General features: G+C 54.2%; 3 protein-coding genes across 14 annotated transcripts; all 3 read left to right on the top strand.

Annotated features, from left to right (window-relative positions):
* The first annotated feature begins 18,863 nt into the window (after positions 1-18,863).
* On the top strand, positions 18,864-96,251 carry TCF3 (transcription factor 3). 11 transcript variants are annotated; one of them, XM_063160838.1, is made up of 20 exons: positions 18,864-18,944; positions 20,999-21,100; positions 28,044-28,116; positions 62,305-62,378; positions 63,344-63,437; positions 70,996-71,063; positions 74,720-74,849; positions 76,393-76,442; positions 82,621-82,723; positions 83,257-83,396; positions 83,486-83,612; positions 84,426-84,484; positions 85,153-85,231; positions 86,074-86,147; positions 86,720-86,923; positions 88,409-88,532; positions 89,230-89,377; positions 93,578-93,804; positions 94,561-94,705; positions 95,600-96,251. In XM_063160838.1, exons 2-19 carry the CDS (start codon positions 21,026-21,028, stop codon positions 94,701-94,703), a joined length of 1,992 nt encoding a protein of 663 aa, XP_063016908.1. In that variant the 5' UTR covers positions 18,864-18,944; positions 20,999-21,025; the 3' UTR covers positions 94,704-94,705; positions 95,600-96,251. The 11 variants fall into 11 exon arrangements, with proteins under 11 accessions (XP_063016908.1, XP_063016907.1, XP_063016909.1 ...); XM_063160837.1 differs by lacking the exon at positions 93,578-93,804 and adding an exon at positions 90,267-90,505; XM_063160839.1 differs by having other exon boundaries at positions 89,230-89,392.
* A 9,411-nt stretch (positions 96,252-105,662) lies between these two features.
* LOC134420634 (cytochrome b-c1 complex subunit 10) lies at positions 105,663-109,274 on the top strand. Its single transcript, XM_063160828.1, has 3 exons — positions 105,663-105,774; positions 106,912-107,046; positions 109,030-109,274. The coding sequence occupies exons 1-2, from the start codon at positions 105,725-105,727 to the stop codon at positions 107,030-107,032; spliced, it is 171 nt and encodes a 56-aa protein (XP_063016898.1). The 5' UTR covers positions 105,663-105,724; the 3' UTR covers positions 107,033-107,046; positions 109,030-109,274.
* A 5,538-nt stretch (positions 109,275-114,812) lies between these two features.
* Positions 114,813-132,402, top strand: MBD3 (methyl-CpG binding domain protein 3). 2 transcript variants are annotated; one of them, XM_063160825.1, is made up of 8 exons: positions 114,820-114,895; positions 118,707-118,763; positions 120,869-121,028; positions 123,297-123,434; positions 126,233-126,323; positions 127,194-127,371; positions 129,254-129,451; positions 130,558-132,402. In XM_063160825.1, exons 1-7 carry the CDS (start codon positions 114,882-114,884, stop codon positions 129,444-129,446), a joined length of 831 nt encoding a protein of 276 aa, XP_063016895.1. In that variant the 5' UTR covers positions 114,820-114,881; the 3' UTR covers positions 129,447-129,451; positions 130,558-132,402. The 2 variants fall into 2 exon arrangements, with proteins under 2 accessions (XP_063016897.1, XP_063016895.1); XM_063160827.1 differs by lacking the exon at positions 118,707-118,763 and having other exon boundaries at positions 114,813-114,895.
* The last annotated feature ends 6,455 nt before the right edge of the window (positions 132,403-138,857 follow it).

The following is a 138,857-nucleotide window of genomic DNA, read 5'->3' as shown; positions in this document are numbered from 1 at the left end:
CCCTTCCACCCCCCCAAACTGCTCCGAGCCCTGTCCAGCCTCTCCAGCACCCCCAGGGATGGGGCAGCCACAGCCCCCCTGAGCACTCTGTGTGTCTGGGCAATATCCAGGTGCCCATTTTCATTTTGGGCTGATTTTTGTCCCCTCACTCATCTCCTGGCACCTTTTCCTGCAGTGCCAAACGCTGGGCAGAGCTGATGGCAGGACCAGGGGGTTCCGGGCTGCTTTTTGCCCGGTTTTGCTCAAAATCTGAGCAAGATGCTGTGTGGGAGAGGGGCAGCTTGTGGGGCAGGCAGGGTTTTTGCGTTTCAGAGTTTCAGCCAGGGGCTGAGGGCTCTCCTGGGGCTGGTGAGGGGCAGGGCAGCTCCAGCCCGTCCTGGCACCTCCGTGCCCAGCCAGGGGCACCCCTGGCACCTCCTGGGGCTGGCAGGACGGGCAGATCTGTCCCTGGGCGTTCTCCAGGGCTGCCAGCCATGAAAAGCCCTCAGAGCCAGCCCGGGAATGGCAGCGCTGGTCTCAGCCTCAGTCACCTTCCTGCCTCTCCCAACTCCAAATTCATTTTTCCTTCCTTAAACTCCCGAATTTAAATAAAACTCTTCTGAAACCCCCTGACTCCTTCAGCTGTAGCTTTTGGGAGGCCTCAAAAAATTTTTTTTTGTTATAGAGTATTTTAAAAACTTTTTAGTAAATAATGTATTGTTAAAGTCTAGAGATAATTACTTTAGTTCACTATTAAAAGTATATACATATTTGTTTTATATAATGTTCGGGTTATAATTAATAATACAAAATATATTATGTATAAGAGGAGGATATGCGATTATATATAAATAAATATTTATATATATATAAAATATATTAAAAATAGAATAAATATAATAGAATGAATATTATGTATAAGAGGAGGATATACGATTATATATAAATAAATATTTATATATATATAAAATATATAAAAAATAGAATAAATACAATAGAATGAATATTATGTATAAGAGGAGGATATGCGATTATATATAAATAAATATTTATATATATAAATAAATATATATATATATAAAATATATTAAAAATAGAATAAATATAATAGAATGAATATTATGTATAAGAGGACGATATAAGATTATATGTAAATACATCTTTATATATATATAATAAATGGAATACATAGAATAAGTACTGTGTATAAGAGGAGGATATCAGATTCTATATAAATAAATATATATATATCTTAAATAAAGATTAAATAGAATAAATACTATGTGTAAGAGGAAGATATAAGATTATAAATAAATATTTATATATATATAAAATATATCATAAATATAATAAATATAATAGAATAAATATTATGTATAAGAGGAGGATATAAGATTCTGTATAAACAAATATTCATATGTATTTTAAATATAGAATAAATAGAATCAATAGAATCAATAGAATCAATAGAATCAATAGAATCAATAGAATCAATATCCTGCACAAGAGGAAGATATAGGATTCTATATAAATAAATATATATATCTTAAATATATAATAAGTAGAATAAATAGAATAAATATTCTGTATAAGAGGAAGATATAAGATTCTATATAAATATATATATCTTAAATATAGAATAAAGATAAATATAGAATAAATATAGATAAGGATAAAGATAGAATAAATATAATTGAATAATTGTTACGTATAAGAGGAGGATATAAGATTGTATATAAATCAATATATATCTCTTAAATATGGAATAAATAGATAAATATCTATATAAAAATATAGCTCTATATTTGTTTAGATATATAAATTTATGCATATAGATAAATATTTATATAGACATATATAGATATCTATAAATATCTCTGTATATAAATATAAAGATAAATATAGAATAAATATAATTGAATAATTATTATATATAAGAGGAGAATATAGGATTGTATATAAATAAATATATATATATCTTAAATATAGAATAAATAGAATAAATACCATGTATAATAGGAGGATATATATATATGTAATAAAAATATTAATAAAAATAAAATAAAAATATTAATAAAAATTATTAAGAGAGGGAAACTCTTGGAGGTGAGTTGGGTGCCCAGGCTGGGTGGGAATGAGGGCACATCCAGGGTTAAATGAAGGTGGAACCAGGGCACATCCAGGGTTAAATGAGGATGGAACCAGGGCACATCCAGGGTTAAATGAAGGTGGAACCAGGGCACATCCAGGGTTAAATGAGGATGGGAACCAGGGCACATCCAGGGTTAAATGAGGATGGGAACCAGGGCACATCCAGGGTTAAATGAAGATGGAACCAGGGCACATCCAGGGTTAAATGAGGATGGAACCAGGGCACATCCAGGGTTAAATGAGGATGGGAACCAGGGCACATCCAGGGTTAAATGAGGATGGAACCAGGGCACATCCAGGGTGGGTGAAGGTGGAACCAGGGCACATCCAGGGTTAAATGATGGGATCCAGGGCACATCCAGGGTTAAATGAGGATGGAACCAGGGCACATCCAGGGTTAAATGATGGGATCCAGGGCACATCCAGGGTTAAATGAGGATGGAACCAGGGCACATCCAGGGTTAAATGATGGGATCCAGGGCACATCCAGGGTTAAATGAGGGTGGAACCAGGGCACATCCAGGGTTAAATGAGGATGGAACCAGGGCACATCCAGGCTCGGTGAGGGTAAAGCCCCTGTGCCCCCCCGCCCCCCCGGACGCTCCGCAGCCCCCCCGGATGTGGCTCTGGGGGTGGGGAGGGGCTGCGGGAGGGGGAGGCCCCGAGCCCGGAGCTGCCACCTGGGGCTGCCCCACATCTCACACCTCGCTGTTGGCTTCCTGCCCTCCCCCAGCCCAGCTCCGCTCTGCCAGGGGGTGCCAGGGGGTGCCAGGGGTGCCAGGGGGTGCCAGGGGTGCCAGGGGGTGCCAGGGGGTGCCAGCGGTGCCAGGGGTGGCAGGGAGGTGTAAGGGCTACCAGGGGTGCCAGGGGCTGCTAGGGGTGCCAGCGGGTGCCAGGGGGTGCCAGCTGTGCCAGGGGTGCCAGAGGGTGCCAGGGATGCCAGGGGGTGCCAGGGGGCCCGGCAGGTGCCCCCAGCCCTTAGGAACCCCCCAGCCCCAAACCCAGCCCCGGGGTGATCATACCCCCGTCCTTGTGGGAAATGGATTTGTAGTAAATGTTTAAAATTTAACAGAATCGTTAAATTCTTAATTATTAAATTCAATAGAATTGTTAAATTCTTAATTATTAAATTTAATAGCATTGTTAAATGTTTAAAATTTAGTAGAATTAAATAATTAAATTTAAAAATATAAATATATTATTTATATTATCTATATTATCTGTTATATAATTATTATTTAATTATTTAATTGTACTATATTTTTATAACACATATATTATAAATAATATACATTAATTAAAATATATTATATGCAATCTTACATATAATATAATATAATATAATATAATATAATATAATATAATATAATATAATATAATATAATATAATATAATATAATATAATATAATATATATAATATATAATATATAATATAATATATAATATATAATATAATATAATATATATAATATATAATATATTATATATTATATATTATATATTATATATTATATATTATGTATTATATATTATATATTATATATTATATATTATATATTATATATTATATATGTTATAAATAATATATATTATTTCTATGTAAATTTTAATATAAGAAATATTGATTTAGAAATATTATAGAATGAGATAGGTATTGTTAAGAGAAAAATACAAATAAGTTTTAAAAGATAGTTTTATTAAAAAACAGATTAGCTACTTTAGAAAAATAGAATTATGAATGATATATTGCAGTAAGATTTAGGAAAAAACTGAATCCAACACCTGCTGACCCCCAGTGACAAATCCTGGGCTCAGCTGGGGGCGCAGGGTTTGGTGCTGGGTCCTCTGCATGCCCAGGGCTCAGCATTCTTCATCCTCCTCCTCTTCCTCCTTCAGCATCCCTTAACCCCCATTGGGTTCCATCCCACATCCCCTCCGTGCCCCCCTTGCACAAATCCCCGAGTCCAGGGCAGGGGAAGTGCCCTGAAAAATGCCAGGGAGGGCATCCTGTGCTGGGGGGGTTATTTGTTTTCTTATGAACGGAATGGGATTGTTGGGGTATGGTTTTTGAGTTTTATTTTAAAAATAATGGTTTTACTATATGGTAAAGATAATGGGAAGATGGTAATATTTATGTATAGTTAGTGGTAGTTAAAGATTTTTTTGCTATATTTTGGAAACGTTTTAGTTAATATTGAATTGTTAAAGTTTATAGATGATTGTTTTAGTTAATTGTTTAAAATATATGTATATTTCTTTTATCTATTCTTTGGGGGGTTTTATTAATAATACATAATATATTAAGTTTAAATATTTTTATTATTTTGTTAAGTACATTTTTATGTAGTTTTAAGCTTTAGTTAAGTTTAAAACTTAAGTTATTTTTTAATATTATTGTTTGTTGTATTATTGTAATGTTTTAAAAAATTTTTAGATTTTGGAGTTTTAGTTAATTTTGGGGGGTTTATTGTAATTTTTGTTTGTTAAATTATTGTAATTTTTTCTATTTTTAGATTTTGTAGTTGTTAAATTTTGGAGATTATTGTGATTTTTGTTTGTTATATTATTGTAATTTTTCCTATTTTTAGATTTTGGAGTTTTAGTTAGTTTTTGAGCTTAACGACAATTTTTGTTTGTTATATTATTGTATTTTTTTCTGGTTTTAGATTTTGTAGTTGTTAATTTTTTGGGGGATTATTGTGATTTTTTGTTTGTTATATTACTGTAGTTTTTGGGGTTTTTTTAATTTTTAGATGTTGTACTGTAGTCAGTTTTTTATCTTTTTTGTTTTTAAGGTTTGTTTCCTCAGCTTCCTAAAAACCTCCTTACCTTCACCATTTCCCACAGCTTCACCCACAGAGCGGGCACCCAGGGCCAGGCTGTGCCCCCTGCGCTGTGCCACCGCCCTGGCACTGCCACAGCCCCTCTGGGCACAGGGCACAGCTCGGGGGGGGACACAGCAGGGCACAGTTTGGGGGCTGCCCTGCTCCCCTTGGCACCCCCAGCCCCTCCTTGGGGCACAGGGCACAGCTTGGGGGGACACATCAGCCCCAGCCCTTGCTGGGCACAGGGCACAGCTGCCCTGTTCCCTCTGGCAGGCCTGGGGGACAGGGCACAGCTCGGGGGGGACACAGCAGGGCACAGAGCACAGCTCGGGGGGCTCCCCTTGGCACCCCCAACCCCTCTGAAGACAGGGCACAGCTCGGGGGGATTGCCCTGCTCCCCTGGCACAGCCCCAGCCCCTCTGGGCACAGGGCACAGCTCGGGGGGGACACAGCAGGGCACAGGGCACAGCTTGGGGGGCAGAGGAGCTCCAGCCCCTGCTGGGGACAGGGCACAGGAACTCGGGGGCTGCCCTGTTCCCCTTGGCACCCTGAGCCCCTCCTTGGGGCACAGGGCACAGCTCGGGGGGGACAGAGGAGCCCCTGTTGGGGGACAGGGCACAGCTCGGGGGGGCTGTCCTGCTCCCCTTGGCACCCCTAGCCGCTGCCTGGGGGGACAAGGCACTCGAGGAGGTTCCCCTTGGCACCCTCAGCCCCTCTGGGCACCGGGCACAGCTCGGGGGGCTCCCCTGGCACCGCCTGCCCAGCCTTGCCAGGCACTCTGCTCCTCTGTGCCCGCAGTGCCCCGAGCTCCTGGCTCTGGACGCTGCTCCGAGCCCGCCGAGCTCCAGGTCAGTTTTAATGAAAAACTTCACAAATCCAGGACTGCTGTTTTGCTGAGGACAAACAAACCCGGACAAGCCTGACACGTACCCTAAAGCACAGGGGAGGCTCTGCTGGGCTTGCCCTGGCACTTTGTTCCATTTCCTCCCGTTCCTCCTCCCCAGTTCTGCCCTGCCCTGGGGTCTCCACCATGGCCAAAAGGTGCTGGTGGCTGCAGTGCCACCCCCGTGTCCCCCAGCACTGCTGGAGGGATTTGGGGGCTCCCTGGCAGGGTTTGACCCTCCCTTGGCTTCCCAGTTGGGCTGGGCTCGGTTCCCCAGCACCATCTCAGCCTGGGGAAGTGAGAGCTGAGCTCAGACACGGCACAGCCACAGCTGCAGCCGGGCAGAGCAGGGGCAGGGGCTGGCACAGCCACAGCACCCTGTGCCCAGCCCTTCATGGACACGGGGATGGATCTGGGGCTGTCCTAAAGGGGGAGGTGGGGTTGTGTCCCCAGAGAGGCACACCCGGCCCTGAGCCTCTTGCTGGGGAGATAAACCATGAATTTGGGTCACTCAGGGGTCACACATGGGGAGTTTTCAGCAATGAAGGTTCTGCCCCCCGAGGCTGCTGGGCACTGCCCAGGCTGCCCAGGGAATGGTGCCAAGGCTGCCAGAGCTCCAGGAGCTCCCAGGGCTGCTCAGGGTGGGGCTGTTGGGGTGGCTGTGCAGGGACAGGGGCTGCACTGATCATTCCTTCCAGCTCAGGGTATTCCAGGATTCTGTGATTCTAAACCCCTGAATGGAAACACCACCAGTGCTCTGAATGAAGAGCATCCCTGGACAGCGCTCCCAGGGTGGGATTGTTGGGGTGGCTGTGCACAATCCCTGTGGGTTCCTTCTAACCCAGGATATTCCAGGATTCCACCCATGCCAGAGTCACAGTGGGACAAGGACATGGTGCAGTGTGGGACAGGACAGAGCCAGAGGATGTTCCTGAAGCCAGCAGGGCTGGATCCAGCAGAGGGAAGGCAGACGGGGCAGGCAGTGCCCACAACAGCCCTGGGATGAGACTACGAGAAACGAGGATGGAAAATGGGGCTGAGATGGGAAATGGGGCTGAGATGGGAAATGGGGCCGAGATGGGAAATGGGGATGGGATGGGAAATGGGGCTGAGATGGGAAATGGGCTGAGATGGGAAACGGGGCTGATATGGGAAATGGGGATGGGATGGGAAATGGGGCTGAGATGGGGAATGGGGATGGGATGGGAAATGGGGCTGAGATGGGGAATGGGGATGGGATGGGACATGGGGCTGAGATGGGGAACAGGGCTGAGATGGGAAATGGGGCTGAGATGGAAAATGGGGCTGAGATGGGGAATGGGGCTGAGATGGGGAATGGGGCTGAGATGGGGAATGGGGCTGAGATGGGAAATGGGGCTGAGATGGAATATGAGGCTGAGATGGGATGGGACATGGGGCTGAGATGGGAAATGGGGCTGAGATGGAACATGAGGCTGAGATTGGAAATGGGGATGGGATGAGAAATGGGGCTGAGATGGGACATGGGGCTCCACTTTCCCGAGAGAGGCTGAGCCCTCTCTGGCTGCAGCAGAGCTGTCACTGGATCTGCTGAGCCCGTGCCACGCACTGGGGACAGAGCCTGGAGCAGGGACCCACCTCACTGTGTGGTTTCTATTACTCCTCACACGAAGCTGAAACCTGACATCAGATCACAAAACCCACCGAGTGAAGAAATCTGGGGAGGGAGGGGAAATCCCCCCTTGGGTCCCAAAGAGGCACCACGGCGTCCTCTCCTTGCCCCTGAACAAAGGCACAAAGGCCACTGTGGTCCTGATGTCCCCGGGCTTGGACCAGCTCCATTTCAGGGCATCTTTGCAGGCTGGAACTTCCTGATCCTCTCCCATGGGAATGTTGGATTCATTGAGCTGTTTTAGCTTGAAAAAAAAAAAAAAAAACAAAACAAGAAAAGTGCCCCAAGAATGGCACATTCACATCCCAGTGACATCCAAAACTCCAACTCAGCCAGGCAAAAACTCTCCTGTGCCTTCCTCACTATGGGGCACCCATCCCTGCTGTGGGACTTGTCCCGGGCAGCCCTGGGTGCTGTCCCCTTCCTTGGGCAATGTTTACCCTCAGGTTTGACAGCTGCCTCAGCCCCTGCTGGTTTCACCTGTGACGGTGCTGGGTGCCCCATCTGGCATCCTGGGCAGCCTCTGTGGGCAAGGCTCCTGTCCCTGTCCCCTGCTCCGTATCCAACTCCTGTGACAGCCATCTCCTCTGCTCCATCCCTCGCTTTCCTCCCCCCTGTCCCCATTCCCTTTTCCAGCGCCTCCTGCCCGTGCCCGTGCCCAGCCCAGGCTCTCCCAGCCCTCTCTGGGTTTCTGCCACCCCGCTCTGCCCCCGCCGTGCCCTGCCGGGGGAGCGCAGCCCCAGCCTCGGGGAGATCCCCCGGCCTCGGCGAGGGCGCTGCGATGGTTTCTGGGGGCGAGGGCGCCTTTCCTTTCCATTCACAGGAGATTTCCCCGCCCCGAGAACGCCAACCGAGGGTTTCCTGCCCGTGGGCGGATTCTATCTTGGGCTGCAGCCGCCGGGGGACCCCACCTGGGGCCGGGGATGCCGCGTTTCCTCCTCCTCCACACATTGCCAGGGCGCTCTCAGCAGCCCAGATCATTTTTTGTCGATTTTAAAGGCGTTTTCCAAGCCCCCAGGGCAGGATTGAGCTCCCAAAGCAGTTCCCCGAGGATCCCCAAGTTCCAACAAGGATCCCCAGGCTCTGCTGTGCCTGTGGGGGATGATATTTTCCCCACTGCTCAGGGAAAACAGCACAAGGACCTGGTCCTCACCTGTGGGAGATGGGTTTGTAGAGAAATAAAATTTTTTAAAAAATTTTAAAAATCAAACTTTAAAAATTCTCTACAAATCCATTTCCCACAGTCGCCCAAGGTGGGATTTCTGTACAACCAGATCATCTGAATGTGGCAATTTGGGGATCACCTTCCTTGAGCCCTGTGGGTGTGCCCAGGGCCGGGGTGGGTTTCTGCAGAGCTCCCATCAGCACATGAAGGGATTCAGGGTGATCGTGGTGGGCATGAGGAGGGTGAGCAGCCCCGTGGTGGCCGTGGGAGGTGGCTGGAGGGGTTTGGTGACAGCAGCAGCACAGCAAAGGAGCACTGCAAGCACTGCTGCATTCTTCAACGCTGGCACAAAGCACGGCACTTGCACTCAGAATTCCCCCAGAACTTTCCAAGAGCTGCCCCAGGCTCTCTGACGTGGGGTGGAGGAGTTTCCATCTCAGCTTTGCCCGGGCTGGGTCCCAAGTGAAGATTCCAGGTCTGTCCCCTCACTGTGTCCCCTCCATCCCATGGAAGGGGACGTGGCCCTGCCTGGCAGGTGCCTGTGGGTGCTCAGTGCCCACCCACTGCCCTTGCCTTGGTTTCCTGAGATGTAAATGGGGCTGGGGGCTGTGCAAACCCCCTGGGCAGGTCACACCAGGGCCCTGGGGACGCACATGGCCCATGTGCAGCCATCAGTCACACTGCCAGGAGCAGAGCCCCATGGACAGGGGTGTCCTGCCCCGTGACAGGGACCCCCAGGTGGTGGCAGTGGGGCAGCAGAGCCACCGGTGTCCCTGCTCGGTGCTGTGCCCAAAGGGACAGAGGAAGAAGAGGGTCCCTGATGCCTCCTGGCAGGGGGGACAATGAGGATGACAATGCTCTCAGCATCTCTTCTGTCACCACAGCTGGAAGGAAAGGAGTGAAAGGGGTTGGAGAGAGGGAACCATCCCTGTCACCAATGTCCCAATGGATGCCACCATCCCTGTGATCAATGTCCCAATGGATGCCACCGTCCCTATCACCAATTCCCTCAGGGGCCCTGTGGGGCAGCCCCAGCAGGCAGGGATGAGCTGGATCTGTCCTGTGTCTCCAATATCCCATGGGGGACAGTGACTGTCACAGCTCAGCTGGCAGCAGGGGCTGCTGGTGACAAATGGCACCTGCAGGGAGGACAGCAAGCATGCCAAGGATGCTCTGAGGGAGCTGCTGTGGCCCGTGCTGGGCTCACCCCCAGTGCAGGAGTGTCCCCGGGGGTGGCAGGAGGGTGTCCCAGCTCTGGGGGGTGGCCAGGGAGGAGGGGACACCCTCGGGGGGACAGGGTGTCCAAAGCAGCCAAGCCAAGCCCAGAAGTCGCCCCCCTGGGGCTGCTCCCCACCGGAGGCTGGGGACAAAGTCGCTGTAATGTGAGAGATGGGCGGGCTTTAAAAAAAAGGGAAAAAAAAAAAAAAAAAAAAAAAAAGACGAAAAGGGTTTTGAGGCCTTTCTTCTCCCTCGCTGTTGTTGTTGTGATCCATAAATAATAATTAAACCACCATTTCCAGCCCAGGCCACTTGTTTTAAATTTCCTGGCTAAAGTGATGTAACAGCTGTGCGTGATGCAACGCCATGTGGAATGCATCATCCAGGAAACCAAAAACAAAATCGCCTTTCTGGCCAGGAGCTCGGCACGGCTCCCGCCCCCAGCCCCCGGAGCGGGGGTCCCGCAGCCCCCACGTCTGGCCCGGACACTTTGATGTCCCCGTGGGAGCCGCCTCTGGGTGAGGGGGACAGCAAGGGGGGGACACAAGGGGGAGGCAGCTCCTGCTCCGAGCCTGCCGAGCTCCAGGTCACTTTTAATGAAAAACTTCACAAATCCAGAACTGCTGTTTTGCTGAGGACAAACAAACCTGCACAAGCCTGACACGTACCCTAAAGCACAGGGGAGGCTCTGCTGGGCCTGCCCTGGCACTTTGTTCCATTTCCTCCCACTCCTCCCGCCAGTTTTGCCCTGCCCTGGGGTCTCCACCATGGCCAAAAGGTGCTGGTGGCTGCAGTGCCACCCCCGTGTCCCCCATCATTGCTCAACCCCCTCCACCTGGCAGGGTTTAACTCTCCCTTGGCTCCCCACTGCTCCAGGGAAGAATAAACCCTGCAGGATGCCCCTGCCCACCCCTGTGCCCCATCCACCTGTGCCCTGTGCCAGTGACCTGCCTCTGAACTGGGGCTGGCCAGAAAGGTCAGAGAAAAGGAAAAAAAACGAAGAGAAAGGGAAAGGGAAAGAGAAAGGAGGAGGGGGAAAAAAAAAACCCAAACAAAAAGAAAATCAAAAACCAACGCAAGGCTGCAGTGGGAAATCAGAAGTCAGAGCTGAGGCATTTCGGCAGCCGGGGCTGGAATGTCTGACTCACACTGTGACTAAATGCAAATATGAACTCAAACCTGCTCCTTAAAGTCCTGGGGATCCAGCGAGGAGCCCCGAGCTCCCACAGGCCCCCTGCCAGTGCCCAGCCCAGCGGGGCAGTGCCATTCCAGGATGGGCATTGCAGCTGGCACAGCCTGGCGGGGCAGTGCCGTTCCAGGATGGGCATTGCAGCTGGCACAGCCTGGCGGGGCAGTGCCGTTCCAGGATGGGCATTGCAGCGGGCACTGCCATTCCAGGATGGGCACTGCAGCGGGCACAGCATGGTAGGGCAGTGCCATTCCAGGATGGGCATTGCAGCGGGCACTGCCATTCCAGGATGCACACTGTAGCTGGCACAGCATGGTAGGGCAGTGCCATTCCAGGATGGGCATTGCAGCGGGCACAGCCTGGTACGATAGTGCCATTCCAGAATGGGCACTGCAGCGGGCAGTGCCATTCCAGGATGGGCACTGCAGCTGGCACTGCCATTCCAGGATGGGCACTGCAGCTGGCACAGCATGGTAGGGCAGTGCCATTCCAGGATGGGCATTGCAGCGGGCACAGCCTGGTAGGATAGTGCCATTCCAGAATGGGCACTGCAGCGGGCAGTGCCATTCCAGGATGGGCACTGCAGCTGGCACAGCTGGCAGGGCAGTGCCATTCCAGGATGGGCACTGCAGCTGGCATAGCTGGCAGGGCACTGCCGTTCCAGGATGGGCATTGCAGCAGGCACAGCCTGGTAGGACAGTGCCATTCCAGAATGGGCACTGCAGCAGGCACAGCCTGGTAGGACAGTGCCATTCCAGAATGGGCACTGCAGCAGGCACAGCATGGTAGGACAGTGCCATTCCAGAATGGGCACTGCAGCAGGCACAGCATGGTAGGGCAGTGCCATTCCAGAATGGGCACTGCAGCAGGCACAGCATGGTAGGGCACTGCCATTCCAGGATGGGCACTGCAGCTGGCACAGCATGGTAGGGCAGTGCCATTCCAGGATGGGCACTGCAGCTGGCACAGCATGGTAGGGCACTGCCATTCCAGGATGGGCACTGCAGCTGGCACAGCATGGTAGGGCACTGCCATTCCAGGATGGGCACTGCAGCGGGCAGTGCCCTCCGCCCCGCTCTGTTCCACCTCCCCGAGGGGGAATGAGAGGGAGCCGGGGCAGGATGGAGCTGTCACACCTCGGCTTGTGCCCCTTGCTGTCCCCACACTGAGACCCCTCCTCGGGCTCAGTGCAGCCACCGGCCCCGCTGGGCAGTCCTGGCCCATCCATCTCCTCTGGACCAGCTCCAGGTCCCTGGCGTGGGTGGCTGTCACAGTGTCCTCAGTCACTAACACAGGGAAAAAGGGTCTGGGTCCCTGGAGGGGGCAGTGCCATGGCCAGGGAGTCACAGGGTGGGAACCCAGCCCAGCTCAAAGGAAATTCCAGGGAAATGGAGACTTTTCTGCAGTATATATATGATTTTTTTTCTAAAGTCTATTTTGTTGCCTGGCACTGACTTGTACTTCATTAATTTCCAGTTTTGTAAGAAGGGGTGGGAGGCTCTGAGGGCAGTTGCTGGTGTCCCACTGCTCCTACTGGGAACACAGCCTCCCCCACCCATTTCCACTGTACAGAGGCTGGACCAGCCCAGCATTCCCAAGCTGTCCTGGCCAATGACTGATCGAGCCTTCCCCAGACCTTCATGGACCCCTGGAATGTGCCCTGGGAACACTGACAGGCCAAGGTGGGGGGTCAGAGGCAGAACAACCTGCCCCAAAGCTGCTTTTGAACAATCCATTCCTCCATCCATCCATCCATCCATCCATCCATCCATCCATCCATCCATCCATCCATCCATCCATCCATCATCCATGGATCCATCTATCCCCCATCCATCCATCCATCCATCCATCCATCCATCCATCCATCCATCCATCCATGGATCCATCTATGGATCCATCCCTCCCTCCATCCATCAGTCCATCCATCCATCCATGCATCCCCCCATCCATCCATCCATCCATCCATCCATCCATGCATCATCCATCCATCCATCCATCCATCCATCCATCCATCCATCCATCCATCCATCCATCCATCCATCCCCCATCCATCCATCCATCCATCCATCCATCTATCCATCCATCCATCCATCCATCCATCCATCCATCCATCCATCCATCCATCCATCCATCCATCATCCATCCATCTTCCATCCATCCATCATCCATCCATCCATCCATCCATCCATCCATCCATCCATCCATCCATCCATCCATCCATCCATCATTCATGGATCCATCCATGGATCCATCCATCCATCCATCCCCATCCATCCATCCATCCATCCATCCATCCATCCATCCATCCATCCATCCATCCATCCATCCATCAATCATCCATCCATCCATCCATCCATCCATCCTTCCATCCATCCTCAGGTCTCAGCCTTTCCTTCTGCCCCAGGACCTCTGAGGACACAAGTGGCACCTGCACCTCCTTGCTGATCTCAGTGACCTCAGCTGGTTTTTGGCTCTGGGAATGGGCCCAGGACACCTCATTCAGTGCCCCTGGGTCAGGCAGGTTCTGCTGGGGCTTGTCCAGGGCTGGCTTGCCCAGGGATGCTGGGCTCACCCCCACAATGGTCTCCAACGATTCCATGAGAGCAGAGTGTGGCCCTGATGTCATCACACAGAGGGGAAACTGAGGCACGGAGACCAGGGACAGAGGTAAAAGCCCAGCCAGAGGAACTGCTCCTCTTCCAGCGGAGATCAGAGAGTCATGGGATAGTTTGGGTTGGGAGGAACCTCAAAGCCCATCCAGTGCCACCCCTTGACAAGGGCAGGGACACCTCCCACCATCCCAGGCTGCTCCCAGCCCTGTCCAGCCTGGCCTTGGGCACTGCCAGGGATCCAGGGGCAGCCCCAGCTGCTCTGTGCTCTGGAAAACCATCGTGGAGGATGACCTTGCCTGTGGGGGAAGCTCTCCATGCTCTCCTTTGGACAGTGCTGCCTTTGGAGCCGCCACTCCACTTTTCTGCCCCGGCATTGCCAGCTCTGAGCATTGCAAGAGCTGCTGTGGAACGGCTCCATTTCAGCCACAGCTCCCAGCACTTGGACACAACCCCAGAATTATTTTCTTATTTATCAGCTGTGTGTTATCAGCACAACCAATTGTGAAGATGGTGAAAACTGCTACTCCCATCCCAAAGGTCCAGGGGAGGGAAATTGAGAACTTTGAGCTGTTCTTGGGGTTCTTGGGAGAATCTTGACAGTTCTTGGGGCTGTGCAGGGCCAGGAGCTGGAGTCGGATGATCCTTGTGGGTTCCTTCCCACTCAGGAGGTCCCAGGATTCTGTGGTTCTGTGTTGCCCATGCTGTTTTGTGCTCCTATCTCACCTCACGAGGTGCCCAGGGGATGCTGAAGTTGCCCCTGAGCCTCCAGCCCCTCTCCAGGTGGGGAATGTCACCAGAGCTCCTCTGGTGTCACCTCTGGGTGGACATGTCTGCAGAGCATCCTCGTGGTGCCCCTTGTGCATCCCCTCATCCCCTCTGCTTCCTCCTGCCCGACCAAAATAGCCTGAAATGGGAAACTGAGGGGGCCATGCTGTGAACTGGAAGGGGGAACTTGTCAGCTGCAAGGAAAAACCCCATAATGTCAGAGGAGGTTTAAGCCTGCCTGGTTCCCCACCAGCAGGCCTGGGGACACACTTTGTGCCATGATGCTGCCACCCATCAGAAAGGAGGCATTATTAACTATGGACTAATTAATTACAGGCTGCAGAGCTGGGTGGAGAGAAGCCAAAGGAGGTTCAACAAGGGCAAGTGCAGGGTCCTGCACCAGGGAGGAACAGCCCCAGGGGCCAGCACGGGCTGGGGGTGACCCATGGAGAGCAGCTCTGCAGAGAAGGTCCTGGTGGATGGCAAACTGTTCCTGAGCCAGCAGAGTGTCCTGGGGCCACTGGGATGCTGCCCCTCAGCTTGGGGGGCACATCTGGGGTGTTGTGTCCAGTGCTGGGACAAGGAGGACAAGGAGCTACTGGGGAGGGTCCAGTGGAGGCTCCAAAGACGATTTGGGGTCTGGAGCTTCTCTCTGATGAGGTCCCCTCCAAACCCAACCATTCTGTGAAACACAAATTCCATTTTCAACATAGACCAAGTGACCAAAACAGCTCAGAGCAGGAAAATCTCCTCACTGCTTTCATCCCACACTGTCCTGGCCATGAATGCCTGTGGAAAACCAGTGAGACCCATCCCATCCCACCCCATCCCATCCCATGGATCCCATTCCATCCCATCCCATCCCATCCCATCCCATGGAGCCCATCCCACCCCACCCCATCCCATCCCATTCCATGGATCCCATCCCACCCCATCCCATCCCATGGATCTCATCCCATCCCATCCCATCCCATCCCACCCCATCCCATCGATCCCATCCCATCCCACCCCATCCCATCCCACGGATCTCATCCCATCCCATCCCATCCCATGGATCCCATCCCACCCCATCCCATCCCACCCCTCCCCTCCATCACTCGGCTTTGCTGAGCCACCAGCAGCAGCAGAGTGAAGCTCAAAGGTTTAATTACAATTGTTGACAGGGAAATTATGGCCAGAGATGCAAAATTAGAATATAATTGTGTTAGGGAAATGTTTCATCTTCTCCCTGTCATCCCCGGGAGCGGAAGGCAGAGGGGGAGCAGCAGGAGAGGGATGAGGTTGGCAGGAGGCCCCACAGTGGGGGGAGTGACAGGGCTGGGGGTGCTGGGGGGGTGACACCAGTCCCAAGGGCCACTGGGCCCAGAGGAGATGTGGCAGAAGGTGGTGAACGGCTCCTTTGTACAGAGCAGCAATGAGGCAACGCTCAACTTCCTTCAGGAGAGCTGCGGAGGGACTGGGGACAGGGGATGGAGGGACAGGACACAGGGAATGGCTCCCACTGCCACAGGGCAGGGCTGGGTGGGAGATTGGGAATCGGGAATTGTGGAATCCATCCCTGGAATGGATTTCCCAGAGCAGCTGGGGCTGCCCCTGGATCCCTGGCAGTGCCCAAGGCCAGGCTGGACAGGGCTTGGAGCAGCCTGGGATGGTGGAAAATGTCCTTCCCCGGTGCATGAGGATGGACCAAGATGAAGTCTAAGGTCCTCTCTACCCAGACTGTTCCATGATTTTATGATTCCATGTGCCTTGGAGCAGCACCTCGCTGCCAGCCCACACCCCCATCCTTGCTGAACTGGGACAGGGCCCATCCTCACCCTGCAATGATCCATCCCTGATGACAGGAGATGACTTTGGTCAGTGACCCCATTTAAATGCGGGCAATTCTTTCCACTTTAAAAAAAAGAAAATAAAAGCCAAATGGCCCAAAGCTGCAGGTGACAGCTGGCCCCAGATCTGGCTGCAGAGGGGTCAGGCACAGGGAAACCCAAACCAGCGCTGCTGACAGATGAGCCTGGAGCTGCTTTAGCCAGGGAGAACAGCCCAGCTCCTCCAAGATGCCTGGGTTGGGATCCAGGGTGGATGCAGGGAGAGGAGCTGAACCCCTGCCCACACCTGCTGCAGCCACGTGTTTGTACCTCCAGCACCTCCTGAACCACAAGTAACTGGGCAAAGCTCCGTCCATCCACCCCCACACTGAATCCCAGTCCCTCAAAAACCCACTAGAGAAGAGGTGGGGGAAACAGCTCGCAGGACCCTGGGGAATGATACAAACTCCCTCAATCTAGAGAGCCAGACAGACACACATTCCACAGTCTCATTGGCACCTTTGATCCCAGGCACCTGCCAGCTGCTCCCAAGTGCCAGCACCGGCTACAACAGCAAAGTGGGCAGGGAAATCGGTGGGGAGGTGAGGAGTTCTGTGGGTGACATGAACAGTGGGACCCAGGGCATGTGGTGAGACAGAGCTGTGTTGTGGGGTCACACGCTGGAGAGAAGGGATGGGAAACCACAGGGGCCTACAAGGGCTGAAGAGGGATTGTGACAAATAATGAAGTTCAACAAGTTCAAGTGCAACATTCTGCACATGGGTCAGGGCAATCCCAAGCAAAAGCACAGAATGGATAAAGAACAGATCAGGAACAGCCCTGGGGGAAGGACTTGGGCTGTTGGTGGGTGAGGGGCTCAGGCTGCCCCAGAAACCCCCCCTGTGCTGGGCTGAGCCCCAGCGTGGGCAGCAGGGCAGGGGGGGATTCTGCCCCTCTGCCCCTGGGCTCAGCTCAGACCCCACCTGCAGAGCTGCCCCAGCCCTGGGCAACAGCAGCAGGAGGACGTGGGGCTGCTGCAGCCAGGCCAGAGGAGCCACGGAGATGCTGCCAGGGCTGGAGCCCCTCTGCTCTGAGCCAGCCTGGCACAGCTGGGCCTGCTCACCTGGACAGGAGAAGGCTCCAGGGACACCTCAGAGCCCCTTTTGGGGCTTGAAGGGGCTCCAGGAGAGCTGCAGAGGGACTGGGGACAAGGCCTGCAGGGACAGGACACAGGGAATGGCTCCCACTGCCACAGGGCAGGGCTGGGTGGGAGATTGGGAATCAGGAATTGTGGAATCCATCCCTGGAATGGATTTCCCAGAGCAGCTGGGGCTGCCCCTGGATCCCTGGCAGTGCCCAAGGCCAGGCTGGGCAGGGCTGGGAGCAGCCTGGGACAGTGGGAGGTGTCCCTGCCATGGCAGGGGGTGGAACGAGACGAAATTTGAGGCCTCTCCGCACCCAACGAGCTCCAGGACGTCTCCCACGGACTCTCCACCCCAGCCCCGTTGCTCTTCAGGGCCCGCTCGGGCCCGGGTCGCAGCCGCGCAGGCCGGTCCAGGCCTCGGCGCTCCCCGGTGCCCCCACAGCAGGGCTGCCCCGGCCCCACCACCCCCGGGGCTGCGCTCTGCCGGGGGCACCGCCATCCCCAGCGGCGCGGAAGGTGCCCCGGGGCCCCCGAGGGGGCGGCGCGGCCGGGCCACGGCCGCCACGCAGGTCCCGCCGGGCCCCTGCGGCCCCTCGGCGGGGGTTCCGGGGGGCGGCGGCTGCGAGGCAGCAGCTGCCGGGCGGGGGCTCCGCGACGGGACCCCCGGGACCCCGGCCCTGCGCGCCCTGCCCCGCCGGGGGCCCCGCCGGCGGCGCGGGGGGAGCCGAGCTGTGGGCGGCCACGGCAACCGGCGGCCTCCCCCGGCCCCGCCCCGCCCCCCGCTCGGTGGGCTGGGACCGCGACAGCCTACACCCTGGTTGGCCGCAACACCTGCCAATCACAGCAACAGAGCATTTCCATTGGCTGGGGCCCCGCTGCCTTATCAGTCCATCTCGCGGAGCTCCGGTGTCGTCACCGTGGCTGTTCGGCCAGCCGCCCGTCCCCGTCCGCTAGGAAATGTAGTCCCCGCCACGGCGGTGCCCCCGCCGCGCCGCCGCCGCCCCGTTCCGCCTGCCCGGGCGCGGCCACGCCAGTGCCGGTTCCGTGAAGCCCGTGCGTCTCGGCATCACCCCCCTGGCTCCCCACTGTTTGTGCGGGCCGCGGAGCGATACGGCGGGGGCGGGGCGTGCGGCCGCGAGTCGCGAGGGCGTGCGGGGGGGAGGCGGCAGAGGCGGGCGCGGGGGGGAGCTGCCGTCGCTGCTGCTGCCGCCGCCGCGCGGGGAACTATGCAGGGAGCGCGGGGCGGGCGGGCGGAACAGCGGCGGGAGGCGGAGCGGCAGCGGCGGCCCCGGCGGCGGCAGCAGCAGCAGCAGCAGCAGCAGCGTTAGGGCCCGGCCCGGCGCGGGGCGGGGCCGCGGGGCGGGCCGGGGCGCACGCGCCGCCCGGTGCGGGGCGATCGCGCCGCTTCGCTACATTGTATCCGCCGGCGGCGGAGAACAATAGGCGCCGCCGCCGCCCCCGGGCCTGGGCGCCGCGGCCGCCCCCGCCCCCGCCGCGACCCCCGACACCCTTCATGCGCTTCCCCTGCCCCGGGCGCGCCGGGCCTGGAACAGGTAAAAAACAAAATAAAATCAAATGTAGGAATAATAAAATAATAACCACGCCAAGCCGGCCGCGCCGCCCCGGGGCTGCGCGGAGCGGGGGTCCCGGCGCAGCGGTCGCGGGGCGCCGGAGCTGTGGGTGCCGGTGCGGCGGGGCTCGGAGCGCTCGGGGTGCGGGCGCGGAGCGGGACGGGACGGGCTCGGCGCTATTGTCCCCTCGGCAAAGTTTGCCGGGGCCGGGGGAAGGGGGGCGGCAGCGGCGGGGCGGGCTCGGGGGGCGTGCGGGCCGCGGGGAGGGGGTGCGCGGTCCCCGCCGGGGAGGGGGGCCCGGAGCTCGGTCCTGCCGCGAACTTCAGCCGAGCACAGCCCGCCGCGGCCGCCCGGGGGTCCCGGAGCCCCTTCCCGGCTCGGGAGCCGCGGCACCCAGCGCGGGGGCGGCAGCTTCGGCTTTCCCCCCCGGCAGGGAGGGGAGGCTCGTGGGGGCCGCTTCGCCCTCCTGCGCTGCCCGGTCTGGGCGGGGGCTGCCGGCCGGGACCCCCTCCCTACGGCACGGGGGGCAGCAACAACTTCAGCCCCGGCCCGCGGCCGTCCCGGGGCAGCCGAGCCTTTGTCCGGGCCGGGGAGGGACCCCGGGGGCGCGGACACATCTGCGAGGGGGTCCTGGCCCGGCGCCCCGGCCCCGCGGGCTGCGGTGGGGTCAGAAAGTGTGCGTGGAATAAATAAAAATAACCTTCCCAGCCTGGCTTTGGGGCGGCCGAGGGTTTTGTTCACGTTGTCCCCCGGTGCTTTGGGGGGCTGGGATGAGATGTACCCTGCTCCTTCCACGGCTTCTCTCGTGTCCCGCAGCCCCGCTTGAGGCACCGGGACAGAAGGTTGGGAAAGTGGCTTTAAAAACACTGACCAGATGCACTGATGACACTTTGAAAATGGCTTTTCAAAGAAAATGAAAATAAGAAAAAAAAAAAAAAAAAGAAAAAGAAAATTCCCGGGCTGTTTTTTATAGTGGTGAAGGCTTTTAACACGCTGGGCTGATTTCAGTCTTTTTTTATGAAACTTCATTGAAATGTAGTGGCTGAGCCTACAAACACTTTGGATCATGTGGAGTTTTCTTTTTTTTCTTCTTTTTTTTTAACCTTACGATTAATGAGTTAAATTTATTGGCCAGCTGCCCTTTGTAACCATGAATGAGTTCCTAAAAAAAAGGCCAAAAAAAAAAAAGGAATCTTTTATCTCATCCCAGGCCTCTCTTCCTCCCTCCCAAAGAAATATTTTTCTATCATAGCAAGCTGGCCAAAAAGATCAATCTCCCTTTTGAAAAAAAATAATCTGTAAAATTAGGAAGAATAATATTTACCTATCTTGCAAGGTTGCCTGGAGGGCTTTATTTTTGCAAAAAAACACTCCGAAAACAAATTTTTTTTTGTTTCCAGCCCCTTTTGGGAGTGGAGAGGTTCAGTTCTCACTGAGCACGGCCTGGCTGGGCATCCCCAAACACAGCCCCTGAAAAAGCAGCTGCAGGTGCTCGGCGACCCGAAGGAAAGAGCTGTAACATCAGACTTTTTTTTTTTTTTTCTTCTTTTTTTTTTTTTTTTTTTAAACAAAACTCGGCAAGGACAAGAGAGCCTCCTGCGGGGAGCAAGTGTGGGGGAAGGCGAGGGGGCGAGCTGAGCCAGACAAGCGCCTGAGTGATAACTTGCCTGAACCCTTTGATAAATGAGTTCACTCTTTTTTTTTTTTTCCCCCCTTTTTTTATTTTATTTTTTTTTCTCCTTTTCCCCCCCTTCATTCGCCACACGCCAGGAACAGAATTGGCCTGAACTAGTGGAACTGGCAGCAAAAAACTAACATACAAGTGTGTCTGGTCAATAGCAGGCTTGTTCCTGCCGCTGGGTGCTGTGTGAGGACTCCGACTGTGCTCTGGCCCCGCAGTTGGACGCTGCCTACACGCTCAGGGCTTTTTCTTTTCTTGCCCCTCCGCTCTGTCTTTTTAAAATATTCATCAATGGGGTGGGTAGTTTGCTGTAGTCATTAAAATATCTCTCTCCCCTCCCCCTCGCTTTCTGCAGGACTGCCACTGTTGAGTCTGTGGGAATATGAATCAGCAGCAGCAGAGAATGGCTGCAGTTGGGACAGACAAAGAGCTCAGTGACCTGCTGGACTTCAGTATGGTGAGCGAGCGCGGCCGGGGGGCTGCGCAGCCCCGGGGCTGGGAGCTGCACAGGGGAGGAAATGTGAGCCTGTAAATTGGACATGATGGCTTTCAGATGTGCCGTGTTTGTGTGCGTGCACATGTGCTGCAACTTGTTTATTTTCAAGTTAAAGCAAAGCCTCTGCCCCTCCTCTCCCCCTCTTCCCCTCAAACGTGTGTTGTTCCCTCGCAGGGAAGGCAGAGAGGTTTCTTCTCTGGATGGGAAATTTTGGGGGAATTAACAGAGTTGTGTGTTCTCTGTTTAAATGCTCACTGGGTGACTGTTTCTGCAGCCGTGCAGAGATGTAACTTCAGTAGCTGATTAATCAAGCTTTTTTCCTCTCCCTAGATCCAGACTATTAAACTTTTGCTCCCACAGGTTATTTTGTCACAGTTTGAAATGTGTCCAAGCTCTCCAGCGCGTTATTTTTGCAGGAGTCGGACACTTGTGCTCCCCATGCTCTGCTCTTCTGTATCCTGGAAACCTTGAGCTGCATTTAGGAGCTGTTTATTTTCTAAGAAGCAGGACCTAAGAGTTCCCCCTGAAGGGTGTGCACAGCTCGGGGGGAGGAGAAGTCCCTTTAGTCACAGCAGAGCGGGGTTAGTCCCTGGCACATCCCGCTGTGGCACTGCCAGCGCTGCTGCCTCTGCTTGGCAGGTGACTGGTGGAGGGCAGAGCTGCTGTTCAAAGGCACATAACTGTCTGTTGGGTTCCTCTGTTGTGTGCTGCACCCTCATGGCACTCCAAGCCTGTGTCTTGCTGTGGAGATAAGCAAACGTGCTGCAGAGATAGAAACAACAGCTCCAGGAGGGGGAATGGCCGTGAGAGTCACCCCAGCCTGGGTGGGCTGATGTTCCTGCCCTGTGGGGAGAAGGGACAAACAGGGGTGGCAGAGCTGGGGTGGCCTGTGGCACCTGGGGGTGTGCTGAGCCTCATCTGCTGTTCTGCATCCGCACACTGAGGTTCAGCCCTGGGAAATAAAGCTTTTTCTACAGCTGGGGGCTGTACCTGTCCTCACAGGGCTCTGGGGGGTGTCTCTCAGCCCCCCAGAACAAATCTCCTGCAGGAGAGGCCCAGTGCTTCCAGTTTCATACTTCTGCTGGGAGGCTGCTTCTGTTAAATTGCTGATCATGGGCTTTTCTGGCAGAATGTTTTACAGTGGGTACAGGGATTGCAGTGATGGCATCCCTGTCAAACCAGGAATCTGTTCAGAGTTTTCTGGGGTTATTTGTCCCTCTCAGAGATCCTGCAGGTTGGCAGGAGCCCTGGGGCTTTCCATCAACTGCACTTTGGGTCAGTAACCCACAATCTGCTCCCTGATGGGGGCTGCAGCAGCTCCTGCTTCGCTTTTTCTCCTCCTTGGAAAAAAAAAATCAAAAAATCCCATTCACCATTTAGAGCTTTAAAAACCCTCAAGACCTTATTTTCCAATTTAACCAACCATCCTTATTTGCATGCCTAGAGCTGTATTCCCAGGAGGAGTCTTGACCTGGTCCCTCTGTCCACAAATACTTCTGTCCTTGGAGGTGAATCCACGCCAAAAAGGTTAAATATGGGGTTGGATTCAACGCTTTTCCACTGGTGTAATTCTGAGAAGGACCAACACTCACCCTGTGCTCTCCAAGACTGGTGTGGGGGTGCTGGGGGTGCTGCTCACATCACCAGGGCCTGTGGATGTCATTTGCCAGCAGATGATTCGGAGATGTTCCCTGCAGGATCCCTTGGCCGATGGGCTCCGGCGCAGCCTGGCCTGCAGCCAGCTCTGTTTCACAAACCCTCATCTCCACACACCCTGCTCCTCTCTTTGCATAAAGGGAATATTAACAGCTCTCCTCGAGGATGAGGAGCTGAAATGGAAAAGCTTCCTAGGCAGTAGATGGGTCTGTTGAAGAGGTGCTCCATGGTGTGCTCTCTCTGTGTCCTTGGGATACAGGATTTTTGACCACAAAGCTCGCTCTTTCAAGTGTATTTATATTTTTCTTTGAATAAACAGGAGTGGAGCATTGGTTCGGTAATCCTCTCCAGGAAAGTAGAGGGGAGGGAAAAGTAGAGATACTCAGAGCAGCTGGAAGCATTTGCTTCAGATCAGTATTTTGATTCCTTTTTTCTAGGAAAAATGTGTTCAGCCCCAGCAGTCTGTGGTCCAGCCCTGCAATGTGTTTTACTGTGCAGGGAGGGAATTTTAAGGCCCTAAGGGGGTGGTATGGCCTGCCATGAGTTCCTGGGGTCAGTAAATGACAGGGTTGTGTGAGATGCTGCAAACTGGGCTTGCAGTCTGGAAAGAAGAGACTTATCCCCTCTTTAATAAATAAATCTATTGGGTAGATATTGAATACTCACCAAAGCTTTGTGGCACTGTAATTTGCCAAAAGGGCGAAATTCAAAGGAATCTGTAAGTGAGCAGGAGTCAAAGGAAAGGCCCAGGGATGGTTTGGGGTGTGCATGGCAGCACACTTGCCTCTACCCCCAGATAAATTGCCTTTTCTAATTACCCCAAAGTGCAGGTAATTTGTAAGCTTGCCTTCACCACTGCTCCCTGGCAGCAGGCCCAGATGGGCTGCCAAATCTGGAGAGGAGCTTTCGAGAAAACATCCTGCCTATAGACCTGAGTGGGCAGCTCAGCCTATGGCTTAGGCTGGGCTTTGGTGGCTGCCAGGCTTTGCCAGGCTGTGTATGGGGGAGCTGCCCTCAGCCTCTGCTGTTGGGAGATGCTCAATCACAAGGACTTGGATATGAGGGCAAGGTTCTTCCCCCTGAGGATGCTGGGCACTGCCCAGGCTCCCCAGGGAATGGTGCCAAGGCTGCCAGAGCTCCAGGAGTGTTTGGACACAGAATTCCAGAATCACTGGGTTGGAAGAGACCTCCAAGATCATCGAGTCCAGCCCAGCCCCAACACCTCAACTGAACCCTGGCACCCTGTGCCACATCCAGGCTCTCAGGGGTGCTCAGGGTGGGATTGTTGGGGTGGCTGTGCAGGGACAGGGACTGGGCTGGATGATCTTTTATCCCTTCCAACTCAGGGTATTCCAGCATTCTAGGACTTCCTGTGGTTACTGGTTATCCCAGGCAGTGTCTCAGCTGTGCCAGCACTGGTGTGCAGTGGGAAGGTGCCACACAGGTGTCCTGGCTGGGCTCTGGAGGACAGGGTCACCCCAGGCAGGGGACAGGGGGGCAGAGCCGCCCTGGGGGTGCTGGTGGCACCGAGTGCCAGCCGAGCTGGGAGCGGGCGCATGCCAGTGCCAGCCGGGGGCTCTGACAGGAGCGAGGTGCTGCTAACAGCCATGATTATTAGCAGAGTATTAACCATATGCTGCGGGGAGCTGCCTGGCACGGGGGGTTTCTGGCTCTCTGCAGGGTGGGCAGGGGCTTGAGCAGTCACACAGGACCTGCTGCTCTCGCTGCACCGCGGCTCCAGCCCCGCATCCGCGGGTGGGAGCCAAAGTGTTGGCAGCAGGCAGGGCTGGAGCAGCTCCTGCTGCTCTGCTGGAGGAAGCTGAGGCCGTGCCCTGCTCCAGCCGAGGCCCAGTGCCTGCATTTCCATGGTAAAACTCAGAGTTCTGTTCGGAGTGAAGCAGCTGTGGAGTTTAAAGTTTGAGTACACACACACACAGTGGGCATTTGGGACTGGAGACAGGAAGGTCTGTCTTAAGTGAACATGTATAACATGTCCATGTATTTTGAGTCAAATTCCCTCTTCTCCCCAAATTAACAGCTGGATGCTTTCCATGCTGCGAAATAGATTTTGGGTTTGGAGTTCAGGCCTGAGGTTGGTTCAGCCTGGAGTTCATCAGGTGGGAGAGGAGAGGGAATGAGCACTGATTTAATTTGAAAAGAAGTGCACTTCTAGATGTGCACAATAAATGACATGCTGCTTGATGTTCCTCGTTTCTGGCAAATTCCCTTTCTTTCTTGGGAGTTTGCTGTATGACCTGGGGGGTCTCTTGGCTATAACCTCCTCAGAGGAGGGTGCAGGCATTTGGATCTTCTCATGCTCTGGATTTGCCTCTTTTACCCAGGGAGAAACAGGGGAGAATAAATTCTTTGGAAGGGGTGGAAATTGAGCTAGGAGGGAATGAAGAAGTTGTTGTCAGCTCTCAGGGAGGCTGGAGATAGGGCTTGAAAAACCAAATACAGCAACTTAAGATAGGGGATTTTACATAACCGTTCAAATCTACATTATTCAAATCTAACAAAGGCCAACTAATGACCCAATTACAACTCTTGAGAGCTCTTGGGTCCCTCAATGCCTGGGTCCCCTGGTAGGTGCCAGCTCCGGTTCATCTCCTCCCTCCCCCCAGTTTATTTTTAAAGCAGCATTTAAAAGCAGAAAGGAAATTTGCAGTGGGTGGATGAACTTTGCCTCTGAGCAGCACACGCCAGCGAAGGCACTTCATGTATGACTTGTGCCGGGCTCCTCGGGGCAGCTTCAGCCCACACCACAGTGGAAAAAGAGGCTGGGAGCAAGAAAAAAGCCCAAAACGCCTCCTGTGGTTGGCAAGTGATAGATGTGGAGGGGTAACCTGGGGTTCTCCACTCCCCATCACCCTTCTTTGACAGCGTGAGGTTGTGCCAGGCCTTGGCATGGAGCTCAGGGCAAGGTTCTGCCCCCCGAGGCTGCTGGGCACTGCCCAGGCTGCCCAGGGAATGGTGCCAAGGCTGCCAGAGCTGCAGGAGCTCCCAGGGCTGCTCAGGGTGGGGCTGTTGGGGTGGCTCTGCAGGGACAGGATTTGATCCCTATGGGATCCAGCTCAGGATATTCCAGGATTCTGTCCTTTAGCATCTCTCCTTGCCCTGCTGCAGGAGGGGGTCCATGGCTCCTGAATCCCCTGGGGAGGCAGAGCAGGAAGGTGTTGCATCAGCCTCAAAATCTCTCTCCAAGCAGCTGGAGGAGAGGAGGGGTTCCTGTGTGGGGGTACTTTGGGGGTGCTGGGCATTGCTGTCGTGGGGGACACTCCTCTTCTGCACACGCAGAAGGTCCCGGGTGCACAATGGAACGAGGCTGTTCCTTTTCTCCCTTCATGTTTGCTGCTCAAACCTTGAGTTTTTCAGCCTCAGGAAGTGCTGGGCAGAAATGCTCATGAAAAGAGCCAGCAGTGCTGTTTTTTGGGGGGGGTTGTTTGTTTGTTTTGGGGTTTGTTTTGTTTTGTTGGTTTTTCTTGTGTGAGTGTGCTTTTTTCTAGTTGGTTCATGGTGCATCCCTTCCCCCCTGCTCACACATGCAGCCCTGCCCCTTGCCACTTGGCAAAAAGGGAATTTGATCTCAATCTTCCCCACCTTGAGAAGAGGGAGTGAGAGCACAGGCAGGGTGGGATCAGGCACCTCAGTTCAATTTTCAGCACCATTGGAGATGTTTGCAGAGCCCCCCTCGTGCCCTGCAAGGGGGAGGGGATGCAGGGAAGCCCTGCAGCAGTGCAGAGGAAGGTGAGCTGCAATCTTTGGGGTTTGTTTTTATTTTCTAGCCCAACTTCCTGAGGAAACAAAGCTCATCCGACGGTGGGGCTGCTGGGCCACCCCAAACACCTCGGGAGCCCCTGGGGTGAGCAGCAGCCTGGGGGCACATCTGAGGGGGCCAGGGGGCCCTGTGCAGGCAGGTGAGGGCAGGTGTGTGCAGGCAGCTGGGATGAGCACTAAACACTGTTTACACCTTCATTTAAATCCGTGGATAAAACATCTACACCCTGCACATGCATATATATGATCCCAAATTTGTGCTCTTTATGAATGGCAGTTGGTTCCTTAACTGCTCTCTTTGCATCTTTACCACATTTAACTGTTTTTTGTTGGTTTTTTTTCCTCCTCCCCAGCATTTGTGAAAACAAAGCTGGGCAGACAGTTCTGTACAAAGGAATGTTTCTGACCACAGCCAGACATCAGCTATGTCAGGGCATGAAACGCTGCCTTTCTGTAGGCTCTTGTGCCATTACATTGTTTAATCTTCAAAGCATTAAACTTTTGAGTTATTCAGACATTACAAAGCTAAAAATAATAAAAATTCAAATGACTTGGTGGTGAAAGTATCTTGAGTAGAAAAAGGATATTAAAATGTTAATTCACTAAGCGTTTTCCCACCAGTTGTTTTATTGGCTGGAGCTCCATTTGTGTGCAGGAGAATTAGTTTTCTTTTCTGCTGCACGCAGGTGCATGTAAATTATTAAATAGCAGCCTCTGAAACTCTCCCAACTTTTATTAAAAATATTTATACAGGTTAGGTGACGAGGTGTGTTTTTGAGGAAGCTCCTGGCAGGAGAGGCTCAGTTGTGATAATGAAGCTGCCGTGATAGAGCAAACAAGTCTCCAGAGCGACCAATTCTGTGAAATATATTAATTTTTTAAATCATGACTAACTGTATTTGCCCTTGGAGCAGCTTCCTCTCCCCAGGCCTGGGGCTGTGTCAGGTCCTGGTGCTCCCAAAGCAGCGGGGTGGGAGCTGCTCCATGAGTTGGGGGCTCATCCCTGAGCCAGACCCACAGGCAGCCCTTGTCCTGCCCAGGCACTGCACGTGGCTGGAGGTGTGGGATGGCACCAGGACTCCTGTGGGAGCTGGGACAGTGAGGGATAAAACAGCTTTGCTGTCATTATCCTGCTGGCGTTTTATCAATGGAGTTGGCCTTTCCCCAGGGCTCGCCTCTAGCCAGGGTGAGCAGCTTTGGGATGGAATGTTGGTTTGGACCATGGCAGGGATGGTCCCTGGCTGGTTTCCAGCTGCCCCTGCAGGAGCTGGGGTTGTACACGTGGGGATGTGTGTGAGAGCAGGGCTGTGCCTCCCTCCTGCCCCTCCTGAGCCAAGGAAAGGTTTTTGCATCAATAATGGGCTGCCTTCCCCTCCCCTCCCCCAGTGTGACCCCTTTGCAGAGCACAGTAAAACCAACATACTGAAATCTCTTTTCTCTTCCCTTCTCTCTCATCTCCTTGTTTTTCTAGATGTTTCCCTTGCCAGTGGCTAATGGAAAAAACAGACCCACGACCCTTGCAAGCACTCAGTTTGGAGGATCAGGTACTGTCATCTTGTTTTTCCCCTTATGCCATAATGTTTCTTGCAATAAATTTGTGTTTGGTTCCAGAGACACCGTAGGGGAGAGGGTTCTGTATTTTGGTGATGTATTTCTCGGGTGGTGCTCTGGATGGTTTCCTTGTTGCTCCATGCGTCTCTGGGTGGGCAAAACTGCTCTTGCTGAGCTGTCTCCCATTAAGATGTTGGTGTCTGAGCTGGAGGTTGTTGTCCCACTGCTCCAGGAGCCTGGAGCAGACAGGGCTGCTCTCTAAGCTGCTTAGATGTGTCTGCACTGCCCTGGAAGACTTTTGCTGTTCCCTTCTGAAGATGGGTGGTGGTGGCTCATCGCTGGTGCATTTTGAGGGTCTGCTCCATGCAGCCCCTCCAGCAGCTCACTGCTGTGGGGTGGGATCTCAGCATTCCCAAAGGGATCTTGCAAAGCCTTCCAGGGTGCCAAGAGGGGAGCAGGGATGCCAACATCCAAGGGCTTTGGGGAGGAGTGGGCTGGAGAAGTGGCTGCAATTGGAGGCTGAAAATTGTGCTGGTTGGTTTGAGGCTGAGACAGTGCTGGGCCAGGGTTTTAATGCCCAGGGAAGCAGCTCTGTGCAGGGCTCACACAGCCCCTGGCACGAGGGAAGTTCAGCTCATCTGCCCTCCTTGCTGAACACTTCCCTGTACAGGTTGTTCACTGTACTCGACCTCCCCTGGCTGTGCTGTGACACTGGGAGCATCCCAGACTGGGCTGGGATTTTTGGAGAGCAGCTTTGATGCCCCAGTGGGGCACTGGGGACCTGCAGTAGCAGGGTGGAGATCTGCCCTGCCCTGCCCTGCCCTGCCCTGCTCCTGCCCTCCTGGAGCAGGCAAATGTGATGCTCTCCAACTGAGCTGTTTAACTGTGTGTCAAGATGGTTTTGAGCAAACACTTTGGCAGGGAGGGAAGCTGTTGAGTGGGTGCTGGAGGAAATTGGAGGGGAGAAAACTCTCGGGTTAGCCCAGATGGAAGCTGATCTCTTCAGCGAGTGTTCCTTGTGTGCCTTCTGCTGTTAAAATAATCCACAAAAGACGTGCTGCACACTGGGGGGAGCAGAGCAGTGCAGGAGCTCCCATTAACCCGTTTCCTGCTCAGAGCCTGCCTTGGCTGCCTGCTCTGTGGTGCTGGCCAGGAGCAGAGCCTGGAGCGGGGCCCTGCAGCACAGCCAGACCCCCTCCAGCCCAAACGACACCAAATCTGTGATTCTCCCCCCACCCCTTCTTTTCTTTCGGGTGAGTGAAAGGTAATGTTGACACCACCCTTCCTCTGGGCTGCTGCTCTATGGGCCTGAGTGGGAGCAGTTCATGAAAACAGAGCACTGATGTTATACAACTGCACTGAGGGACGTTGCACAATCCCTGCTGTCCCAGCCTCGGACACAGCAGAGGCTCCCTCATCCTGCTGTGGGCATCCTGCCTTGGGAATGCAGCTCTGGGCTGGGTGTAGGGCAAGAGCTCTGCTCCAGCAGCACATTTATCCCTTGGTCAGCCATCCTTGGTCTCACCTGGAGTTCAGGGGACAAATCTCATCTAAGTGTCAGCTTTGGGGCTTCTTCCTGCTCCTGCATCTTTGGCTTTTTGCTGGTGGGTGAATAGCTGCAGTATGACATCAGCGAGCTGTGCCATGCAGAGGGCTGTGCCCTGCCTGTTAGAAGGATCCAAGGTGTCTAAACAAGGCCCTAGAAAATGGCAAGAGGTTGTTCTTAGAGACTGTTGGTTTAGCTTTAGTCACAGATGCAATCAGGTACTGGTTAGAATTGCAGAATCATGGAAGGCTTTGGGTTGGAAGGGACCTTAATGCTCATCTTTTTCCACCTTCTGCCATGGGCAGGGACACCTTCCACTAGACCAGGCTGCTCCAAGCCACTTCCAACCTGGCTTTGGTCATCCCCCAAGGTACTTCATCCCCCAAGACACAGGCAGTCATCCAGGTCAAAATTTGATTTGGAATCATCATTAACCATGATGTGGTCAGAGGGTGGAGAGCAGATGGTCCTTGGATTTGGGGATCTGGACTTGCAGGGGGAGCAGAGCACCTCACAGCCACACCACAACCTGGACCTGGAGGTGATCACCCTAGACCTTGCCATGCAGAAAGGCCTGGGCTTCTTCTTTAATGTGTCACATGTGTTCCAAGCACTTCTCAGTTAGGGCCTGGACCAGCAGTGAAGGCAGTGCAGCATTTCCCCTCTGCCTGCAAAGAAGAAGCAAACACTGATTTGTCTGAGTCTTAGCTTGATGCTGTGCACCACAGCACCAGGATCTCTTTATTTGGGCTTGTTGTGGTAACCTCAAGATAACAAACTGATGTTGTCTCGTGTGCCAAGAAATAATGGTGTTTTATCCTTCCCCCAGGATGGGAGCCAGTCCCTGGGTTGGTGTAATTGGGTTGGACATGGGAATTCATGATCTTCCTCTTCCCATCTCAATGTGGAAATGCTGGGGCAGTGTGCAGCTTTTATTCTTTTTCCCCTCCAAAAGAGCTGTTATCTCCAGGCTCTTTCCTCCCCAGGGAAGTGAGGAGGAAGGAGGGAAGGGAGCAAAGCACTGACTGATCAGTCCTGGCCAAAATGAGATTTTTGCTTCCAAAGCCCAGCTGGTAAATAAAGGAACAGAAGCATTTGAAACAGGCAGTCCCAGTGATAAAATCATCCCAAATCCAAATCCTTTTCTAATTCAACATTTCTTTACCAGAAGTGTTGTTAACCATTGGCTGCCCAGAGCAGGGATGGAATCACCATCCCTGGAAGTGCTCAGAGCAGGTGTTGGTGTGGCACTCGAGGACATGGTGCTGGGCTGACAGTTGCACTTGAACATCCTAAAGATCTTTTCCAACCTTAATTCCATGTTTAATTTCCAACCTTCCAATTCCATGTTTCTAACTGCCCTGGCCAAGCTGCGAGCGGCCCCTTTACCAAGGGAACCCTTTTATCTTCCCGAGGCCAAAAAAAATTCAAAGAGTTCATGCAAACCCTCCAGCTTTGAGATCTTTGAGATCCCTTTGCTTTCCTATTTGCCTCCTGCTTTTATTTTAAGCCCTGCCACTGTTTCCCTCCTTTCTGTCCTCAAATGCTCCGGGGAGGAACTGGTTTCGCTCCCCCGCCGCATGGACAATTCAGCACCTCCGCTTTGCCTTTTCTTGGCAAGGAGAGAGCCAACAATTGCCACAAGGATGGAGCTGACGTCACCCAGCCCGTGGCTGCAGCATTTATAGCACATATAGGTCACCGCGGGAAGTTGGTCTTCCTGGGGCTGGCAGTGCAACCAGTGTTTGCCAGCATGGGCTGTTTTCTGCTGGGTGTTTATTTCAGCCCGTGCCCTCAAAGGGGTTCACCTTCCCCTCCCCAGAGTGTGTTTGTTATTGCAGTAGCAAAACATCTCAAAGCGTGTCCCCCGTCGTATCATAGTTCATAAATGACTAATCTGAGCTGCAGCAAGCTCCCTCCCAGTGCTTCATCGAGCCCTGCCTCGAGCAGGAAACCACTGGGGCTGAATTTCACATGGAAATGACCATTTTAATTGCCATCGAGGCAGTGGGAGTGGCTGGAGGCAGCAGAGTTGTGCTGTGGCCTCGTGGCTGCTGAGTTTTCGGCAGGGTTGGTGCGTGCCGGCTGCACCTTTGCTCCAGCAAAGGGGTTTGGGCTCTGCAGAGCAGGGAAATAAACCCAAGGCATGTGGTTGGTTGTGTGTGAGGTAAAACATCTGGAGCAGCACACGAGCAGCACTTCCACCTGTGGGTGGTGTGGGGGGTGTACAACCATCTCCCTTCCCATCCCAAATGTTGTGGGGTGCCAGGGCTGGGTCCTGATGGGACAGGAGCCATGGGGTCTCTTCTGAGAAATTATTCTGCTCTCAGCAAAAAAACCCTCTGTTTGTTTTTTTTTTCTTTTCCTCCCATTTTAAATAAGCAAATTCAGCATTAATGCCTTTTTCTTCATGCTTTGTGCCAAAGTGGGTTGGGCTCTTTGCTTGGGCTCTCAGGTGGGTTTGGGAGGGAGAGTCCCCTCCTGGCCCATGTTGTGATTCCCACCCCCAAAATTCATTGGGTGCTTCCTTGCTCGTGAGCTGAGGCTCCCTGTGAGGGAATTGCTTTGATCAGGGGAAGTTCATCAAGTCCATTTGAAGCTGGTGGAGCAGGGAGTTTTTCAAAGGCTTACAAGCTGGTGCATGTAACAAATTTTAAGTTATAGTCTGGTGAACAAAGCAAATGGATTCTCCCTGGAGGGAGGCGAGCCCGGATCCCCTTTGAAACTCTCTTTAAACAGAGCACAAACTCAGATACCTGTGGCAACAGCACCGAGAGTCATAAATTCTCTGCAAGCTGGGGTTGTCTCTTTAATTGGTGCTATGGGGGAGCTGTTTGAAGGTTTAATTATTTTGAGTGCATTGGGAAGCACTGAGTGGGATGGGCAGGGTCTGGTACAGCAGGATGGTGCTGGGCTCCCCTCTGCTCTGGAGCTGGGTGGTTTGCAGGGACAGCAGGGCTGGGAAGAGCCAAGCACAGCGTTTCTGTCACCGTGCTGTCAGCAGCGAGTCCCAGGCTGCAGAAACCCATTTGCAACTGTTTTCCATAGTGAGGAAAGCAGGAGCTTTTATTAGCAAGGCTGTATCACGTTTTCCTACTAACTGCCTCGAGTTCCCACATGTTTTGCTTATGCTGAAGTGGGAGTGCTGGGCTCCACTTGCTATTTTGATGGATGATGAAAGGCAGACATGAGGTGTGCAATATGGGACTCGATATTTAGAACTGGCACTTCCCCTTCAAGTTTGGGATCCGGGCTGTGTGTTTTTGTGGTGTGCCCGTGCAAACTGTCACCAAACACACCAAACACAAAGCCACCACAACAGAAAAAGGCAAAGCAGGAAAACTCACTTGCCAGGCTGTTGGTATGACCATTTGTTTCCAAGTAAATGTTATTGTTTAGCCATTATCAACTGAAATCAAAGGAGAGCTGGGAGTGTTCACCTGGGAAAGAGAAGGATCCAGGGAGAGCTCAGAGCCCTGGCAGGGCCTGAAGGGGCTCCAGGAGAGCTGCAGAGGGACTGGGGACACAGGGAATGTGTGGATGGAGGACACAGGGAATGGCTCCCACTGCCACAGGGCAGGGCTGGGTGGGAGATTGGGCAGGAATTGTTCCCTGGCAGGGTGGGCAGGGCCTGGCACAGGGTGCCCAGAGCAGCTGGGGCTGCCCCTGGATCCCTGGCAGTGCCCAAGGCCAGGCTGGACAGGGCTTGGAGCAGCCTGGGATGGTGGAAGGTGAACCTGGCCACAGCAGGTGTTTGGAAGGAGAGGAGCTTTAAGGTCACTTCCAATCCAAAAACCATTCTGGGGTTCCATGGAAAATCCTTACCATGGCCAGGTCCAGCTTGCAAGGCTGTGCATTCTCATTCCTCCAAGTCCAGACCCTGCCACCCCCTGCTCTCCACAGCACTGGAGCCTTTCCATTGCTGCTGCTGGGGTGCAGGAGGATGCTCCAGCCATGGCAGGGACACACCTGTGTGCTGCTAACAAAGCCTGGGCACTCTCAGTGAGTTCATCTCCTCTGTGCCAGTCAGGCTTTCTGCTTTGGTGTTGCCTTTGCCATTGGGAAGCTCCTGCTCCCCTCCCTCTCCCCTTTCTGCTCCCTGTTTTTCCCATGGGCACATCCCATTTACCAGGATATGGAAAGCAGGGTCTGGAGGAAAAGAGTTGGAGGGGCCAAAAGCTGCAGGCAGGGAGTGCAGGTCAGCAGGAAACATGTTTGGGGCAACAAATGTCAGGGGGAGGTCTTCACACCTGTGTGCCTCAATCCAGGGTCACACCCCATCTCTGATCCTCCTGTGCATGTTCCTGCTCCCAGGGGCTTCTCCTGTGCCTTTGCAGTGATGTTGAAACAACCCCAGAATGATTTGGACCCATCTCATTCCATCTCCTGCCATGGCCAGGGGCACCTTCCACTATGCCAGGTTGCTCCAAGCCTTGTCCAGCCTGGCTTGAAATATGAAGGGCTCTCTCTTTCTTGCAATTAATTGCTTCCCATTGAATTTATTTCACTCCTGGGAGTGAAGGTGTCCTGTCCTGCCAGAGGACAGCTGGTTTCTAATGGACACATGAGGAGCAAGTGGGAAGAGCAGGGATGTGGTGGCAGTGCTGTGGGGATGCTCTGGCAGCAGCTGGGGAGAGGCAAATACAACCCAGTCCCTGTCTCAGTGTGTGTTTGACTTGAGGGGTGAAGGCTGCATGTTTTCAAGGGAAGGTTTTAGGGTTTTTTTTTTTTTTTTTTTTGTTCATCTCCCACCTGGAGAAGAATCCTTCTTACTGGAGTTAAGATCTTTAACTGTGAAAGAGTACAGAGAATGCTGGGTGTGCCAGAGCCAAAGCTGTACTGAGATAAGTGACAGCTTTTGTTTAGAAACTGCCAGTTTGCCACAGACCTTGTTTAAGCACAGCTTTAACTTTGCCAGAATTGCTGAGGCAGTGCAGGGCTCTCTTCCCAGCAGAGCTCTTTCCTCCCATGGATGAGGCAGTTCCAGGCTGTGAGGCTCAATGGGCTCTGAGGGGATCAGTGTAAAAATCTGAGGGCAAGCTGGGCTTGGTGTGCGCCCTCTAAAAGAACAGGTACAAGCTCCAGCACTGCCCTGTCTTTAATGAGAGGGCAGTAATTAGTAAGTTCAGTACTGGTGGCAGTAATTAGTAAGTTCAGCTTTGATATTGGGAAGAAATTCTGCCCTGTGAGGGTGGGCAGGCCCTGGCACAGGGTGCCCAGAGCAGCTGGGGCTGCCCCTGGATCCCTGGCAGTGCCCAAGGCCAGGCTGGGCAGGGCTGGGAGCAGCCTGGGACAGTGGGAGGTGTCCTTGCCATGGAGGGGTGGAACTGGAAGGGCTTTAAGTTCTCTTCTAATCCAAACAATTCTGGGATTCTGTGAATTCCCTCTGCCCTGTTCCTCAGAGCTCTCCTGTCCATTCTGAGCTCTCAGATGCTCTCTGGGGTCAGGACTCTGGGGTTTGGTGCAGCTCTGCCTGAGCTCACCTCCCATCCTGCCCCAACCCAGGGCTGCTGGACCAGCACACGTTGGCTCAGCCTGCCAGCTCCAGCCCTCCACGCTCATTGTGCCCTTTCCAAAGGGGAGAGATGGCTTTGGAAGGGGCCCAGCAGGTCTGGCAAGTGTTGCTGCTGGACCTGGCTGCTGCTCATTTGCAATTCCTCATGCCCTGTGGGGTGCCCTGCTGCAGCACGTGTCCCACGTGTGACCAGCTCCCCAGCCTGGTGCATCTCCATTGTTAATGGTTGTGTGCAGGGACACTCAAACTGCAATTATTGGTAATATTCTTAATTAGAGACAACAAATGGGTGTCTTCAGGGGGTGGATTTCCTGCAAAGTGCTATTTTGTTACTCTGGAGGGCCTCATCTCTCACCTGGTGCTCCATTCCCCAGTGCACACAGCTGAAGGACACTGTAAATACCTGACTGTTGTCTCTGTTGTCCTGGTGGCCTGGAGAGGATCCTCTTCACTCCTGTGCTCCCTGCTCTGGGTGCAGGATTCACCCAGGGCCATTTCCATCATGGCAAGGGAGGGAGCCCAGGGAGAGCCAGTGGTGGATGTAGGGACAACAGAGCTGTCCCAGGGATGTCACAAAGTTTACCCACATCAGATGGAGAGGAGCCACGGAGATGCTGCCAGGGCTGGAGCCCCTCTGCTCTGGAGCCAGCCTGGCACAGCTGGGCCTGCTCACCTGGACAGGAAAAGGCTCCAGGGACACCTCAGAGCCCCTTTTGGGGCCTGAAGGGGCTCCAGGAGAGCTGCAGAGGGACTGGGGACAAGGCCTGCAGGGACAGGACACAGGGAATGGCTCCCACTGCCAGAGGGCAGGGCTGGGTGGGAGATTGGGAATCAGGAATTGTGGAATCCATCCCTGGAATGGATTTCCCAGAGCAGCTGTGGGTGCCCCTGGATCCCTGGCAGTGCCCAAGGCCAGGCTGGACAGGGCTTGGAGCAGCCTGGGACAGTGGGAGGTGTCCCTGCCATGGCAGGGAATGGGAATGAGCTTTAAGGTCCCTCCAGCCCTCATCACTCCATGGTTGTGTCTGCCTGTTGGATTCCCATCTGTCTGGGCTGGGATATCCTGCCCTCTTTGAGCACCTCCAACAGCTGGCAGTGGGGGCACTGAATTGCCCACCAGCCCCTGTGTGGCCAGGACCAGGCACCTGGCAGTGCCAGGACCAGGTGCTGTTGTTTCCCTGGCACATCCCAGGCCCAGCTGGATCCTTGCAGCAGCCTCAGTCTGATCAGCCTGGGAAGGCAGGATGGCAGTGATCCTCTGGCACTGCCCAGGCTGCCCAGGGAATGGTGCCAGAGCTGCAGGAGCTCCCAGGGCTGCTCAGGGTGGGGGTGTTGGGGTGCCTGTGCAGGGCTGATCATCTTTGTGGGTCCCTTCCAGCTCAGGATATTCCAGCATTCTGTGATTTCCAGCCAGTGGGCAGCTCCCACATCCCCAAAGCCCTGGGATGATGAGTTGGCCTCACTGCAGGTGAGGAGGGGTTGCATTTTAGGAAATCTGAGCTCTTTCAGAGCCTGGTGGCCTTCCCTGTGCTTGGACAGTGCTGGTCCCCTCCCAGCAGAGCCCATCCTGTGCACACCTCAGAGCCCCCCCTGCCACGAGCTCCCCAAATACCTGGCAAGCTTTGATGAGCACATTAGCTTAAACAAATTGAGTTATACCCACAGAGGGAAGAGGTGCTGCACTCCTTCAGTGGTGACTTAGAGTTTAATTAATTTTGTTACCAAATGAGGCATGAAATACAGTTTGAAATACATTGTGGTGCTGAATGTGTAATTGTACAGGGGCCTGGGAGCATGGCTGAGGATCAGGGATCACCTGAGGCAAGGCAGGTGGCCCCAAAACGGGGCTGTGTGACAGCAGAGAGCCCACTGGGGGGACAGACAGACAGACAGAACCTCCACAATGTTCCCCAGTGGGGACCAGGCCAACGCCCCATCACAGCAAAGATGTCATTGTGCCCACAGGTGTGGCACTGTTGGGGTTTTCCTGGGCAGGATTCAGGCTGGTGGCAGTGTCCCCAGCTGTGTCCCCTCAGGAGCAGCCACTGTGGCCATTCTGCCTTTGCCATCCAAACAGGGATTTGCCTCAGGTTTGGGGGAGGATGGAGGGTGGGGCTTTGCCAACGGGTTGAAGAGATCCTGGTCTGTCTGGCCCTGTCATGCAGGGTGGAATTACATCTGAACAAACATCAGAAAGGGAAAATCTGAGCCATGAGAGGAGATTTCTTGGTTCAGCTTTGGAGTTTCTGCAGTGGCTGTTTGGATGCTCTTCTCCCTGCCCTGATTAATGTTTCTGGAGGGAAGTTGCCTCCAGTGCCTCACTCTCCCAGTAAAGAAGGGAAAGAGACAGTCCAGGACATCTGCCCTCATTTTTTAATCCTGAATTTTTCAATTAACTCACCAGGTAGGCCCAGCTCCAAAGCCAGCAGGGAGAAAAATCTAAAAAACACTGTCCATCTGCCTGTGAAACCTGGGAAGCACATCCCCACCTCCAGAGTGACCTCAGGCAATGTCTTCCTCTAAATTTAGCTGGGGATTGCGTCAGGAGTAAGAAGGAGGTGAAGTTAATGTGGCATAAGCTTTTTCTAGCAGGGGAGTTTGCCTGGTTAGACAGGGACTGAAAATAAATAAATGAGCTTCATATCAGAGCCTCTGGGGCCAGGGCTGGGAGGGAGGGCAGCCTCCAGCATGCAGGGACATGAGGAGGTGGCTTTTTTGGGATGAAGCAGGGCAAGGGACAGTCATCCATAAGCCTTGACTTGTCCTGGCTGGGAATAACCTTGCAGGAGAGTGGGTGGGCACTGGATGTGGCAGCAAGTCCTGGGGTCACCTCTGGTGGTGGCACCTCCTGGAGCAGGTTTGGTGGTGGCACCTGCCTCTCCTGGAGCTGCTTTGCTGGTGGCTGCTGGGCACTGCTCAGAGCAGAGCTGCTCCTCCCCTTCCCAGGGAGTTGTGAAGCATCTCCTGCCCATCATTGCTCCATCCCTGGCCCTGGGGTGAGGACTTGGTGACGTTTTCCCCCTCCAAAAGCCCTCCCAGATGTGTGTGTGTAGCACCCAGGGAGAACCTGACCTGGAAGAAGCCAAAGTCCTTCAGGACAAGCCCTGGGGTCTCTGTTGCCTTCTCTTACCTTTGTGCCTCATCCTTGCCAAGCTGGGGGGACAGATCTCACTTTTGACAAGTGACAAACCCATCCTGGTGGCGGTGAGTGCGTGACCTTCCCTGGGAGCAGGGCTGGCCTGGGCCCCTTGTGCTTTCTGGGACATTTTATTCTGCAGTGATGTGCTCTCCCTTGCAAAGGCTCCTCCTGCCCTGTTAACATTGTTATACAAAGCAGCAGTTTGCCATCTAATTAGGAAAAATACGCACTAACCTCTACCATATGTTGCTCTCCTCCTCGGATTTGCATTTGAAAGTCCAGCTGAATTTCAATGTGAAACTGGATTTTATCCAAATGATGAATGGCCCAAAAAGCTGTGGGAAGGTGGATGTGCCTCCCCATCACATATGGTTGGTCGGTTTGTTTTTTTTTTTTCCTTTTTGAAGAAAAAATTTTAAAGCAGTGTTCCTTCATTTCTTGTCCCATGGTTCAAAGTGTTCACACCTTTCCTCCCAAACTGGATTCATCTGGCTGGGTGGTCATTGCAAGGCCTGTGAGGAGCTGGAGCTCCAGCCCCATGAGAGAGAGGGATTAGATTTACTCTTTAAAACTTGTTTTTGGTGGCAGCTCCACTCCTGGCTGTGTCCTGGGCTGAGCCCCAGCGTGGGCAGCAGGGCAGGGGGGGATTCTGCCCCTCTGCCCCTGGGCTCAGCTCAGACCCCACCTGCAGAGCTGCCCCAGCCCTGGGCAACAGCAGCAGGAGGACGTGGGGCTGCTGCAGCCAGGCCAGAGGAGCCACGGAGATGCTGCCAGGGCTGGAGCCCCTCTGCTCTGAGCCAGCCTGGCACAGCTGGGCCTGCTCACCTGGACAGGAGAAGGCTCCAGGGACACCTCAGAGCCCCTTTTGGGGCCTGAAGGGGCTCCAGGAGAGCTGCAGAGGGACTGGGGACAAGGCCTGCAGGGACAGGACACAGGGAATGGCTCCCACTGCCAGAGGGCAGGGCTGGGTGGGAGATTGGGAATCAGGAATTGTGGAATCCATCCCTGGAATGGATTTCCCAGAGCAGCTGGGGCTGCCCCTGGATCCCTGGCAGTGCCCAAGGCCAGGCTGGACAGGGCTGGGAGCAGCCTGGGACAGTGGGAGGTGTCCCTGCCATGGCAGGGGTGGCACTGGGTGGGCTTTGAGGTCCCTCCCAGTCCAAACCAGATGGGATTCAGTGCATTTTCCCAGCCCCTCAGGTGGGTTTGTGTTTGTGCAGGAGCTCCACGTTGCTCCTGCTGCTCCCTGCAGGGCTCTGGCTGCAGCCCCAGGGTGGCCATTGAGGCTTTTTGGTTTTTCCCTTCATTTGGAGCAGTGGCTGCTCCCAGCCCCTCCCCACCCAGGGCCCTGCTTTGGGCACTGCTCCCCAGGTCCCAGAGAACAGGAGCGGGGCTTGGGGAGCCAGAGCATTGCTGAGCCAACTCTGCACATCCCCACAGTCCCTCAGAGCTGCCTGGACTTCCCCCTTGGCTCAGGGCTGGATTTTTCCCCGTGGCTGAGGGCTGTTTGAGCTGAGTTAAGCTCTGTGACAAGCTCAGCGTTACGTTGCTGAGCTGGGTGTGCTCACATGGCTCTCACTGACCTTTTACCTCACCTACCTGGCAAAAAGAGCTCTTAAAAATCACATCACATCCTGATTATTTCACATCCTCCGTGAATCTGTCATCAGAGAGTGTCTTGGGTGCTGGGCTGGCCGTGCTGCTTGCTTTGGGTTTCTGACTTTTGTTCTCCTTTCTCTTCACTCCTTGGAGATCAATTCAATTTTTAAGACAGTTTTTGTTGGGATTTTTTGTTGTGTTAATGCAGCTGAACTAATATGATTACATTTCCAGATTTGGGTAATGGAATAACAAGTCAGGAAGCTTTTTTTTTTTTTTTTTTTTTTTTTTTAAAGAAAGGAGAACTTATGTCACTTCCAAGTCTCCAGTTGGGAAGCTCTTTTCTTTTATCAGTTACTCAGAGAGGCTGGGGGCTCTCCATCCCTGGGAGTTTCCAAGGCCAGGTTGGACAGGGCTTGGGGCACCCTGGGATAGTGGAATGAGGTGAACTTTGAGGTCTCTTTCCACCCAAACCATTCCTTGTTTCCATGTTCTGCCCATGACATGAGGGCTCCTGGGGGCTGTGGCCATGCAGGGACATCCAGTCCTGGGTGTTGCATTTTGAGCTCCCTTTCCTGGTCAGCCACAAACACAGAGAAGTGACAGAGATTATCTGGGTGCCCAAAAAGATGCATCTTCCCTTTGCCCTGAGAGCTGCCAGGCCAGAGGGGCAGTGCCCTCTGTTTGGGGCACAGGCCCTGGCACACCCACCCCTCCTGGGGCAGTTCAGCTCCACCAGCATCTTGAGGCACGCTGGCTTTGCTCATCTCTGTGCTTGCTCTCAGGTTCAGAGCAGGGATCTGGAAAACAGCTCAGCCAAAGCATCTCACAATGGCAACTTCCTTTCTAAAAAGAGAAGGATGTTGTGGAGTTGGTGGCTTCCCATTATTTGCCCCAATTTGAGCTTTCTTGCCGCTGATCCCACAGTGTCAGAAGGACCCAGAGCTGTTGGAGAGTGCCCAGAGGAGGGACACGGAGCTGGGGAAGGGCTGAGGAGCAGCTGAGGGCACTTGGCTCGTTCAGCTGCAGCCCAGGAGACTGAGGGGAGGCTCCTCGGGGGCTGCAGCTCCTCCCCAGGGCAGGCACAGGGGCAGGGGCTGAGCTCTGCTCTGGCACAGGGACAGGAGCCCAGCAAGGGCTGCAGCTGTGCCAGGCCTTGGCATGGAGCTCAGGGCAAGGTTCTGCCCCCCGAGGCTGCTGGGCACTGCCCAGGCTGCCCAGGGAATGGTGCCAAGGCTGCCAGAGCTGCAGGAGCTCCCAGGGCTGCTCAGGGTGTTGGGCTCTCCTGGTTAATGCCTGGGTGATCCCTGAGGGTCCCTTCCAGCTCAGGATATTCCGGGGTTCTGTGAGTGTCAGGCTGTGTGTCCTGCTCTGCTGCTGGAGCTGGCTGTGGCTCAGGGTGTCACATTGTGTCACCACCTTGTGTCACCACTCTGTGTCCCCGAGCTGCTCCTGCCCTCGGGATGGGGTCCTGGCCAGTGGAGCAGAGCGGGAATGGGGCCGTGGTGTTTTCCCTTTTTGGGAATGCTGTATGAAGGTAGTGACTCACTTTCCATGGGGCTGATAGTTACCCTGCTCCTGTCTTGGATTTGTGTTGTGTAGCCAGCAGGATTATTTATAACTTAGCCAGCATCCCGAGTCTATTGTTTCTGCAAAGAGCAGGAATGACTAGATGACTTCCTGAGATTTTTTTTTTTTTTTTGCCACCCCCTCATTTTTTATTTTTTTAAAAATCTACTTTTCCTTCCAAGTATTATATTTGCCAGTTGGATGCTTTCCCCCCACATCTTCCCCTCCTGATTGTGCATTTGTGCTGCTGACAATCCCACTACCGGTGTTGCTTTAACTCTAAAATCTCTCCCAGGAAAGGCTGGGGCACCTTCCCATGGCATGAGAACGTGCTGGGCACTGAGGCAGGAGGCTCTGGCTGTGCCATCAATGGCAGGACTGTCACCTCTGTACCCTGTGGATGCTTTGGTGTTGCTTTAACTCTAAAATCTCTCCCAGGAAAGGTTGGAGGCTCTGCCACAGGAGGGCTGGGGCACCTTCCCATGGCATGAGAGGCTCTCTGACCCCGGGCACCGAGGTAGGAGGCTCTGGCTGTGCCATCATGGCAGGACTGTCACCTCTGTACCCTGTGGATGCTTTGGGACAGGAGATGCATGCCAGGAGCAGGGTTGGTCTGGGCTGGGATTGCACATTGAGCTCTGGGTCAGCCTTGTTGTCTCTGCCTCTCTGAGGGGGTCACTTGGGACAATCCAAAGGTGTCCCTGAGCCCAGGGATGTGCAGAGCAAAAGCCATCTCCATCCTGGCACTGCCAGCCTGGGGGATGTGGCACAGGTGGGCATGGAAGGAGTGGGTCCTGAGCCCTGCCCTCAGGGGTGTGGCAGTGATCCCATCTGGGCAGTGTTTGCCCCAAACCCTGGAGCCCTCCTGGTTCTTGTCCCCCCTTCTCTTTACCCACCCACCTGGTATTGATTCACTGTTGGTATCATGAAGCCCAGCAGCCATCACCACTTTAATTAATTAATTAATTCAGCACTTCCATGGAAATCAGTGGGGAATGAAGGTGCAGGATGGAGAGAAAGGGCAGGGTGGGTTTGGCCAGCTGAGCTGATCTGAACCTTTGGGGGGGTCCTGCATGTTGAGCTTCCTTGGGGAGCAGCCCCAGCTGCCATCCACAGCTTCTCCTCACCCAAACAGCTCCACTTTGCACCTTCTTGCTTGACCCTCACACCTGAGACTCCTGGTTTGGGTTTTGGTGTGTCCAACTCCCTTTTGGCTCAGTGTGGAGCTCAGTGGTGCCCGTCCCAGCTGTGCTTCCCTCGCTGTCTGCAGCCTGGCTGTGATGGAGGAGCAGCCTCTGAGGCTGGGCTGAAACAGCTGAAGGGGAAGGAGCCTTGTGGGCAGCAGGGCCCTGCTCAGCTCCTCTCAGTTTCCATCAGTTCAGAACTCAGAACCTGGGGTTTGTTCAATGTCGAGCTGCTGTTTCTGGCTGAGGTGCCTGGGGTCTCTCCCCATGGGCCACCAAGAGCTGCCTCGTGTCCCCTCCAGCTCTGGCTCCTTCCCAAGCTGCAGGGGAGCCCTGGCAGAGCCTGGCAGTTCTGGTGCTCCCCCTTTGAGGGCTCGTGGCTCTGAGGTGTTGCTGTCCCTGCAATGGCTTTCCAGGAACTGCCTGGCTCTGCAGGGAGGCGTGGGGTTGATCCAAGTGGAGTTCTGTCCTGCTGGAAACACCACTTGGATATGAGCAGCTTGGAGTGGGAAACGAGTCCTGAATTCTGTCCTGTGGGGTTTTACATGCTCTTCACAGAATTCCTGACTGGTTGGGGATGAAAGGGACCTCAAAGCCCATCCAGTGCCACCCCTGCCATGGCAGGGACACCTCCCACTGTCCCAGGCTGCTCCAAGCCCTGTCCAGCCTGGCCTTGGGCACTGCCGGGGATCCAGGGGCAGCCCCAGCTGCTCTGGGAAATCCATTCCAGGGATGGATTCCACAATTCCTGATTCCCAATCTCCCACCCAGCCCTGCCCTGTGGCAGTGGGAGCCATTCCCTGTGTCCTGTCCCTCCATGCCTTCTTCATGGCCAGTTCTGCTCTTCCAGATTTCTTGTGGCACAGAGCCCCAGGTGTAGGTCAGAATCTGCAGGAGTGTCTGTCCCTGAGATCCTGGCCTTGGGGCAGAGGTGATGCTCTGAGAAGGGTCTGGGAATTGGGGCATCTCAGAGAAGTGTTGTCTGGAACCATGGGTTCACAGCAAACTTCTGGGGCTCTCTTTGGCTGCAGTTTTAGTCACCCCTGGAGGTTCCTTAGGCCTGGACTTCACTTGCTTCCCCTGGGAGCTGCTCCCAACACCCTGAGCCTGAGCAGAGCAAGTTTGTGCATCCCAGAGGGTGCCTGTGCTGGGCTGCTCCTGCTGCTGCTTGTGTTCATCCCTGTGAGGTTTTCCAGCTGCCAGGGCACCCTTGTGCTGGCTCCTTCCATCCCAGACACTCACTGAGCTGGGTTTCTCCCTGAGCTGGAGCTTACAGGCTCTGAATGATGTCCTGAGTGAAGGCTGGTACAGTTCCATCCCACCTGGCTCACTGCAGCCTTTCCCTGCAGCAATGGGCAAAGCACTGAATTCCCAATTCCTGCTGGCCTCAGGTTCATTAAATTGAAAGACATAGGAAATAAAGCTGGGTGAAAAAATGGGCAGTTCCCTCCAGCCCCCATGGACCTGAGAGCCAGGCAGGAGCATCTCCCCCAGCTCCCTGCCCTGCCCAGCCCTCCTGGGTCAGCTCAGAAATAGAGAAGAGCCCTTCTCCCCCAGCTTGCTTTGTATTTTTAAAATCATTGTGGTTTTTTGTTCTGTATTCTTTAAATAATTTTCTTAAAAGTTGAAACTGTAGAACTGGGGGTTTTTTGAGGTTTGTTTTTTTTGGGGGTTTTTTTTTTTTTTTTGCCCTTGTTTTACCCAAAAAAGAAAACTGAAAGAGGGGTGAGACATTGTGGTTTGGAGCACCAGTTGTAAATAAATTTTTGGGTGCTCCAGCATGCCAGGCTTTCCCACCGGGAGAGTGAGTGCTTCTCCCAGGAGCTGTGTTTGCTCACACAGCTCTCCCAGGGATGATGTGTGCCACTGTACTTTGTGCCAGTAAAAAGCTGAGCTGGCTCAGCTCTGGGCTCTGCTGCCTCCCTGAGCTCTTCCCTCATTTTTGGGCAAGTCTCTCCATCTATACAATAGCAGAAAGAGTTTTGTTCCCTGGAGAGGCTTCGAGGTTTAACATTTACAAAGTGCTTTGTGATCTGCAGATAGAGGAAAGCCAAACAATAGCCAGTGCCCAGGGTTGTGCCAAAGGAGTCCCTGGATCACCGTGGCAGAGCTGAGCAGGGCTGGGTGGAGGTGCCTTTTGTGAGAGGGCAAAAACTGCTCCAGCTGCAGCTCTGGTGCTGGCCTGGCCTTTAAAGGGCTCCTGGCAAGGAGATAACGAGAACATTATGGGATCACAGAGTGCTTTGGGCTGGAGGAGACCCTAGGGATCATCCAGTGCCACCCTTGCCATGGCAGGGACACTTTCCACTGTCCCAGGCTGCTCCAAGCCCTGTCCAGCCTGGCCTTGGGCACTGCCAGGGATCCAGGGGCAGCCCCAGCTGCTCTGGGCACCCTCACCTGTAGATCAGAGCATGACTGAAGCACTTGGGTGATTTTTTTCCAGAGCTCCCTATGAACAATCCTGCTCTGGAAGAGATGCTGCCCATTTGCTCTTTGCTCTCCACCCTGGCAAACCTGACGCACCCCATAAAGTGCATTAACTCTCGTTTCCCTGCCTGTGCCGGCAGTGAGCTCTGTGCAGTCCCCAGACAAAGGCAGGCGGAGGGGGCCGGACGGGACAGGGCCGGACGGGACCGCGGCCCCGGAGCTGCTCCTCCCTCCGGGCTGGGCTGGGGCTCTCGGCGGCGCGGGGCCCGCTCCCGTCTCGGTGCCATGGCAGCCCAGGACAGCCTGCCCGGGGGTACGTGTGCTGCCACACGGCTGGCAGCGGGGCCGGGCGAGGGCGGTTCGTGCAGGGTCAGCTGGCTCTGGAGGGATTGGGTGGCTGTGGAGGGCAGCCTGGAATTGTGCAGGGTTTCCTCACGGTCTGGGTGCTTTGTGGTGCTGTTGGGCGGGAACTGAGAGCCTTAAAGCTGCTTAAGGACCCCCCAACCCTTTCTAGGAGCAGGAACAGCTCAGCTGTGTCTGCTGCCTGCCCACAGTGTGTGCCCAAGCCCCCTAAGCCTGTCTCAGCTGTAACAGCTTGAGGACACCCAACCCTTTTTGGGAGCATGAACAGCTCAGCTGTGTCTGCTGCCTCCCCTGTGTGTGTGCCCAAGCCCCCTGAACCTGTCCCAGCTGTGACCAGGGCAGGGCTGTGGGGGACAGGGGTCTGTAGCTGGGGACACAGCACCAAGTTCAGGTGCCAGCTGAGGGGGTCCTGTGTAGGGTAACCCACGGCCCCCACCCCGTTAGCCCGTCGCTGGCACCGTTAATTGCCGTATTGTTAATTGCCGTATTGTTAATTGCCGTATTGTTGATTCCTGTATTGTTAATTGCTGTGGGGACGCGGCCTGGGTGTGGGGTTTCCTTGCCCTACGAGGGGCTCGTGGGATGGTTTTTATTTCAGGTGGTTTTAGATATGAATCAAATAAGGCGCAGCTCCCTGGAGGTGGTCTGGCTTTGATTGGAGTTTTTTGTGTGTGTGGAGTTGTAACTTAAGAGGAACATTTGGTCTGAATGTGGTGCCTGCTTTGAACTGAGGTGGGGTCCAGGGACACCTTGGGAACTCTGCACCTCTGGGTTTTAAATAAACCTGAGTTTGTGTGTAGGTGAGGCAGCATCCTGGGTGCAGCCTGGGCTCTCTCTGGGATGCCAGGGAGCAGCTGAGGCTTTGGGATGCTGCAAGATCAGGGGGGATTGCAGGGTGGGCAGAGCTGTGCAAGCCCAGGAGCAGCTTCCCATGAGCACCCTGGGATAGTGGAAGGTGTCCCTACCCATGGCAGGAGATGGAACAAGATGAGCTTTAAGGTCCCTTCCAACCCAACCAATTGTGGGACTCTCTGAGAGAGTTCAAGCTCTGTGCCAAGGTGAGCAGAGGTTGGTGTGTGCTCCTCACCCTCACCACAGCAGTGTGGGCAGAGCTGCATGAGCAAACCCAGAGTGTGGTGGATCCTGGGCACCAGAGAGGTTGATAACAGCTTGTTTCCCCTTGATTCTGTTGGGGATGAGGGCTCTGGTGGGAGCAGCCAGGGCAGTTCATCCCTGCAGCGTGTCCCTGCTCCCTGTGCCACGGTGGCACCAGCGCCGGGGCTCTCAGAGGAGGAGGTGTGGGGCTGTGGTTTAGCAAACCAGCTGCCAGCTGAGATCTTCCTCTTCCCGTCCATCCTGGCCTGCCCCATCTTGGGGGCTTCTGGGGCACATTGTGCTCCAAATGGGGAACTGATTTTCTTTGGGTTTCCTGCTGCCTTAACGTGTTCAGCAGCCCCTGGAAAGTCCAGCAAGCCCAGAACTCACTCAAGACAAATGCAGGGTGGGCAGGGCCCTCTCCTCCCACAGCAGCCAGTGCTGCCCTGCCCTGAGCAGCACTCACCTGCTGCTCTGAGCATCTGGAGGGAGCTTTGTCAGGGGCCAGCATGGCCCTGGGTGTCCCCAGAGCAGAGGTGGGAGCTGCCAGCAGAGCTCACATGCTGGAGCCAGTCCAAGGGTTTGGGGATGACTTTGGCCTTTGTTTTCCTTGCAGCACTACTCTGAGAATGCTGTGCTTTTTTTTTTTTCCTATTCTCATTTTTATACATATAATTTTTAATTTTTGTTTTGTTTCAAACTTGCACTTGCAAAATGCAGCCAATTTCCTTCAAAACAGGAGCTTCTCATCCACAGTGGTGAGCTCAGATCTCACCATCCCAGCAAACTGCAGCTCCAGGTTTTTAACTGCTGCAGCTCTTTTTGTTCATGTAGGAAAACATTTCTTTGAGGTTCTGATAGTTAAAAGAAAGCAATCTTTGAGCAAAATATCAGAGGAGCATGTTAATGGTCAATTTTCCTAGACAGTTGTATTAGGATTCCTGATAAGGAGTGTTAGTGCTTGGCTTGACAAAAGCACCAGAAATCGAAGGCTCATGTAGAGGAGACACAGACAAGATAATCTAATGGGTCTCTTTTTGTCTGCAGCTTGTTCTGAGCAGCAGAGAGCCCTGGAGGGGCTGGGATGGGCTGTGAGGGCAGGCTGGTGCTGCTGTGGGTTTGCCTGCAGTGGAGCAGGGAGGGGAAATTGCCTCCCCCTTCCCAGGGTCACCTATCCACAATGGCCAGTCTGTGCCTAGGGTAATGTGAGAGATGTCCACAAAAATCATAAAATCTGCTTTCCTGACATCTCTGGGGCTTCCAGGGCAGTGGGGGTTTTTTTTGTGGCATTTTGGGGATGAGACCAAGGAGCACCAGCTCCTGCCAGCTGCTGCTGAGTGATGCCAAAGCTGCACCCAGGCAATGGTTTGCAATGTGCAGGCAGGGGAAAGGTGCATCCCTGGTTAGTCCTGGGAAGGAGGAGGATCCGTGCTTCTCATTGAGTGCCATCTACTGGCACCTCACCCGTGCCACCGTTATCCCAGGGCAGTGGGTGCCCAGGCTGCAGGGGTGCTGAGGGTGGGCTCCCTTTGCTCATTGGCACTCCCTGCCCCTCGTAGGGCAGGAGGAGCCTGGCAGCACCTGCTGAGGGTGGCATGTGCCAGCCAGAGCTGGTGCCACCACAATCCATCACACACAGGCTGGGTCCAGCCCTTGGCTCTGTCCCTCTGGCCTGTCCTCTCCCTGGGGCTGCCCCAAGCTCTTCTCTACACCCAGGTGACACACTGACATTTATAAAACCTTCCTCCCCACCACCTCAGTGCCTCAATCCCTCCACCAGTGTTTAGGCACTGCTTGGAGATGTGTGCTGGAGCTGGATTTAGGTACAAGGGGGTGAGGGCACAAGGGGCTGGAGCAGCTTTTTGGTGTCCCCTGAGCAGTGTGTGGCAGACAAGGTCTGCAGGGCTGGTTGGCAGTGCCATGCACCAGTGACTCTGCCAGGGCATGGGGTGATGGCCCTGCCCCATACCTACCACAGCCTTGGTGCCTTAAAGCTGATGGGTTGGGATTTATCTTCAGGTAAACTCTTCCTGTGACTTGTCCTTGTGGCTTTAGGGCTGCAAGGAGAATTTAGGGCATGGGGTATGGTTATACAAAGATGTGGATCCTTTCAGGGTGAGGGACAAGTGAACATCTTGAAGTGTTTATGTTTAAAGAGGGAGAAAAAGAGTTGTTCATGGAAACGGTGCTTTGTAGGAGCAAGTGGATTGAATTCAGCCCTTTTTAATGCAATTTAAATAATCAATGGTCTATTCAATTACAGAAATATTTGGCAGAGCTCTAAATAGGTCACATCTGTCTTTAAATTGTTCTTCAGGTAAATACCTCACTGTGTGGTGTCACATGGACCATATTCTGTAAAAAGCTGCTGTCTAGGAAGGAGAACTCCTTGGCTGTACATGCAGTTATCCCCAAAACTCTGCACTGGTGTGCTCTGACCCATGGATTTGCTTTAGGGACTCCTTAGGGAGCCTGGCTGGTGTATTTTGGGTTGTCCAGCTCTGAAGCTCGCAGCCATGAGGCTGCTGGCTGTAACTGGACGTGGCCAGGGGCTTTGTTGGCAGCCTGTGCGTTGCTCTCGGGGGCCAGGATGGGATCCTGAGCCCGCTGTGCCCCAGGAATGCCCACCTTGGGCAAGGGGAAAACAAAAACACCGCACGACTTTTGTTGTGGTGAGCGGAGCCCCGAGGTTACTCGCGAGCAGGAGCCGGCTGAGGGAGGGAGGCAGGTGGTGCTGAGAACGCTTTGTTTGGGAAAGTTTTCCTCATTGTGTCCAGCAATTCTTCTGAGATGATCCTTCCTGTGGGCTGAATCATCGTCTGGGCCAGCGCTGGCTCTGAGGCTGCTGCGGCCGCATCCTGAGCCCCAGGGGCATCCACAGGAGCCCAGCACCCTCCAGGATCACAGATCACAGCCCTGCTTGGAATAACCACCCTGGCTGTCCCCCTCACCCTTTGGGGGCTGTTTTCCCCAAGGAAGCTCACAGGGATTTGTTCATTAGTGCACAAGTCATTCCCCAGCATCCCTCTCCCCGCTGAGAGGAGGCTCACAAACAAACTGCCAAGGCCACCCTGGTGGGGTGTACGTGTGTTTGGCCACTTCCCCACATCATTTCCACATTATTTGGAAGCCATCCTTAATTTGTCTAATTTTTAACAGCCCCTGGCCTCCCTACCTGTAGGGCTGCAGCAGTGCAGGGCTGGGAGGGCTCACGTACACACGGCTGGCACTGCCTGCCTGTTTGATCTCAAATGCCTCTCTGGCAAACTTCTGGGGGTTTTTCTGGTCACTTGTAAGTAAACAAGCTCCTGTCCCCATTCGTCTTGTTGGTGAGTAATGGAAACCAAGTGGGAGAAGATTTTTTGTTCCCCAGTGTTCCGGTTGCATCTCTGCGGCTGTAATTTGATTTTACATTGCAAATTAAACAATACTTGGAAAGATGCAAATCAGAGCGGAAGTAGAGGTGGCTGCTGCTAAGTGGAGTAAGTGGGGGTGTTGCAGCTCCTCTGTGCATCTGTGGGGGTGTGCAAAACACCCATGGCTGGAGGAACACGAGAGGTCACTGAGGGTGTCCCAGGGGAGCCGGTGTGTTTCACTCCTCGCTGCCTCCAGGCTGCTGAGCTCCCTTGTTCACCCAGCACAATGAGGTTTGTCTCTTTGGGCAGCAATCCATGTGTGAGTGTGCAGTGTCTGCCCTGCCATGAGTGTGCAGCTCTCAATAAATGACCTGGAAAGAACCAGGATTTGGATTTAGATTCAGTCTTCTCGCTGAAGCTTTCTGTTTAATGGAATATAACCCCTGGCTTTGGGAATTACCCCATTTCTCCTGAATTTCAATTGTTTGGTGGTAGCAAATGAGTTGATGTTGTTGAGTGTGTGTGAGGCAGAAATAGGGAAGGTTCTCCATGGGGCTTTCTGTGTGTTTGTGGGAGAATGGATCCAGAGCAGCCCTGGGGGAAGGACTTGGGCTGTTGGTGGGTGAGGGGCTCAGGCTGCCCCAGAAACCCCCCCTGTGCTGGGCTGAGCCCCAGCGTGGGCAGCAGGGCAGGGGGGGATTCTGCCCCTCTGCCCCTGGGCTCAGCTCAGACCCCACCTGCAGAGCTGCCCCAGCCCTGGGCAACAGCAGCAGGAGGACGTGGGGCTGCTGCAGCCAGGCCAGAGGAGCCACGGAGATGCTGCCAGGGCTGGAGCCCCTCTGCTCTGAGCCAGCCTGGCACAGCTGGGCCTGCTCACCTGGACAGGAGAAGGCTCCAGGGACACCTCAGAGCCCCTTTTGGGGCCTGAAGGGGCTCCAGGAGAGCTGCAGAGGGACTGGGGACAAGGCCTGCAGGGACAGGACACAGGGAATGGCTCCCACTGCCACAGGGCAGGGCTGGGTGGGAGATTGGGAATCAGGAATTGTGGAATCCATCCCTGGAATGGATTTCCCAGAGCAGCTGTGGATCCCTGGATGCCCTGGATCCCTGGCAGTGCCCAAGGCCAGGCTGGGCAGGGCTGGGAGCAGCCTGGGACAGTGGGAGGTGTCCCTGCCATGGCAGGGGTGGCACTGGATGGGCTTTGAGGTCCCTTCCAGCCCAAGCCATTTTGGGATTTTGTGATAAAAATTCAGTAAGAGAAGTGAAGGCAGAGAGGCTTTTGGGCCTCCCAAATGCAGGGAAGATCCTGCTCCCTCCACAGGAAAGCCCCAGAGCAGCAGCCAGTCCCTCTCCCAGCCCCTGGGAGAGCCAGCAAGATGCCACACGGAGAAAGAAAACAAACCTGTGACGACAACCAGAGGGAAGAAAATAAACTTTAAAGCTCAAAACACTTCCCCCAGCTGTAAAAACAAAGGCCAGCAGTGACCAAACACGAGCACAAAGGAGAGGCAGGAGAAGGGGATGGAGGATAACACAGTCAGGGCTTTCTAAAGGTCACCAGCCTGCAGGACGAACCCACCGTGTCCCCTGTCCCCAGGCTCCTCAGGACAAACCCATCCCTGTCCCTCAGCCCCAGCCTCCATCCAAGCCTGACAGCCCTGCAAGAAGCAGGATGTCCACGAGGGTCCAAGGGACAACAGTGCAGGGAAACAGCCCAAGAATAACACTGGGCTGAGTCAGAGCCACAACAGGTGTCAGAGGAGTCTGTTCCTCACTGTGCCCTGCATCAGTTCTGCTCTGCAATGGACACAGAGACCCAGGGGGAGGTGACACTGGCACCCACAGCCAGCCTGCAGTGTGACAGGGTGGGTGACAGGGACCATGGAGGTTGGGAGGGCACAAGGGAATGTCCCAAAGCTCTGGAAGTAGCTTGGGATAAACCCAACCCTGCAGAACAACAAGGAGGTGGCCAGACCCAAACCTGTGGTACCCCTTTACAGGAAGGTGTCACACAGCACCATGTTTGTCATTACAGAGTCATGGAGAGGTTTGGGTTGGAAGGGATGCTGAAGATCATCCCATCCCACCCCTGCCATGGCAGGGACACCTCCCACTGTCCCAGGCTGCTCCCAGCCCTGTCCAGCCTGGCCTTGGGCACTGCCAGGGATCCAGGGGCAGCCCCAGCTGCTCTGGGAAATCCATTCCAGGGATGGATTCCACAATTCCTGATTCCCAATCTCCCACCCAGCCCTGCCCTGTGGCAGTGGGAGCCATTCCCTGTGTCCTGTCCCTGCAGGCCTTGTCCCCAGTCCCTCTGCAGCTCTCCTGGAGCCCCTTCAGGCCCCAAAAGGGGCTCTGAGGTGTCCCTGGAGCCTTCTCCTGTCCAGGTGAGCAGGCCCAGCTGTGCCAGGCTGGCTCAGAGCAGAGGGGCTCCAGCCCTGGCAGCATCTCCGTGGCTCCTCTGGCCTGGCTGCAGCAGCCCCACGTCCTCCTGCTGCTGTTGCCCAGGGCTGGGGCAGCTCTGCAGGTGGGGTCTGAGCTGAGCCCAGGGGCAGAGGGGCAGAATCCCCCCCTGCCCTGCTGCCCACGCTGGGGCTCAGCCCAGCACAGGGGGGGTTTCTGGGGCAGCCTGAGCCCCTCACCCACCAACAGCCCAAGTCCTTCCCTCAGGGCTGCTCCCATCCATCCATCCATCCATCCATCCATCCATCCATCCATCCATCCATCCATCCATCCATCCATCCATCCATCCATCCATCCATCCATCCTTCCACATCCATCCCCTTTTTTGAATTTCACTACTGGTGTGAACCTTGGCACCCTGAGGCAGGTCCTTGGCTGTGTTCTGGGCACAGGGGATGGTGGCTGTCACCCAGTGCCACCATGGGCACCCTGTGCAGTCGTTTTGCAAGGCCTTGATGAGATTTGGGCTGGCCCTAGTCATTAATTTCCTTAATGATGACTTAAAGGCAAGCTTTTATTTTGATTACCATAAAATCACTGCATAAAATGCAGTGGGAACCTTCCTTTACATCTGCAAATATGATTTGTGTCTAAAGTGAGGGATGGCCAGATTTGCTGGTTGGGTTTTGTTGGTTTTTCCAAAACTTCCTCACCCCTGTGCTTGGCACTGATATGTACATTTATTATTGCATATAATTATCACTGGTTTTGCACATGGTGGGATTGTTGGGATGTCCTGAGCAGGGGCAGGAATTGGACTCAGTGATCCTTGTGGATCCCTTGTGGCTCAGGACATTCCAGGGCTCTGTTTCTGGGATGCCACACCAGCACCCCCAGATCCAGCCCAGGGGCTGCCATGGAGCCTGCCCTGCCCTTTGAGGTTCAGTGGTGCCAGAGCAGCTTCCAAATGAGCAGGAGTTGCTAAAGAGCTTCTTTGACTCCTTTCCCCTCTTTCTGGCTTTGTTTGGTTTTGGTGCAGGTTCACTTTCTCCCCATAGTTATCCCTCATGGAAAGCCATTGGGGAATGGATCATTTCCCCCCACTCCTTCCCTGGTTCTCTCCTATTTTTTCCCGGCCCCAAACATTTCCTAAACCCCATCTGTGTTGTGCAGAAAGTGCTGAACTGGAATACAGTACAGGAGATGCTGAGCAGAGGAATTCACAATCACCAAAGTGGTGGCATCAGCTTTTTGAAGTCAAAAATTATCCCTGAGTGCACATTTGGGGAGGGGGTGGCAGCAGCAGGTGCTTCCCTGGATCAGGGCTGTGTGTGGGGTGGGTGGGGCTGTGATGGCTTTGGGTTCTGGGTTCATTCATCATCACAAAGATAAAGGGGGCCAGAAATGGTGCAGGGCTCTGTGAGTTTGATGTGGGTGCTGTGTGTCCCCCCTGGGGATGATGTGTCTGGGCTCTCCTGGGCCAGAGCATCTGTTTATGGAATCCTGGAATATCCTGAGTGGAAAGCACCCTCAGGGATGATCAGTGCAGCCCCTGTCCCTGCACAGCCACCCCAAACCCCACCCTGACACCCCTGGGAGCTCTGTCAGTGAGGGGCTGGGAGCACAAACCCTGTGAGGAACAGCTGAGGGAGCTGGGGGTGCTCAGCCTGGAGAAAAGGAGACTCAGGGGTGCCCCCATCGCTCTCTGCAGCTCCTGAAAGGTGCCTGTGCTCAGCTGGGGCTGGGCTCTGTCTGCAGGAACTGACAGAACCAGAGCACACAGCCTCAAGCTGCACCAAGGGAAATACAGGTTGGATATCAGGAAAAAGTTTTCTACAGAAAGGTGATAAAGTTCTGCAATGGCTGCCCGGGGAGGTGGTGCAGTCCCCATCCCTGGGTGTGTTTAACAAAGCCTGGATGTGGCACTGGGTGCCAGGGTTGACTTGGGGTGTTGGGGCTGGGATGGACTCGATGAGCTTGAAGGTCCCTTCCAGTGATTCTGGAATTCTGTGTCCAAACGCTCCTGCAGCTCTGGCAGCCTTGGCACCATTCCCTGGGCAGCCTGGGCAGTGCCCAGCAGCCTCGGGGGGCAGAACCTCGCCCTGAGCTCCATGCCAAGGCCTGGCACAGCTGCAGCCCTTGCTGGGCTCCTGTCCCTGTCCCAAAGGGAGATGCCACCTGGCCCTTTTGATACCCTGGGACAGGTCAGGAAGTGGCAGCACATTCCAGCCCCTGCCATGGTCAGGGACACCTTCCAGTGTCCCAGGGTGCTCCAAGCCCTGTCCAGCCTGGCCTTGGGCACTGCCAGGGCAGCAGAAGAGCTGAGCCTCACTGTCCCTGCAGGGAGCTCTGGTCCAGCCTCACATTTCACAGCATTGAAGGGGATAAAACATGCCCTGCCCAGCCCCATGAGCAGACCCTCCAGGCTGGCATTGCCAGGGCCCTCGTGCTGCCCTCCAGGTGTTCAGGGTGGGTTGTTTTATCCAGCCCCCCCTTATTTTTATTGTAATTGTTTTGTCGTGCTCCGGGAAAAGGAAGTGAACAAATTGTATGGTCCCTCTACAATAGCGTCCTGTAAACAGCTCCCGGCTGCCTTCCACTCACAGCTGTTTTTTCCTATTTGGGGGTGGATGGGGCTGGTAAATAAACAGGAATTCTGGGAGCTGCTTCCAGCACCCCCTTGTCCCTCCCTGGGGCTGTGCCAGCTCCTCAGAGCCTTTCCTGGGGGTGCCAGGGTGGGCTGCTCCGAGTGGAGCAAACTCTCCTCAGGAAAAACAACTTTGCTGCTTTTCCTGGGACTAAAGCTAATTACTAGTCAACTAATTTTATTGATTTCCAATCCCTTTTAGCAGAGATTTTGCCGTGGGGCTGATTGCCAGAGCGATTAGCACACAAAGCTGCTTAATTTGGAAGTGTTTATCAAGCAGCCTTCTGTCACCTCTGCTTCAAATCAAATTACAGTGGCACCGGTGGCCCTGCCTCTGGTGGCTTGTGCTGTCCCACCCCGAGGGAGGCAGGTGGGGAGCAGGGCTCCTCTGATTTAAATAACCACGGCAGGCTGGTTGGAACTAGGTGGTCTTTAAGGTTTCTTCCAACCCAAACCATCCCATGGAGCTAAGTATTCCATGAGCTGGAAAAGCTGCTGGCTCTGGGGTTTTCCCTCCCAGCTGCCACCACATCCTTGTCCTGCTCCAGCCCTCGGGCACTGCTGTGGCTGCAGAGCTGGAATTTCCCTCCTGGCACTCAAATCCCCACCATGGGCACTGTGTGGGCTCTCTGAGGATGGAAGATGCACCTTCATAGCAGCCACAGCTGCTTCCAAACCTCCTCCAGCCACAGGAGGGATTTGGCCTAAATATTTTAAATAGAATTTACCAACAAAACAAAAAAAAAACAACAAAAAAAAAAAAAAATAGCAAGCCTGGCCCAGTGGTTTTGCTGGAATCAGATTAGGCAGGGCAGATTGTGGAGGCTGGGGGAGGGAGAGGCTGAGCCTGGCTCAGTCACAGCTCCAGCAGCACAGAGACCCCAGCAGTGTCCCCCAGTGTCACCCAGGCGCTGCTGGGAGGGTCCCTCACTGCCTCTTCCTCCTGGCACATGAGAACAAGGTGCCTTTGAGACATTCTGAGTCACAGAAATCCCAGAAATTCCTCCCTGGCAGGGTGGGCAGGCCCTGGCACAGGGTGCCCAGAGCAGCTGTGGGTGCCCCTGGATCCCTGGCAGTGCCCAAGGCCAGGCTGGACAGGGCTGGGAGCAGCCTGGGACAGTGGGAGGTGTCCCTGCCATGGCAGGGGTGGCACTGGGTGGGCTCTGAGGTCCCTTCCCACCCAACCATTCCATGATTGGAGCCTGCAGCACTGCAGCTTTCCAGCACTGCATGTTCTCCTCGGGGTATCCCTTAGCACAGGATTTAAGAGCAAAAACTCTGTATTTGCTTTACAGATGGTATCTGAGAGGGTTCAGGAGCACAACATGCCATTGTCCATCCCTGCATGTCCTCTGGATCCAGGGAGATGGCTGCACACCCCTTGAGCTTTGCTTTGAGCAAGGCAGTTGCTGGGGATTGAGCTTGTTCAGAAGACCTTTGAGAGACTCCTGGAATGTCCTGAGCTGGGAGGGGCACACAAGCACCACTGAGTCCAACTCCTCACCCTGCCCCATTCACACAAAGGTTGGGGGGTCCTTGGCTGTGTCCAGGTGGTCAGAGCTGCCTCCAGAGCCATATTCCCCCCACACCATCTCCAAGTGCTCAGATTGGGGTTCAGAGCTCAGAGCTCAAGGACCAGCCCCTGTGCCCAGGTGGGTTTGGGGGCTCTGGTTGTTGAAACCGGGGCAGCCTCTCCAGGGCAGCTGGAAGGATGTGGGATGTGGGATGGATCACAAAACCCTGCCCCCTTTTAATGCTTTTACATAGAACCCTGGAATAGTTTGGGGTGGAGGAGGAACCCTAAAGCCCATCCAGTGCCACCCCTGCCATGGCAGGGACACCTCCCACTGTCCCAGGCTGCTCCCAGCCCTGCCCAGCCTGGCCTTGGGCACTGCCAGGGATCCAGGGGCAGCCCCAGCTGCTCTGGGAAATCCATTCCAGGGATGGATTCCACAATTCCTGATTCCCAATCTCCCACCCAGCCCTGCCCTGTGGCAATGGGAGCCATTCCCTCTGTCCTAAAAAGTCATCCTAAAAAGTTCCTTTTTTCCCCAACACATTCTTGATTCTTGTCTCAGAGGCTCCAGAGGAGGCCACTAAGTTGATCTTAGGGCTGGAGAACCTTTCCTATGGAGACAGGCTGAGACACAACTGGGGCTGAACCCTGAGCCTCCTTTTCTCCAGGCTGAGCCCCCCCAGCTCCCTCAGTCCCTCCTGGTGCTCCCAGCCCCAATGCCCAGCCTGGCACTGGGCACTGCCAGGGATCCAGGGGCAGCCACCCTGTGCCAGGCCCTGCCCATCCTGCCAGGGAGAATTTCCTCCCATTATCTGAGGTAAATCTGTCTCCTTTAGGTAAAACAGGTCCCTTTCCTGTCACTCTGCTGTGTTTCTTGTTGGACTTGTGTGTCCAAAGTGTTCTGTTCCTCCTGGGTGGGAACAGCTGTCCTGGCTCTGTGTCACTGGACACTCATCCATAGCCTTTATTAGGGTTCATTGCTGCACTAAGGATGCTTTTTCTGAGCCTAAATGTGGTTAAATTATTTTTATCCCTGCTGAAGCTTAGGACAGCTCTTGTCTATCAGCTCTTCTTGGCTGTGGCAGGAAAACCGTGAGGAAAAAAAAAATGACTGTCTGACAGCTACATCTTATTCTATTAGTATGTTTTAATTAGAACATGAGCAAGAAATGTGTTATGAATATTCATGCTGAGGGTTATTAAAATGCACAATTAATCTGTACTCAGTTTAATAACTGTATTAATGGCGAGAGGAGGTAGCTCCTATTTTTGTCGTTTCTCAATTGGAAAGTGTGCCTCAACTTGGGGAGCTGGGAAATGGGGGTATTTTAAAATCAGCTTGGCTCCTGCCAGCAGCATGGGCACGTGGGTGTCTCCAAAACTCACACACCTCAGGGTGGCAGAGCACTGGAAAGGTGGCAAAGCCAAATCCTGCCACAATGGAGCTTCCCTGTGCAGACAGAATTCGGCTCAGTGCCATGGGAGTTTTCAAAATCACAAAATCCCAGAAAGGTTTGGGTTGGGAAAGACCTTAAATCCCATCCAGTGCCACCCCTGCCATGGCAGGGACACCTCCCACTGTCCCAGGCTGCTCCCAGCCCTGTCCAGCCTGGCCTTGGGCACTGCCAGGGATCCAGGGGCAGCCCCAGCTGCTCTGGGAAATCCATTCCAGGGATGGATTCCACAATTCCTGATTCCCAATCTCCCACCCAGCCCTGCCCTGTGGCAGTGGGAGCCATTCCCTGTGTCCTGTCCCTGCAGGCCTTGTCCCCAGTCCCTCTGCAGCTCTCCTGGAGCCCCTTCAGGCCCCAAAAGGGGCTCTGAGGTGTCCCTGGAGCCTTCTCCTGTCCAGGTGAGCAGGCCCAGCTGTGCCAGGCTGGCTCAGAGCAGAGGGGCTCTTTGCAGCATCTCTGTGTCCCTTTGGCCATGATCTCTCTTTGGTGACTTGGATTTATGGGGGTTTTTGCCAGCCCTGGGGGTGTTTTAAGGCAGCAGAGTGTCCACAAGCATGGAGCAGTTGAGGCCCAGAAGGTTCTCAGGGGATCTCCATCTCACCTGGGGCAGCTCCTGGGCAGTGCCCAGAGGCAGCAAACACATTCCAGGTGCCCCAAGGGGCCTCTGAGCCTTCCTGGGCACCTGGGTCACCTCTACAGCTGCTGGGGTGCCCTTGGCTGAGCCCTGGGGCTGCTGAGCCGTGTTCTTCCCCCCCTTCCTCTTCCTCATGTCCATCCTGGCTGCTCCCAGGGTGTGGGGCTGTTTGGGGTGACCCTGCTCAGGGGCTGTGTGAGTGAGTGAGCAAACCCTGCTGATGGGAGCTGTTCCAGACACACCTGCCCAGGGCACACCCTGGCTTTGCAGGGCTGGCTGAGGGCATTTGTGCCAAGCTGCAGATCCTCAGGAACACGAAGGGAGGGGAGAGTGGGCTGGCAGGGAATGTAGGACAGATGCCAGACGTTGAAAGAGGGCAGTCTGCTTTTTCCTGGCTTCATCCCAGAAATCCCTGAATTCCTACAACACCTGCAGGTGCTGAAAATAGGGAGATTTTTTGCTGTCACTTTTCAAGCCAGTAACTGCAGCTTGGGGAAGGTGCAAGACTTTATTTTCCAGGAGACATCAGACAGAGCTGGCATGGGCACCTTCAGAGGAGCTTCCAGAACCTTGGGATGCTCTTGCTGCTTTTGTGAGAGAGTGGAATCACACTTCACCTTGGCAGCCACAGGAACTGGAGGCTTTTGTACCCCTGGAGGGTGTAAAAAACCTTTTGGGTTTCCTTGGAGATTGTAGAATCCCAGAATGGTTTGGGTTGAAAGGAACCCTAAAGCCCACCCAGTGCCACCCCTGCCATGGCAGGGACACCTTCACTGTCCCAGGCTGCTCCCAGCCCTGTCCAGCCTGGCCTTGGGCACTGCCAGGGATCCAGGGGCAGCCCCAGCTGCTCTGGGCACCTGTGCCAAGGCCTGCCCACCCTGCCAGGGAGGAATTTCTCCCTGAAAGGAAGGGTTGGTTTGCTGTGACCCCATTTGGGGTGACAGAGGGGCCAGGGAGGGTTGGGGAGCTGTCCTTGCTCTGGATGAGTGGCTCATGCTCTGCAGTTGGAGCACTCAGGGGTTTGCCCCTCTCCAGGCTCTGCCATGCTGGTGCCACCACAGGGTGCAGCAGCTCCAGGTGCCAGGGCTGTGTCCTTGTGGAGGGGATGTGTGACCCTCACCCTCAGCCTGTGCCTCTCTCTGTCTCCTCTCCTTCCCTCCTTGGGGAGCCAGGCAAGGCTCACTTTTATTTTTCAGGAATTTTGACACAAAATCCCAAAATGGAGGAGGTTGGAAGGACCACAGTGGCTCATCCCACAGGGCACATGGTTGTGTCCAGGCTGTTTTGGCATAACTCAAGAGAATATCTGAAGGGACATTCAAGGGAGGAAGACTCCACAACCTGAGGAAAATTTCCCTGATCTTCCAAGCCCCCTATCCCCCTCCAGAGCCCCTGAGCATCCTCTCCAGGGATATTCCAGCCTGGGAATGCTGCTCTGCTCTCAGGACCCCCAGGGGTGGGTGTGAGGGGCTGGACCCCCATTCCTTGGCTTCCCCTCTGTCTCTGAGGCTCCTGGTGTTCCTCATGGGCACTGTGCTGCTGCAGTTCTTGTCCTTGCAGCCAGAAGGGACCATTTTTCCCTTGGACCATTTTTCCAACCACGTCCAAGGCTGCTGATGCTGCTCATGTCTTCTCCCCGAGCCTTGGGGAGCTTTAAAATCACCCGTGACAGCAAAATGACTCAAAGGAGCATTTCTGCCTCCTGCCTCGCCAGGGTTTGCAGGGATTGCAGATGAATTGCTTTGGAAAAACACATTAGCAAAGCAAAAGTTTATTCTAGGAAGTAGGAGGTGGGAGAATTGGCAGTAATTCTCCCTAGTATCCAAGGTATTATTAGAGGCTTATCCCTGCTCTGCACAGTAATCACATTGGAAATTTTTGATTAGAAAACAAAATCTAAATGAGAATTATGAATATTCATTAGGTGTGGAGATTAATATGCATAATTATGCAAATTAGACAGCAATTAAACACCAATTCTCTGGGGAAATGATTAACACAAAGGCACAGAAATAGAAGGATGTAATTTGAAAGAAGTTTCTGGTTAAATGAACAGTGAGGGGAGCGGAGGAGACAAATCTGAGGCATGTTTGCCATAATAATCAGCTTTGCCAAGCAAAATGGGAGTGAGCCCTGACCCCCTGCCCCCCTGTCCTTGCTGCCACTCAGCTCCTGCTCCCACAAGGGCATCCTGGGGCACCTGGAGGTGCCACCCCCTTTGGAAGAACCAGCACAGGACGGGTCCCCAGAGAGCCACAGGGCCCTGGTGCTGCTGCTGGAGGGTCTGGTGTCACTGCAGTGTGCCCCTGCTGGGGACAGGGCTGTCCTTGGGTTGGGAGGTGTCCGTGGTTGGGCCACCCTCACTCTCAGCCTTCTGCACATCTGGGATTTCTTCTGTCCTACCCAGCAGAGTGCACAGTGTTTGTGCAGCACCTCAAAAGATGATGGATGCCCCCATCCTGCCCAGCCCCTCCCAAATCCCTGGATTTGCCCCCTTTGAACACCAACTGCTGCTCCCCAGCCCCTGGTCACCCACTGGAGCAGGAGATGGACCAGCACAGTCAGAGATCCTGCAGCTGAGTCAGGTCGAGGTTTTTTCCAGAAGGTTCCTTCTGTGTGGTTTGGTATCAGCTGGAACTGTGGGAGCTGTGCTGATGCAACATCCCAAGGGTTTTGTGTCATGGTGGACATTCCCAGCTCACTGAAGGGGCTCCAGGAGAGCTGCAGAGGGACTGGGGACAAGGCCTGCAGGGACAGGACACAGGGAATGGCTCCCACTGCCACAGGGCAGGGCTGGGTGGGAGATTGGGAATCAGGAATTGTGGAATCCATCCCTGGAATGGATTTCCCAGAGCAGCTGGGGCTGCCCCTGGATCCCTGGCAGTGCCCAAGGCCAGGCTGGGCAGGGCTGGGAGCAGCCTGGGACAGTGGGAGGTGTCCCTGCCATGGCAGGGGTGGCACTGGGTGGGCTTTGAGCTCCCTCCCAGCCCAGCCCATGCCCTGCTCTCTGCCTGCCCAGGAGGTGCCGCCTGCCTGGCCTTGGCAGGGGATGAAAGGAGCTCAGCTCCACCACAGCCTGTGCAGGAACATTGCAGAACCTCCTGCCTGCTCCTCTGCTGGATCCCTTTGTGCTGAGGATCCTCTGGGCAGGGCTGGAGCTGAGAGGGCTGGGGGTGTGCTCTGATGGTCCCACTTCCTCAGGGGGACCTTGGGGGGCTGAAAGGGCACCCCCAGACAGGTGACTCTGTAATGTTGGACCCCCAGCAATTCCCACCTTTGGGCACTCCTTCACTCTGCTCAGGTTGAATAGAGCTTGGCCCACAATCTTGCACCACCATGGGCAAAATTCAAGTCCTGCTGGAGCATCCAGGTGGATGCAATGTGGTTTTGATTTATAGTTCAGTCTCTTCCACTGCTGCTCTCTGGGGGAAGGAGGTTCGTGGGTGCTCTCTGGAATAAAGGAGTTAAAATACTTGTTTCTCCTCTTCCCACTGGCCCATGTTTTGAACCATTTCCAGGCTGTGGTGGGATGTGCTTTGAAGTTTGTGGAATAACTCCCAGTGGGAGTGGGAAGGTGAGGAGGCAGAGGGGAGGCTGGGTCACGCCAAGTGGAAGTGGTTTATTAATGAAAATATTGTGTTGTTTGTAGAAGGAAGAGTTAATTTTACGAGAACACCTTTGAGGCTTTGCTGATAAAGCAAAGAGTAACCTTTGTTCTTCCTGTTTTTCACTAGGCTTGGATGAAAGGCCGGGATCAGGTTCCTGGGGAACGGCAGATCAAAACAGCTCCACGTTTGACCAAGGCAGGGTAAGGACAAAGCACAAGCACCAAACTCCAACCAAAACAAAACAGGGCCCTTCCCAGGCCTTCCAGAGCCAGGTCTAACCCTGCAGCAGCTTTTCTGACCCACTTTGGACATGGGTTCTGTGAACTCTCTGGGGTTTTCCCCATCCCCATCTCCCCAGGCTTTGCTGCCTTGAGGTTCCTCCTCCCAGCCCTGCACTAGGATGGGCTCCTGTGGCTGCTCAGGCATCTCCCTCCCTGCACCCAGTGTTGGTGTGGGGAGAGGGGACCCAAAGGAGACACAGATGGGTGGGTGGAGGGATCTCATCTGATGGCAAAGCTTCCTGAGCATCCACCCCACAAGACTTTGGGAACCTGAGGAGGGAATCCCTGCAATCCACCCCATTGTCTGGCCGTGGCACCCCTGGTGGGGATGGAGACCTTGGGAAGGTTTTGCAGGGAAGGAGTTGAGGTTGCAACACTCATGACTGGGGCCTGAGTATGGGAAGAGAGAAATGCCACAAACTTCATGGAAATTGTGTAATTTTTGTTTTAATGGCTTTGTGTGATTCATTTTTGCAATGGCACCTTGCCCTCCCCTCCCATCAGCAGCAGAGCTGGGGCTGTGCTGTCAACTCTCATTTGTATATATAGAATTTATATATTTATATAAATATATCTAAAAATATACATTTATATTTATCCGGCCTTTTCCTTTCCCCTTCACCCCCCTGGTTCAGGGAGGGGCTGCCTGGATTTTACCTGGTGGGTGCCAAAGAGCTGCCAGCATGGGCCAAAGTGGTTCCATGTCCCCTCTTGCCATGTCCCCTCCCAGCAGCCTCTGCAGTGCCCAGCTCTCCCTTGGCATGTGGATAAAATCCTTCCCATGCCCTTTTCACAAGGCTTTGCCCTTCCTGGGGGAGGCTGGGCCCTGTCAGCCTCGTGTTTTGTCCCCTGCTGTGTGTGACTGTCCCCTGTTGTCCCAGCAGAGCTATGGTGAAGGCCCCCACTACGGCGAGCACCGGGAGCTGCCATCCCACAACAGCATCTCCTCGTCCCCGTTCCTGGGAGCTGGACTCGTGGGTGAGTGCTGGGACAGCATTCCCTGTGCTGGGCCTGCTCCAGGGAGGTGGCACCCAGAGGTTCCATCAGTGCCAGCTGTGCCAGCTGTGCCAGCTGTTTCATGCGTGTGGTTATGTTTCCCTGCTCTGTGGTAGCGCCCCAAGGCAGGGGTGCCCCCTCCAGGTCAATGTCCCCCAGGATGGGCTGAGTGTGCCCCTGGGAGCTGGGAATTAGGGATGGAAGTTGTTTATTGTTAAGGATTTATTAAGGATTTGGGATGACCCTGCTCATGTGGGGAGGTGGCACCAGATGATCCCACCATGGTCACCTCCAGCCAAACCCCCTGGGTGACTGTGACGTGCAAGGGGCTGTGTCACTCCCCAGAGAGCTGGGGCTGCTCCCTGTGCTGCCGTGGGGTTTGGAGGGGCCTCTGACCACATCCTGCCAGGCTCCAGCAGCCTGGTGTGGCCCCTCATGCCCAGCTCCAGGCAGGCAGCATGGGGAGCTCAGGGATGGTGATCCTGCTGTGTGTGACCATTCACCCAGTCACCTCTGCCAGCTCAGGGTGGGAGGGGAGATTAAGAGCAGAAAATATCCCTCCTGGAGGGCTTAGAGAGCTCTAATGGCATTAGGTCAGGAATTGGGGTTAGTCCTCCCCACCTTTGCCCACGCAGGGGTGGTTAAAGTGCTCCAGCACATGTGGAAGGAGCAGGGCTGAGGCAGGGCTTGCTCGTGGTGAGAAGGAAGGGGTAAGAAAAGGGAATCCTGTTTGAAACAGAAAATCCCCCAACACAAAACCCCCCCTGTGGATGTAGAGGCAGAGGGGAGGAGCAGAGCAGGGCTGTGCTGGGCCAGGAGCAGCCACACGTTGGCCCCTCCTGGCCTGGGTCAGGGCTTGGGGCTCGCTGTGAGCTCTCCCTCCCCTTCCCCCCCTTGTGCTGTTGGGGACAACGTTTGGGTGTCCCTTGGGGATCTGTGCAGGGGAAGGAACCTTTCCAAGCCCGAGGGGGATCCCAGGTACAGGCAGTGCTCACCCTCCTGCACAAATCCTGTCACACTCAGACTGGTCTGACAGGAGCAGGGAGCAAGGACAGGAACTGGGAGGCTGCAGGGGTAAGGGAGCAGTGGAGTGTGTCCAGCCAGATTTCTGTCCTTCCAGATTTCTGTGCTGGGAGCTGTGTCACAAACCCCACGAGCAGCAAACTCCATGGGACAGGCAGGGCTGGAGGGATCTGCCTGGCCCAGGAGAGAAGGAAAGCAGGTGTGGGTTTGAGGGGAGCAGGACACTGCCAGCACATCCCTGAAACCCCACAGGCTGCAGCCCTGCCCTTTGCTCCTGTCCTGGTTGGGCCCTTGGGTGTCACCTCCCCTGCCCAGGGTCCCCTCCCAGGGGCAGTGAGGAAGGGGCTGCTCAGCCCCTGGGGCACAAAGCTCTGATTTAATCCCTGCTGTTCCCTGCAGTGGCCCCAGGGAGGGATGGTCACTGCTCCTCACCCCATCCAGCCCAGTCCTGGGGTGGTGACCTTGTGGATCACAGGGTGCACACCTGAGCCAAAGGCAGTTTGGAAGGAAAAGCACAGATTTCTGTTCAGCTGTTGAGTTTGAGCTCTTTGGATGAGCGTGGAGCACAATGGGAGCTTGGCTTCAGGAGGCACCTTCTGCACAGAGCTGAGAGGGGCTGCACTGACACAGCTCCTGGGGGAGATGCTCCCCCCAGCCAGGGTCCCATAGGCTCTGGGTGCTGCCCCTCCTGCTCTCACTAAAGGCACAGTGTGAGGGGAACCTTCAGTTCCTGCCCTCAGCCACAACTTCAGCTCCACAGGTGATGGGGAAAATCAGGATGGACTGGGCAGGGACCTCTGGGCTGTGTTGCACTGGATGGAATAACCTAAATTTGTCAAAAGAATAAGAAAATAAATTAGAAAGTGCCCAGAGGAGGCACACGGAGCTGGGGAAGGGCTGAGGAGCAGCTGAGGGCACTTGGCTCGTTCAGCTGCAGCCCAGGAGACTGAGGGGAGGCTCCTCGGGGGCTGCAGCTCCTCCCCAGGGCAGGCACAGGGGCAGGGGCTGAGCTCTGCTCTGGCACAGGGACAGGAGCCCAGCAAGGGCTGCAGCTGTGCCAGGCCTTGGCATGGAGCTCAGGGCAAGGTTCTGCCCCCCGAGGCTGCTGGGCACTGCCCAGGCTGCCCAGGGAATGGTGCCAAGGCTGCCAGAGCTGCAGGAGCTCCCAGGGCTGCTCAGGGTGGGGCTGTTGGGGTGGCTGTGCAGGGACAGAGCTGGGATCAGTGATCCCTGAGGGTCCCTCCCCACTGAGCACATTCCAGGATTCCGTGGTCTGTCCAGTCTCTGAGCCTGTGTGGAGCTGCCTGTGCTGGCAGTGCAGGCAGTGGGGTCGTGTCTGTCACTCCTGGTGTCACCTGAACTCTCAGTGGCTGCTGCTGCCCAGGGTGACAGAGCTGGACAGGGCTCTGAGCAGCCTGGGCTGCTGGAAGGTGGAACAGGGTGGTCCCTAAGGTCTCTCCCAGCCCAAACCAGCACTCCCAGGGTGCTCAGGGTTGGGGTGGCTCTGCAGGGATGGGGCTGAATTGATTATCCCTGAGGGTCCCTTCCCACTCAGGATATTCCAGGATTTTGTGATTCTAAACCCCTGAATGGAAACACCCTGAGTGCTCTGAATGAGGAGCATTCCAGGCTGGGTGGGTCCAAACCAATGTCTGAGCCCTCCATTGCTCCCTCCTCCAAGTTTCCCAGCTCTGAGCCTTTGGTGCTGCTCCTGGAGCACAGGGAACCTCCTGGAGAGTTCTGAGCTGCCCAGCCTGGGTGGGGACAGGTGACAGGAGCATCCCTGGCTGTCCCAGTGACAAACCAGCTCAGCTCGCCCCAGAGGATGAGGAGGGTGAGGAGAGCTTTTCCAAGTCACCAATTTCACAATTTACCATTCATCTTCAGCAGGGACAGGCGGGGAGTGGGGTGGTTAAACAGCAAGGAAACTGATAAGCCATAACAGATTTCTTTCTAGTAATTATTTCTAGTAATTAGCTGCCTTTCAGAGCAGTGCTCCTAATCGGGTGGGTATTGTCCGTGCCTGTAGATTGGGGTCTTCCTGGACAATGGGTTTAATCAGGGGGTGGTCGCTGCTCCTGCTTTTTTAACTTCTTTTTTTTCCTCCTTGTTTTTAATCCCTGGCTGTGTTTTGCCTCCCCTTTTCCCCCAGGCCAGAATTGTAATGGAATTCTAATGGAATTAGCAGTGTGGGGCTGGGGGAGGTGCGTGGTGGGTGGTGGCTCTGCTGGGGCTGGGGTGATGTGGGGGCACTGGTTCTGCCAGTGGCTGCTGGAAAAACTTGTAGGCAGCATTTAAATATTTTATTCTTGGCCTGTCAAGTGCAGGGCCAGGAGTTGGACTTCAGTGATCCTGTGGATCCCTTCCAGCTCAGGCGAGTTCCTTCCCTCCACCCCCATATCTCAGGCTGTTCTGTGATTCTGTGGTTTATGAGAGAAATGGCAAAGCCATGATTTATTATTATTTAAAAGCAGTTTGCTGCAGTGGAGGTGAGATGCTGCCCTGATCCAGGGTGCCAAAGCAAATCCCTGACACTGCCAGGGTGGGTGGGAACCTCTGGGAAGAGCAGTTTGTGTTTTTCCACCTCAAGCTCAGAAGCAGATGTGCACTGGAGGAGAGGCACAAGCAGCGTGGGGGGTTCCTCTGGAAAAGCCCTGGGTGCAGGCAGGGCTGGGGGAGGCAGAGCCTGCAAGAGGGAACATGCTGGGAGAGCAGGGAGGCTGGGAAAGGCTCCTCGGGCAGGGCTGGAGGCAGCACAGGCACATGGGGGCAGGAGATGGCAGGGGAGAGGCAGGAGGGGATGCCAGGAGGATCTGGAAATGCTGAATGCTCTCAGCCAGTGTGTGGGTGCACTGGCTCGAGGTGCCTCCACTGTGCTTCACCTCCTTTCCAAAGGAAACCCCTTTCCTCTCTGAGGGATTTATTCCCACTGTCTTCTCCTCCTCCCACAGGATCCCTTCACATCCACCTGCAGGGTTTCAGTAATTCTGCTGGCAGCAAGGTGGGGTTTGGGGAGATTCCTGATGGGATTTTCCCCACATTACTGAGATGTGTCTCCATCCTGGTCCTTGCCTCCTTCTTTACCACCTTTGACACTTTGCCCCCTTTCCTGGTTGGTGCCCTGGGCTGTGGCTGCCAAGGGGTGATAGGATGGGTCTGGGATTGCCACCTGTGCCATCTGCATGCCCACAGAAACAGCTCCTTCTGCTGGCAAGCTCAGCCTTTCCTTGCCCAGCTCTGCACCTTTTGAATTTCTGCAGGCTGAGGTACATTCCCATCCAGAAAGGTGCCATTTTCCCTTCTGCCTTCTTTTCATAGACAGTTAAGTGTAAAATCTTTTGTGCTGAGTTTTTACTGCTTTTTTCCCTTGTTATGTGATGATGGAGGGTGCAGGAGCTGCCCTCTCTTTGCCAATGTCCCCCATCCCATGGGGCACCCACAGACCCAAGGGTGCAGCAGATGCTGAGTGAGGGATGAGAGACATCCAGAGGAGTTTGTGAGTTTGGGGCAGTGCAGAGCTGGCACTGGGTTCACAGAATCCTGGAATATCCTGAGCTGGGAGGGACCCTCAGGGATCACCCAGGCATTAACCAGGAGACCCCAACACCCTGAGCAGCCCTGGGAGCTCCTGCAGCTCTGGCAGCCTTGGCACCATTCCCTGGGCAGCCTGGGCAGTGCCCAGCAGCCTCGGGGGGCAGAACCTTGCCCTGAGCTCCATGCCAAGGCCTGGCACAGCTGCAGCCCTTGCTGGGCTCCTGTCCCTGTGCCAGAGCAGAGCTCAGCCCCTGCCCCTGTGCCTGCCCTGGGGAGGAGCTGCAGCCCCCGAGGAGCCTCCCCTCAGTCTCCTGGGCTGCAGCTGAACGAGCCAAGTGCCCTCAGCTGCTCCTCAGCCCTTCCCCAGCTCCGTGTGCCTCCTCTGGGCACTCTCCAACAGCTTTGGCTCCTTCTGATCTCGTGGTGCCCAGAGTGCCCCCAGCACTGGAGCTGAGGCTGCCCCAGGGCAGAGCAGAGTGGGACAATCCCTCCCTGGGCCTGGTGCCCCCAGCACAGGGGGGCCCTTGGGGCTGCCAGGACCCAGCAGTGACTCAGATCCAACCTGCACTGACCAGGACCCCCAGGGCCCTTCCCAGGGCGCTGCTCTCCAGCCTCTCATCCCCAGTCTGCCCCTGCACCCAGGGCTGCCCCATCCCAGGGCTGGATCTGACACTTGCCCTGTCAAACACCACATGGCTGGGGATTCCTCAGTGTCCCTTCAGCTTCCCACACACATCAGGAGCCCCCTGGTTCAGCCAAAGTTCTCTGGTGATGGCAGAGGCTGCTGGATGGGGTTTGGAGCACCCTGGACAGTGGGACGTGTCCCTGCCCATGACAGGGGTGGCACTGGATGAGCTTTAAGGTCCTTCCAACCCAAACAATTCCATGATTCTGTGATTCCCCACTGCAGTCACACATGGAAGCTGCAGTGTGTTAGCAGAGGGAGACCTGGCTGCTGCTGTCCAGCCAGCCCCCCCTGGCATTACCCTGCTTTTCCTGTGCTTTAGGAGTAATCAGAACCTGCCTGATGCCACAACCTGCTGTGTCCTTTGTGCCCGTGGCTGCTGCTGCAGTGGATGGAGCTCTTAAGCTCTTTTAGAAATTAGGTCATTTAGGAGATCCATCCTCTGACATTGTGACCTTTGTTTACTTAACGTTTAAGCCTCTGAAAGGAAATGGCAGCAGCACCCAGGGCCTCCTGCTGTCACTGCAGGGAGGGAGGGGAGCCTGAGCTGTGCCAGCACCTTCCCAGCAAGAATGGGGGTCTGGGGCTTGGGGGAATCCACTCTAAAATTTTTGGGTTGAGTTCAAGACCTCCATGGTTAGGTTGCACAATGAGCAGCCTCCTCTCTGTTCCCATCTGGCCCAGGAATGAGAGAATCCTGGGATATCCTGAGCTGGGAGGGACCCACAGGTCCATGAGTCCAGCCCCAGAGCAGCTGTGGCTGCCCCTGGATCCCTGGCAGTGCCCAAGGCCAGGCTGGAAGGGGCTTGGAGCACCCTGGGATGGTGGAAGGGGCTGGAATGAGATGGGCTTTGAGATCCCTTTCAGCCCAAAGCACTCTGGCATTCTCTGCTCTCTGGGCCCTGTGCTTCAGGGGGGATGGTTTGAGGCATTTTGCTTCCCCTCCCCTGTTCCTCTGCTCCCCAAACCTCTCAGTGGTGTGGGGAGGGTCCTGCCAGCCCCAGTGCATTAAACTGCATCTTAGTGGCCTGGGGCTGGCTTTAGGCTAAGCAGATTGGCAAAATCCTGCCCCTCCCATTGTGCTCACTAAGCCAGAGCAGAGGCAGGATGTGATGTGTGATCCCCTTTGCAGGAAGGGTTTGGGGGTAGGAGCTGGTGCAGTGCCTCTTCCCCACTAGGAGAGTGTCTGGTTGTGCTTCAGAGGGATGGAGAGAATCCCAAAGGACACTGTTGTGCCTCCAGCTGCTGCAGGCACAGCACTGAACCATTTCCATTCCCTTCTCCCTTCCCTGTGTCTTTGCTGCCCTGGCACCCCTGGGTGCTGCTGGCTGGGGGCAGGCTGTCCCCAGGGCAGGGCCCTTGAGGCAGGAGAGTGCCAGGATGTTTTGGACAGGGAACATCCCACCAGGTATCTGGGCTCCTTTTTTTGGTTTTTTTTTTTTTTTTTTCCCTTCAAAACTTTATTTTCAGCTGCATGTGTGCAGGGTGAGGTGGTTGTGAGAGAAGCCCTCATTGATCCTGGTGCCAGGACAAAGGGAATGGCTCCCACTGCCAGAGGGCAGGGCTGCATGGGATCTTGGGCAGGAATTGTTCGTGGCAGGGTGGGCAGGCCCTGGCACAGGGTGCCCAGAGCAGCTGGGGCTGCCCCTGGATCCCTGAAAGTGTTCCAGGCCAGGTTGGATGGAGCTTGGAGTAACCTGGAATAGTGGGAGGTGTCCCTGCCATGGCAGGGGTGGCACTGGGTGGGCTTCAGGGTCCTTTCCAACCCAAATCCTTTTGGGATCTGTAACTTCACAGGGGCACTGCAGGCACAGGGCTGTGCCCACACAGGTCCCAGCTGGCTGTGAGGAGCTGCAGGTTTGGGGGAGCTGAGCCTCCCCCAGGAGAGGGGCAGAAGGTGCCCAGTGCCCTGTGCAGAGCAGGAGCTCAGCTCTCCTTGGCTGGGAGTGCATTTCCCTGGGGTCTGTCCCTGTCCTGGCCCTTGGTGTGCTCAGCCCTGCCCCTGCCAGGTCCAGCTCTCAGTGTCTGCAGGGAGCCTTTGGCTGGGGGCTGGCACTGCCAGTGTGCATGGCCACAAATACTGCCCTGTGCCACTGCAGCTCTGGGCTTTTGGTGGGTTTGGACCTGCTCTCTGTGAACTGAGTGCAGCTCCTGCTTTAGCACAAGCTTTTCATGGGACATGAGCTGCTTCATGGGAACAGGATTTGTCCCTTGGCAGGGTCCAGGAGCCTGGGGTCAAAAAAATGCCTCCACTTCCCTCTTACCCCAAACCTTGTCTTGTCTCTTCTCCTTCTGCAGGGAAGAGCAGTGAAAGAGCCTCGTACTCCACATTTGGAAGAGACACAGGGATGCCAGGACTAAACCAGGTAATGATAAAATGCACTGAGATTTTCTGCTTCATTTACTGGCTCCCAAGAGTGGGAGTGTGGTAATGAAACCAACCTGGATTTCCATCTCATCTCTATGCACGGGGTCCTGGGAAGCCTCTGCTCTGCTCCAAAACCTCTGTGCAGTGTTGGGGGCTCATACTGGTGTGTGCTGCTGGCTCAGAGGAGGTTAGAGGAGGTTAGAAAATGTTGGTTGTAGCTCTCACTTCTTTCCCAATCTTCTTCAGCCTCGCTCATTTTGTTGTTGTTACTCCTGGTTTGTGTTTGATCAGCCCTGGCCCAGCCTTGCTGCCTTTGGGGGGTTCCAGCAGTCAGATCCAAGCAGTTCCTTTCCCTTTCCCTGTGCCAGGCTGGGCATGGGCAGGGAGCATTCCAGGAGGCTCCTTCCCCTCCTCTGCCTGCCCTGGGCTTTCTCTCTCCCTCTCCAGCAGCATCTCCCCCTCCCTGGCCAGTGTCCAGTGCCCCAGTTCTGGGCAGGGTCTCTGAGGGGCTTTCTGTGGTGTTGCAGCATCATTTGAGTGACTGCCAGGTGGAGCTTTGGTTTTATGGTGGGGCTGTGGGTGCAGGACCTGCAGCAGGAGCTCTGCCCAGCCCTGGGGCAGCATCAGGACCTGGAGCTGCTGGAGGAGATGCTGCCAGGGCTGGAGCCCCTCTGCTCTGAGCCAGCCTGGCACAGCTGGGCCTGCTCACCTGGACAGGAGAAGGCTCCAGGGACACCTCAGAGCCCCTTTTGGGGCCTGAAGGGGCTCCAGGAGAGCTGCAGAGGGACTGGGGACAAGGCCTGCAGGGACAGCACACAGGGAATGGCTCCCACTGCCACAGGGCAGGGCTGGGTGGGAGATTGGGAATCAGGAATTGTGGAATCCATCCCTGGAATGGATTTCCCAGAGCAGCTGTGGCTGCCCCTGGATCCCTGGCAGTGCCAAGGCCAGGCTGGGCAGGGCTGGGAGCAGCCTGGGACAGTGGGAGGTGTCCCTGCCATGGCAGGGGTGGCACTGGATGGGCTCTAAGGTCTCTCCCATCACAAATCCTCCTGGCACTCCATGATCTCCACAGCCCTGGAAGGGACCCAGCACACCAGAGGCACCTCTGGCAGACACAGCCCAGCCCTGCTGGGTCACCCCATGTGAACCAGGGCTTTGCTGGGGGGAACAGCTCTGCTTCCTGTGGGGAATACCAGAGGTGTCAATGTGAGCTTGGAACACAGCAGAGCAGCCCTGAGATAACCTCCCCTGCTGCCAGCAGCATCCAGAAATAGCTGTTTGGGAAGGAGGAAGGAGTGAGCACCTCCCTTTGATGTGTGGCTCCAAGTGCCCCCTCAGTGCCCGGCCTGGCCTGGGGAAGCAGTCCCAGCACCGGAGCCAAGGGAGGAGCTTTTGGCTGGACAGCTTTTATTTTATCCATGTACACACACACATATTACATGTTTTAATTTTACACAAATTTGTCATAATTTCCTCCTCTCTGAAGTGAGGATGTTTCCTTTGCTGGAGCAGCTGTGCTGGCTGTGCCAGAGTGGATTTCATTTACCACTGAAGCTGCTCAAAGAACACCGGGCCCGGTGCCAAGTGTTGCTTTTGGATGTGATGGTTTTGCTGGGCTTTTGTGGAGGAGGGGGAATATAAGGTAACAGGAATGGGGGGGCAAATGGCCGGGAGAGGCCCCGGGAGAGGCGGGCACAGGGCTGGGGATCGGGTGGCAAATCCCACTTGAGGTGGAGAGGAGACAAAACCCCCTTGTGGGGGTGGGGGGAGGCCAATGGAGCCTCTGTGGCCCCCAGAGCAGTTGTTGCTTCTGGCTCCGGTTTGGGGGAGTGAGGGGGGTTGACCTTTTTGTTTTGTTTGTTTTTGAAAAGATGAAAAATTGTCTGGTGGAGATGCCCTGGATGTGGATCAGGTTCTTGCCCCAAAAATGCCCTGCTCTGGTAGGGCAAAGCTGGCAGGGCATTTCCCCTTTGTTTAACCCTGAACCATCTCCTGGGGCATCCCCAGGCAGAGGAAATGGGAAGAAAAGCCCTTTCTGTGGGAAATGGCTCCAAGTCCCAGTGTGTCTCCTGCCTGCAGGAGGAGCAGCTCCGGGATCCCTCCGGGTGCTTTCCTTGGCCGCGCTCAGAGCGGCTCCGGAGCACAGGAAACCTGAGCACTGGAACAGATTGCAGGAATGTCACCAGCTGTGAACACACGAGCTCCTCTTTCCCTCCCTGACCCCTTTCTGGAGGAGACAGAGTTTGAAAGCAAAGGGGTTTTTTTCCAGTTTCTCAAAAGCCTGAAATCCTCCTTTATTTCCATGTGTTGCCCTCGGAAGATGGGTCAAAGCTGAGCTTTTGGGACTTGAGGGCCCTTTGGCAGCCCTGGGCAATTCCGTGTAAATACACTGAACTTCCTCCTGAGGTGAGAGTGCTGGAGGAGAGGCTCCATCCCAGGAGGGAGCACCCTGGGCTCTGGCTCTGCTGCTTCCCAGCATGCCCAAGGTCAGCAGGGATAAACAGAGGGAGGAGTTTCCTGGCTTTACAAAGAGGGATTTGGCTTTTCCCTGATAAAACTCAGGAGAAAACCACCCTGAGCAGTGGCAGCAACATTCCACAGCACTGGCCACAACATGGGCTGGTGACATGGGGATCATGCTGTCCTCCTGGACATCAGGGTGAGCATGGCACCATCAAGGTGAGCATGGCACCATGCATGTCCTACCATGGCACCTGCAAGGTGACTGTGGGACCACAATGTCCCCCACCATGGCACCATCAAGGTGACTCTAGGATCACAGTGTCCCCCACCATGGCACTTACAAGGTAACTGTGGGACCATTATGTCCCCCACCATGGCACCTGCAAAGTGGCTGTGGGACCAGTGTCCCTCACCATGACATCTGCAAGGTGACCATGGGACCACAATGTCCCTCACCATGGCACCTACAAGGTGACTGTAGGACTACAGTGTCCCCCACCATGGCACCTACAGGGTAACTGTAGGATCACAGTGTCCCCACCATGGGACCTACAAGGTGACTGTAGCACCACAGTGTCCCCCACCTACAAGGTGACCATGGGACCACAGTGTCCCTACCATGGCACCTGCAAAGTGACCATAGGACCACAATGTCCCCCACCATGGCACCTACAAGGTGACTGTAGGACTACAGTGTCCCCCACCATGGCACCTACAGGGTAACTGTAGGATCACAGTGTCCCCACCATGGGACCTACAAGGTGACTGTAGCACCACAGTGTCCCCCACCTACAAGGTGACCATGGGACCACAGTGTCCCTACCATGGCACCTGCAAAGTGACCATAGGACCACAATGTCCCCCACCATGGCACCTACAAGGTGACTGTAGCACCACAGTGTCCCCACCATGGCACCTGCTGGTTTGCATCCCTGGTTTGCAGAGGTTCCTTGCTGGGGTCCAGCAGGAAGGCACAAGCTGAAAGCCTCTTTTGTTCCTCCACACCTATTCCCCCACCTCCACCCCCATATTTACGGATTTTCTTTCCCTCCTGGCCCCTTGGCTCGTGTTTATTTTTCCCCTCAGCTGAATTGGTGTGAAGGTGGCTCAAAGCAGCTCTGTTCTCTCCCAGTGAGTCGTTTTGCAGTGTGATTCCATGGAAGGGCTTTTCTCTCTGCTTGTTTGCAGCCTGGTTTCCTGCCCAGCGAGATGGGAATTGCCAGCCCCAGCACGCTGTCCCCCACCGGGGGCAAAGGGGGGGCTCAGTATTTTTCCTACCCCAACAATCCTCGCAGGAGAGGTGCTGAGAGCAGCATAGGTGAGTGACTGTGTCCCCTGGGTGCCACCATGCCACCTGGGCAGGTGCCCTGCTCAGAGCTGCCACTGGGGAATGAGGGCATGGATGCTGGGAATGAGGGACTGATGTTGCCATGTGTGCCCCTGGCATGAATCTGGTGTTTGCTCTGTTTTGGGGAAGGAATGCATATAAATATCTCTTTTATATGTATAGAGAGATCTAACCTCAAAAAAGAGTCAGGTAGAATTTCCCTCTTTCTGGAAAATGCCAGATTAGCTGAAAGCAGCCACTGGCTTGAGGTTCTTGTAAAAACACCTCCAGCCACACTGCACATCACTGATCCTTCCTGGCAATCCCTGGGCTGCTCTGGAGGCTGTTCCTGTGCCTGGTGGCTCTCCTGGAGCTGCAGCAGCAGGACTGTCAGAGCAGGGTGTGGGAGGCAGCAGCAGGGGCTGGAGCTGTGCCTGGGATCAGGGAATGTTTGCTCCAGGAGCTCTCCCTGCCCGCGCCGCTGCTCCCAAGCAGGGCTTGCCCATGTCTGGATGGATCTGGGAATAAAGGCTGGGGTCAGGTGTGAGTTTAACTTGAGAGGGAACACAAGCTCCAGTTCCCCAGAACTGCTGTTTCTCGTCACAGTTCCCCTGCACCCACCAGAGCCACTTTCCTGCTGCTATTTTGGGCTTTCCCCAACGAGTGAAACCAGAAGTGACCCAGTGATGGGTGCACTTTTCAGTGCTTTTCAGAAAAAGGCACCTACTCTGGTGCTGCCACTTGAGCCTGGAAAATGATTCTCTAGCATTCTGTGGGATGAATTTCTGCTCTGGAGGAACATCCCAGCAGAGTCCCTGGCTTGGCAGGTTGCTGTGTTAGCACCCCCAGCCAGGGCTTTCCTTAATTATGAAAAATTTCTATAAATTGATGAAAAAAATTATGAAAAAAATAGTTATAAAAATAATACTTATGAAAAATATAATTTTAAAAAAATTTAGCCAGTGCTTCCCCTTGAGCCACTTCTGGATGTTTCCTCACCACCTCCCTGACCTGTCCCCTTCCCCCAGGACACTGTGTCCCCTCCAGAGCTGGAACTGGAGGGATGGGCTGGGGTCTGTCCCTGGGAAGCACATCCCTGCCTCCTGCAGCAGTGAAGCTTTCCCAAGTCTCTCCCTGTGTAGGAAGCAAATGAAAATACAGCCCAGCCCTGCATGTGTTCCCTTTCTGCATCCTCTCTCCACAAACCCACTTCAAGTTAAAAGTGTTTCCAAAAAAAACCCCCAATGAGGGGTTATAACGTTAAATGTTATTATATTTATGGGCTCAGTCTCTCCCAACAAACCCTTCCTGTCCTGGGATCTCTGTGTGGGTGTGAAACCTGCCCCAAAGGGAGCAGACAAGATTTGGAGAGGCTCAGCCTTGGACATTTTCACTGTTGGTGCTTCCTGGGCCATGGGACATTGGGGATCCCAGCCCTGTCTGTAGCTGTATTTTCCAACCCCTGAGACTTTTGCTGCAGCTCATTTCCCTTCATTCTAACCTTTGCAAACTCAGATCCTCTCTTGTCTGACAGATGGACAGCCCAAAAAGGTTCGGAAGGTGCCTCCTGGACTCCCCTCCTCGGTAAGTGCAGCGCTGTGTTCCATTCTCTGCCCTGGAGCCATCCCTGCTCCCTGTGCCCCAAAATGCTGGGGCCTGCAGCCCCAGACTGGCCAGCAGTGGGGTGATGATGGCAACATTGCAGACTTTGCTGGATTTCTCCCAAATCAAAGCTGCCAGCAGCTATGACCCTGCCTGCTGATAGAGCCCCAAGCACCACCTCTGAGCTGGTACCCAAACCATGGGGAAATGATTCTTTTTCCCATGGAAAATGGCCTCCATTTGGGGCTACTCACACTGGCCCACACTGGGACACCAACTTAAAACTTTGCAAACTTTGCTTGATTTCTCCCAAGCTAAAGCTTGCAGAAACTAGGACTGAGTGTTCCCTTAAAATCCCAAATGCCACCTCTGATGATACCTGTTGCAGTGTGATGACATAGGGTATTTCATTCCAATAGATACCCAGTGCCTGGGGAAATTACTTCTTTTTCCCATGGAAAATGGCCTCAGCTTGTGGCCACGTGCCCTGGCAGACCCTGGGGTGTCAAGCCTAAAAATTCACAAACTTTGCAGGATTTCTCCCAAACTAAAGCTGCCAGCAACCAGGACCCTGCATGCCCTGCATGCTTCCCGGGCTGGGATTGCAGCAGGATGGGGAAGGGAATTCCCGTGGGGGAGAAGGGGCAGCGATGGGAGCTCGGGGAAGCGACGAGAGCTCGGGGAAGCGACGAGAGCTCGGGGAAGCGATGGGAGCTCGGGGAAGCGATAGGAGCTGGGAAAGGAGCCGATGAGAGCCGGGGAAGCGATGGGGAGCTTCGGGCAGCAATGGGAGCTCAGGGAAGGAGATGGGGAGCTCGGGGAAGCGATGAGAGCTCGGAGAAGGAGCCGATGGGGAGCTGGGGAACGAGCCGATGGGCAGCTCAGGGAAGCGATGGGGAGCTCCGGGCAGCGATGGGAGCTCGGGGAAGCGATGGGGAGCTCGGGGAAGCGATGAGAGCTCGGGGAAGGAGCGATGGGGAGCTCGGGGCAGCGATGGGAGCTCGGGGAAGCGATGGGAGCTGGGGAAGGAGCCGATGAGAGCCGGGGAAGCAGCCGTGGAGCCCGTGCCGCGTTCGCCGCCGTGTCCGGCTGAAAGGCGACACCGCGGGCTCGGGTTTCGCGCTGGCGCTGGGGCCGGCAGCTGAGGCCGCTCCAGGTGTGCGCTGCTTTATAGGAAAGCTGAGCAGCCTGCAGGAATATCCCTGCTCCCGCGGCTGCTGCGGGGGAACCGACTGAACAATGGCTTTGTGGCTGCGAGTAATGGGATCTCCAGGAAAGCTAATTGGAGCGGGCTGCGGGGTTCCTGCAGGAGCACGGGAGCTGTCTGGGCCGGGGCTGCGTTCCTGGCTGGAATGTTCGCTCTGTCCCACTGGGCTCTGTCCCCAGCTCCGGGCCGTGCTGGAGACGTGCCCTCAGTCTGTGCCCCATCCTGGGGGAAATCCCTGCTCTGGCGTTCCCTAGGTGCGCAGCTGGAACCTGCCACAGGCTCTGCCCTTGGGACTGGACCCCGAGGTGCTGGTTCTGGAGGACAGAGGGAGAGGAGGGCACTGAGGCCTTGCCAGCTTGGGCTCACAGACCTGGGGATCCATGTGGATCCACGTGAGGCAGAACCAGCTCCAAGAGTGTGTGTTTTGACAGGGAAAACCTGCTTGAGTCACAATCTGTGTCACTGCCTCGAATTTCTGTGGGAAATTTGGAGCTTTAAGCCCCGGTTGACATGTGGGGAAAACATCGCCCCAACAAATGGCCTTTATTGGCCTCGAATTTCAAAGTGCTGGGGCTTGGCCCGTCCTGCTGGCAGAGCCCTGGAGGGCCCTGATTCCCACAGGAAGAGCTGCTTGGTGTTTGCCACAGCTCAGCCCCTTCCCTGTGTGTGAGTGACACCTGCGCTCCAGCCTTTCATAGGATCATGGAATGGTTTGGGTTGGCAGGGACATTAAAGTTCATCCAGTGCCACCTCTGCCATGGCCAGGGGCACCTCCACTATCCCAGGGTGTTCAAAGCCCCATCCACCTGGTCTTGGACACTTCCAGGGATCCAGGGAAACCTGTGCCAGGAAGGAGTTTTTCCCCAGCGTCCAAACTAAATCTCTGCCCTGGCTGTTGCCTCAGCTGCCCCTTGATGCCAAAGCTGCAGTTTTCAGAGCGGGGGCTGGTTCTGCCTCTTTCCCTCACCCTCCGTGTGCTGGGAGCTGCAGCTTCCCGGTTTGTTTTTGAACTTCCACACCTGGGGAGACAGATCTGTGCCGAGGCAGCGGCAGAAGTGTGAGGCAGGAGTGGCCTCAAAGGCAGCGGATCAAAGGCTCTTTCTTGTCTGACTCGCCCATGCAGGAGCCCGCCCCGTGTTATCGCTGGACCCCGTGCAAAATAAATAGGTTAATCAGCATCTTATTCAAATGAAGTGCTTTAATCTCTAATTCCCGAGCTGCTTTGAAAACTCGCCGAGGTCAGCGGCTGCAGGAGCTCAGGGAGGGTGGGTGAGCAGGGAGTGATGCCAAGGGCAGCCAGAGGGGTTCAGGGGGTGTGCGCAACAATGCCAGGCAGGGACGGGCACAGAGGAGCTGTGCTGGGAACCCAGGGCCCCTGGGCTCAGTGCTTCTGTGCCAAGGAGGGCACAGAGCTGCTCCCAGGGCTGGAGCCCCTCTGCTCTGGAACCAGGCTGGGAGAGCTGGGGGTGCTCACCTGGACAGGAGAAGGCTCCAGGGACACCTCAGAGCCCCTGGCAGGGCCTGAAGGGGCTCCAGGAGTCAAAGGGCAGGGCTGGATGGGAGATTGGGAATCAGGAATTGTTCCCTGGCAGGGTGGGCAGGCCCTGGCACAGGGTGCCTAGAGCAGCTGTGGCTGCCCCTGGATCCCTGGCAGTGCCCAAGGCCAGGCTGGACAGGCTTGGAGCAGCCTGGGACAGTGGGAGGTGTCCCTGCCATGGCAGGGTGGCACTGGATGGGCTTTGAGGTCCCTCTGAACCCAAAGCATTTCATGATTCTATTCAGTAGGTGCTGGCTTGGGGCTGCCCTCAGGGCATGGAGCCCCTTGGAGCCTCCCTGCCGCTCTCCAGCTCCTGGCCAGGGGCTGCTGTGTCTGGGCACAGGATCCAGGGCTGGATGTGGCCCCACATCGGCTGCAGTGCCAGAGGAACCTGGGCAGGGATTCTGTACAAGTTGGTTCCTGCAGGATTTTGTTGCCACAGCGAGTTCAGTGCCTGGGAGCTGTTTCAGGCTGTGCATTCCCAGTCTGGTCACTGCTCTGTTTAGCCTCAGTCTGCCCAAAGTCCCACCCCAGCTCCTGCATTTGAGCAAGAAAAACAGGGAGGGAAAAACAACCCCAGACCACAGAGCGCTGCGGATCCCAGCGCTGGGGCTTTCAGAGCAGCTCTCGCCGCGCTGGCAAATGTTCACCGGAGGAAATGACCTCACCTGGAGGTCCCGGGGCTGCTGGCCTGGGGCTGGGGCCAGGGGCTGGGAATGGGGAGTGGGGAATGGGCAATGGGGAGTGGGGAATGGGGAATGGCCCTGATTTCCAGCTGCCTGCAGCGCCCAGCCCAGCCCCACCGTGCCCACACATGGCTCTCGGTTGAATTTGCTTTTCACAGCCCCCCCAGTGCTGGACAGCAAAAGGAACAATCAGCAGGGTCAGGGCCAGGAGTGTGCTGAAGCTTGGCCCCGCAGGATCGTGCAGGAGATGTTCCAGGGGTGCTGGAGCAGGGTGGGCATGCAGCAAGGTGAATTCCCTGCTTTGCAGCGCTGCTCCCTCCATCCCTGCCATTTTCTGGCCGTTGTTTTCTCGCTGGGCTCCTGGCTGGGCTGTTGGTGCAGCTGCCGGGCGCTGGCCCCGAGCCAGCCCCTGCCAGATGGCGCGGGGCTCTCAGACGTGCTGCACTCCATTCCCCAGCCCGCTGCCGCTATTTAATCAAATTATAGCAAAAGTCAATTTGCTGGATTCCCGTCCTGCAGTGCCTCCCCCACCCCCCCAGGCCACGCGGGGCTCCCTCTGCCCACAGCACCCGCAGCATCCCGGGGACCCGGGCCTGGAATTCCCTGTTTTGAGCAAGGGACAAAGGGCAGCTGCCTGTGTCTGTCAGGGTTTGCCCTTCCCCCTCTCTCTTCTTTTTGTGTCTTTATTTTACGAGTTCTCTGTAGAGTCACAGAGTCATTAAGGTTGGAAAAGCCCTCTGAGGGTCGCAGAGTCCAACTGTTCCCCAGCACTGCCAAGGCCACTGCTGACCCGTGTCCCCAAGTGCCACATTCACACATTGTTTGAACACTTCAGGGATGGTGACTCCACTCCTACCCTGGGAAGTCTGTTCCAAAGCTTCACAACACTTCCTGTGAAGAAATTTTCCTAATTTCCAATCTGAACCTCCCCGGGCCCACCCTGAGGCCGTTCCCTCTCCTCCTGTCCCTGTTCCCTGGGCTGTCCCCTCCTGTCAGGAGCTGTGCAGAGCCACAAGGTCCCCCCTGAGCCTCCTTTTCTCCAGGCTGAGCCTCCCCAGCTCCCTCAGCCTCTCCTGGGGCTCCAGACCCTTCCCCAGCTCCACTGACCCTTGCTGGATTTCTGGGGCGCTTTGGGGTTGTTTTTTAAACAAAAAGAAGCCTGGCACAGGCTGTCCAGGGCCATGGTGGAGTCACCACCTTGGAATTGTTCAGAAAACATGTGGATGTGGCACTGGAGGACATGGGTTAATGGTGAACATGGTGGTGCTTCTGCTTTTATGTTTGGACTTGATCTTAAAGGTCTCTTCCAACCTTCAGGATTCTCTGATTGTGTCTTTTATTCCCCACCATCAATTTTGTCCCTTTTTACTGGTGAGGGCAAGGGCTGGAAGGGAGCAGCTGGCTGTGGGGAAAAGGAAACTCAGGCAAGTTTCCTTCCCAAAGAGAACTGTGTGTGTCAGGCAGGGCCTGGCCCCTGCCCCACCTCTGCTTTCGTCTGGATTAAAAAAAAAAGATTATCGGTTTCAGAATGAATCAAAGGAGATTAAAATAACCTGTGACAAAAGTTCTCACATCATCTGAGAGCTATTTCAGTTTCTTTGAATGCCATTTCGGTTTCTTTGCATGTCGAATTTCTGCTTTAAAAAAAGAAAAGTCTGTTTTTGTCCTGGCAGAAGCTGATTTTCGGTCAGGGCTTTCTAGGATAGGTTTGGTAATTTAGAAGGGAAGGAAAAGCTTTTTCTTGTGCTTAATGTGCTGTTAAATCACAGAGCAGAGCAGTGCTGCAGAAATCTGACCCAAGAGCTCTGTGAGGGCTCTCTGAGGTTTGTCCCTCCCCTGTGACAGTGGCTGTGAGGGGCTGCTCAGCCCCACGTGCCTCAGTTTCCCCTCAGCCTAGTTTTCCTGAGGGCTTTGAGTGGGAGCTGTGCTCAGGAGCCTGGCGCAGGGCAGGGTTGGCACAGGGGGGTACCAAGGTGACACAGGTGCCCACTGGCACTGCCCAGCCTGTTCCCCCAGTGTGGGGTCACTGCAGCAGTGGTGGCTTTTGTGGTTACCCAGAAAATGTTATAACCATGGAAAATGGAACTGGAGCAGAGCCGAAACTTCTGCTGGAGCTGGGCAGGTTCTGGGGACCAAGGAGGGTGACAGGAACAAACAGAAAGGAACACTGTACCCTGTCCTCTGTGCCCTGGCCCCTGCTCTGCTCCATGTGGGGCTGTGCCCTTTGAGGACTTTGGCTGAGCTGCTCCAGTTCCCCCTCAGATCTGCTGTGGGATGAATCAAAGCAAAGCTCCTGGGTCATCAGATGGTTTGGGATGGAAGGGACCTTAAATCCCATCCAGTGCCACCTCTGCCATGGCAGGGACACCTCCCACTGTCCCTGAGTGCTCCAGGCCCTGCACAACCTGGCCTTGGGCACTGCCAGGGATCCAGGGGCAGCCCCAGCTGCTCTGGGCACCCTGTGCCAGGGCCTGCCCACCCTGCCAGGGAACAATTCCTGATTCCCAATCTCCCACCCAGCCCTGCCCTGTGGCAGTGGGAGCCATTCACTGGGTCCTGTCCCTGCATCCCTTGAAATTGCTGCTCTGTTGCCATGGCTGAGGTGGTGTTTGATCACCTGAAGTTTGAGGTTTGAAGTTTAAGCTGCACAGGGTTGAGAGCAGCCATGGTGAGGGTGTGGGGCTGTGGACTGACCAAGGCCTTCTCTTGAACCCCTTTCCTGCCCCACAGGTGTATCCATCCAACTCAGGTGATGACTACAGCAGGGATCCAGCTGGATATACTCCCTCAAAACCTCCCAGCACTGTGTATCCTGGAGCCTTTTACATGACAGGTGAGTTATTCCCAGCCCTGTGATCCCACAAGCTGGGCAGAGCAGGGGCAGCCTTGCCTGTTATGGACCATGGGAGGGATTGCACATCTGGAGGGAGCTCAGGGCAGCAGTGCATGAGGCACAATGCAGCCCCAAAATCATCCAAAATCCTGAGTGGGAAGGGACCCAAAGGGAATATCAGTGCAGTCCCTGCAGAGCCACCCCAACAGCCCCACCCTGAGCAGCCCTGGGAGCTCCTGCAGCTCTGGCAGCCTTGGCACCATTCCCTGGGCAGCCTGGGCAGTGCCCAGCAGCCTCGGGGGGCAGAACCTTGCCCTGAGCTCCATGCCAAGGCCTGGCACAGCTGCAGCCCTTGCTGGGCTCCTGTCCCTGTCCCAGAAAGTTTGTCCTGATTTGCTCAGTGGGTGATTCTCAGCACAGGCAGGACACGGTGGGGACAGTCCCAGCCCCTCAGCCAGGGCTGACTGTTCCCCCCTGGGGCTGGGGGCTGCCTGCTGCTGTCCCTGCCCCACTCAGCTCTGGGTTCCCTGCAGATGGACTCCATAACTCTGCAGACCTGTGGAGTTCCCCGGGTGCCATGAGCCAGTCGAGTTACGGTGCCATGCTGGGCAGCTCCTCGTCCCCGCTCCCGCAGTCCAGCGGCTTCAACAGTTTACACCAGCACGAGCGCATGGTAACGTGTCACCTCCTCCCCTGGCTGGGGGTCCTGCCCCACTGCTGAACCCCACAGCTTTTCCTCTCACCCCCTCTCCCTCCCTGCAGAACTACCAGCTGCATTCAGGCGAGGTGAACGGCGGGCTGCCCTCCGTGTCCGGCTTCTCCTCGGCGCCCGCGGCGTACGGAGTGTCCAGCCACACACCCCCCATCAGCGGCAGCGACACCATCATGGGTATGGCCCTCACCCTGACCCCTCAGCCAGCACAGCTCACCTGGGCAGCCTGGGCTGGGCACACCTGCTGCCTGAGGCATCCAGCACACCCAGACACCTTGGGTCCCTCGTGTGTCACCTCGTGTGTCACCTCGTGTGTCTGCCCGGGGAAGAGGCACAGGGAGGTTCTGGGTGCTGCTCTGGGGGTTTACAGCTCTTGGAGTGGGTCTGGGAGGAGCCCAGCAGCTCCTCCTTTGCACAGCTGTAAATCCATCCAGTTGTGGGATGGATTTACAGCTGTGTGAAGCTGCTCCCCTAGATCCAGAATGGGAATGTTCCTGGTGGGTTTGGGTGCCACATTAACCCCTGAGTGCTTTAATCTCTGACCCTGTTACTGAAATGAGCTCATGCTCCTTAGGAAATGAGGATTCTGACACAGATTTGTAGAAAATACCTTGTTTTACTATGGAGAAGCAAGTTTGGGATTCACAGAATGAAGGTATCATTAAGGTTGGAAGAGACCTCTAGGCTCATCCAGTGCATTGGTGGTTGCTGGGGTTTGAGATGCCCCATGGCAATGGCTGATTGCTGTTGGTGGCACTACACCTCCAGCCCAGGGCTTGGAGAGATGTCCCTGCAGCCCCTCAATGGCTTCCAGGGGAGGGTGCCCCATGTCTGAGCTGCTCCGAGATGGACAAACATTTAATTTTCAAGCAAAGCACTAAAGCTGAGAAGTTCTACTCCAGAGTAGGTGACCCCAAGGAAGGTCCTGTAGGGTGCTGTGTCCTGCTGGGGTCTGTGGCCTTGGCAGTGGCACCTGTGTCTCTCTTGCAGGTAACAGAGGAACCACGGCCGGGAGCTCCGGGGACGCGCTTGGGAAGGCTCTGGCCTCGGTGAGAGCTTGGGGTGGTCCTGGCCCAATCCCAGTCCTGCTGCTGCAGGGACCCTCTGCCCAGCAGGGAACACATCTGGTGAATGCACCCCACATCCACAGCAGCCTTTAGGGAGGGTTTTCCCCTCTCCATGTGCTGTCATCTCAGTCCAGCACATTATGGTGGATGGGGAAACTGAGGCACTGCAGGTTGTGGTGGCCCTGCAGCCCCATTTGCTGCCCTGTGCCCTCCCAGCCTGCTGCTGCTCTGCCAAGACCACCCTACACAGACCTTGTGGCAGCACTTGCAGGTCCCAGTAGTCCTTGCTCTGTGTGTGCTGGTTCAAACTGGGGGGCACTGGTCTCACTGGGTCACCAGAGCGTTTCCTCTGTCCGTTCAATGATCTTTGCATGGTGGCAAAGGGGTGCTGACAGTGACCCTGCAACAATTCCTGAGACCTCCTGGTTCCTCCTGAGAGGGGACCCAAAGAGCAGAGGCTGCACTCAGGGGTGGTGACAATGGGGACAGAGAGACACCCCGGGGTTGATGGGGGAACTGGGGGGAACTGGGCTCGGTCATTGTGCTGGCTGTGGGTCTGTGAAGGGAGGTCCCAGCAGGTGCTGGGTGCCACTGGGAGGGGACAGCTCGCTCAGGTGGCCCTGCTGACCATGCCCCTTCTGTCCCTGCAGATTTACTCCCCCGACCACTCTAGCAATAACTTCTCCTCCAACCCCTCCACCCCGGTCGGGTCCCCGCAGGGCCTCGCAGGTGAGTGACAAAGTGAGGGGTGAGGGGGGTGGGCTTTGCTTTGGGGAGCTCCCAGGCACTGAATTTCCCAGGTCAGCCCCAAAACCTCAGCCCGGGGCTGGCAGCAACCCTGGGACCTTCTCCTGCCCTTCCTGCCCCTGTCCCTGCATGTCCCATCCCAGAGAGGCTGTGGCTGGATTTGCCTCCCGTGGGAGAAGTGCAGTGGGAGCTGGGAAGCAGCCAGTGCTTCAAACCCACGTTCAGCACCTGCTGAAAGCCCTTTGCTGTTCTCCTCAGGCAGGACAGGTCCTGTTGTGCCCAGCAGAGCTGGTGCCCAGGCTCCCTGTGCCCAGGGAGGTCACAGCGAGTCACTGAGCCCAGGGACATTGGGGACACCTCGAGGCCTGAAGGGCTGAGCCAGAGCAGAGCTCGTAGTGCCACACAGTGCCACAGTGCCCGTGCAGTGCCACAGTGCCCATGCAGTGCCACACAGCCCTGGGGTGGCCCATGTGGTGCCATGGTGATCCATGGAGTGCCATGGAGTGCTGTGGTGGCCTGAGCTGTGCTGTGGTGATCCATGCAGTGCCATGTGGTGCCACAGTGTCCTGTGTAGTGCCACGGTAGCCCATGCATTGCCGTGGTGGCCCATGTAGTGCCATGCAGTGCCACAGTGGCCCATGCCATGCTGTGCCCTGCTGTGCCGTGCCATGCTGTGCTGTGCCGTGCCGTGCTGGCACGGTGTCCCGAGCAGTGCCGTGCCGTGCTGGCGCTGTGGCCGCTGCGCTCCGCGGTGTCCCAGCTTCCAGCCCCATCTAGTGGCAGCCGTGGCCATGGCCGGTGCCCAGCTCTGTGTTTGTCCCCAGGCTCGTCGCAGTGGCCGCGGGCGGGCGGAGCGGGTGCCTTATCTCCCAGTTACGAAGGGAGCCTCCACACTTTGGTGAGTGGCACCATAAATTCCGGGTTCTCCTTTTCTCTCTCTTCCCTCAGGGCTTGGTGGTGAAGGGTTTTGGGTGGCACGTTCTGCCCTGGATGCCTGGAATCAGCTGGGTGCCAGGGATGGATATTTGGGGAGCAGCAGCTGAGCAGAGCCCAGTGCTGCATCCCTGACCTGGAGTTCCCCACAGCCCCAGGTCCATCCCGGGGCTCTGGCCCAGCCCTGGGGACTCCTGGCAGCTTCTGCCTGCCCTGAGCAGTTCCACTCATGTGAACCTTGGTGTCTTTGGGGAATGGCTCTGGCTGAGGGGGTTATTGCTCCCCATCCCTGCCCTGTGGCACCTGAGCCATTCAGAGCAGCAGGGGGCTGCTGGCTTTATGGGATTACAGTCATGGAATTGGACTGGAATCATGGAATTGTTTGGGTTGGGAGGGATCTTACAGCTCAGACATTGCACCCCTGCCATGGGCAGAGACACCTTGTGCTAGACCAGGGTGCTCCAAGCCCCATCCAACCTTGGGCACTTCCAGGGATGGGGCACTTAACACAGACCTGTCTCTGTCCTGCCCTTCCAGCAAAACAAAATGGAAGACAGGTTGGATGAAGCCATCCACGTGCTGAGGAACCACGCCGTGGGCCAGACCTCTGCCATGGCCAGCAACCACGGGGACATGCACGGGCTGCTGGGCTCAGCTCCAGCACACAGTGCTGCCGTGGGCAGCCTGGGCCAGGCCTTCCCTGCCTCAGTCATGGCCCTGGGGAGCAGGCACCCGAGCCTGGTGAGTGTGGGAGCAGTGTGGCAGCTGGCAGGGACACGCTGGGGACACGTGTCACATTGGTGTGGCATGGCATTCAGGGGGATGTCCTTTAGTGCAGGAACAGCTCAGTGTGGTCAGCCTGGGTCAGGTGCTGGCAGTGTTCATGGGTGACAGGCACAGAAATCACTCCCCATGCTCCTGCAAGGGAGAGCTGAGTCACAGAGTCCCAGAGTGGTTTGGGTTGGAGGCACCTCAAAGCTCATCTTGTTTCACCTCCTGCCATGGCAGGGACACCTTCCACTGCCCCAGGCTGCTCCAAGCCCTGTCCAGCCTGGCCTTGGGCACTGCCAGGGATCCAGGGGCAGCCACAGCTGCTCTGGGGACTTTGAGTCCAGCCTTGGCACAAGCTCTGTGTGCCCTTCCCTCGTGCCTCTTCTCAGGGCAGGCAGAGGTGGTGAGAGAGCTGCTCTTCTTTCCCTGCAACATGATTGAAAATCCCTCAAAACAACTTCAAGACATACCTGGGATATGCAGGGAGAAGAGGGATCCAGTGGGTACAGGAGTGCCAGGTGTCACCAGGAACTCTGAATGGTTTGGGATTCAATGAGTACAGGAGTGCCAGGTGTCACCAGGAGCTCTGAATGGTTTGGGCAGGCACCTCATTCCTGTGTGGTGCGTGAGGGCTCATTCCAGCTGCAGGGAATGGGATGGATCCAGGGCACCCTGGGCAGGTGGATGCTGGGGTCCCATGCAGGATCACCCCCTTGTGCAGAGGTTGGTGAGCACAGCAGCAGCACATTTTTGGCAGAGCTGGTGCCTGCTGCAGAAAGCAGTGACACATCTCTGGAGAAGCAGCTGTGATCCCCTGCCAGGCTCCCTGGGTTCTGCTCCTGAGCAGGGAATGAGATGTGTCCTCTGCAGGCTGCTGCCAGCTGGGGAGTGTCCTGTCAGTGCCCAGCCTGTGTGGCACTGCCTCAGGGCTGTGGGCTCACAAGGGGCCCTCACCCTTTGCCTCCAGCCCTTCAGAGCCATGTTGATGTTACTGGCATGTCCTTGCTCTGGTGGCACTGGGGAGGTGGCAGTGGTGCTCAGTGACACAGGACACGTGTCCTCTCTGCTGTGCTGGCCTTGCACTGGGCACAGAGGGGCTTTTCCTCGGGATGGGGCACAGTAGTGACAGGGGCTGTGGGCTGGGTGCAGCTCCTGCTCAGAGCAGGGAGCTGCAGTGTGCCCAGCACAGTCCCAGAGAGCTGCTCCTGCACAGGCTGGCTCTTCCCTGCTGCATTCCAGAGCTGCAGGGGTGGGAGGGCAGGGGAGCACCCAGAGCACCCAGCTGTGCCTCCTCCTGCTCCGTGTGGGAGGGCAAGGGGAGCACCCAGCCGTGCCTCAGCCCGGCCCATGGAGCCCGGAGGTGGCCTGGGGTGACAGCTCAGGTGAATGTCCCCATTACCTGCTGGCAGTGACACATCCCTCCCTCCCTGAGGCTCACTCTGCTCCTTGCTGCAGGTGGGAGGAGGCCACCCTGAGGATGGGCTGTCCAGCACCCCCAGCTTGCTCCACAACCACGTCACGCTTCCATCGCAGCCCAGCTCGCTGCCGGACCTCAGCAGGCAGCAGGACACGTACAGTGGTAAGGCAGCTCTGCAGGGGGGTTTACCTGTGCCCAGGGCTCACCTGTGCCCAGGGTCACCTGCTGGGGGCTGGGGGGACTCACCTGTGGGGCTGGGCCCAGGCCTGTGCAGCCTGGGGGAAGATGGATGATGTCTCTGCAAGGCTGCTGCTCCCTTGCAGCATTCACAGGGCAGTTTCTACCTGGAGCCTTTTCCAGAGGTTTCACAGAGTCCCAGAATGGTCTGGCTTGGAAGGGATCTTGAAGCTCGTCCCCTTTCACCCCTCCATGGCAGGGACACCTCCCACTGTCCCAGGCTGCTCCCAGCCCTGCCCAGCCTGACCTGGGCACTGCCAGGGATCCAGGGGCAGCCCCAGCTGCTCTGGGCACCCTGTGCCAGGGCCTGCCCACCCTGCCAGGGAACAATTCCTGCCCAATATCCCATCTAACCCTACATGTTTGACCTGTATTTTCCCATTCCCCCTGCCAGGTGTGGGTGCACAGTTGCCAGTGCTCTGCTGTGTAGGTTGGGTTCCCAAATTGGAAGTAAGAGGGAGAACTGGGAGCATGAGCAGGGCAGAGGCAGCAGCCTCACATCTTCCCCGAGTGTGGAGCAGCAATGCAGGATGAGTTTGGGCTGCCACTGCAGGAGCAGAGCCTGGGGACCCCCCCAGCCTCCCCTGTGGGTCAGGCCCCTCAGGCTCTGCTCTCTCTGCAGGTTTGTCCGGGGGGCTGGGCCGGAGCAGCGTCTCCTCAGGAACGAGCGAGATAAAGAGGGAGGAGAAGGAGGATGAGGAGAACACGTCGGTGGCAGACAACTCAGAAGAGGAGAAGAAGGAGCTGAAACCCTCCCGGACCAGAACAAGGTGCTCTTTGAACAGGTCTCTCCCTTCACTTTCTCTGTTGCCAGGCCAGGGCTGTTTGGGCTGGGGTTCAGCTGCCAGGACCCACCAGGCACTGGGCTTGGCCTGGGGTCACCCTGTGGCACAGACCCCCAGCCCTGCCCACACTGGAGCCTGGTGTGGTCTCACACAGCCTGGGCTCCTGCTACTGCCCAGGGGAAGGGTCCCTGTCACCCTCCTGCTGGCTGCTGTCCCTGTGGGCTCAGGGCATCCTCGTGCTCCTAAAGCAGAGGGATGCACCTCATCCCACACCTGCCTGTGCAGGGAAGGAGCCAGTGCTCCCAGTCAGACACAGTCTGACCCCCTCCCTGCCTTGGGGCATCTCTGCTGTCTGCTTTGGGCTCCTGTGTCCTCTGTCACATCCAGCCAGAGGAGTGGCAGAGGCTCAGGTGGAGTCCTTCAGCCTGTTGGCTGCTCCGCAGCCTTGCCACCAGCTCGGAGACCTCAGCAGGGTGATGGTGCCCAGAGAGGCAGCACCAGCCCCACTCCTGCCCTGCAGGCAGAGGGCTGCATCTTCCCAGATTCCAGCTGGGGATTCCAGTGCTGGCCTTCACCTTGCCTGGGCCACCCTGCACACTCCTGGCAACAAGCTCAGGCCTTAATCACATTGTGTGTTCTTTCTTTGCTGTTTAAAACCAAAAGAAAACAAAAAAGAGGCAGAAGAAGAGCCTTAGCTGGTTGTGTCTGAAGCCCCTGCGTGTCCCTGCCCATGGCACAGGGCAGCAGGCCCTGGCAGGGCACACGGGGGGCTCTCACCTCGCTGCGTCACCGTGTGTTTCTTGTCTGTGAGTTGACCGGTGCTGAGAGTGCACACGAGGAATGTCCCTGTCTCGTTCTTATTTTAAACCATTAGTCAAGATGAGGATGAGGAGGACGATCTTCTTCCCCCAGAGCAAAAAGCCGAGAGAGAGAGAGAAAGGAGGGTCGCCAATAATGCCCGTGAGCGCCTGCGGGTCCGTGACATCAACGAGGCCTTTAAGGAGCTCGGACGCATGTGCCAGCTGCACCTAAACAGCGAAAAACCGCAGACCAAACTGCTAATCCTACACCAGGCCGTATCAGTCATACTGAACCTGGAGCAACAAGTTAGAGGTCAGTGAGGGTCCCGGAGTGGTGATATTTACGTACCTGATCGGCACGGGGCTGTCTGTCTGTCTGTCTCCTGTGACGTGCTGTGGTGCCTCGCACTGTCTCTCTCCCCTGTGGCCTTGGGGACCAACCCAAGGCCGTCGATGTCCTTTTAATTTATTTTTTTTTTGCCTTTTTTGCATCCATCCCTGCTGTTCTCTCCTTTGTCCCCCGCTGCCACCGTGTGTGCTGCATGCTGGTCCCCATGGGGACGCCTGTGCCATGTCCTGCTTGCCCACAGCCAGGAGTGCTCAGTGCTTGGCCAGCAAAGTGACAGAAACCCCACTAGAGAACCTCCCAGAGGGGTCCAGCTCTGCCATCTCCAAGGGCAGCACAGAGCCTGTTCCTTTCCCCTCGGTGTGCCTGATGGGGCTCTGTGCTGCTGGGGCCCAGTGTGGCACCTGGCAAAGCCCTGGGGCACGGGAGGGCAGCGGGATGCCCGGGCTCAGCAGCCCTGGCTGCCTGCACTGGTGTGGGAGCGCTGTGCATTCTGAGCCTGGCGCTGCCAGCGGGGTCCTGCAGCCTCTGCCCTCACCAGGACACGCTCAGGGCACGCTCAGGGCACACTCGCTGCCTTCCACATGAGTGCACCACGGTGTGTGCACCCATGGCAGGGGGGAAGTGAGGGTGGCAGTCCCGGCTGTCCCCCCAGGCCGAGGGTGGCAGTCCCGGCTGTCCCCCCAGGCTGAGGGGAGCTGTCCCGGCTGTCCCCCCAGGCCCAGGGTGGCAGTCCCGGCTGTCCCTCCAGGCCCAGGGTGGCAGTCCCAGCTTTTCCCCAGGCCCAGGGTGGCAGTCCTGGCTGTCCCTCCAGGCCCAGGGTGGCAGTCCCAGCTTTTCCCCAGGCCCAGGGTGGCAGTTCTGGCTGTCCCCCCAGGCCCAGGGTGGCAGTCCCGGCTGTCCCCCCAGGCCCAGGGTGGCAGTCCCGGCTGTCCCTCCAGGCCCAGGGTGGCAGTCCCGGCTGTCCCCCCAGGCCCAGGGTGGCAGTCCCGGCTGTCCCCCCAGGCCGAGGCCGCTCTGTCCCCACCCGCAGTGCATGTGCTCCTGTCCCGCCCCTGCCCCGCCTGCAGCGCTCCGGGCAGGTTAACCCCTTTCTCTCTGCAGAGCTGTGTAACACGCGTCGGGGGCTGTGCCTGCCTGTGCTCCTCTCTGCTGGCCTTGCTGTGCCTTGATGTTGGAGTCCTTTGTGCCTCTCTTCAGTTTGTAATTTTTTGCCTTTCATAACATGTATATTTTTTCCTGTCTTCTTTTTTAATTTCCCCTTCCTTTTTGATTTTTTTTTTTTTTTATTTCAAGTTTATACTTTTTGGTTCTGTTCTTTCCAATCTCCTACAGACATGCCCCAGCCGTGACCTCTCGGTGGTCCCACTCTACCTTGTACTTGCTGCTCACGGATCCCAGGCAGGCCGAGGGTGGGGCAGGGCTTAGGCAGAGTTGGCACCGTGTTCACTTTGGTCTCCCACGCTTGTCCCTTTTTAAACCCTTCCTGGAGGCAGCCAGAGGTGGCTGAGCCCTGCAGGCTCCCTCAGCAGAGAGTGCAGACAGGCAGTGTCCCCTCCTTGGCTTTGTGCTGCTTTCCAGGAGAGGATCCCACCCTCACAGCCCCTCTGGCAGTGCTGCCATCGGGTCCCTGTGTGCCAGGGGGGCTGCCAGGATCCTCCCACTGCCACAGCAGCTGCAGGAAGGGAAAGGAGGAGACTGAGGAGTTTTAGGCTGGTCGGTGACTGCAGGGGCACAAGGCAGCTGAAGCATCTCATGCTCACACAGTGCAAGCTGCCAGTGCTGGTGCTGGTGCTGGGGACACAGCTCTGTCCTGCCCAGGTGTGACATCCAAGCTTGTCCCTTCTGGGGAAGCCACCAGCTGGGACTGGCCACCAGCAAGGAGCTGCAGCCCCCAGCCTGTGCTGGAGGGAGGATCTGGGATCCTGTGTGGGGGCACAGGATGGCCCCGTCCCCCTGCCTGTGCTGTGTGTGGAGAGGAGGTGGCAGTGCCACTGGGGCAGCCAGGAGGGGACACAGGCAGGGACAGGGCAGTGAGGAGAGGGTGCAGCAGGGCCAGTGGGCAGCCCTCAGTCCCACACAGGCAGTGCTTGCCAGGGAGCCCCTGCTCCCCCTCACATGGCCCTGCACTGTCCATGGGCTCTCCAGGAGGGCTCTGACTCTGCAGCCCCTCTTTGCTAAAGGCTGATCCCCACATGGCTCCCAGGAGCCCACAGGCTGTCCCAGTGTCAGGTCTCACCCAAGGACTCTCCTCAGATAGGTGTCTTCCTGCAAGAAGTTTTGCTCTGGGGGAGAAGGTCGTCTGTATTTAAATTGGGGCTTTGGAGGGGATGGGCAAGGCCATGGTTCAAGATGCTGCCAGCACAACTTTGCTTCCCCCACCCCTGCCTGTGCTGGGCATCCCTGGGGTGCTGTCAGCAGTGGGGGCTCCCCCTGAGCTTCTCACTGTGCCTGGAAAAAAAAATCACCCCTTCTGGTTGTGTGGAAAGATCTGGATTCAGTGTCTGCATCCAAGTGTGATCCTCAGAGCAGCTCCTGAGGGTGCCAGGCCAGGCTGCTCATGCTGCTGCAGCACCACTGCTCCAAACACCAGCACTGGAAGCTGCACACGGAATTTAGGAAGGAAATCTTACAAAGAAGGATTTGCTTCCTGCCAAAATCTTTCCATGGGGGACAAACCTTACGTTTTTGGCAGAAAGCCTCCCCCAGTCTTCGAGTTTTCAGTTGAAAACAAACAATAAGGCAAAATTTTGCAGAGGGTGGAAGGTGTTGGTGGGTGACGCTGCATCAATGCCCACCCTTGCCCCCAGTGGCCCCTCCAGCCCCCCTGGGCACCTGGCCCTGTGCTGGCAGCACCTTCCCTGGCCTTGCAGAGGTGACACAGCCTGGGCTGCTCTGGAAGCACCCAGAGGAATTGGCTTTGCAAAGCGAGGCCGTTTGGGCCCTTTCCAGTGGACACCCGGAGCACTCCCAGCACGGCAACATAGAGAGCCCCCCTGGTGGCACCCCCTGACTAACCCTGTGGTGCTGTGAACCCAGCAGTACAGACGAGGCCTTGTCACTGGAGGACAAAGATCTGAGGGACCGGGAGAGGCGCATGGCCAATAACGCCAGGGAGAGGGTGCGAGTGCGGGACATTAACGAGGCCTTTAAAGAGCTGGGACGAATGTGCCAGATGCACTTAAAAACGGACAAAGCACAGACCAAACTGATCATCCTGCAGCAGGCCGTGCAGGTCATTCTGGGCCTGGAGCAGCAAGTACGAGGTATGGTACCGCTGCAGGTGCATTTCGGGGCCTGTCTCTCCCCCTGTCTCTGCATGCTCCTGCTTCTCTGTCCTCACTCTGCTTTCACTCTGAGCTGTGTGTTTGCAGTGCCAGCAGCACCTCTGGCTGCTGAGCTCTCCCCAGCCCCAGCCTGGGGTGGATTTGAGGCTGCTCTCTCTCTCTGCTCATGCTTAATATGATTTTGCACCTGGATCCCATTAAGCAGCTTTGGAAAATTCAGTCCTCAGCTCTGAGTGCTGGCTGAGGCACTTGGGGGTTCCTGTAACAAGCACATGGAGATGCCCTGGCACAGGGTGCCCAGAGCAGCTGGGGCTGCCCCTGGATCCCTGCCCCCTGTCCCTGGCAGGTTGGGCAGGGCTTGGAGCAGCCTGGGACAGTGAGATGTGTCCCTGCCCATGGCAGGGGGTTGGAACAAGATGGGCTGTAATATTCCTTCCAACCCAAAGGATTCCATGATTCCATGTTGATGGAACAAGATGGACTTTAATATTCCTTCCAAGCCAAACCATTTCACAATTCCATGTTGAAGTGGGGGTGCAGCTGGGCCTGGGGTTCTGCTCGAGAGGGGTCTGACAGGATCCTGCAGGACTGGGGCAGCAGTGAGCACTGCAGGAGCTCATCTCCTCACACAGGCCTGCCTGGCATGGTCCCCTCTGTCCCTCTGGGGTACTGCTGCCAGGGTGATGCTGGTGCCCAGACTGAGGTTGCTCCCCTCCCTTGCTGTTTTGGGCACAGAGCGCAATCTGAACCCAAAAGCCGCCTGCTTGAAGCGTCGGGAGGAGGAGAAAGTGTCCGGAGTGGTAGGAGACCCCCAGATGACACTGTCAGCTTCCCATCCTGGTCTAGGAGACGGTCACAACCCTGTTGGACACATGTAAAGGTACTGGTCCCCACCTTTGATCCCACATCCCAGTGTGGCTCCAGCCCTGTGCCCGTGCCCTGCTCAGGCTGGTCAGCCCCACTCCCTCAACAGCAGCCACAGCCTTGCTCCATTTCCCTGAAACCAATGACCTGCATGTGTGCCAGGCCTGGCACAGGGTGCCCAGAGCAGCTGTGCCTGCCCCATCCCTGAAGTGTCCAAGGCCAGGCTGGAGGGGCTTGGAGCAACCTGAGATGGTAGAGGTGTCCGTGCCCATGGAATAAGATGAACTTTAAGGTCCCTTCCAGCCTAACCCACCCATTCCATGATTTTCTCTCTCTGTGTGTCACGTGCCCCATGGACACCCAGAGCCTCTGGCCCACAGAAGAGTGCAGCCCCATAGTTGGGATGGGGGTTTGGAGCTCTCTGTGGGCTCAGCTCTGCTCTGCACCTCCCAGTTCTGCCCCACTTGGCCACTGGAAACCAACAATTCCTTTTCCTTGTGGCTTTATGAGAGGGAATGAGCAGGTCCCAGAAATGCCAAGGGAGACAGAGAAGGTGCAAATCCCTTGGTGAGGCTGTGGCAGGCACAGGCTCCCATGGGCTGTTCCTGCTTTTAAGGGCCCCTGGGAGCACGTGAGCAGTGCAGAGGTGGTGGGTGGGGGATTGAGCAGATCCAGGAGTGGCGGGTCAGGAGCTGATCCCATGCCGTGCATGGAGAGCACACAGTCCCTTGGTGTCCCACTGAGTGCCTGGGGACAGCCTGACCAAAACAAAGGCACAGCTCAGCTGCAGCCCTGCAGGGACTGACAGCCTTGGGGCCCGCTGTGCAAGCAGCACAGTTGTATTCTCATTTAGCTTCTATCACTTCAAACTTTTCTTTTTTAATTTTATTTTATTTTATTTTATTTGTAGATCATTTTGTTCCTCTGGATACGGAGGTGTGTAGGAAGAAAACCCTTGGTGTGACCTGCAGCCCTGTTGACCCATGAACTGTAGTACTGCTCATACTGACACACGCAGCCGGATCCTGGCGTGACGTAAGGAGTGGAAAAAACACTTTGTCAGAAACAAAACGGAAACAAAAAATTGCCTTAAGTATAAAGTGCAGAACAGTCAATACATATCACTCAGTTAGGAGGGGGTGGCGTGTTCTCTTGGCTTGTTCACAAGCAGCCAGCAGCAAAATTGTGCCTAAGCTTGATATTTCTTTTTTAAAAAAAAAGAACATTAGTTATGAGATTTTTTATGTAGAACAAATAGCAATGCCTTTTGGTTTTTTTAGCTTCTTTTGCATATGTTTTGTAAGCAACGAAAAAAAAATTTTTTTTTTGTATAAAAACATGTCTTGTACCCTCCGCTTTTCTGCTGCTGTTTCTATAGTTAACGTTGCATCTTTAGGATCAACCAGAATATTAAAATTGTATTAAGAGAGACTGGATATAAAGAGAGGAATTCTCAGATTCGGCTCGGAAAGCCACTAAAAGCGAATGTAGCCACAGTGAGGGAATGTTCTTCCTTGCCTGGCTTGTACCTTCCATGACAACAAACAAACTCATGTGCTGAATTCACCATCTCTTTTCTTCGGCCACTTCTGATTTGGGAAAAGGAGGTTAAACAGCACGAGTGGCAGCAGTGCTCCCTCCCCGGGCAGTGACTGAGGCGCTCAGGGTTGCTTTGTTCTGGAGATGCCCCCGGGGCAGAGGATGTGACCGCGGCTGTTCCAGCGTCACCGTGGGGAGGAGAACCAAGGGGCTGAGGCACTGCCAGGTGAGCAGAGCAGCGAGGGATGCACAGGGAAGCGCCTGTTCCGTGGGCCAGAGCTGCCAGAGGCACTTCCAGGAGCAGCAGTGAACAAAGACCGAGTGAACAAAGCTGCAGCACTGGGAAGAGGCAGAGGCAGCCGGAGCAGCAGTGGGACACGGGGCCAGGAGCAGCAGCAGCAGCAGAGGAAGGAGCAGAGACCCGGCCACTCCAGCCTGAGCAAAGCCCTGAGCAGCTGCAGGATCCCTTCTGGCACTGGAGCCATGGGAAATGCAAAGTGCTGGCTCGGGAGGAGGGGTGGCCTCACACCCCGCTGTCACCTGCTGTCACATCTCCCCAGCATCCCTGGAGGCAGCCTGAGCTCAGCCCTGCCAGGGGCTGGGAGTGGCCACCTCACCTGCACACGAGAAGGAGGGCAGCAGGAGCTCCTGTCCCTGTGCTCCAGCAGCCAGGCTGGGCCAGCTGTCCCTTCACTCCAAGGGATTCCCAGTCACTCCAGACCACTCTGGTGTCCCCAGCAGGAGGAGGATCCCTGGCAGCCCCTCTGGGTGCCCTGGAGGTGTGGAGCAAACAAAGAGGTGCTGGAAAAACATCCACCAAGAATTTACTCTTGTTTCTTCCCTCTCCTTCCCCTTGTGAAACGTTTTGTGCCTGGTTCTTCCCAGCTCTGCAGGGCCCAGCCAGGCAGACATGGCTGCTGCTCTGGGGGATGTGGGGAGCTCCCTTCTCCCCTGCAGGCTCCATCTCTCCCTGTGCTGCTCCAGCCTGGGCTCCTGGGGAAGCTGTGTACCTTTGGCACGGGGAAAGGAGGGACTGGCACACAGGACGTGCTCCTGTGGCACTTCCCAGGAACCCCAGGCTCTTGGCATAACCTGGTGCTCCTCCACTTGCTTTGTGCTCTGGCAAACCCTGCTGGAGGTGCTCAGGGCAGTGCTTGTTTCCCACCCACACCTGGGCACTGTGGCCTCAGCCCTGTGGCAGCTCCAACTGAGCCACTCCAAGTGCCAGGGCAGGATGGGGCTGTCCCTGCTGCCCCTGGCCCTGCCCCACCATCCAGCCATCCCTCTGAAGCTTTTGGGTGCTCCCACCATTCCTTTGCATGGTGAGACCTCAGCAGCCCCAGCTCTGTCCCTGGGAAGGGCAGGAAACTCAGTGGTTCCATAACCCAGGTGCTTCTAGGCTGATTTCAGCCTAATCAGCTCCACAGGTTACAGCACCTCCCTCCTGGGGCTCTTCTGGGTGCTGCAGCAGTGGGCAGGGACATGGATGAGGTTTTTTCCCTGTGTGACAGCCCTGACTCCCATTCATGCTCTGGAGTGCAAACTGGAGGGCTCAGCAGCTGCTTTGTTTCATCCATGAGATCCTGCTCCACTGGTGACAGTGCTGGGGCTGCAAAGAACCCACTGCTCAGGGCTCTTGGCTGGCTCAGTGCCCCTGTCCCAGGGCCAGGAGGGATGGAGCAGTGTCCCAGCCCTGGAAAGCTTGAAACCCTACAAAAAAAATATTTAAAAGTGGTTCACAATGCCTTTGATTTTGCCCCAAGAATTGGAGGTGGCAGTAATGGACAACTGGACTTAAAGGGACTAGTCAAGAAAAATCCATCAATTCAACAAAATTGGAAACCTGAGAAGATTTATGAGTTGTTCACAAATTTGCTGAACTTCTTTATCCCCTCCGAGTCCTGCAGGCCAAGGAGGAATCCTGATGAGCCAGAGCCTTTCTCACCATCCCTGAATCCCCAGGCATTGCAACAAAAATGGGGCTTTTCAGCTGAATTTAATGGTTTAAAATGTTCCTTTGACAGCAAATCCAGCCAACATCCTTCCATGGCAAGGCCTGAGTGAAGATCCTTGAGCACAAGCCCTCAGAGCCAGGGCTTGGAGAGATCATCTCAAAAGCACAATGTAGGGGGTGGCACTGCTGCCTCCATGGCACAGGGTGACAGCTGTGTGTGCCAGCCCAGTGTGGCCTCAGTGGCATCTCTGCTTTCAGGTGCTCAGGGAACAATTGGGAAGAGCAGCAAGGAAAAATTCCTTTGTCTTGCCGGTGTGTTTGGCTCAGTGTGAACATGGTGCCTGTAACCTGCCAGGGAAAGTGGCTTTTCTAAAAACAACCACTGCCAGGTGCTGTCCCCAAAATCCCACCGGCCCAGCCCTGAAATGTCACCCTGTAGCAATGAAACTCTTGTCTTTAGGTGTTGTGGTCAGTGAGGGCCAGGTCTGCACCCTCCCCAGCCCAGAGCTCTGCTCCATTCCACTGGGGATGTTAGAGATGCCCAGACCTGCTCCTGTGCCTGTCTGTGTGTCCCCACAGCAGTGGTGCTGCCAGGAGAGGTGTCACAGGGGGTGACATGCTCTATGGTGCCATTTACTCCATTTCCTCCTTCCTCTCTCAGCCTTTGCTTGCATGGCTGCTCCTGGGGCCACTTTGCCCTCCTCTTTGGGGGCCACTGAGCCCCCCCAAGCTTCCTTTATCACATGGGGGCTGCCTTCCCTTCTGTGCAGCTTCTGGTTCCTCTGTGCCCAGGCTGCCTCAGGGAAGCAGCAGAACTGGGGCACTGCCATGGGACATTTCCTGTGTCCCCAGCCCAGGGGCCTCCAGTGCCCCTGTCAGCCAGCCCCTGCCTCCCTGCACACGAGCTGTGCATGCCACAGGACTGGGGAGCATCTGGAATCCAGTCTGTGAACAGCAAAATTGCAGATTGTTGTGTTTTCTCCCTTCTCACGTGCTTTTTCCCCAGAGCAAAGCAGCTGCAGCCTCCCATGGGTTGGTGCTCAGGCAGTGGTGGCTGCTCACAGCCCAGGGAGCAGAATTCCAGCTGTGTGGCACTAACCCCTGCCCTGACCCCTCAGATCCCCTCACAGCCCCAGGGGGCTCCCTGCTCCCACAGCTACCCCAGAGCTGGGCTGCAGGAAGGATGGACTCAAGCTGTAATTCCAGAGTCAGGGCAGAAACTGCTCCCCAAGGTCCTTTGTGTGTCACCAGTGTCCCCACTGAAGCCAGCAGAGCCTTTGGACCCTTGCTGGGTGGTTCCAGTTGTGGGGGATGGAGAAACAGGACTTCAGAAACCCCCAATCCCCTGCAGCCCTTGAGCTTTGCTGCCAACTTTGTGGCCAGTGGAACCTGAGTTCTTCTTGCAGGCCCTGCTGTGCTGTAGTGGGGAGCTGGGCCAGCTCCAGTTCCACCCCTGGGCTCTGGGAGGTGAAGCAAAGCTGGGCCAGAAGAGCCTCCAGCCCCCACGTGCTGTGCTGGCTGGCCCAGAGCAAGCCCTGCCCACTGGACTCCCCCATTCCTGCCCAACACCAGCAATAGCAAGGCCTGATTTCTGTACCCCGAGCTTGCACAAGGTCTTTGCCCTGTTAAAAATCCTATGCAAATCTTATCCCTCTCCCCTCTCCCGGGGCTCTGCAGATCCCAGCCCAGCCCGTTCTCTCTGCTCTTGTCCGTGAGTCCTGCTCCCTGCTGCCCTCAGGCTCCAGCTCCATTCCTGGCAGCTCCAAAAGCATTTTGAGACCTGTGCTCTGGAGCTGGGAGGGGGCAGATGAGACTGTGGGAGCACCCAGCTCATACTGAGCACTGAGCTGGAGGGGGCAGGGCCTGGTCCTGGGGCTCCTCCACGCACCCTTCATCCTCCTGTGCCTTCTGCTCCATGCTGGTGGGGCTCTGCCAGCATCCCTCATCCCCAGCCCCTTGACAGGAGAAGCTCTGTTCCACCTTGCTGCTGCCCAGACTGCCCTGTCCCAGCACCTGAGCCTCAGGCTGGGCTGGGGCTGCTCTTCCTTCAGCCTGCAGGGGGGCTTTCCTTCCTCCCATGCCCCCCAGTCTCTCCAGCCAGCATCTCTGAGCTGCTTCCCTTTGCAGAGGGGCAGCCCATGCCAGCACTGGGGTGGGTGCTGCCAGTGTCCCACAGCACAGCTGCCTCTCCCTGCCCTTGGGGTGCTCTGTGCTTTGATTTCCAGGACAATTCAGCCCTTTGGGGGAGCCAGCACTGCTGTGCCTTGGCCTGCAGGACTCCCATGGGGAGGGGGCTCTGCTTAGGAGGGTGGTGCAGGCTCCTCGTGACCTTCTGCCAAGCCTTGTGTGTCCATCTGCAGCCCAGCTCCGGGCCAAGGGCACTCCTGTCGTGGTGTCCACATTGGTGTCTGTGTTCCCCTGGCTTTGTACCCCTCCTGCTGCTCAGGGCTCCCCATTCCCACCCTGGCCCAGTCAAGCCCATGCTGTGCTGGAGGGCGAGGCTGTAACGCTCACCTGGGACATCTGCAGCACCAGCCTGGGAGAGCAGAGGGGTTTCTGCTTCCAAAGGGGTGTCCTGGCACCGAGGCCTTTGGCCTGACAGCACCCCTGGGCTGTGCTCTCCATCCCTGGGCAGTGCCCTGCACCCCTGGGCTGTGCCCTGCACCCCTGGGCTGTGCCCTGCACCCCTGGGCAGTGCCTGCACCCCTGGGCTGTGCTCTCCATCCCTGGGTGGTGCCCTGCACCCCTGGGCTGTGCCCTGCACCCCTGGGCTGTTCCTGCACCCCTGGGTGGTGCCCTGCACCCCTGGGCTGTGCTCTCCATCCCTGGGCTGTGCCCTGCACCCCTGGGCTGTTCCTGCACCCCTGGGGTGTGCCCTGCACCCCTGCGCGGTGCCTGCACCCCTGGGCTGTGCCCTGCACCCCTGGGTGGTGCCCTGCACTCCTGGGCAGTGCCCTGCACCCTGGGCAGTGCTCTGCACCCCTGGGCAGTGCCCTGCGCTCCTGGGCAGTGCCCTGCACTCCTGGGCAGTGTCCTGCACCCCTGGGCTGTGCCCTGCACCCCTGGGTGGTGCCCTGCACTCCTGGGCTGTGCTCTCCATCCCTGGGCTGTGCCTGCACTCCTGGGCTGTGCTCTCCATCCCTGGGCTGTGCCTGCACCCCTGGGCTGTGCCTGCACCCCTGGGCTGTGCTCTCCATCCCTGGGCTGTGCTCTCCATCCCTGGGGTGTGCCTGCACCCCTGGGGTGTGCCCAGGGAGCCGTGGAGCTCCTGGAGGCAGCGAGCTGGGGACACCACAGTCCCCCTTGCCAGGGCCACATCTTCCCAAGCCACCAAAGCCACCAGCTTTGAGCAAACCTTGTACCATGCAGGCACTGGGCAGGAAGGAGCTGTGGGAGCCCTGCAGCAATCGCTGCTCTGTGCCAGGAGAGGGGACAGAGGGGACAGAGGCAGGACAGGGAGGGTCCCAGCTGGGAGTGACCTGTTGGCTGCAGAGGGCTCCAGCTCTCCGGGGAAACAAAGCATTCCTGGGATGTTCTTTATATTTTTGTAGGAATGGGGGGTGGGAGAGCAGATGGGAGATGCCTGCGGAAGTTGTTTATTTTTAACCCTGTAGAAAGTTATGGGTTGTTTTTTGGTTTTTTGGCCTTTAAAATAAAAAATGGTCCTTGCTTTTGATGTTTATGCTGCCTACCTGTAAATCCAGATGTACTTAAGTGGCTGAAATCCTTGTTCTTAAATCAGATACACATTATAGTTTTGAACTATATATATAGTAAATATATATATATATATGCCTAACCCAGCAAAAAAAAAATAAAAAAAATAAAGTATTTGGGGGTGGGAAATGCGTTGCTCTTTGAAATGAATCACAATTGGGGGATGAAATTGTGTTTCTGAGTGCCTCAAGATATGAATTGTTTTCATTTTTTTAAATAATTTTATACAAGTGTCAAAACAGCTGGCTGGATTATTTGGAATTTTTAAATAATCCTAACTTTTTTAAAGTAGATTTTGAGAACTGTCCTGTATATAACAGTAATGTAGCAATAAATGTGACATTTTATAACAATATTACTTTTTTTATCCCCATGTGTGTCCTTCAGATGTTCTATCCCTAGGAATGAAAAGTTGGAATAAAGGCTTTGCCTTGTACTAAAAAACAAAAAAAAAAACAAAAAAAAAAAAAAAACAAAAAAAAAAAAAAAAAAAAAAAAAAAGAAAACACCAGACAGGTTTTCAGACACTTGCTCTGGGTGTGGATCCTGCCCCCCCTGCATTGCTGTTGTTTCCTTGCCTCTGCCCCTGGGGAGCACCCACAAAAAATCCACTTAAATCCAGTTAAACACCCCCAGACCAGCCAGGAGCCCAGCACAGACTGGATGGGAGAAATTCATCAAATCAGAGTTAAGAGTGAAAAGACCTTTCAGATCATCATCGAGTCCAACAGTCAGTTCAGCACTAACCCAAGCACCCCATCATTGTTTGAACACTTGCAGGGATGGTGATTTCACCCTTCAGCCTGTGCCAGTACCTGGCACCCCTCTTTGGGAAGAAATTATTCCTAATATCCAACCTAAACCTTCCCTGCACACCCTGGGGCCATTTCCTCCTGTCCTGTTCTTTGCTCCCTGGGAGCACAGCCCAGCCCCACCTGGCTCCATTCTCCTGCCCCTCAGGCTGCAAGGTCCCCCAGGAGTGTCACACAATTACAGATTGATTTGGGCTGAAAGGATCACAAAGCCCATCTCATTCCACAAGTGGGGACACCTTCCACTGGACCACAAGCTCCATCCAACCTGGCCTTGGACACTTCCACAGCCGAGGCCTCTGCCTGGGAGCACCTTCCTTCCCCAGGTTTGCTGCCTGTGCTCTCACTGTGCTGCCCCAGAGCAGAACAGTCCAGGCTGAGAAGTGGCTCTGGCAGTGGCTGCTTGAATCTCCCTTAGCCTTGGGTGCCTTCTCTCAGCAGTGAGGCAGCTCTGCCCTTCCCGAGCTGCTCCGGGTGCGTGGAATGACATTCCTTCCTTAGGCTGCATCATAAACCACAGAATCATTAAAATTGGGAAAGACTTTGAGGATCACCCAGTCCAACCATTAACCCAGCAGCACTGCCATGTCCACCACTAAAAATGTCCTCAAGAGCCACATCCATGCATTTTTTTAATGTTTATAGGGATGGTGACTCCACCACTGCCCCAGGCAGCCTGTGCCAGCCGTTTACAGCTCAGATCCAGGCTAGGGAGGAGTGTGTGCTTGGGAGCAGCCTGGAACATGCATGCTCAACAAATGCACAAGGTGGAGCATAAAGCAGCCGAGTCCCAGTGCCCAGAGCAGGCTTTGGGCTGGGAGAGCTGGTGAGGACAGGAGCAAGGAGCAGCACAGAGGAGCTGCTGAGAGCATACAGCTTCCCAAGAGCAGAGCAGTGGCCACCAAGTGAGCTCCTGCCAGCACTCCCTCCCTGGAGATGAGCTGGGATGAGGCTACCAGATCCTGTGGCAAATGTCATGTCATGTTTGCACCGCCACACAATCACAGGATCACAGAATTATTACTGCGCCTGAGTGGGTCACAGCTGGTGAGAGAGAGACGGTGAATCTTGTTTCTTGAATCAGAAGGCTGATATATTAAGATATTATATATAATACATTATATCTATACTAATAAGACTATAGAGAGAGGTTTGCAGAGCAGCCAGGCTAGCTAGGAATAGATAGAAAGAATCCATAACAAAGCCAAGGACTCAGTCCCCTGGCTTGCACTGGTGATTGGCCCTTAATTATAAACATAGAACATGAACCAATCACCAATCAAAATAGGTGCCCTGTTGCATTCCCCAGCATCTGATAATAATTGTTTACCTTGTCTTCGGAGGCCTCTGACCTCCAGAAGACACAGAAATCCGAAAGAAAGGATTTCTGTGAAGAAATGTCTGCGACACAGAATGGTTTGGGTTCTAAGGGATCTTAAAGCTCATCCCATGGACAGGGAACCCTTCCACCATCCCAGGCTGCTCCAAGCCTGGTCCAGCCTGGCCTTGGACACTTCCAGGGACCCAGGGGCAGCCACAGCTGCTTTGGAGTGTCTGTTCCAGAGTTCCTCCTGCATGCTCACAAGAGGCTGAGCAGCTCTGAGCAGAGCCTGGGGAACATTGTGGAATTGATGGTGATTTTATGATGCTGTCCTGAAAAACCTAGCTGGAAACTCCCTCTCCTGTTGGGGGAGAGTGAGCAGCCATGACGCAAACAGAGGGTTTGCAGGGGCACTGATGGGCTCTGGGGACACCACTCTGGGTAGGGGGCATTTCCCTCCAGCACAAGAGGATGGGAAGGGACAGTGTGGGGACACTGCCACCCCTCAGGGCCCATGTCCCCTCTCCAGCCTGGGGACATCCTGTGCCCTCAGGGCTCGTGTCCCCTCTCTGTTGTGAAGACAGGCCTCATGTCCCCTGTGCAGTGCAGGGGCAGCCAGTTTCCCTAGGGCAGCTGCTGTCCTCCCTCCACTGTGGGGACAGCCCGTCCCCTCGGCCCGTGTCCCCTCAGGGCTCATGTCCTCTCAGGGCCAGTGTCAGGGCTCTTGTCCCTCCCCAGCATGGGGATAGACCATCCCTTCAGGGTTCGTGTCCCCCATTCGGTGTGAGGACAGCCTGTCCATCCATCCCACGTGTCCATCCATCTCCGTCTCACCTGTCAATCTCTATCCCACCTGTCCACAGAGCCACGAGGTGCAGTTGAAGCTGCAGGTGATCGCCTCTGGCCCTGCCCCTGTCCACGTGTTCCATCCATCCATCCATCCATCCATCCATCCATCCATCCATCCATCCATCCATCCATCCATCCATCCATCCATCCATCCATCCATCCCACCTGTCCATCTTCCCGTCCCCTCAAGCTGTGTCCCCTCAGGGCTCACGTCCCCCTCCAGCACGGAGACAAGCCCGTCCTCTCAGGGCTCGTGTCCCATCAAGCCCCGTGCCCCATCTGGGCTGGCGTCCCCTGGGCTGGTGTTTCCTTAGTGCCCGTGTCCCCTTCAGGGTGGACCATGTCCCCTCAGGATGCCTCGTGTCACCACAGGATGGCCCATGTCCCTTCAGGTTGCCTCGTGTCCCCTCAGGATGGTTTGTGTCCCCTTTAGAACCCTTGTCCCCGCAGGGTAGCCCATGTCCCCTCAGGGTGGCCCGTATCCCCTCAGAGTGGCTCGTGTCCCCTCAGGGTGGCCCGTATCCCCTCAGAGTGGCCCGTGTCCCCTCAGAGTGGCTCGTGTCCCCTCAGGGTGGCCCGTGTCCCCTCACAGCCCATGTCCCCTCAGGACTCGTGTCCCCTCAGGGTGGCCCGTGTCCCCTCACAGCCCGTGTCCCCTCAGGACTCGTGTCCCCTCAGAGCTGCTCGTGTCCCCTCAGCATAGCTCGCGTCCCCTCAGGTTCGCGCCCAGCCCCGCGCGGGGCCGGTTCGGCCGCAGCCCCGCCCCGCTGCAGCCCCGCGCGTGCTCGGAGCGGCCTCGCCGCCGCCGCCCGGGGTCACTTTGAGTGAGGCGGCGCCATCGCCATGTTGAACCAGCTGCTGGGGCCGCGCTACGCGGAGCTGCTGCGGACCTGGTGAGGAGCTGCCGGGCTGCCCACGCCGCGCTGGGGCTGCCCGCTTCAACCCGGGGCTCTCGGTCCGCTCCGAGCCGGGCTCTGCTCCTCCTACCCGGGTCTGTCCGCCCGGCCTGGGGCTCCGCGCTCCCCTCACCGCGTCCTCGAGGCACGGCCGCGCTCGCAGCGCGCTCTGTGGGAGCCTGAGGGAGCCTGAAGGGCATCCCGGCCCCTGCCTGAGGCCTCCCCGTTCCCTCCCCGCTCTCTGAGGGTCGCTGGGGATGGTGCTGGGGTGCGGAGCAGCGCTGGGGCCGGGCTGAGGGCCCGAGGAGCCGGGGAAGGGCTTGCGGCCCACCCGGCGCTGGCTGTTCCACGTTCGGTAATACAGCAGTGCCGTGGGTGCCCTTTGCAGGGCTGTGGGAGGCAAGAGGACGGGGCAGAACCGACGGGATGTGGCGGCAGCCATGTATGGTAGTGTGTCCTCTCTTCGCTGTGCAGTAGTCTTTTTAAGTGAAAGACTATGAACTTCTTCCTGTCAGATATCTTGGCTGCCCTGAGGACTAATGCTGTTTCGTGTCTTTGAGGTTGTTTCAGTATTTCTGTGTCCAGCGTGGTCACCACGAGATCAGAAGGACCCAAAGCTGTTGGAGAGTGCCCAGAGGAGGGACAGGGAGCTGGGGAAGGGCTGAGGAGCAGCTGAGGGCACTTGGCTCGTTCAGCTGCAGCCCAGGAGACTGAGGGGAGGCTCCTCGGGGGCTGCAGCCCCTCCCCAGGGCAGGCACAGGGGCAGGGGCTGAGCTCTGCTCTGGCACAGGGACAGGAGCCCAGCAAGGGCTGCAGCTGTGCCAGGCCTTGGCATGGAGCTCAGGGCAAGGTTCTGCCCCCCGAGGCTGCTGGGCACTGCCCAGGCTGCCCAGGGAATGGTGCCAAGGCTGCCAGAGCTGCAGGAGCTCCCAGGGATGCTCAGATGGGGCTGTTGGGGTGCCTGGGCAGGGTTGGGATCAGTGATCCCTATGGATGCCTTCTCGCTCAGGATATTCTGGAATTCTAAGCTCTTTTCCTGATTGAAGTGCCTTTCTCAAGTACCTCAGCCATGAGCATCTGCCAAGCCTTTCCCAGTGGTGATTTGTTGTTTTCCTGGGTGTGTCTCTCCTTTAGGACCCCCACCTTAGCGACATGGGGTGGTGTGGCTGGCATTGGGGTGATCTGGGCCACAGACTGGAAGCTGGTCTTGCAGTACGTTCCCTACATCGGCGGCAAGTACAAAACTGAAGACTGAGCTTCCCCCTAATGGTGAGTTTTGTTTGTGCATCTCTTGGCTTAATAGAATTATAAAGTCACAGAATCACGGATGAGTTTAGGTTGGAAGGACCTTAAAGCTCACCCTGCTCAGCCCCTGCCATGGCAGGGACACCTTCCACTATCCCAGCTTGCTGCAAGCCCTGTCCAGGACAGCCCAGCCTGGAACACAATAATCCTGTGTTGGTGTGACAGTGGAATATTTCTTCTTTGCCTGGGGCACAATAATTTTTTTTTCTATTTTTTAAATGGAGCTTCACAGAGCACCAAAGGATGAAATATTCATTAGAATATGTTTTTCAATGATTATTTTGCAAGCAGCAGGTTTTCCACAACATAATGCAGTTCTTAAGAGGTCAAATCAAGCTAATTTGGAACTTTTGACTTATCTTTACTTCTGTTCCTGAGCAGAAGAGCTACAAGCTCAGGGCTAGTATTGTGACTATGCAAATTCAGACTCCCCTCTGCTCCTTGTAACTGGCATTAAAAGTAAATTGCTGGTTATTGTATTCCATAAATTCATTGGGAGATTTGCTTTCTCCAGGTTTTGGTTCTTTTCCTTCTTTAAATGCATACCAGAAGTGCTGATCTGAATGTTCTGAAAGTTTGACCATTCCTAAAGCTGGAGCAGCAATTGTATAATCCTTCTGTAGGGGCTCTAACTGCATATTCTTTTTAGAAGGCAGGCTTTGATTTTCTTTATTCCTTGCTGCAGATAGAAGGGAGTCAGGAAGATTTTTCTATTAATTAAAGGATGCTAATGGAGAAACTCTGAGTCCAGAGCAAACTCTGTCCACCTCAGGGTTTGTTTCTTCTGGTCAGAATAACAGTTACATCTAAATGTTGATTAATGCAAGTGAGCTATTTCTGTCCAGCTACACAGTGCTTTGTAGGGAAGTCAGTCAGTTTGGAAAGCACAGACAGTACTTTTTAAGTCCTTTTTCAGCAATAGTTGTTGCAGTTTAAACAATTTACTGTTTGCAAACTTTGTATTGCACAGATCCTTCTGTGACCAGGAGAGGGATGAAATTTGTTTTGGAAGTCAGCTGAACTGGAGGGATTGTGGGTCATTGTGATGTTTACAGCCAAGTCATAGAACCATAAAATCACCCAATGGTTTGGGTGGGAAGGGTCCTCAAAGCCCCTTCAGTGCCACCCCTGCCATGGGCAGGGACACCTTCCACCATCCAAGCCCTGTCCAACCTGGATGGAGAAAAGTTTTCAATTGGAAAAGCTCTCAAGTTATGTAGTGGCAATTAAATTACCTTTCCTTCCTTTAAAATTGTCAGTGGTAGGAGCACAGCTCTATTCCTGAGCCAACAGCCTGTGTTTTCCATTTTGAAGTAAGAACTTTGTGGGAAGAGAAGCTGAGAAAGGAGATGTGTCTGTGGTGGGCTGTGCTGCCCACCCACACCTGGATCAGCTCCTGTACCTGAAACTTCTGCTTGGATCCTGGAGGATCCTGAAATCTCTCAGTTGGCTGCTGTATAGAAATGTGCCCTTTGTTGATAGAGTGACAAAACTATCTTTTGTCTCCTTAAAAAGAAAAAGAGCCTAGAAGTTTCTCTTCAATTAGGTGAAAAGACACCTCATAGAACTTGGGAGATTTCACCATAAACTCAAGGATAGCTAATTGAACAAAAGCTAATTGAACAATTACTAGAGCAATTTACTACAAAGAGAACAAAGAAACTAATGGCTTTTGTGAGGTGTTTTACCAGGAGCAAGGACCTCCTGCACCTAGCTCGGTTTTTCTCTGTAAAGTTTTGTTATTTTGCCTTTTGTTAAATTTTTCTGTTTCCAACACTACCTCAAAAGCCATGCTGCTGATTTTATGCCTTCTAAGGCAGCTGAACTATCTTGGGTGTGAAACAGATCTCCAAGAGCTGATGAGACCTGTCTTGAGGAGACCTCAGTTTCCCTGCTGTGGCTGTGTGCAGGAAGCTCTGCTTAACCACTGCTCTGTGTTTGTTGTAGGATTCTTTGCTGGAGAGTGTCTGGAGCCATCCGTCCCTGAGACCCTGCTGGGGTGACCCTGAAATCACTACAGATTCTGCAACAAGCTGTGCTCTGTCTGTGTGTCTGTCTGTCCCATGAACAGCTGTGAGCAAATTCACCCTCACTGACCACTTCCTCTGAGCACTTTCCCAGCACATCTTGCCCTGATGGGAGCAGTTTATAAACCAGGTGTACAAAGTACAAAATAAACCAAGTGAATGATTTTTGGGGGCTTGGGTTTTTTAGGATTTTGTGGGTGTGTGTGGCTTACCTTCTTAGTCCATATTCTTAAGACCAGGTTCCTGGTTTGGTTTTGGGTTACAGAATCATGGAATGATTTGGGTTTGGGTTGGGACACCTGACACCATCCCAGGTTGCTCCAAGCCTTGTCCAGCCTGGCCTTGGACACTTTCAGGGATCCAGGGGCAGCCACAGCTGCTCTGGGCACTGTGTTACATCTTCAGCTTCTTGGACTGTGTGTCCTAAGGCAGGTCTGCCACATGTTTGCCTCTTTTCCTGTGCAGGTTCCTCAGGAATCAACCACTGGCTGCTAGGGTGCTGGGCTTGATGATTTATTTATATCAATTACAGCTCTTGAGCTACTCTTAGGGATGTGTTGATTTTAGGCTCATCATTCCTGGATCATTGTGGCCTCATGGATGCAGTTAACTTCTCACAGCCAATACTGCAGAGTTTCATGGTGGCAGATTCCTAAAATGTAGTTTAAAGAAAGGATTTGGGGTTTTTAACATCAATTCATGGACCCCTTAAATGATCTATTTTTTAAGCTTTTCTGGCTTAATCTAGAGGCTTGAGGAAGGCAGGCCCCAAATCCTGGCTCTCTGTGTACCAGGATGAAAACCAGGGGTTCAGAGAGCTGCTCAGTTCTTAATTTGGGGTTTAAGTAGAAAAATAATCTATATTATCAATTAATAGATCTATTATTTGTGAACTTAAATCAGTGGTGAAACAACCCCTTAACACAAGCCTTCAGATGAGAGTTCTTAGCTGTTAGAAAACCCCTACACAACCCTTTAGATGAGAGTTTTTAGCTGTTAGAAAAAGGAAGAATTAGGATTATTTTGCTCTGGTCTCTGCCACTCAGCCACAGATGACTCAGACTCAGGGGCAAAAAGTTCATCCCTTTTCACAAAGACCAGAATTTACAAACAAACTTCCTCTGTGTGAGAACAGGGTCACTGTTTTCTCTCTGCTTAGTGCCCAATTTCATTTTGCTAGAATGTTTGGCTGTAATGCAAGGTTTGAATCTCTTTAGGGGAAAATCCCAGTTGTGGCTGTGCTGCCCATGTGTCACTGTCAGGGCTGTGTCACCCTCAGAGATGTTTCTGTGGGAAACTGGTGGAGAACCTGCCCAAACAGTGGCACTATGCAGGACACTTGGATTACTTAATTAACAGTAAAATTTCTTAGTGTTGCTTCACCATCATCAATTAATTTGGGGCAAAGAATATCATTTTCACATGTAAAAACTGCCTTTGCTGCTCTGCTGTGTCCACTGAGATGCAATCACAGAATCCTGGAATATCCTGAGTGGGAAGGGACCCACTGGGATCATCAGGGCAGCACAGACACCCCAACAATTCCACCCTGAGCACCCTGAGAGTGCTGTCCAAACACTCCTGGAGCTCTGGCAGCCTTGGGGCAGCTTCCCTGGGATATGGAATAATGGGGTAGTGGTGCTGATTCCTCAGGCTGTCCCATCCCTGCTCCAGCAGTGCTCCTGCCTGACCTGCAGGAGATCAGAGCCTCCCCTTCACCTCAGGGTGCTGAGAGTGCAGCTTTGACAGCAGCAGCCTCTGCCTTACATAGGGGGCTGATACTGATCCATTTCCAGCCAAACTATGCCTGGAAATTTGGGAAGTTCTTGGGCAGTGGATGTTCTGTCAGCCTGGCCTTGCACAGCAGCAGGATTGTAATCTCAGCTCTGGACAGCTCAGTCCCTGCCCTTACTTTCCCTGTGTGACACAGCTGGGCAGGGTGGGTGTCACCTGCTGCTTCAGAAATTCCCTGCATTTGCCTTGTTCCATGGCGTGGAGATCTTTGGGAAGGCTGGAGCTGGGGCTCTGTGGTGTCCATCCCCCTGAGAACCCCAGGGTCCCTGAGCTGGCAGTCAGTGGTGACAGTCACCTTTACACAGCCCCAGTGGCAGAGGTGTGCCCAGCAGGTGAGATGAGATACTGAAAGGAGAAAAACATATTTAAAATCCCAGCTTTGTGCACAGGCAGCTCTGCAAGGAGTGCACAGAGCTTGGATTTGTTTGGGGATTGTTCAGCTCCTTGTTCTTCATGCAGCATTTCCAGTGATGGATTTATTGCTAATTAACCCTAGAATTTGTGAGTAACTGGTTTAATTGCTATATTTCTTTTGCTACAAGAGCAAGAAACACACTCTTGAAAATACCTTCTGCATTCTTGGGCAAGTCTCTTGTTAAAATTCAAATAATTACTGTTCAAGTGGCATGGGTGATCTTTCAAATTTTTAATATCCTAGCATTGCCTCTCTTCTAACAGTTAATTATTTTCATAAAGAGCTATGAATGCCACATACATTAGGAACAAAATAAAAACAATGACCTGACAGAGGAGGAAAAAGCTTCCCCTCCCAAACCTGGAGAGGGCCCAGAGGTAGCTTTGGATTTACTGCTGTGGGTTGATGATGTAAAGGGAGGCTTTGCATTCCTCCTGCCTCTTCCAAGTGTTTGCCCTTGTGGTGGTGCCCCCACTTCACTTCTCTCCTGGAATGTGCCAGTGGAGCTGGGACAGGGTTTTCTCATTCACCTGAGCCCTGGGAGCCTGCCCAGCCCCTGTTGGTCTCTGCTCCTGGAGCAGTCTCTGCTGGGGCTCCTGGGTTGGGAATTCCGTGGCCAGCCCTGCTCTGGAATAATCTCCTCAGCTGGCTCTGGGAATGCAGAGTAGGAAGCTTCAAACCAGGGATACCTGCAGAGTGAAATCAAGAGTTTTTCTGTCAGGATATCCTGCTGCTTCTTTCCATGTCTGACAACAACTGATTTTGGTGATTTTTGGGATCGTCTGCTCATCCTGGGGCAACACAGAGTCTCTGGCAGCTGAATCCACTTTCAGCTGGTGCTTCTACCTGCAAATACCTCACCTGGCCATGTTCCCAGAGGAACACTGGAATATCTTCCCTTCAGCTCAAGAGTTCATTTCTACTCAAACATTTCACGCAGTCCTAGGAGAGAGTAAATGTTTCCCTCCCACAAACCGGTGCCAGCTACCAGTGAAAACTGATTTTCCACCTCCTGATACCCTCAGCTCGAGGTCCAGAGGATGTGTGGGGATTCTCCCACAGACTGCCTGTGACACTCTTCCACATCCAAACAGCTCCACTTGCTCCCAGCTCTGCCAGTTCATTCTTAAAGCACATCACTGAAGGTTTCACCGTGCTTCAGTTTCCCTTTTGCACTCCAGAGCTCCACATCAGTACAAGTTTTTGGTTACAACAGTATACATTGAGCTGGATTTGAGGTTTGGGGTGTTTTTAACAGGGAAGTGCATTGATGGAAAATAGTGTGGGTTTGATCAATAGTAAGAATTGGAAGTTTTCCATTTCTTTTGTGCAAGATTGAAGGAAATAACAGCAATGGCAGAGCGAGATGAGACATTTCCTACCTGTGAGCCCAGAGGAGACAACACAAACCCCCAAGCCCGGTTCCTGGGGAGCCGGAATGCCTTCGGGGCAAAGCTCAGCATCGATCACATTAAAGACACCACCTCCACCCGCACGGATCTTAAACCTTTTAAAACAAAGTAAATGTAACCCAGCGCCTATGGGCGCACCTTGCTCTTGGGAATTGTTTCCCGTTTCTACTCCCGAGATGGACAATTTGCAGCCCGTTGTGGGGGTGTGGGCTTCCCTCGCATCCCTGACAAGTCTCACATCCTCCCTCCATCTCCTGCTGCTTTTCAAACGAGGGAGTTTGAAACGAGTGAGTGAGCACCGACTTGAAAAGAAAAAGGCAGCAAGTAATTCCCAACAACGTGATGTTTAATGATGGCTAGTGCTGGTTCCTGCCCTTGAGACAGACTGGGGATGAGAGGTGCTGTGGGAAGGGCCCTGGGGGTCCTGGTCAGTGCAGGTTGGATCTGAGTCACTGCTGGGTCCTGGCAGCCCCAAGGGCCCCCCTGTGCTGGGGGCACCAGGCCCAGGGAGGGATTGTCCCACTCTGCTCTGCCCTGGGGCAGCCTCAGCTCCAGTGCTGGGGGCACTCTGGGCACCACGAGATCAGAAGGACCCAAAGCTGTTGGAGAGTGCCCAGAGGAGGGACACGGAGCTGGGGAAGGGCTGAGGAGCAGCTGAGGGCACTTGGCTCGTTCAGCTGCAGCCCAGGAGACTGAGGGGAGGCTCCTCGGGGGCTGCAGCTCCTCCCCAGGGCAGGCACAGGGGCAGGGGCTGAGCTCTGCTCTGGCACAGGGACAGGAGCCCAGCAAGGGCTGCAGCTGTGCCAGGCCTTGGCATGGAGCTCAGGGCAAGGTTCTGCCCCCTGAGGCTGCTGGGCACTGCCCAGGCTGCCCAGGGAATGGTGCCAAGGCTGCCAGAGCTGCAGGAGCTCCCGGGGGTGCTCAGGGTGGGGCTGTTGGGGTGGCTCTGCAGGGCTGGACTCGATGATCCCTGAGGGTCCCTCCCAGCTCAGGATATTCCAGGATTCTAAGTTGCTGCCAGCTGGGGACTGGAGGAAGCGCTGGTTATTGACACAAATAGAGTTTGATGTCAGACCAGAGCGGTGGCCAGACAGAATGGACACACTGCTGTGGACACCCCTGCTCTGTAGCGTCCAACACTGATCCTTTCCAACTGCTGCTCCAAGCATGATTCGTAACAAAAAGCTAATACATCATTCATTAAAGGAAAATTGATTTCTCTGACTTGCTTTGGGAAGGAGGCTGCCTTGTGGTGTTTCTCAGCATGTGGATACTGGCATGGAATGGCAGGAACACAGCAGCTGGGATTCAGGTGCTGGCTGGTGTCTCATTCCCGAAGCTGGGGTTCCCAGGTGGCCGTTCCTCGGCAGACACCTCTCCTGGCGGTACCACAGCCGGGAATTTGCCACTGCAGCTGCAGTAGGTGTTGGTTTACACGCTTTCCTGAAAAACTTTTCATTGCTTTGTCTTCACTCCAGTTCCTCGTGTGCAGATTTCCCCCCTTTTTTGTGCTTTTTTGTTGTTGTTGTTGTTGTTGTTGTTGGGTTTTATTGAGCGGTATTTTTTAGTATACTTCTGTTGCAGGGCACGAACCCCGAGCCCCCCCGGGGGCAGCCCCAGGGCAGGGGGCCGGTTCTCCCCGGGGGTCCGGGCGGGTCCGCAGCCCGGGGCGCGGGGCGGGGCCGGGGGTCGCAGGGCCGCCAGTGCGGCCGGGGCGGGCGCGGGGGAAGATGCCCAAAGCGGCGCTGCCGGGACACCGGGGGGGCCCGCGGCGCTCGGAGCTGGGGTAAGGCCGGCACCGTGCGGGTTCGCCGGGGGAGCGGGGCTGGCACGGGGGGGGCACCACGCGGGGGCGGCGGGGGGAGGGACTATATGCGGGCGGAGGGATCCGGGCGCGGCGGGCGGTGGGAGGCGGCTCGGTGGGTGGAAGGGGCGGGCGGAGGGAGCGGCGCGCACCGGACGGCGGGAGCGGGGCCAGGGCCGGGACCGGCACCGGGAGCGCAGCGGGAGCGGGACGAGCCGGGCCGCGGCGCCGCCTCCCGGGGGCAGCGGGAGCGCGGAAGGGCCGGCGGCGGCAGGAGAGCGCGGCGGCCGGGAGGAGCCGGCGGGAGGCGGCCGGAGCCAGGCGGGAGCGGGCCGGGAGGAGCCGCCATGGAGCGGAAGAGGTGGGAGCGCTCGGCGGGGCCGCCCCGGGCGCGGGGGGCCGGGCCGGGGCCGCAGCCACAGGTGGAGGGGAAGGGAGCGGGGAGCCGGCCCGGGGCGGCCGCGGGGACCCGGGGATGCTCGGCCTCCCTCAGGGATCGGGGAGCGCCGTGAGGAGCCCCCGCGTCCCCTCAGAGCGGCTCCTGCCCCGCGGGCACTCCGGGTTCTTTATTCTCGAAGGAGCAGCGCGGGGGGTGCTCCTCCTTCCCCGGGGCTCGCTCCGCTGCCCTCTGGGTGCGCTCGGGGATTGCGGGGAGGGAGCCCGGGCTGCTCGCGGCGCTGGCCCCGGGGCGGGTCGGGATGCGCCTTGCCGGGAGTGTGGCTGCGGGGGGAGCACACGGCCCGGGAGCTGGAGGGGTGCTATTTATAGCCCTGCATGGCTCATACGGCTGTAGGAGGCCATATGGATCCTCCCCGCACCCACGAGGCACCCGCGGGCTGAGGTGTGAAACTCGGGTCCAGCGGGAGCTGCGAACGCAGCAGGAGCTGTCCCTGTGTCCTCAGCTGGCCCTGCCTGTCGGGAAAATCCAAACCCTCAACTTCTGCCTCTGACACAGGATCCTCACACCACGGTTTGGGTTGGAAGGGACCTTGAAGCCCATCTCATCCCACCCTGCCATGAGCAGGGACACGTTCCACTGGACCCGGTGGTTCCCAGCCCCGTCCAACCTGGCCTTGAACACTTCCAAGGATGGGACAGACACAGCTTTAGCTCCAGGTTTCATTTTTAGAATCAGGTTATGTTTGTGAGAAAAGGGGAGTGAACCAGAAAGTGCTGTCCTCGAGAACGTGAAGCCGATTCAGCTGCTGCAGCTCGGAGGCTGAGGGCAGGATGAGACCGCCAGCAGCAGCTGAAAGCTTCAGAGATTCTGTTTGTTTGTCCCAGAACTTGTTTGTTAAGTTGCAGTGTTGGAGATAAACATTAAAAAAAGGGGAAGAGAGGATAAGTCGCATATTTTTATTCCAAAATTTCTATGGGCTTTCCCTTTGTATCAATTTGGACAGAGATCAAAGGTAGAATAGAGCTTTGTTGCGCTAATTTTTGGTTTCTGTTGCATTTTGCATTACCTCAGAGTGGCAAATGCAGGTGTGGCAGTTCAGTTATACCTGTGGGACTTCTGCCTGTTGTTTACCTGGGTAATTGTTCTGTCCAGCTCCCAGGCACGCACAGATGCAGGGAGGGTTTGTGGAAAACCCCCTGTGAGATGTGTGTGTGAGCCAGTCTCTGGCTGGAAATTCCATCTTCCTCCAGGTCTGAGTGCCTGGACAGGTTTTTACAGCCAGTCCTCGAACCTCATCCTTAGGAGGGTTTCTGGCTGAGAGGGTGGGACTTGTGAGCAGGAGAAGTGCAGGGATGGAGGATTTCAGGAAGAAAATCGTGTCAGGGATTTTGTCAAAGTGGCAGGTTGTCTTTGAGAGAGTTCTGGCTCCCTTCAAACTCGGGGTTCTCACATGGGGGAAGGAGAATTTAGTGCTGCTTTGTGGGGCTTTTTTTTCTGCAGAGTGTTTTTCTCCTGAAGGTTTGATGGCCAAGTGTCAGAAATTTGGGATTGCTGCTCGTCTCTGCCTCAGGATGTTGACATCACTGTGCTGGGAAACTTCACACTCTTGTGTGAAACTTATTTTGTTGAGAATTCCTTACCTTTGCAGCACAAATGTAAGAAGTTGGAAGGGAATGTTTTTAACACTCCTCCAAAGATATTTTGATCAGTACAGTCTTTTCCAAAAAAAATTGTGGAGCAAAATGCTTTCACGGAGTCTGTCCTTTGCTTTTCTTCTGTTGCTCGGGTTTGCCTGCAGGGAAGCTCATAATTTCTCATATGAGAAGGAAACAGCCTCAAGTTGCACCAGGGGACTTTTAGGTTGGGTATTAGAGAGATTTTTTTTCATGGAAAGGGTTATAAAGGATTAGAACAGGCTGCCCGGGGCAGTGGTGGCGTCATCATCCCTGGAAATATTCAAAAAACATGTGGATGTGACACTTGGGGATGTGGTTTAATGGTGAACATGGTGGTGGTGCTGGGGTGATGGTTGGATCTGATGATCTTAAAGGTCTTTTCCATCCTTAATTCCATGATTCCTGAATTGAGCCCTGCAAAATCATCTGGTTGTAATTTTGTTTGTCCCGGTGTTACAGAGCTGCCATTTGGGCTCTCCTTTAGGGATGTGATGCTTCTGGAAATTTGGGGAGATTTTGTGTGTCTCCAAGTGCTTTCTTTGGGTTTTTTGGGGGGCGTTTATTTTTGGTATGGTTGGAGTCCAAGTTGCTGAACGAAGACCCCCCTGTTGTCCTGCAGGGAAGGGGACATCATCCCTTGGGACAGCCCCACGGGGATGGGGACAGGTCAGGTCCCCGGGGCTGTGGCTGTGTAGGGCTGTGGGGTGCTCTGGGGCACATGGAGGTGTCACCCTCTGGCTTGGTGTGGTTTTCATGGCCGTGCCAGCCCATGCCAGGGTGGCCCAGCTGAGTGTGGGACCCCGGGGCAGGGCTGGCTGTGGGTGCTGCATCTGGGGGTGACTGGGGGTGCTGTGACAGAGGTGCTGGCGCTGGTGCTTGTGCGGTGTTTTGGGGTCCCCATCTCCCTGTGAGGGTATCTCCTGCAGCCCTCCAGGAGCCCCCGGTACCGGGATTTGCCCGGAGCAGAGCTGGGGAGAGGAGTGAGCACGATGGAAAGCAAGAAGGAGAATCATTTTGTGTTCTTCCCTTGCCCCTCCAGCGAGGACACAAGGCTCGGAGTGTCTGCTCTCAGTGCCCCGTTTTCCTGGGCTGTCCCTGCCTCCATTCCTTCCAGAGGCAGGCGGTGGCTGGCTTTGCTCAGGGTTTGGTTTTTTTTTTTTTTTTTTTCTTTTGCCTTTTGTCCCTCGCTTCCCAAGTTGTGCAGATCCTGTGCGGGCTAAATGGGAGAGCGGAGGGGTGGAGACTCAGATGAGGGAGGGAGGGAGGAGGGGAGAGGGCCTGGGCAGCCGCTCTCTCCTTAAGGATATAAGGCAGGAAACAAAGGCTGAGCTGCACATGGAGAGCAGGGACACCTGGCCCTTCAATGGGCTGCCCCGAGCGGGCTCAATCTGCTCGCAAAAGTCTGGGAATGAGAGCCGGGGGTGCTCGGCGTGGGCTCCGGCAGCCAGGTCTGTTTTGTTAGCGAGAACCAGGCGGCCCAAGCGAATAAAGCCCCGGAGCTGGTGATGGACGAGCGTGAAAAATCCTTTGCAAGTTGTAAAGTCCTTTGCAGCTCGGCCTTTCACGCAGGGAGCTGTGGCACAGCCTAATTCGGGAGCTCAGGATCAATCCGGGCTCTCAGCGTCGCTGCCTGGGGGTGTTACAGAGCAGAGGCTGGGCTTTGCAGCTTTGTACCAAAATGTCTCGTTTCTGGGCCTCTTTGTGCAAAGCCAGGAGTGCAGGAGGGGCAGAAGGAGGTAAATTCTGTATTTTGTGACATTTTAAGTCGCTTTAACATCGCTCAGAGTTCTGTGGTACCGGGGGAGTTTCTGTGTGTCCTGGTGTGCATCAGGGATCCCACTCGAGATTTGGGTTCCTGTGGCTCCCCCCACACCTCTGACCCTCCCAGGTGTGTGTGGGTGCCCCAATGTCCTGCGTGGTCCTGCCAGAGGGTCCCCAGGAGCTCCAGGGCGCCCCATCCCTTCCTGTCTCAGTTCCCTGTCACCTTTTGCTCATAGCTTCGCTCCCTGCTCTGCTGTTGTCCCAGGGAGCCTGGGGGTGATCCTGCCTTTTGCAAGACCTAATCAGAATAAAAGTTTTTCTTCTGAACATTTCAGTGCTTTTCCTTTGGGCCAAGCTTCCCCAGGAAGAGACAGGACTCTCAGTCATTTCAGGTGGGTTTTTTGAGACTCTGAGCAGCTTTTGAGTTCTTCCTTGCAAAATGACCACAGCACATACTAAACACACAGAGGTGAAGGGTTCTGTTCACTTAAAATCCTGTCTTCGACTGTACTGACTGTTCTGGAAGTTACTCTGCACTTTAATGCATTATTTTTAAACCTGCTAAGACACTAAACCCTAAATTAGAGCAGCAGATCTTGGAAGAGGAAGCAGTGCCATGTTCTTCATGTAGCAGGAGTTTTTCCTCCTGGCTTCACTGGCAGCAACAGCCCTGCCCTAAAGCTGCTGAGTTGGTTATTCCTCTCTCTGGATTGAGGCAAATAACTCCCTTTAGAGTTTGAAAAAGTTAATTCATGAATTTGGGGCTGGACACAGCCTCTCTTGCTTGGTCCTGCTCTGTGTTGTGCCCTGGCCCAAGTGCAGCTCCACAGGGAGCTGGTCCAGCTGAGGAATAACCAGTGGGGGAGTGTTTCCTCCTCCTCCCCTGGCCTCCAAAGATGGATTATTTTCCTCAGCTGGTTCATTTGTGTGAGCAGTGGTGGTGGCAGGGAGGAGATCCAGGCAGGATAAGCAGCTTGGGAGCAGTTGGAGCCAGGAGCTTCCTCAGCAGATGCTGTGTGGGATCACCACAACCTTTCAGACTTAATTCCTTCCAGAGACTTTTTCTGATTTCAGCTTTACTGTAATTTATGTTAAATTTATCTCAGTTTTTGGAGACCTTTTAATACTTGGGTACTTTCTGGGTTTGTTTTTTTTTTTTTAATCTATTTTTTTCACGCACAGCCTGACTTAACCTAATTGCTTTGTCACTGTCCTGTACCAGAAATTCTCTGCTCATGCTGGCTTTCCCCTAATAAAGCTTCAGGGCAGGAGACAATATGTGAACATTGACTTTTCCTTTTCCTTTGTTTTGTTGTTGTTAAGACCTTGGTAAGGCTATCAGTATCTCACCAGTGTGAGATAAGGGGGTAACTGGCATTTTTGGTCTTAAAATGCCTTCCAGCCCATTAAGATGTGATAGTGGGATGGGTATACAGGGAATGAACTTCTCCTGGGTGTGAACTAGGACTGAATATGCAAGTTGCAAAGTGGAGAAAACCAGAAGTGAAAGTTATTGATAGAATAAAGAGGTGTTGTTTTGCTGCTCAGTGAGAAGGTGAAAAATACTTGGTGTTATTGTCTTTACAGTCCCACACTGCAGCCATAACACAGTGGCTTATTTTTGCTTTATGAATAAAAAAATAGCTTATGTTGGATTATTAAAAAAACAGAAATCCCCCCCCCAAAAAAAAACCAAAACAAAACAAAAAAATCCCAACAACAACCAGAAAAAAATAAATAAAACAAAAACCCAAACAAACAAATAAAAACCAAACCAAAAAAAAAAACCTCCTCAAAAAACAAACTAAAACAAAAAATACAACAAAACCCCAAAGAAAACATCAGTAAGAATTTGGAATAATTTATGCCTGCTCTCCAGGTTGAGTCTTTGTAGAAACCCAGGTGTTACAGAAGAGTCTCTCTTCCCTTTTGCTGTTAATGGAAGGTTTTACAAGGCTTTGACATTTATCTTTGCATCACTTTGGATTCTTTATTTTGCAGCTTGTCAGTAGTTAACTTCTGGTTTTCTCTTTTTTCTGAAGTCTTCAGGATGCTACAAAAGACATAGAATCAAACCTGAATGTGCTGTTCAAGGGGCAGGGAGAGCAGACAAGGAGCATTTTTGGTGCTGGTCAAATGCAAGAGTCCTGAGAGAAGAAATTATACTTGAAAATGTGCATTTACTATGAGAGACAGCTGAATGAAAAGTGCATCTGTGCTGAGATCTCCCTTGATGGTTATTGTGTGCATTATGCTACATTTGTTTATCTGATCTGAATCTTCCTCTTGACATACCAAACCATTTTAACTTAATTTGTGTGTTCCACATGAGAAGCAGTCGATACGAAAACATTTCAGAGCTGAACGTGAGCTTCATCCTGCAAAGTCCAGCGTGTGTTTTTGAGCATGGCAATAAAAACCCTCCCTGCTGAGGTGCAGAGGGGGTGCAGGGGGAGGGGGTGTCCCTGGGGTTGGACACCTGGTGTGTTTCTTGCAGCCCCAGTGGGAAGAAGTTCCGCAGCAAGCCGCAGCTGGCACGCTACCTGGGCAGCTCCATGGACCTGGGCACCTTCGACTTCCGCACGGGCAAGATGCTGATGAACAAAATGAACAAGAACAGGCAGAGGATGCGCTACGACTGCTCCAACCAGGCCAAAGTAAGAGAGGGAGAGGCTCTGCTGCTCGCCCTCCCTGCTGAGGAGCTGCCAGAGCAGCCTGGGAGAGGAGGGAGAATGCAGCAGTTCAGAGCTGGAGCGTGAATTGGAGCTGTGTCAGAGCAGCTCTGCTGGTGGGGGTTGGACAAGTGCTGCTCCCAGGGGGTTGGTGCTGGGGAGGAGAGTTGTGGCACTGCTCAGTGTTCTGTGGAGGAGGGCAGGGAAGAGGCTGTCACCTTCTTCAGTTCCCAGCACAAGACAGGCATTGCCCTGTGGGAGTGAGTGCAGAGGAGCCCCTCTGCTCTGGGAGAGCTGGGTGTACTCACCTGGACAGGAGAAGGCTCCAGGGACACCTCAGAGCCCCTTTTGGGGCCTGAAGGGGCTCCAGGAGAGCTGCAGAGGGACTGGGGACAAGGCCTGCAGGGACAGGACACAGGGAATGGCTCCCACTGAAAAAGTGAAACTTAGATGGGAAAAAAATCCAATTTAGATGGGAAAAAAAATCGTATTTAGATGGAATATTGGGCAGGAATTGCTCCCTGGCAGGAGAAGAGAGGACTCCAGGGAGAGCTCAGAACCCCTTGAGGGCACTAAAGGGGCTCCAGGAGAGGGACTGGGGACAAGGCCTGGAGGGACAGGACACAGGGAATGGCTCCCACTGCCACAGGGCAGGGCTGGGTGGGAGATTGGGAATCAGGAATTGTGGAATCCATCCCTGGAATGGATTTCCCAGAGCAGCTGGGGCTGCCCCTGGATCCCTGGCAGTGCCCAAGGCCAGGCTGGGCAGGGCTGGGAGCAGCCTGGGACAGTGGGAGGTGTCCCTGCCATGGCAGGGCTGGCACTGGATGGGCTTTAACATCCCCTCCAATCTAAACCATTCCAGGATTCTGTGATCCCTCTCCCTGCAGTGTGAGCTCACCTCCTCCAGCACAATCTGCTCCAGAGCCCCACATTCCTGGAGTTGTGCAGCAGCTCTGCCCTGCCCTTGCCTTTGCAGAGGAGAGGAGGGGTTTGGGTCCACAGGGATGAGGAGATGCTGCAGGAGAGGTCAGCTCTGTGCTGCTGCCCCAGCTTTGGCACTGATGGAAGGGGAGGTGGCATTTGGGGCAAAAAGCCTGAGAGGGAAAAGAACTGTGAGGCCTATTTGTAGAACAAAATAAAAGGTTCTCTAGCTGTTAATTCAGGTTGTTGAGGTGTCAGGGTGGCAGTGTCAGGCTCCCTGTCTGCATTGATTGTCCCAACTCATTCCTCAGGATCTTCATCAGATGCTAAAATCCTTCCCAGAACCCAGCAGCTGCTGTGTATGCACCTAAACACTGAATGTGGAAAAGGCACAATGCTCATTTCTGAAATACATCAGCCAGTCAAGGATCATCTTCACGAGAGTGCTGGGAACATTTCTTACAGTCCTGGTGCTGCAGGGATATTTTGAGACCTGCCTTGAGGCAGAGAGCAGCAGCTCACACACCTCTCAGGCTAAAAATTCTGCCCAAAACTCTCAATAAATGTACAAATGTTATCACTGGCTTCTGCAAGGATTAGCACCCAGATGGTTCAGAATTATATTTGTCCTGAATACATCTTTTCTACATCTCATGAATAAATCTGTGAGGCAGACACAGTGTTTGCATCCCTGAGAACAAAGCGTGTCCTAGAGCCATTCCAAGAGTTGTGTGTTGGATTTTGGGAATGAGGAGCAGCCTTCCTCATTCCCTTCCTGTGCTTCCCCTAACAGAAAATGCAGTCCTGTAGTGCAAAATTGATTATGAGCTGCATTTAAAAGCTGAGCTTTGTTCAGAAGCAAAGGTAAAAAAAGGGATTCAGCTTTCAGTGGTGTTGGTTTATTGGTCACAACTTGATTTAGAAGGAATTGTTTGGAGTAGTTTCTGGATTCAGAAATCAGCCTCTAAATCCCTGCTTGTAATTTTTTTATTTATTACAAATATTGTGTTGTAACCCTCTCTTTTAGTGATTACACATGGTTTGTTCTGACTCCTAAAGTCATTAAAAATGGGAGTAAAACTGATGTGTGTGAGCTCACATGGGAGGAGGCTGCTATGCTAAACAGAATGAGTGGAAAACTTTGATAGGTCTAAGGCAAGATTTGAATTTAGTTATGTATTTTTAGCAACCTAACTTGTATAACTTGAGATTAGACAAGATTTGAAGCCCAGGAACTGTTCCCTGCTGCACTTCTTTGTGGCTGTAGTAGCATTTTAGCAATCTGAAAACATTTTTGTGGCTTTTTCCTTTTCTTTTTGTGTGAAACAGGGCAAGCCTGATTTGAACACAGCCCTGCCTGTGAGACAGACTGCCTCTATCTTCAAACAGCCTGTCACCAAGATCACAAACCACCCCAGCAACAAGGTGAAGAGTGACCCCCAGAAAGCTGTGGACCAGCCCAGACAGGTAAGGCTGAGGAACTCCTGGATTTCCTACTGGGAGGATCCCAAAATAATCTGCTTTAATTTTGTGATGCTGAACAAATGCTCCCTGGTAATTCCTGATCTCTGGCACTTCAGAATTCAGAAAAATCTGATCTTTCAGAAGCAGAGGCTTGCAGTGCTCCCAGCTCTTAAAATCAGAACAAATCCCATTCCCAATTTCTAGTTATGGACTCTGCACACTGGGATGTACAAACTGCAGCCTTTGGTTGGATCCCAATTCTGTTGTAGCTGAATTTCCTTCATGCTGAAACTAAGTATTATCTACAAAATTATTCAGACATTGTAGCCACTTCAGAGGACACTTGGGTTTAGAATCACTGTCAAATGTTGCAGTTGTGTAAGAATTCCATGTTCCATTAAATCCTTGTTCCATTAAATCCTTGTTCCTGCAGGGATCACATCCACTGTGGTGTTTGTTGCAGTGCAGGGGACTGTACATTAGTAGGAGTAAACTCTGCCAGTATAAGATCATAAATTCACTTAGAATCTTATTGTTAATACAAAATCAAAATGTTTTTCTTACCATAATGTGTATTAGCAAGCAAGAGAGCACACCAAATTTAAAGGAAAGGATGCTCAGGACAAGGCAAGGTAAAATAAGCTGTACCTGTTGGAGCACTGAAAACCTTTTCTGAAAACTTCAAAAAACACTTTTTGAAGGCAGATTTTAAGAATTTAATAAACCCAGTTCAACTTAGAACTAGAACCTCCAGATGTGAGATAGAACTTATCTGAAATGGGTGTTTTTTTGGTGGTTGGGGTGGGTTTTTTGTTTTTTTAAGCAGGTTGGCAGGGTCTCACCGTGTTTTTTTGGGGAAGCAGATCCTGTATGTTCACAGTGTTGTTGCTACTCCTGCAGCTTTTATAGTTAAGGCAACAAAAAAGAACACTAAAGATAAAATACTCTCTCCCAGCTCTGAGCTGGATTTGCGTTCCTCTTTAAGATATTTTACTGGATTGCAGAATATTTTGACTTTTTCTCAGCAGACTCCAGATGTTTCTGCAAAATTTGAAATCAGAGCCAAGTCCCATCATGCACTGGCTTAAAAATCCCAGAATTCTTGGGGGCTGGAAGGGATCTTAAAGATGATCCCATTCTACCCTCCCACCATGGGTAGGGACACCTTGCACTATCCCAGGTTGGTCCAAACCCCATCCAGCCTGGTTTTGGACAATTCCAGGACTGGGACAGCCACAGCTTTTCTGATTAACAAAAAAAAAAAAAAAAAAAAAAAAAAAAAAAAAAAAAAAAAACACCACAAAAACAAAAAAAAAAAACCCAAACAAACAAAAACAAAACAAAAAAAAAAAAAAACAACCCACCCAAAACCACAAACACAACCAAAAAAGCAACACCAAAAAACAAACAAACAAACAAAAAAAATTAACCTATTTGAAGGGCTAGGGAATATCCAGCCTGTGTTTGGGCTGTGACTGCCTCATTCCCCTTTTTGGAAAAGTCATGTGGGGTCAGTTGAACTTGGATTTTGACAGGCAGGAGAAGGGGTGGGATGTGCATGGACTGTTTGAGGTGAATTCTTCATTTCTCAAAACCTTGATAAAAATGTGGGTTTTTGCAAGTTGTGCATTGCTGTCCTCCTGATACCTCTCCTGCACCAGGAACAGAGTTAAAGGTGTGTCAGGGTGATGTATTTGAATTTCTGCCACACCACACATTCAGCTTTTAAACCTGGGGAGAGCCTGTGACTCAAAATCTGGTAGAGGAGAGACATGGGGGAAAGGACCAAACAGAAGGAAGAAAATAATACTTTACCTTGAATTCAGCTCTTGCATTTCTTAACTTTCTGTGGGATATGTTGGAGAGAAATAGGGTGCTGACAAGGCTGGTCTCACACTGTGGGCTTGCACCTGCAGCTCAGAGCAGTGAAAGTTCCAGGCCCTGGAAGACAAGAGAGTTTTCCAAGGCAGCAAACTGGGAGAGAGGAATTGTGGGGCTGTGTTGGAGCCCTGGCTGCTGGGAATTTCAGACTTCTGTGCTGCCAGGCACTGACCCCCAAGAGAACACTGCACTGACCTGAGGCTGTGGAGAAGCTTCCAGAATGGAATGATAGAGCTGGGATTGTGGGTGTGGAGTTTGAATAGAAGTGAGTGATATCACAGGGTGGAAACTTAGAGTTGAAGGTTTTAGAATATAATAATATATATAAAGCAAGATGGAGGTTTTAGGGCAGAGGCTGGTCCTTCTCCTTCCTTCTCCTTTCTTTCCTTCTCCTTTCCTTCCTTCTCCTTTCCTTCTCCTTCCTCTCCATGGGTTTGGGTGGTTTTGTGTAATTGGATATAAAAGTCCACATTATGAGCCATGGGTTGGTTGTTTATTGGGTAAAAAGTAAAAATAATTTAGGTGTCATTTCTTAATTGGATAGTTCATCCTTAAAAGGATAAACTGTCTTGTAGAGAGAGATGGGGCTCCATTTTTAGTTTGTTGGAGTGAAGTGCTGTAGAACTCAGGGTTGGTGAGACTGTAACATAGATTAGAGCTAATAAATATCTGAGTGCCAACAAGAAATGCCATCTCCCACATTAATCCCAGCCCTGGCAAAAAGAAGTTAAGGCTTGACAGGGCTGATTGGCAGTGAGGATTGTTGCTGCTGTTGGAGGTGGCAGATCCATCCCTTCTGTGGTAAATCCACGTTAAATGTCCTCAGCCCTGCTGTTCCCTGTCTGCCCAGGAAGCAGGGATTGTGTGGAGCTGTCAGTTCCACTCCTGCTTGTACCAATAACCTCCTGCTTTGTCTGCAGCTCTTCTGGGAGAAGAAGTTGAGTGGCCTGAATGCCTTTGACATTGCAGAGGAGCTGGTGAAGACAATGGACCTTCCCAAGGGGCTGCAAGGTAACCACAGGGTGCCCTTCACTCAGGGCTGGCACCTGGCAGGGGGAGTGGAGGTGCTGGGGGTGAGCTCCTGTTCCCAGGGCCTGGCAGGGCTGTGCCCATTCCTGCTGCAGCAGGGCTGTGCTGCTGCCTGGGCTCCCAGTGCCCTTTGTTCTGAGGGCACACTGAAGCAAAGCCTCTCTGCCTTTTGGGGATTCATTTTCCAGAAGCAGCAGAGCATCCCAGATTGGTGCTTGGGTTTGGGTTGGGAGGGACCTCAAAACCCACCCAGTGCCACCCCTGCCATGGCAGGGACACCTCCCACTGTCCCAGGCTGCTCCCAGCCCTGCCCAGCCTGGCCTTGGGCACTGCCAGGGATCCAGGGGCAGCCCCAGCTGCTCTGGGAAATCCATTCCAGGGATGGATTCCACAATTCCTGATTCCCAATCTCCCACCCAGCCCTGCCCTGTGGCAGTGGGAGCCATTCCCTGTGTCCTGTCCCTGCAGGCCTTGTCCCCAGTCCCTCTGCAGCTCTCCTGGAGCCCCTTCAGGCCCCAAAAGGAGCCTGTCCCTGTCCCTGGAGCCTTCTCTTGTCCAGGTGAGCACCCCCAGCTCTCTGAGCTTTGTTCAAGCAGAATGGAAACCTCTTCCTTTCCCAGTTTGGTGATTTTTATTATCTTTTAGGTTCTAACAAAGAGGAACTGCTCTAAGTTTCAATACCCTCAGAGAGCTGCAGAGGTGCTGTTAGAATCATTTAGCTCTGAGATTTATGTCATGTGAGCTTTCCAACTGACAGCCTGTGCTTTGCCATTAAAATTTCATTCCCATTGTCCTGATTTCCTGCTCCCTGCCTGGGGCAGTGCTGCTCATGGATTTCCCTCCCCCTTGCAGGGGTTGGCCCTGGCTGCACTGATGAGACTCTGCTCTCTGCCATCGCCAGTGCCCTGCACACCAGCACCATGCCCATCACTGGGCAGCTCTCTGCAGCTGTGGAGAAGAACCCTGGGGTCTGGCTCAACACCTCCCAGCCTCTCTGCAAAGCCTTCATGGTGACTGATGAAGATATCAGGTAGGAGCTGGAAATAGCACTTGCTGTTCTGGAATGAGGTTCCTTGTGCTCAAACAGTGCTTTGCTGTTCTTTCTGAGTGTCTGATGGAACACTGTGCCTTGGGAATTCACTGGAATGGCTCTGGAGCAAGAGAGGAGACAAAAGTAGTTACATGAAGCTCTGTCATGTGCTTAAATCCCCACTGTTTTTTATTTTGGCCACGCTCAGTTACTCTGCAGTTTCAGGCTCATGTTTGTTTTTCATGTCAAGTTTCCTTTTATTACAAAAGCGAGCTGGGAGAGCCTCAACTGAGGCACCTCTGAGCAGAGATGGCATTGGAGAAATCCTGTACAGGAGGATTGCATTCTCTTCACCTTCCTCTGTGTCTGTAAATGAATTAAATAAAATTTCTGGATTGACCAAACCCAAGCCATGCCTGCTGACAGGGAACAAGGTGCAGAGATGGCATTGGAGAAATCCTGTACAGAGGGATTGGATTCTCTTCACCTTCCTATGTGTCTGTAAAGGAATTAAATAAAATTTCTGGATTGACCAAACCCAAGCCATGCCTGCTGTGGTGACAGGGAACAAGGTGCAGAGGTGGCATTGGAGAAATCCTGTATGTGGGATTGAATTCACCTTCCTCTGTGTCTGTAAATGAATTAAATAAAATTTGAACAAGATGCAGAGATGGCATTGGAGAAATCCTGTATGTGGGATTGAAGTCTCTTCACCTTCCTCTGTGTCTGTAGATGAATTAAATAAAATTTCTGGATTGACCATGCCCAAGTCATGCCTGCTGACAGGGAACAAGGTGCAGAGGTGGCATTGGAGAAATCCTGTACAGAGGGATTGGAGTCTCTTCACCTTCCTCTGTGTCTGTAAATGAATTAAATAAAATTTGAACAAGGTGCAGAGATGGCATTGGAGAAATCCTGTACAGAGGGATTGGAGTCTCTTCACCTTCCTCTGTGTCTGTAAATGAATTAAATAAAATTTGAACAAGGTGCAGAGATGGCATTGGAGAAATCCTGTACAGGAGGATTGCATTCTCTTCACCTTCCTCTGTGTCTGTAAATGAATTAAATAAAATTTCTGGATTGACCAAACCCAAGCCATGCTTGCTGACAGGGAACAAGGATGCAGCTGATTCTGCTATAGGTTGCTGTAGTAATTAAATATTGTTAAATCAGGATTGGTCAAATTCAGCTTTAAGCTTTTAATGGAGAACTGACTATACCAAAGGCCTGCAGCTTGCAATTTGCATTCATTAAGTGTTTAAAGGCAGTCCTTGCTTTGACTGCTTGATAAATCTTTTGGAATTGCAGGATGATTTTTCTGGGCTTGATTGAGACATAAATGGCCAGGAAAAACAGTCTGTTTGTAACTTTGATGTCCTGTGGCTGAGCTGAAATAGGAGCCCCATGAGCCACTGCTTGTTGATCACTTCTTTGCTGTGCTTTGACTTCTTAGGGTTGGGACTCAAAAGGAAAATGAGCAGAAAGAAATGGCCTGAAACTTAATTTTTTTCCAGTCACATTTTTGAAAGTCTGTGCAGGGTAGGCTGACTTTAGATATTAGTAGCAGGAATTAAAAATCAGCATTAGGCTAAAAAAAAAATTGGCTGCTAGATTAGCCAAACTTCAGCCAGAAATCAACAGGTCCAGGACACATAATATAAATACTGAAGGAATTTTTAAAGTGTTTTTCATCTTCACTCGGAGTACAATGCCAGGTGGGGTTTTTTTTTTGTTTGTTTTTTGGTTTTTTGGGGTTTTTTTTGGTTATACAATGGAGTTCTTGGTTTTTCCAGTCCATGCTTTGATGTTGGAGGGATTGGGAACTCTTTTCCCTTGACAGGGGCAGCCTGGGGCTGATGTTGGGTGTCCCTGTGTTGGGCAGGAAGCAGGAGGAGCTGGTGCAGCAGGTGAGGAAGAGGCTGGAGGAGGCCCTGATGGCTGACATGCTGGCCCACGTGGAGGAGATTGCCAGGGATGGGGAGCCTCCCTCGGAGAAAGAAGGAGCAGAGGAGGAAGGAGAAGAAGAGGAGGAGGAGGAGGAGCAGGACCATGACCAGGAGATGGAAAATGTATAGTCCAGGTGGGTGATTGTGCTGTGTCTCACCTTGAACACTGGGGACAGAAAGGTTTTCAGGAACCTTAAATATTGATGGATCTTCACTTTGAAAGGTGTGGGGGCTTTGGATCAGGAATGGGGGAGGTGGGAGTGAGACCCCACCTGCAGAGCTGCCCCAGCCCTGGGCAACAGCAGCAGGAGGACGTGGGGCTGCTGCAGCCAGGCCAGAGGAGCCACGGAGATGCTGCCAGGGCTGGAGCCCCTCTGCTCTGAGCCAGCCTGGCACAGCTGGGCCTGCTCACCTGGACAGGAGAAGGCTCCAGGGACACCTCAGAGCCCCTTTTGGGGCCTGAAGGGGCTCCAGGAGAGCTGCAGAGGGACTGGGGACAAGGCCTGCAGGGACAGGACACAGGGAATGGCTCCCACTGCCACAGGGCAGGGCTGGGTGGGAGATTGGGAATCAGGAATTGTGGAATCCATCCCTGGAATGGATTTCCCAGAGCAGCTGTGGGTGCCCCTGGATCCCTGGCAGTGCCCAGTGCCAGGCTGGGCTTTGGGGCTGGGAGCACCAGGAGGGACTGAGGGAGCTGGGGGGGCTCAGCCTGGAGAAAAGGAGGCTCAGGGTTCAGCCCCAGTTGTGTCTCAGCCTGTCTCCATAGGAGAGGTTCTCCAGCCCTAAGATCAACTTAGTGGCCTCCTCTGGAGCCTCTGAGACAAGAATCAAGAATGTGGTGGGGGAAAAAAGGAACTTTTTAGGATAAATAGCTGAGGAGCTCCTTTGAAGGGAATGAGGATTTCAGGTGGGAGGAAGATTGATTTTGTTTAGCAATCCTTGAAGCTTGAGGATTGATTATAATGTGCAATCTGCTTGGCCTTTGGGAGATCCCATCTTTTATCTGGGCTCTTTTTTCCCATTTTCCCCTATCAGCAGCAGTAGCTGTATTTGGACAGTGAATACCTTGAATTCCTTTCTGCTCTAGAGGTCTGGCAGGAGCCAGAACAAACTGACTGCTGTAGGTGAAACCCAGGAGATAAAGACATGAATGTGTTAAGACAGTGAGATTTCTCCTTTTAAGAAAAGCTACAAAAATTCTTTTTGAGTTACAAGGTCTTTGTTTTTCCTCTTTCAGGGAGTTCCATCTAAGAATTCCCAGTATAAACCCATTCAGCAGGGTCAGCACAAGCATTCACAGAGCCAAGAGTGCACCATCAGTCCAACTGTACCCCAGAGCCTTTGGATGGACTTCAGGAGACGTGCAAGCTGATGGTTCATTCACTGCAGGGGAGTTCTGCAGATGGAACTTGACTCAACTCTACTCCCCTCCCTTTTTCTACAGGGATAGGGTGATTGGGAATGCAAAAGTGGGAGGGGATAAAGAATATCACATGGTGGGAGGGAAAATCCTAGGAACTGAATTTTCTGGCTCTTTTTTTTGGGTTTTGTTTTTTTTGGTATTACTTTTTGTGGGTCAGTGCTGGGTGATACATTTTTAAGCTTTTCTATCAAAGTACTTTTAATGACCCACAGAAACAATTTTCTCCCTAACCCAAGGGAGGGGAGATGCTGTTTCACTCCTTGGCTACTCTGCTGTGGGCTACCTGTTTGTACCTGACTGTAGGGAGGTCATTTCATGTTGTGAATGGTTCATTCCATGTGTGAGTTGCTGTTTCCTCACAAGACCACATTGGTCTTGCAAGTGTTTGGAAGTGCAGTCTCAGAGCTGAGCTGCCAGTGCCTCTCCCACCTGGGCTGGGCTGAGGAGGGGAAGCTGCACTCGAGGACTTGGGCTGCCAGCTCTGGGCATTTGGCTATTTGGTTATTCCACACCACAGTTTGGATCCAAGCTCTGTGTGTCCAGACATTTGCCTCCAAGACTCTGTTCACAATATACCCAACCTGAGGTATATTTTACTTTGGTTTTAAGTCCAGTCAGAAGGACTTTCTCAACTGGGGATGGAAGGATGACTCATTTCTGACTGATAATGAGGAAAACTTCCTCCTTTTTCTCTTCTGGTGCCAAGAACCTGCCCTCTGTTCCTCAGTGTGGAGGGAAGGGGATCCATTCCAACAGGTGTGGCCACACACCTGCTTTTGTGTGCAGTAATGTTCTGACCTCTTTAAAAAAAAAAAAAAAAAGGTAAAAGGTTGATTTTTCTATAATTGATATCTAAAAAAAAGGAATTTAAAGCTTTTTATTAAGTACTGAATCTTTCTTATTTGCATGTGCAGTGAGGTGACCAGCATTTTGTGTCAACAATTGGACTGATGTGAAACCTGCCTTAATGTGTTTCTAAATATTGGGCTTCACCATGGGTTCCTTGATTGATCCCTCAGTCTCTTCCAGTACATCTTTGAGCATTTTGGGGTAACTTGTGGCTAAAAATGGATTTCTCTGGGAAGGGAGACAAGGAGAGGGGAGGAAGATGAGAGCTGATAGCTTGGGGAATGTGTTGACTGGGTTGCAGAATTATTTTAGTCTTAGGGTATCCATTGCATAACCGTGCGTGGACGTCTCTGCTGAGAGAACACTACAGGGTGGTGCATTAAATAGTGTGCCACCAACCAATTGTATGAGTTGTTGGTATCCCAAAACTTGGGGAAGAAAGTAGCTCCCAGAGCCTTTATTGTGTGAGAAAGATTAGCAGGGACAGCCAGGGGCCAGGGAATTGCCTTTGGGAGTAGTGCAGCTTAGTGATCCCTGAAAAATATCCCATGCCAAAGTGATTGATCCTTTATTCACTCTTTTCTTAAAGGTCTGCAAACACAAAATTGGTTGATATTGCTCATTTGAGTACTGCTAGGAGACTGAATTGTACTTTGCTGATGCTGTGCCAGGTGCTGCTTTGGGGAGCTTTACCTGGCACTGCAGGCAGCCACCATTATTTTCCTTTCTGAACAGTCTGTTACAGTTACTACTCTGTAAATCTGTCCTCTTGTAAGTCATGGTGTTGAATTAAATGTTTCTCACAAAGAAGAGGTTCCTCTCGTCTGCCTCAAGCCCTACCTGGAGTTTTGTGCTCTGCCCTTTCCCTTTCTCCCAGTGGAGATGCTCTGGGGGTTCAGTTGGGGGCTCCAGTCTGAGATTTGGTTCTGGACATCTGGAGCCTGGCAGAGGGGAACATGAAGGGAAACTTGTGGAAAGCAGTTCAGTCTTCTGCAGAATCCTCTCCTGTGTCCCCAGCAAGGGAGAGGCTGCCAGGGTGTCCCATCTCTTGGGCAGGTTGGTAACAGAGTCGCAGAATTAAGGTGGGGAAAGATATTTTAGATAATAAAGTCCAACCATCAGCCCAGCACCTCCACATTCACCACTAAACCCCAAGTGTCACATCCACTCTGCTTCTGAACACCCCAGGGATGATGGCTCCACCACTGCCTTGGGCAGCCTGTGCCAGGGCTGGACAGCCCTTTCTGTGGGGAAAAAACCAAAATATATATCCCTAATATCCAATCTAAACCTTCCTGTCTCAACCTGAGTCTGTTCCCATGTGGCCCTTTGAATCTCAACTCCAGCAGTTCATATCCCACCCCAGAGCTGTCCTTGTGAGCAGAGCAATCTTACTCTGACACTGGCTCTTTGAAAACCTGTTTAATATCTGGTGATGTCTTTATCTGCTTTTACTTGGATCTAAACACACCACTGAGGCACCACACCACAGGTGATTGAGTGTTGACACTCATTTTTTGATGCACTGAATATCAACTTAAATTGCTGCCAACTCTCTTGTTTCATCCCCCCTACCCCTTTCCCAGTTCTCTTTCCTTCAGTGTACAAAGTTTATGATGTTTCATTTAAATGGAGGAGTTGCTTGTGCAAAGTGCCAACAAAGGACCCAGGACTCCTCTCACAGCCAGAGAAAGTGAAATAACTTCACCTGCTCACCAGGGTGAGGAAATGAAGTGTTTGTTTTCGCTGACCATGATGTGTTTCATGTTGCTGCAATAACAACTGGATTAGTTTGTGTTATCTCAGCCCTGGACGTGACTGACGGGCATGAAGTGTCTGCCATCATCAAACCTATCCCCAGGGTGGAGAAAGCAGCTGCTTGGAGGTACAACTTGTTAGGCAGATGATGAGTAAATAATGTACTTAAGAGCACTGAGTGAAATTGAGGCAATGCTTATATTTCATTAATTAATGTTCTCTTCAGCATAGGGTGTTGATGGCTGCAGTTTTTTCCTCTCCACTTTGTTTTACAAAATTCAAGATTTAAAGGGAATGTCATTTCCCTGCTGTTTGGGGGGTGTTATTTTTCCTGAATTCTAGCTGGATTAAATTTTGTGCAAAACATGGAATGGATATTGGTGCAGTCTGGGTTTGGCCAGCAGAGCTCTTGGAGGTGGTTCTGCCCAGGAAAAGTTGGCTCAGTTCACATCTGAAATTGAGCTTGCTGCACTGGCTGTTGAGCAAGGAAAGGGAGGAGTTTTCTTGCTTGTAAACTCAGCCCAGCAGGAAGAGCAGAGAGTCGGGGATGACATGGCTGGACTCTGGGAGTGCAGGCCTGTCAAACCCTGCCTGGGGAGGCTCTGGTGCCACGGCTGGAATTTGGGGTGGAAAGGACCTTAAAGCCCATCCAGTGCCACCCCTGCCATGGCAAGGACACCTTGGGCACTGCCAGGGCTCCAGGGGCTGCTCTGGGCACCCTGTGCCAGGCCCTGCCCACCCTCCCAGCCAGGAATCCCTTCCCAATATCCCAATGTTAAATTCTCACTGCTGCTCTGTGGGATGTGAATGAAGCAGGACTCCTGAGTCATGTGCTTCTGTCTTGCTTTAAGGAGGGACCATTCTGTCTGGGCTGATTGTCCTGGTCCTTGGAAAGGGTGGGATAATGTGTTTAAAGGGGGAGGAGGCAGGAGAATGCTTAATGGAGAAAAAGGAAGTTTTTTGGTAATAACTCTCCAGTCAGGAAATCCTGGTTATTTGGGATTATGTGCATAAGAAAAATCTCCAAGAGTCCAGATGCCCATGCAAATAGTTGGATAATTCCACTTCTTCCCTATCACATAAATGCATATTCCTCACTGTTGTCACTCTGAACAGGAATTTCTGCATCTGCTGGAATTGCTCCAGACTCTGGGGTCGATTGAGGATCCCAGTGTTGCCTATTTTACCTTCCTGCTTTAATGAAACACAGCCATGGGAAGGTGGTGTCCTAATTCTGCAGCACAGAAAATAATGTCCTCTATGGGCTGTAGTGAGCTAAAAATTGGGATTTGTTCTCAGATTAGCAGGGATCAACTTGAATTAATGAGGGAAAACCTTTCTCCCCCTCCTCCTCAGGCTGATCCCGTGAGTAGCTGGAGTGTAGGAGAGAACAGCACAGAACAGTGTGTGCTAAATGGTATTTACAGTGACAGAACATTTGGGAGGGTGGGGAGAGAAAAACGTTTTGAACTCCAGAATGACCCACCAAATGCACTTGGAATTGTCAGGGCATTGCTCAGCAATCTCATTTAGTGTTGCTGGTTGTTACCAATATCCAAAACTACTGCTGACTAGCTGATAACAATAACTACTGGTAAGAAATAATATTGGCCTCCAATGGGAAAGAAGGAAGTCAATTTAGTCAATTCATTAAATAAGTCTCAGATTGGATTTTTCTTACCTTGCAGAGTCACCAACAGCAGCAGTTGGAGACTGCACAGAACTGGGCAGTGAGTGACCTGAACATGTTTGTCTTCAGTGGCAAAATTCAGAAATGCTGTGCTGAAGAAATCTGGTTTCATTTGCATTTACAAATGTCAAGTTTTCTGATACACAGAATCCAGAATGGTTTGAGTTGGAAAGGACCTCAAAGCCATCCAGTGCCATGGCAGGGACACCTCCCACTGTCCCAGGCTGCTCCCAGCCCTGCCCAGCCTGGCCTTTGGCACTGCCAGGGATCCAGAGACAGCCCCAGCTGCTCTGGGAAATCCATTCCAGGGATGGATTCCACAATTCCTGATTCCCAATCTCCCACCCAGCCCTGCCCTGTGGCAGTGGGAGCCATTCCCTGTGTCCTGTCCCTGCAGGCCTTGTCCCCAGTCCCTCTGCAGCTCTCCTGGAGCCCCTTCAGGCCCCAAAAGGGGCTCTGAGGTGTCCCTGGAGCCTTCTCCTGTCCAGGTGAGCAGGCCCAGCTGTGCCAGGCTGGCTCAGAGCAGAGGGGCTCCAGCCCTGGCAGCATCTCCGTGGCTCCTCTGGCCTGGCTGCAGCAGCCCCACGTCCTCCTGATGGTGGATGGGGGCCCAGAGCTGGACATGGTGCTCAAGGTGGGCTATGAACCCCCAAGCTTGAGCTTCTGGAAGAAGTTGAGTCCTAAAAAGTTCCTAATGTGTTTTTGTTTGCACGCTGAGTTCAGTTCCATGTCCTGGATTAGCCTGCTGGGCACATTCTGTGGGGTTTGCTGATCTGAAGGGCTGTAAAACCTGAAAGCATGGTGTACCAGCTTTTATTTCTTCATGCTTTTGTCTGATCTGCAATTAATTCTTAGCTTTCCATCAAGTTGGCTTCTCCACAACTCCAAAGTCATTACCTGACAGCTCAATTCCTCATTCATCTAATGCATGAAAAGAGCCCTGTGCTAATGGCTTCCCCCAAGGTGCCTCTTTCATGTCCTGCTGCAGGGAGGGAGCCTCTGAGGGTGCTGTGGCAGAGATGGGGCTGAGGGATCACAGTGGGCAGGCCTTGGGTGACCTCAGCCTGTGCCTGTGCTGCAGCTGTGGCACCAGGGTGACACTGAGCCTCCTCACCTTGAGCTGTCCCCCTGTGCTGTTCCCTCAGTCAGCGACTTTGTGGGATGATTGATCTCGGGCTGAGGTCATCTTTCAAGTTCCACATCTTGTCAATCTGTCTGGCTCCACCCACATGCAGTGATTCAGCTCCTGATGTGCTGAAATATTCCCTTTAGCCTTCCCACACAGAGTAAGGGCTTTTTTGTGATTCTGCTCAGAGCTGCAGCACCTCTTCTGTGCTCTGCTCCAAGCCTGTGCCTTCTGTGCTTGGAGAGCTGCAGAAAGTAGAGTTTGACCTCCTAAAGAGGAGAAGAGAAGCTAGAATTGTTCTTTAAAAGTATTTTTTCCTCTAAATTTTGGATCCCATTTTATGGGATTTGGCTAATGTGGTCTGATTTAGACAAATGGTAAAATAAAATACAGAGAGCAGCCCTGAGGGAAGGACTTGGGCTGTTGGTGGGTGAGGGGCTCAGGCTGCCCCAGAAACCCCCCCTGTGCTGGGCTGAGCCCCAGCGTGGGCAGCAGGGCAGGGGAGGATTCTGCCCCTCTGCCCCTGGGCTCAGCTCAGACCCCACCTGCAGAGCTGCCCCAGCCCTGGGCAACAGCAGCAGGAGGACGTGGGGCTGCTGCAGCCAGGCCAGAGGAGCCACGGAGATGCTGCCAGGGCTGGAGCCCCTCTGCTCTGAGCCAGCCTGGCACAGCTGGGCCTGCTCACCTGGACAGGAGAAGGCTCCAGGGACACCTCAGAGCCCCTTTTGGGGCCTGAAGGGGCTCCAGGAGAGCTGCAGAGGGACTGGGGACAAGGCCTGCAGGGACAGGACACAGGGAATGGCTCCCACTGCCACAGGGCAGGGCTGGGTGGGAGATTGGGAATCAGGAATTGTGGAATCCATCCCTGGAATGGATTTCCCAGAGCAGCTGTGGGTGCCCCTGGATCCCTGGCAGTGCCCAAGGCCAGGCTGGACAGGGCTGGGAGCAGCCTGGGACAGTGGGAGGTGTCCCTGCCACGGCAGGGGTGGCACTGGATGGGCTTCAGCATCCCCTCCAACCCAAATCAGTCTGGGATGATTCTATGACAAACGTGAGTTTTTTTGGAGAAGGAGCAGGAGGGTTCCTCTGTCTCTGTTCACTAATCCCATGTTTAGTTGTGCATCTACAAAGATGTTCTCTAATGCAGAATAACCATTCCAGCTCAGGTATTGTCACTTGTGCCATTGCACACTTGGCCTGGAGTGAGCAGCAGCTGCAGAGCTGTTCCTGAGGGAGTTGGAGCTGTGGTGGCACTGAGGCTCTGCTGAGCTTCTGTTGTTTTTTCTCTGTATAGGAAACCCCTGAATGGGCTCTGACACCTGGTGTGCTTCAGTCCAGTGTTCTGGAACCCCTGTACATGGGATTCTGCTCTTTTTGGGGACATCATTCTGTAGATTACACAATCCCACAATGGTTTGTGTTGGGAAGGACCTTACAGCCCATCCAGTGCCACCCCTGCCATGGCAGGGACACCTCCCACTGTCCCAGGCTGCTCCCAGCCCTGCCCAGCCTGGCCTTGGGCACTGCCAGGGATCCAGGGGCAGCCCCAGCTTTGATGGTCAGACACCAAATTGTTACAGGGGCCACAAACATCTGGGAATGAGTTCTGCTGGGAGATGGGGAAGCACCTGGACAGATGTCCCTGGAAGCACCAAGTGCCTTCTCTTTCCTCTTGTGTTTAGTGAAGTTGGTTGTTCTGCATGGTCCTGTTCTGGTAAAGAAGGAGAGTTGTGCTGAGCAACTTCCCTGCTTTGTAGACTCATTTCCTCTGTTAATGGGAGACACAAGGCTCTTTAAGAACTGCTAATTGCTCAGGTTAAAAAAACCCCAAAGGCTGCTTGGTGTCATGTGTGGAAGTCAGACTCTCAGAAGAAAGTGTGAGCTAGTTCTGCTGAAAATGGAACAGATCAGAGGCACAACATCTACAAACCAGGTTTGCCAAAGTGCTTAAAATAACAACTGGCAGTTTCCCTGGGTGTTGTTGGACTTGATGTAGAAATTTCCCAGAAGGACTGAGAGAGCAGAGAGACAGAAATGGCAGTGCTGGGAGTGCAGCTCCTGAGGGGGGTTTGAAAGGGACTTGTCAGTGGCTTCAGAGCGGCTGATGTGGTGGCCTGAAGTGGCCAGGAGTGTGTTTGGTGTTGGAACTGCAGCAGGGACATCCCTGAGGAGCTGGTCAGGTCCCTGTGCAGCCCTCTTGGCCTGCTCAAGGTGCCTGGTGGAGTTACCAGAGCCAGTGTTGGTCATGCCTGAGCTTCCCCCATTATCTGGGAACAAAAGGAGCTCAGCCAGGAGGGGTTGTACCCTTCTGTCTCAAGTTGTGGAAACCCCACTATTTTTAGTTGTTTCTACTTATTGTATTAAATATTTTGGGAAGTGAAGGACCGGAGGGGAGGGGATGTCTCAAGTTCAGATTTGGTTTTCCTGTGTCTGTCCCTGGAGGAGAAACTTCTCTCAATAGGTGCAAAACTGGCATGGAGCTGTGCCAGGCCTTGGCATGGAGCTCAGGGCAAGGTTCTGCCCCCCGAGGCTGCTGGGCACTGCCCAGGCTGCCCAGGGAATGGTGCCAAGGCTGCCAGAGCTGCAGGAGCTCCCAGGGCTGCTCAGGGTGGGGCTGTTGGGGTGGCTGGGCAGGAACAGGGTTCCCTGAATATTCCAAGCTGGGATATTCCAGGATTCTGTGCAATAATC

This window comes from Melospiza melodia, chromosome 7 (assembly GCF_035770615.1).
Source record: "Melospiza melodia melodia isolate bMelMel2 chromosome 7, bMelMel2.pri, whole genome shotgun sequence".
Taxonomy (NCBI): domain Eukaryota; kingdom Metazoa; phylum Chordata; class Aves; order Passeriformes; family Passerellidae; genus Melospiza; species Melospiza melodia.
This window is presented reverse-complemented; position numbering and strand designations above follow the sequence as displayed.

Excerpts from the sequence above, each read along its gene's own strand:
- LOC134420634 (XM_063160828.1), top strand. The coding sequence starts at position 105,725 with ATGTTGAACCAGCTGCTGGGGCCGCGCTACGCGGAGCTGCTGCGGACC. Across the intron at positions 105,775-106,911 it reads GCGGAGCTGCTGCGGACCTG|GACCCCCACCTTAGCGACAT; the intron begins GTGAGGAGCTGC and ends TCTCTCCTTTAG.
- TCF3 (XM_063160829.1), top strand. The coding sequence starts at position 21,026 with ATGAATCAGCAGCAGCAGAGAATGGCTGCAGTTGGGACAGACAAAGAG. Across the intron at positions 63,438-70,995 it reads CCTGGGAGCTGGACTCGTGG|GGAAGAGCAGTGAAAGAGCC; the intron begins GTGAGTGCTGGG and ends CTCCTTCTGCAG. Across the intron at positions 71,064-74,719 it reads GGATGCCAGGACTAAACCAG|CCTGGTTTCCTGCCCAGCGA; the intron begins GTAATGATAAAA and ends GCTTGTTTGCAG.
- MBD3 (XM_063160825.1), top strand. Across the intron at positions 118,764-120,868 it reads AGGACTCTCAGTCATTTCAG|CCCCAGTGGGAAGAAGTTCC; the intron begins GTGGGTTTTTTG and ends TGTTTCTTGCAG. Across the intron at positions 123,435-126,232 it reads CTGTGGACCAGCCCAGACAG|CTCTTCTGGGAGAAGAAGTT; the intron begins GTAAGGCTGAGG and ends CTTTGTCTGCAG.